We start from the raw sequence: 121,896 nt of genomic DNA, 5'->3' as shown, positions 1-121,896 counted from the left end.
CTTCTTCCGAGAACCATGAGGAAGGCACTGATATTGGGACGTCACTGACTGTGGCGACTGTGACGTCTGCTACAGGAAAAAGAGAAAAGAACCTCTTTGCTTTGAGGAGGCCAAGAAGGACACAGATCCCAAGCCGGACACAGAAGCATGAACAAGTTTATTGACCCTCTAAAAGAAGAAAGTGCTACCCTGCTATAAGCCCATCCTCAAGTGGGTAAAGAAACAGAAGTGGAAAATGTTGGAAATTATGGCTAATGTGTGAATGAGGAAATTTTTCACAAACTAATGACTCTTGTTTTTCTTGTGTTAACTACACTTAAAATTCCTCTTAATGGTATAGGAATATATTACATTCAAGTGAGAATGAATTATGTTTAAGTGGTGGTTACAAGAAATAAAAGGATTGCAGTCATGAATAATCAAATTCCATATATTGAATATATGTGAGTTAAACCCTATAAAAGGAGAATAGGAAGAGTCATAGAAGGATGGAACCGTAGTTTATAAAGGCACACGCAGCAAAATAACCAATAGAACCTCCTGCCATTTTGCTTCTTGTAGCCGACTGAGACCAAAAGGAAAAGTTTTTCTCTTGGCTACAATTCCCTAGAGAAGAACAACTTCATGTGGTCAAAGTAAAGGCTGCAAGAGTGGTCGGCTACAATTTCCTACGAAGGATTCAACCTCAAAAGTATTCACGCTTCACTTCGAGTTCGCTGGAGCGTTGCTGTTTGTGTTGTTGCTTCGCTTGTTTCTGTTTTACCCTGAAAAACGATTGTCCACGTAACCTTAAGCACCCAGGAGGGGGCAATTCTGTTTCAGGGGGTTTGTGTCTAACAAAAGACTAGGCTCTCTCGTATCTTTCGGTTTCGCCTTTGTTTCAGTTTGAATTTCCAAGTTCTTACACTAGTGAAATTCATTTAATTTTATAGCATTTTATTTATCCGAATTGCTATCTGAATTACCGTTCAATTTTGTGACTTATTACGGCTAATTATATTTTTCATACAATCTTGAAACAAATTTTGTTATTTGAACAATTTGAATGGCTACTCCCTCAACGGTCTCTGTGAACCATGTCAAGAAGCCTGAGAAGTTCAATGGGTTGAACTTCAAGAGGTGGCAGCAAAAGATGCTATTCTACCTCACAACTCTGAACCTTGCAAGGTTCTTGACTGAAAATGCTCCAACCCTATCTGTGGGGGAGTCAGATGTGCAGTCTCTTAGTGCGGTTGACACTTGGAAGCACTCCGACTATCTTTGCCGATATTATACCATGAACAGTCTTCATGATTCCATGTATAGTATCTATCAGGGGTTTAAGACGAGAAAGGAGCTATAGGAATCCTTGGACTGTAAATATAAATCAAAGGATGCCGGTGCGAAGAAATTTCTCATCGGACGGTTTCTCGATTTTAAAATGGCGGATTCAAGGACCGTAATGAGTCAAGTGCAGGAATTTCACGTGCTCTTGCATGAGATTCAGGCTGAGGGGATGGCTCTGAATGAATCCTTCCAAGTGGCTGTTGTCAATGAGAAGCTGCCTCATGGTTGGAAGGATTTCAAAAATTATCTGAAGCATAAGCGGAAGGAGATGACAATGGAAGATCTTGTTGTCAAGCTTCGAATTGAAGAAGACAATAAAAACTCCGAAAAGGATCTCATCCTCCCTGCTGTTGTTAAGGTAAATATCATGGAGCAATGGCAAAGCTCCAAGAATAAAAAAGGCAAGAAGAAGCTAGGTACAAATGGAGGAGTCTTCAAGCCCAAATTTTAGGAGAAATGCTTCAACTGTGACAAGAAAGGTCACAGATCTGCTGACTGCAAGCTCCCAAAGAGGAAAAAGGACCATGAAGCAAACGTGGTTAATGAAATGGCTCGAGGTGTGGTAGACATCAACTTATCTGTTGTGATTTCAGAGGTGAACCTCATTAGATCCAACCCAAAGGAATGGTGGCTTAATACCGGTGCCATCAGACATGTGTGCTCAAACAGAGACCTATTCACTATGCTCGAACCGGTCACTGGGGAGAGGATCTATATGGGAAATTCTGTCCATTCTGCTGTTGAAGGTCAATGCAAGGTGGTCTTAAAGATGACTTCAGGAAAGGAGTTGACTCTGAATAACGTATTGTACGTACCTGAGATTCGGAAGAATTTAGTCTCCAGGTCATTGCTGAACAAACATGGGTTCAGGATGGTTTTTGATTCGGACAAAATTATTTTGTCCAAGTCTGGAATGTTCGTAGGAAAGGGATATGTGTGTGATGGGCTTTTTAAACTCAATGTAATGACCATAATCAATAAGAATTCTGGTTCTTCTGCGTATTTGATTGAGTCTCCTGATTTGTGGCATGGAGGATTAGGTCATGTTAATTATAATACTTTGCGTAGATTAATTAACTTGAATCACATACCTACATTCCAAATTGATTCACAGCACAAATGTGAAATTTGTATTGAGGCAAAATTGACAAGGTCACCCTTTCAAACGATTGAAAGGAACACTGAGCCACTTGATCTAATTCATAGTGATGTATGCGATTTAAAGTTCGCAACAACAAGAGGTGGTAATAATTATTTTATTACCGTTATCGATGATAGTATAAAATATTGTTATGTATATTTGTTGAAAAGCAAAGATGAGGCCATAGACAAATTTGTTCTCTATAAAAATGAAGTTGAGAATCAACTCAACAAGAAAATCAAGAGATTGAGGAGTGACGGAGGAGGTGAATATGTAACGCCTTTCGAAGAATTCTGTGCACAACACGGAATTATACACAAAGTGACTGCACCCTATTCACCTCAATCGAATGGTGTTGCTGAATGCAAAAATCGCAAGTTGAAAGATATGATGAATGCAATGATATTAAGTTCATGATTACCTCAAAATATGTGGGGTGAAGCAATATTGTCAAGCAATTACCTATTAAATAAGGTGCCTTGAAAGAAAGGGGAAAAGACACCTTATGAATTATTCAGAGGTAGGAGACCATCCTACAATCACTTGCGAATGTGGGGGTGCTTGGCAAAAGTAGTCGTTTCGACACCAAAGAAAGTAAAGATCGGTCTTAAGACGGTGGACTACATCTTTATTGGCTATGCACGTAACAGTAGTGCTTATCGATTTCTTGTGCATGAATCTAAGATTCTCGATATACACAAGAGCACGATAATGGAATCAAGGAAAGCATCGTTCTTTGAAGATGTATTTCCATGTAAATTGAATGAGGCATCGAGTTCATCGAAACGAACCTCACACTATGAATGATGGACTTCATGACGTAGATCATGAAAGGCAGGGTTCACATCAAGAGATTGAACCTAGATGAAGCAAAAGAGCAAGAATTGTAAAATCATTCGAGAATGATTTTCTGACATATTTATTAGAAAAGGAACCGCAAAACTATATTGAAACAGTGAATTCCTCTGAGGGACCTCTCTAGAAGGAGGCAATCAAAAGTGAAATTGATTCGATTCTACAAAATCACACTTGGGAATTAGTGGATTTCCCCACTGGTTGTAAACTCTTAGAATCCAAATGGATCTTTAAAAGGAAAATTAAAGTAGATGGATCCATTGATAAGTACAAGGTCAAGCTTGTAATTAAGGGATACAAGCAAAAGGAAGGCTTGGACTATTTTGATATTTATTCTCCTCTAACGAGAATAAATTCCATTAGGATGATACTTGCAATTGCGGCACTGCGTAATTTGGAAGTTCATCAAATGGATGTGAAAACAGCTTTCCTAAATGGAGATTTAGATGATGAAATCTATATGAAACAACCCGAGGGGTTCGGGGCTCCAGGAAAAGAAAGGAAAGTCTATAAATTGGTCAAATCATTATATGAGTTGAAACAAGCGCCAAAACAGTGGCACGAAAAATTTGATATTGCAATGATTTCCAAAAGATTTAAGATCAATGAATGTGATAAATATGTATACATTAAGGAGACAGAAAATGGTTACGTCATTTTATGTCTTTACGTGGATGACATACTCATTGTTGGTAGTGATGACATAATGATCAAATCAACGAAGAATATGCTGATTTCGAGATTTGACATGAAAGATATGGGACTCGCTGATGTGATTTTAGGAATTAAAATCATGAGAATATCAGATGGACTAATTTTGAGTTAGTCACACTACATAGATAAAATTCTGGAAAAATTTACCAAAAATAATTCTGGAATTTCAAAGACTCCAATAGACAATAATTTTCATCTATCAAAGAATAAATGGGAGAGTATTTCTCAGTTAGAATACTCGCAAGTCATTGGAAGTCTAATGTATCTGAAGAGTTGTACTAGGCCGGATATTGCATACTTGATTAGTAGACTCAGCAGATATACGAGTAATCCGAGTAGGGATCATTGGAAAGCAATTGTCAGGGTACTCAGATACCTTAGATACACTCGAGATTACGGGCTGCACTATACCAGATATCTAGCTATTCTAGAGGGGTACAGTGATGCAAACTGGATATCTAATATAACGGATTCGAAATCCACTAGTGGATATGTGTTCACACTAGCAGGTGAAGCAGTTTCATGGAAGTCCTCGAAACAAACTGTTATCGCTAGGTTCACAATGAAATATGAGTTTATTGCTCTGGATAAATGTAGAGAAGAAGCTAAATGGCTTGCCATTTTCTAGAGGACATTCCTAAATGGGAAAAACTTGTGCCACCAATTTGTATCCACTGTGATAGTCAAACGGCAATTGGAAGGGCACATAGTAATATCTATAATAGTAAGTCTAGATACATACGCCGTCGACATAATACCATTAGACAGTTGATCTCAACTAAAATTATCTCTATTGACTACGTGCAGTCAAAGGATAATATAGCGGATTTGCTAACCAAATTATTAAGTAAGAAGCAGTTTGAGAAGTTGTCAAAGGGAATGGGTCTAAAGTCCATTAGAGGAAAGGTTTTATAGCGGACACCCAACCTAGCTTATTGGAGATCCCAAGATCTAGGTTTAATGGGACAACCAAGTTATAGAATCGAATTAAATCACTGTGGGGGAGAAAATCCCTAGACCATTCCTTGATGAAACAGTGATAAACGGATAAGGCTAGCAATCTAAATTGCTGTAATGATATGTGAAATTACTTATGTGAGAGAGAAGTGAGGCCGCTTTAGAGGATAATTTTTATGGACTTAATTCTTCATAAACTCTCGTAGAACCAAGACGATGTTCCATGGCAAAAATGGATACAACTATGAGAACCGAAGGAAGTTAGTTGATTCCTGTGTGAGGTGTGTGATATCTTTACACAAAACAGTGGAACAATTCAAGGACATTGTGTCTATTGGACTGCTAGTAAAGTACATGCATTTTCACAAGGAAATGTACAAGGGTGGTGACACCTACCTATCATATGCAGGTTTAACTGGTGAATACTATTTACGAGTCAAAACAAAACAATTTCCATTCATGTAGGGGATTGTTGGAAATTATGGCTAATGGGTGAATGAGGAAATTGTTCACAAGGTAACGACTCTTGTTTTTCTTGTTTTAATTACACTTAAAATTCCTCTTAATGGTATAGGAATATATTACATTCAAGTGAGAATGGATTATGTTTAAATAGTGGTTACAAGAAATGAATAGATTGCATTCATGAATAATCAAATTCCACTAACACATATATTGAATATATGTGAGTTATTCCCCATAAAAGGAGAACAAGAAGAGTCATAGAAGGATGGAACCCGTAGTCTATAAAGGCACACGCGGCAAAATAAACCAATAGAGCCTCCTGCCATTTTGCTTTTTGTAGCCGATTGAGACCAAAAGGAAAAGTTTTTCTCTTGGCTACAATTCCCTGGAGAAGAACAACTTCATGTGGACAAAATACAAGTTGTAAGAGTGGTCGGCTACAATTTTCTACTAATGATTCAACCTCAAAAGTGTTCACGCTTCACTTCGAGTTCACTGGAGCGTTGCTGTTTGTGTTGCTGCTTCGCTTATTGCCGTTTTACCCTGGAAACAATTGTCCACGTGACCTCAAGCACCCAGAAGGGGACAATTCTATTTCAAGGGGTTTGTGTCTAATATAGGATTTGACTCTCTCGTATCTTTCAGTTTCGCCTCTGTTTCGGTTTGAATTTCCAAGTTCTTATACTAGTGAAATTCATTTAATTTTATAGCATTTTATTTGTCCAAATTGTTATTTGAATTATCGTTCAATTTTGTGACTTATTACAACTAATTATATTTTTCATACAGAAAAATCCCGAAGAAATTCAGGAATATCTCAAGGATATGATGTCAGCCTCTATCACTGAGAGGCCTATCCACAAGATAGAGCAGGAAGGCGAATTAGCTGTCATTCCACAAGCAGCTTCCACCAGTATGTTCCACTACGCCTCGCCAAATTATGAATTGCAGTTCCCCAAGTTGGGACAATTTACAGATGGCGAAAGAAGGCATACCTATACATTTAAAGCTCCAAATCCCACCAGTTGTGATGAAAGGGGAAGCTCTAAGGCTGTCACCAGTGGCGAGGCTATCCTCAACTGGCAGTTGAAAAATGCGATCTCTTAAAATCGTGTCCTCTCATCCATTTGAATTAAAGTGGACTCACTCATCATAATAGTCAACTAGCTTGAAAATAAGAATTATGGGGAAAAAATGAAAAAAAATAATGAATAGTTGAGAGTAATGGTTGTATTGTTGAATTGTGAAAAAAATAATGAATAGTTGATAGAATTTAATATTAAAAATTAAATTGAATGATAATTAAGATAAAAAAATTAAAAAAAGAATAAAAGTAATAATTATGTTATTAAATTGAACATAAATATTATTAAAGTGATGTAGGACAAAAAAATTACTCTAAAATCTAATAAAATATTAAATTTTTGGTTCAACGAAAAGGCCAATTCTCTATGATATCACTAACAATAATTGGCATGCGTAACTTTTTTTCGTCATTGAAAAGGGCTCGAATCCCGGAGAAATGACATGACTTTTTGACATCAATGAACTGACAACCTAGCTAACACGTCTTTCGTTTTCACATTATATGATGCATCCATCAGGGAACGTAGTGAGCCCCCATATATCCTCGAACAATTAATTTGATTTTCACAAAATAGCAAAAATCCGGCGAGCCCGGATTCGGCGACGCCGACGACGAGTGGAAGTGCGCCAAAAGGTTCTCCATGCTGAGCTCTTCTTCATTGAGCCGTCGAGGAGCCGGATGCCGAACAGCTTCACCCCGGAGGAGTGGCCGGCCCCGGCTCCGGCGCCCGCCCCACGGGTGGTGCAGGTCCTCGAACTGTGGCCGTTGTTGATGCAGTGCGAGCCCCGCCGGGTCATGGATGCGGCTGAGGCGGCGACGGCTTCGGTCGCTGACTTGGCGGTGTTCAGGGTTTCGCCACCAGGAGGAACAGAGGATTCTGCAGAGGAAGGAATATGGAAAATACACTAATAATTTTTAAAAAAGAAATAGATATATGAAAGGGGAGGGGGAAAGGGGCAATTTGGGAATAAAAGTTAGAGGGTCAGAAAAACGCGGGTGTTCGCTGGTGGGGACAAGTGGGTGAAATGACTACTTTGGACTTGACTGAAGAGGATCAGATCCATAGCCCTCCTCGTTTCATTGGTCTTTTACGGTTTAGTGGGCTGTCGTTTTTCTCCCTTTTCTCTAAATCCCGAAGCTTTCCATCTTATCTTTTCCCCTCTTTTCATCCCTTTATTATCGTATCTTCTCTATAATTACGGATTTTTTGTGATTTCCTTCGCATTTTTCCTTCATCCTTTGTATTATTACTTTGTTGGATAAATGTTGTATATTTTCTAAATATTTTCTTTGATAAAGTTCGTGATTAAAGGGTTTTTTTTTTTACTTTACATCAATGTCACAAGTTGCTACACATTTTGCATCTTTTATTTTTTTAGACTTTTCAAGATATGACAAGGTTTTGGTGTTTTTATCCCAACATATAATTGTTTTATGACAAAATGCAGACCATGGATTATTTCTTGGCTACCGAATTTTAGAGGTGAGATGAGGAAAAAAAAGCTAAGCAAAAGTCTTATTGCTAAATCATTCATCAGTGTGAATTGGTAAATCTGTTGCATTGTTTCCTAATAATAAAAAATGAAAATTGTATAAAAAGATTTTCATTAAAAAACAGAAAATCTTAAAAAGAAGTTAAGCGTGAAAGTGTGAGTAATTACGAATCTTTTAGTGTCATTTAATATATAGTATCAACTAAGCTAGTGCGGTAAGTTTGCCCTCTGTGACATCTAAGACTACCTTATTTTTGGCAAAGAAACATGACAAAGCTAATGGGAATTTCTCCTTTTTCTTGCGTATGTTTTAATGCAAAAAGCTTTCCTGGTCATGTTTGGCTAGCTAGTGCTTTTTCATTATCTACCATATATCTACATATTGACGTTTCAGTTCTCACATAAATATTGCACTCTTGCTTGAATTAATTTAAGAAATTAGGAATTTAGTTGATGACTTGCTGGCTAATGCTTCTCCGTTATCTGCCATATATAGCATATGGTCATAGAAATAGCATTAAAAGCAATAAAAGGATATATTCAATGTTTCGGTTTGTCCAAAGTTATGCCAATGGAAGTAAAAGATGTCATTTAGGTGTAATTCTACTTCTATATAATCCAAGATATTTGTTTAATTTCGCAAGCAAACAACTGAATAGGACAACCCCCACGGGAGGAAAAAAAAAAAGCCCCAAGATAGCTTGCACTCTATGGAAATAATTACAGTTATATTTTTTTAATTTTGAAACTTAAGAAGCATGGAGTTATATAGTTTCTCTTTTTCTCATACTTTTTATTTTTTTAAAATTTAAAAAATTAACGAAAAAAAGTCACATCAGCATATATGTTGACATAGAGACATATAATCTGCCGTTTCACCAAAATTAGGAGGTTAATCACGGATGTACTTGGCATTTTATATACGTTTAATTTACCTTTAATTCAAGTACTTATGTGTCAAATTTTATCCAATAACCCAATGAAGATATAGACATTCTTTTTTGTCGTCCAATACTATGCATGGCAGTTCTATATCCAATTTATATGAACGACAGCGGATTCCGTTGCTAATAGAATCTTATTTTCTGAAAACTAAACATATATAGGATACGTCATTAGTGCACTTTCTTATTAATTCATCGGGGAGTGCAATATATAAAGTTACAGATACTACCATTTACGCATCAACGACCTCAATGGCTGGGATCGACTAAAGGCTTCCATACAATCAGGAAGCAGATACTTAAAGAATTCCATGCACATGATAAATATCTTAAACAACTGACCACTATCAATTATTAAGAAAAAGCAATCATGTTATGCCGTCTTTATCAAAGATTTTGTTGGAAATGATTATACATATTTTAATTAATTTTGGGATATCTGCAAACGGCATATAGTTCTCACCATCTTTTAATTCATTGTCTCCTCTTTAACGTACCAGTGGAACAGCACGTACGTTGCGCGTGCATTGATCCACATAGGTAAAATCCTAAATTTCGGTGCTCATAGATCTAAAAAAACAAAATTAATTGTGATTTATTTAATTTTTGGATAAGATGGAGCAAGTTACTTTCCAGGTGTCAGATCATTTGTCAAGCTTAGCATGCTTCATTGTTTAGTCATCTTCCAACGCTCATTTTCATTTCCACCGCCGTACTTTTATGTTCCGTTTAAAATCCCGTTTTATTCCTCTCGGACATTGTACCAGGGGCTGAGGATTTCCAAGATTTGATAATGAACTGAACGTTTTAGAATACGACTCTATGGACTTCACTAGTATGCTTTTATATATGTATATAATAGATATAATAGATGGGATGAATATATTTGGCGTGAGGAGAGACGAGATAGGCAAGAGAGGAACGAAGTGTTGCCTCAACTCAGATCACGGCTGAGACAACTTCTCGATCCCTGATCTAGGTCGTCAATGCTGCATCAATTGTTGAGTTCTGCTCCTCTCTTGAGTTCTGCTGCGGAGAAGATGGCGTAGTTAGGGTAGTGGTATGAATTGGTCTTTGTTTTTATTATTTATTTATTTTCTTATTTTTCTTCCTTCTTTGATTATGATAGAAATGTGGCACCATGTGTTGACATATAGATGATGATGGTATCTTATTGGGTGCCATGTCAGCAAAATTAACGGTGTAAGTAATGGAATGATGAAAACAGAAGAGTGATAAAAAATATAGGACAAAAATAGAAAAAAAATTAGAAATATGATTAAAATAGAAAAGCAATGAAAGCTATAGGACCAAAACAATGCTTGTTCCCTTGGCAGTTTATAGTGTCTTATATCCTATAATTCCTATTACATTCCGTCAATGCATTGGCACAAAATGACATTTATAACAAATGTTCTTGTGGAGTTTCAAGTAATTAAATTCATACTACAAAAATGACATTTATAACCATGACTTTTGTTTTCGAGGAAAATACTGCTAATTGACAACAAAAGGATACCTCTTTGGCATTCTGTTGTGATTATGCCATTAACATCTTTGGTCGCCCTGCCCATAAGCAAAAGAGCAATATCAAATTTGAAATATTGTAGAAGACACATAAGTTTTATCGATTTTTACAGCCCTCAGTTGGAGTGTTTACTTATCAGACATTTTCCTTCAGAATTCTCTATGTGTTGCGTCAGATTATACCACTAAGCAACAGCACCAAATAGCACGCCAGCCATCATGTCCCTGGTCTCTATGCTCACACCGACTATATAGACCAAAATCGGTGTAATTCATTCTATAGATGAATGTGCAAAAATATTGAGAAAGGACAAATGCTATATCCTGGGCTTTTGTCGAGCATTTAGAAGGCATAGAAAGGAATCATTTTCACAATAAGGATATGCAGAGAAGGCGGGCTGCCTATCACAAGCCTGAATCGAAAAACCTGATCTACAGCAGGGTGGCGTCCCAGGAAAGCCCAAGATCAGAGCGCATCACTCATGAAAAATGGTATGTTGCAAGGACGGGAATCTTCTTCAAACTCAGAACCAATCGTGAAGAGAGGGATTGCCGGGGCAAACAAAGAGGGACTAAACGGGAAAGGACAGCGGGGCTAAAGAAGTGAAATTGGCGGTGGTTGGCGGGAGGAATCTGTGAGAACTTTTGATCGGGCCAGTGCTGATTGACAATAGTGATAGGAGAGAGTGACTGTGAGGGAGAGCGCAAAAGGAGAAAGGGAGGCTGGGTGGTGTGCCTGCGATTGAAGGCGGAGGAATGGGGGAGAGGCGCATGGAACAGTGAAGAGCGTGCGAAAAGTAACGTTCCCAGGAAGGAAGGAGCGGAGAGTCATATTAGGTGTCCGTACGTGCGATGATTTTTTTTTTTCGGTGTGAACCGTAGTATTTGGAAATGATTAATTCAGTCGAGCCGGATCGACCCACTAAAGAGTAAAACTCTTCCAACATGAATTTTCTGCAATCACAGGGACTCTAACTCGAAACCTCGTTTAAGCGGAACAAGCGTCGAACCTCTTGAACCAACCCACGTAAGCGGTGCGAAAACATTTTACCTAGTGTTCTTAAGTGAAAAAACCGTCGAGGGAGATTTATATTTTTTATTAGAGGCATAGATATTCCCAAAAATAAAAGTTATTAAAAATTATAATACGTAGTCTCAAAATTATTTTCTTGCCAATTGTGTATTTCTTATCACGTTTTCAGTTTTTCCATTATTCTCTTTCATCCATTTTCACGTTAGTTTTTTATTAGTTTCTTTAAAAATAAAAATTCAATAGCATTAAAGAAATAATAAAACGATAACAACAAAATAACAGAGAGGTAGTTTCTTTAGACATGATGTTGTCACAACCTTATTTATCCTCCTTTTCCCATAATAAATTGCCAAATTTCGGCGTGGTGGCAGATTAGGGCTTCTATCACCGCCCCTAACTCCTCCTCGAGCATCTTCTTTTCAATTTTCTATATTAGCGTGTTCTAAAATTATTTTTAAATTTATCATTTGCCTAACAGAAAAATTAATGCAAGATAGAAGTGGCTACAAATAAATAATTTTAAAAGATAGTGCTTTAATTTTCAATAGCTTTAGTTTTGATTATATTAAAAAGTATAGTATTTTTTTAATTGACCTATTTGTATCTATTATTATTATTATTATTATTATTATTATTATGTGAAGCTCAATATTGTGTTTCTTGATTTTTCATAACTTCCATTTTACCCTCCAGTGTATATACACAATTATTATAATTCATGTTTCGTCCATTCAATATATTTGAACATTCTAAAAACTCTATCAATTCTTTCAATATATTTAGACATACTTTCTATCAATATTTCAATTATGATAAAACACGACCTTTTATAATAGTGTCTATTAGGAAAAAAGTTATATCTTGTAATAATTTAGAAATATGACTAATATATGTCTTTTTATTGTGTTGTGATTTGTCAAAATACTTTAAATATCATCGACTAAAATTAATTTATTATTATTATTACTACCACCACCACCACCACCACCATAAAAGTATGGAACGGAATAAAGTATTTCACAACTTTTCTTAATTTCAATTTTATCCTTTCAATGAATCTATACATATTTTAATTTATATTATATCGGTTCGATGAATCTAACTACTTTTTATGCATTCAATGTATTTAGACACAATTTAATTAATTTATATATATATTGCCATAAAGAGTCACACTTCACATTTAAAGTGACTAAATATGTTTTTTCATACATCAAGACATGTCCTTTCATTTTATCTATGCATATTAACTAAAGGATGCAATCATGCCTCTTCGCTTCGTCTAATTTATTATTCTTCACTATGATGTAATTATCTTCTTATAATGCATTTTCATTCATTTAATTAAAGAATTTGGAATGTTTTCTTATTCTTATTCAGATTAAGTGTTCAACAATCATGAATCTTACTTAGTTTTTCAAATCTAGCATGATTTTTTTATAGAAATATACTAATAATCATTTTCGTTTTAAATCTACCAGTCATCAATTTTTACATGACATAACAATCAGTTAGTAATATGACATCAGAAAAATATTAAAAGTAACATAATAAATTGCATAAGAATAAAAAAGGGAAAAACTAATAAAATTCAGTAAAAAATAAAATTTAGAAAAATGAAATAAATTTTAAAGAATTAGAAAATTAAATTAAAAAAAATTAGTATAATTCTAAATAAACTTCAAAAGAGTTAGGAAAATCAAAAATAAAATTTTAACATAAAGAAATTCAAGATCTATAAAAAAAAGGAGAAAGAAATTGAAAATTTACACCTACAATAAAAAAAAATGTGAAATAGCTAGAAGCATTTTTGCAATTGGAAATGTCAACTGTGCCATTTCATAAATTCCTACTTTTTGTCTCTAATTTATTTGCTTCCCTCTAATGCCTCTTCAAGGCATCCACTTCCCGCCAAATCCATACTCTTTTCCCATTCCAGTTGATGGTTGGCAATGGCGATCGCTCTGTATCTATACATGCATCCATTCCCACAGTCATACCATCTAGCCATATATTTCCCCCTTCTTTCTCTTGCACCCTCTCCTTCTCTCTTTGCTTTTCATCCCCAAACTAGACAAACTTCCTTTGGAGAATGACGCCAAACTGTGGTGAGTCATCAATAGATTACATAAAATGAGACTTTTCTTTTTTGGATCGACGAGCCATAAATAGAAAGCACCAAGGAAGAATTAGAAAGAGAGGAACAAAGAGAAGGTGGATGTGACTCTGAAAGTAAGAGCGAGAACTAAATTATACGGTCTTTGAAGATGTGAAAATCGAAACGCAGGAGCCTTCTTTCTTCATTTAGTAAGAAACTCAAACACTCTTTATAGTTGAACTCATGATTTCAAGAGTTAGAGGGAAAAACCTCAGTTTGCAGGCCGCTAATAGCAACTTGATGTAAATATGTTCATTTTACGAAAGTCTTATATGTTTAGACTCCTATGATCACAAGGAAGACGAAGGAATGTACATAACTCATTTTTGTTGAACAGTTCAAGAGTTACGGCGATTTGAATCCTTTACTTTTATGGTAAGTAACGAATTTTGACCTACATTTTTATCCCATTCCTTCACCTTGTTTAATTTTATTAATTTCTGAAACAAAATTCAGTTTGTAAGGTTTTCATAGACACCAAGATACAATGGTTTGTACATAAAAAAGTAACTTGTTGAATTTGGCCAAGCGAAGAATTCGGGATCTTGCAACTACTACGTGCAACCACTTCGAGAGCTACATGACATCCAGTTAATACATTTGTTACCACTTTTTTATCCTTCCATTACTAGAGACTGAGACATCTCTTATTAATGGCTATTTTCACTCGATTTCATTGACCCTTAGGCAATATGTGATAATTAATGTTTTCTAGGAATACTAGCAAATTTTATTTTTTTTGCAGTCAGTATTTAAGCAATTTAACTTGCATTAATAGTATTAATTTAGAAATTACAAAAATAAAAAATTTCAAATTATGGCGTAGCATGGCCTTTTATCTCTCTTTACCCAAAAATATGTCCTCCTCTCTCTCTCTCTCTCTATATATATATATATATATATTAGAGTATTTCAAAGTAGTTGCTAATCAAAGTTGTATTTTTGGATTCGTGAATGAACTATAATTATTTTGTTCTTTTCCGATACTTATAAAAAAAATTATATCTTTTTTGGTATACAATCTTTTTATACTTTTATCTTTTTATATTTTTCGGTATATCTTTTTATATTATCTCGTGGCAAGACGAGGAATGCAGACCTCGTGAATGGACTCCGATGGAGGATTCGCTTATTCAAGCAGGACGAGCGGTGTTGGCACAAGCACAGACCACTGCGAAAGTAATGCAATGATGATATTGTCAGGAGCGGTAATAAACGGGAGCAAGAAAGGACCAGGATATTAACTTGAAGGGAAAAAACTCATAACGGGCGAGAGGTGATGTCAAAGATTTTACAAGGCTTATAGCGCCTAGAAAGAACATGCTACTTATTAGATATCATTGAACATGTTACATATTGAATATATTACATATATAATCATCATAATACAACAATTCAGAAAATTACACACGGAAATGCAGTCTATATACTGAAAGACATTTCACAATGTAAACAACAAACGTGCCAGGACATGGATACTTATTTTGCACTGCAGTAAGCACTGTAGACAGTTTGTGTCGCAGTTAAGATGAGCAAGACAGATGCTGCAAGAACAGACAAGATTGCCCAGGGGCTGCTGAGATAATTTCTCCACAATTTCGCCATCCAAACATTTCGCCTCTTTCTGCAATGCATTGTTAGATCACGAACTAGTTTTGCATAGTAATAGTTCGATGAGAATATCCTATTTTTGCAGATATTGTTGAACATGGTAGCTATAGCTTCATCATCACCCATGAAACTTTCAATTATCCCGTGGTGTTGAAGCAATTCAATATCCTTTGAGGTATTGATCAGACCATCCATGAAGTGCGTGTAGTCTCCAATGTACATATTTTCTCAGACAAAATGACCGTGTTCTTCATATGCCACCAGATTTCGAAATCGCACTTCTGTGTCATCTCTTATTTGGATGATTGGAATCTCTAAAAGCCCATTTGCAAATGTGATATGGTAAAACTTGCTTTTCTCTGCACCCTTGAATCTAACTCCTAAGTCACTTAGCTCTGAGGCAGAATACCTGTACATGTTAGTACCGATATAAGGGCATGCTCTGCGTGCTTCCTGCCCATAGGCCCCGTTTTCTGTTGATACCAAGGTCTCTTCGAGCAACATAAACTTGCGGACAAGATCCACAAGATGCCTGAAATCATAGAGTTTTTCTGGATCCAGTCGTCTACTTGGCAATGCACTTGGCAGTGCAGTTGAGAATAATGGTCTTGCCGCGAGATGGGAGATACTTTGGCTTGCAATCTCCTCTGCGAGTGTGCATAGAGCTGGAGGCAAATATTGGTATATCGGGAAATAATTCACGGTCATAAAAATAAGGAGGAGTGGGTCAGGCGTATTACCATCACCAATGACAGAATGTAGATGCTCTAGAATAAAGAATGGAATTTGATTTTCAAGTAAGATCAAATCTCTCTCTAAGGTCGAAGCAATCCAACCGATATGAAAGAGAGGGTCCATTTCTCTTTCAGATTGGAGATCAGGCACTAGTAAGTTAAAAAGTGCAAGAAAAGAAAGAATAGGAAAGAGAAATGTGAGAAAATTGGGAAAGGTAAGAGAATAAAGGAGTTATATTTTCGTTTGCAAAGACATGTTGGTGTTTTAGTGGACTTTATACGTATACTAGGTGAATACCCCGCGCATTGCGTATGTGACTTTGTAAATGGAATATGTAATTATCTTTATAATGAAGAATATATATATTTATATAGATGTACCTTTTTAGTGATTTTTAATTTTTTTTGTCAAATATGTTATCTCTTTTTAATAATGTGATTTAAAATATACGTTGGATATCGTGAATCAAATAATTTATTCTTATCGCCTCTTTTATAAGATCACTTTTTGCCGCAGATTATTATATATACATATATTCTTAATGAATATGGATATAATTCTTGTAGTATATATATATATATATGGCTACACATATATGCATTTGTCAGTATAAAAATGGTATGAGTAGCACATATGAAACACTTTCATCGTTTTTTAATTTACTTGCCACATATATGAGCAGCCGGATTTGTGCATTTTTCAACTATATATGTAGTTGTGAATATAAAATTACATTATATATTTCATTGTATTAAAATTACATATTCCTATAATGTAAGATTGTATATTCCATTGAATATCAAAAAGAAATATTCTATAATTAATGATAAAAAATATTCTCAATACATAAGTGATGACATGAAAATGAGAGAGCTCTGTTTCTTATTTTTGATGATGTGGCGGCGTAAGAATTTGGCTGAGAGCTTCATATCTTACTTTTAATAATGTGACGGAGAGAGAATTCGGCTCACGCTCCGTTTTCATATATACTAGTCTTCCTGCACCCGTGCACATTGCTGGAGCAATTTCATTTATACATTTCTTTTTGTGAGATATATTTTAGAATTTCACTACAATGACGATTTAAAGTACTATTGATGATGGAGATCATGTTTTACCCAAAAAAAAAAAGAGGATGATGGAGATCACGAAATACGGTTTTTCAAATTTTTCGTATATTGCATTAGTTAAATTTATGTGCATATTTAATGTAGGAACATGAAGAGACCTTTCATAAGGAGTTGAGGATGTTGATGTGGCATGTCATCATCGATTCAAATGGAAGACTCTGCCGATTCAAAGGAAAGTTCTGAGAGACTCTCATGAGAGTACATTAAATTACATAATATATAAATATAGATGGTGTTGCATGTTCATCTACTACCAATACCGATCGATCTATGTCAATTTGATCGTTTCAAAAAGGATTCATCTAGCTTTTTCTTCACATACTTTTTTATTAGATGTTATTTGGAGAAATTATTACTTTCTATGGTGATATATTTGCTTGCATATTTTCATTTAATTCATCTTTTCACACATTTGTATGACAATTTTTTATTTTCTTTTGATTGATATATTTGCTCACATATTTTAATTCAATTCTATTGTTTTCTTTCATGAGTTTCTAATTCGTGCATTTATTTATAATATTTTTCTCTACCAAAATAATTAAGAGATTGTTTGTATGATTCCCGTGCAATACAAGGGTATTCAACTAGTTACATTTCATTGATCAATTAAGCCCATCCCATTCCACCATAACGAACAGACCTTCCTTACCAACGAAAAATGCTTTAAGCTCTAGTGTTCCCTAATAATTAAATTGGTTTTCAACGATAGGTATTATTAGCTCGGGATTCCAACCTATCTATATTATTATGAACGAAACCCAATTCAATCACAAGAGCTTCCCATCAGTCACTGGAGTTGACACCAGAAGCCATAACCCAGGTTTTAATCACATAAGATATATACCTTCCCCTTACAGAAACCTAGCGAAAGCGCAGGTTCTTCGTCAAGTGTGCAGGCAACCCAGTAAGGCTCGCCAATGGGGCTCATCTGGAAGCCCCATGGTTAGAGACTGAGTTAGAGGGGTTCGAGTACACGGATTTTTTACTTATTCGATGTTCTCCTTGAGAAAGATTGAGAACCCTTCAAAATATGGAAAGTCGCCACCGGGATTTAACCGCTCCTGCAATCATGAGAGGACTGAAAACAACATGTGGGAGCGGTGTTTAAGCTTCAGACTAAAGAATCCAAAGTATTTATTGTAGTAGATTAGCTGCCTTTGTCATTTCCTCTCTAATAATAATCATATTGATTAATTTTCAGTTCATGGGTCCTACCACTTTCTAATTAGAAAATCAAAGAGTTAGTTGGTCATTAATAAGATCGATTGGTTGTTCAAAAAATCAATTTATTGGGGAATTCGATGACAATGTAGGGTATGATTCACATCAACCACTTCCTCATCCCCCTTTTTCTTTCCCTCGTTCCTTAACGCTAATAGCCTATCATTGCATTGGAATAAGTAAAGCCTTAGTCTTCCTCGAAAAGTTGCTTCACAGTATAAGGTCTTGTCACTGAAGGATCCCCATCCCATAAGAGCTTGGCCAACTGTTCATTGGCTCTTTGAGTCGTGTGAGCGGCATTGAAGAAAACATACGCACTCGGATACTCACAAAGGGTATAATTTCCTGAGCCATATCCCCGAGGTCCCCGGTAATCTCTGCCATCTTTGCCGTAGCATGGGGCTCTCCCGATCTCGAAACCTATCATAATTTTGAAGAATTGGAAAACTGTCACAAAATATGAAGAACATATATACAGCCTACTTGATAAAGAAATACCATGGTTGCTGTGTACAAGTTGATGTCTCCACATTAAAAGCTAGAATTCAATTGCATTCATTACTTAAGACATCCTTAATTATATTAGATGTTGATGACGTGATTGATTCAAAGAACTTATATATAAACAGACGGTTTGTTGATTTGCTTACCGTACTTAGAAGGATCCATCATTCTATCATAAAGGGAAGGCAAGTAATCCATAACCGAGAACTTGAATCCCTCTAAACGTTCAGCCAAATCCGTGAGTGCTTCATAGAGCTCCTTGTTATGTAAAATGGGCATTGAGAGTAGCACCGGGATGCAACTCCCGTTATATTCAGGATAGTCCATTTCGAGAGAGGGAAGGCATCCCATTGGCCCCACGTTTTGGAATGCGATTTGGCCCTCCGAGTAAAACTCAGTGAAATAGTAGATGTAGTCATTGCCACCAATGCTGAATAAGTAGACAGCTTGGCCCAAAATCTCCCTTGCTCTATCGGGACCTAATGTTGCGTTCAGTCTCCTTGCCATATCTTTAAATTGGCCAACTTGCTCCATAAAATTGATCTGGCATAGCGAACAAGAAAATAACAGAGAGTAAAAATCAAATCTCTGAAAATGCAAGAAATCAAGGAGCTCTATATATATTTATATATATATGCGGCCTGATTAATTTGAGAATGTTAGGAGTGTTAGGAAGCCTTTTTTTTTTTTTTCGGTAAGCTAGGAACCAATAATTATACGGGAAAGAAACTCCCATTTATAGATTTTCCCGAATAACAAGAAGGATTGAGATGCTTACCATATTTAAGTTACTATTAGTCCAGTTGAGAACGCCTGCTCCTCCTGAGGCGAAGTTGGCTCCATAAGAGAAGTCTGCCTCTGGTTGCAGTGACGGTGGAATCAAAGGCAGATTTGCGTATTCCGCTGCGAATTAAATGTGTTTTGACATATTTATGAGTTCAAACTTCTCATTTGTCTGTGTGTGTGTGTGTAATGTGATTGTATGAGATTTTCATTACTTGAAGAGTTTTCAAAAGTTATAATCAGCTGAGCTTCATCTTAGGCGGGGGGGGGGGGGGGGGGGGGGGGGGGGGGGGGGGGGGGGGGGGGGGGGGGATGTGAGAAAAAGATAATAAGCCACGAAAAATGGTGAACTTATGATGCGGCAGAGATAGCGGTAAATCAGTACCTAGAGAAAAGTAGGTTCTAATGACTCTATCTCAAAGAAAATGGCCTCCGGAGCAAAATTCACCGCTTTGCTGTGATTTTTCGTTATTTAAGGCAAATTTCATCGTTTAGGTCCTCAAACGGGCATTTTATAGTTATTTGGGTGTTTTTATAATTTTAAGAAAGTTTATTTCTTTTTATGCAATTTAAGTTTTCTTAATCCCTATTTAAGCTTTGTAAGCCCTAGGGCTGAAACAGTTAATTCGGATTTATCAATAAAGTTTAGAGCTTTTGTGCTCTTTGTCCAATCTCGGAGTCGATTCAAGTTTGATGCCTATCTCCTAGTATTCGTAGAATCAACAGGTAGTAGAAGGTCGCAGTTCCGGTATTCGTGCGCGAATCAACGGGTTTGTGATAGGTTATTTGCGTGTACGCTGCGTCAACTTACCAATAAGGTCTGGGAGGATGCGTCCATCACATATTCTTCCTGTGGAATTGGTGAAGTAGGTGAACCCATATGGGTACTTGGTTGGAGCATAATCTGTATTGATGTATTTGTTGTTGCCCGCATCAAACAGGGAATCGCCGAAGACAAACAACATCTTCGGATGATGCTCCCCCTTGCTTGGCCTATACCTTTCCACTGTTTCAAGGGAGAATATGCATATGCATAAAACAACGTGAAATTGTAGCTGACAGTTAACTTCAGAACATGCTTCCTAATTAATAATAAATCTAAAACCGAGTAATATTTATTAAGCAGTAATTGCAGCTTAATTCTATCTATCCGCGGAACAAACGAAATGTTATTTTTGGGTATCTTTGTTCTTTTTTAATATTAATTTTTTTTAATATGATGATTTGGTGGTCTTTATGGAATTGTACCTTGCTTCTTGTTAGGGAGGTTTCTGATCATATTAAGGAGAGAACTGTAATGGTCGAAAACAGAGTGCTTAAACCCAAGCATCAGTTCTCCCCAGCCCATGGCACTGCGACCGGCACCATCATCCTTAGATGCACATCTCCTCCCTCCACACGAGTAATCACCCTGGCCAAATGCGAAATTCGTACAAGCTAGGATTAATTGTTTGACTTTGATTTGGAAAACGATTTTCCATTCATCCTTAATGCGTATGTTCAATATGAGAGCAAATTACAGCAACAGTTAGTTTAGGGTAGAAGACTTTTCTGAGCATGTAAGAACATTGTTTCGCAAGAACTCTTTCTATTGTACTGTACATATCATACATGTGCAGCATATATGTATGTAATTGAAAGATTGAATTCCCTCTAAGTGAAAATAGAGAGAGGAAAGGAAGGTGTCAATCTCACCGGAAGTGCATGTTGACTCCCAGAATCACTTAAAATCTGATGCAGATGCAGTGCAAGTTCATTGGACGCTGAATCCACAGAATCGTATCGTGGCCTAAGCTCGTTATTTGTTCGTTGGTATCCCCCGAAGCAGCATGTTGTTGATACGAGGATGGCTAGAAATATAAACTGAACACAGTAAGGGATATTTGAGCTTGCCATGATATACACTATGGCTTTGCTGCTGAATCTTGTGTCCTATATAATAGCTGCTCCCCCAATTAGAAGTCTACGTGTGCTCTAATTCGACCGGGGCCAGTGCCACTGAACACCATTATTCTGGATCTGGACGTTATATATATATATATATATATATATATATTTCAGGGAGATTGTGAGATCTCTACAGTTTATTGGCCGATTAAAATATTAGGCAAAAATCGGCTCTACTGGAAATAATTGAATAGAGATGACAAGAACGAAGCATATAGCTTGGTGGTACCAGGAGAGATGGGATCGAAGCACATGCAGTACATTGAATTGGAACGGTTGCGCGTTTTAATTTCCCCTTTCTATTATATTTTGTTAAAGATATGTATACTCGGTATTAATGGTTATATATTCCATTTTTTTTTTGGCTAGAGATCCACCAACATTACACGCGGATGTATTAAATGTACTTGGTTGCAATTTTGCTCAAAATTATTTACTTTTAATGTGGATATATTATATGCAGGAATTTGAGAATAATAAAAAATAAGGTCCAAATTGAATGAAAATAAAAAGCTATTGATTAAATTGAGGAAATGGAGAAAGGTATATTGAACCAAATTAAACTTAATTGATTGTGCGTGTATGTGAGAGAGAGAGAGAGAGGGGGTGAGTCTCACTCATTCAGTGCAACTGAGTAATAACCAATCAAAATGTCTATAAGTTAAAATATGTTAATCACTGTGGGGTCAATTTTTTAAAGTTACAAACATTTGCTTGAATGTTATTTGGCCAAATAGATGAGTAATACTCAAGTATTTTCTCAAAAAAAGGGGTAGATAGAAAAATGTGGAATGACTGAATGAATAATTATGTAAATTTACCATTTTAACTTTAAATTTGTGACTCCTATAATTTAGGAAATAAATTATGAGTTTTCTTTTTTTTTAAAGAAAAAGTGAGGTCAGAGGAGATCTCTTGATTTGTCCAAAATCTAATGGCCATAATTTATTGAATTAGCGGTAATAGACAATTTAGAAAACCACAGTGAGATGGAAAGACTAAGGTTTTGAAATTATATATTAGTAATTAGATATATATTTTTATGGATAAGAGCACATAAGGTTTTCAATTGCTTTTAGGTTCATTCATTTTTTAAACTGTTATCCTAGCATTCAATTTCCCTTTGTAACTCTCTGAAGGTAGCGTTTGTACTATCTGAAGCAGAAATGACTATCTCCACGGGTTAGTATAGTTTAAACTTTAAAATGGTTTCAATTGTATTTTCGGGTGATAGAATAGAATTTCTAATTTTTCGATTTTTTTGCAAATAATACGAATAATTTATAATCTTTTAATTCTTTTGAATATGTGCAGATAAGACGACTCTAATTTTTCTTTATGCATTGAGAGGGGCGGATTTGGGCATTGGTGGCCCATCTCCTGCCGCTACTCTCAACGTGATTATGGTGGTGGTAGTTGCAAGTGTGCCTGCACCGACCAACCTCCCTCGTCTCTACATGGATATATTTTATTTCATAAAATTAATCTATGTTTTCAAAAAATAAAGAAAAATTTAAAGAGTGGCACATAAGTGAAGTGTGTAATGATCAATTTAAAATTTTTGTCATAATAATATGGGGGTCAAAAGTTGAAAATAAAAAGTGAAAATATGCAAGTGAAACTTTGAGATACTATAACTAACCGTCCTGGACAACTAGGATGCAAAGATACGAATGTAATGGCTCATACTTTTATAAATTCCCATATAAAGAATCAATCCATTTTTCTGATGAGGCGGGAACCTACCCGATCGAGTTCTTGCTTCGTTGTCATTATTAATAACGGGGACCCTTTAACATGACTCCATTTCATGCTAAAATGATTTTTATCGTTTTGGATGCGCATGGATCCTGCAACCCATCACACATCCAATAATGTGGGGAGATTTCGCGTCATGGTGACATAAAATCATATTAAAATATTATAATTAATCGGGGTCGATATGGGAACAAAATATAGTAGATGCATATGAACTGTGGTTACTCTCCAACAGTTGAAGGGCAAAGGATCAGTGTTTAAGTTTATAATAATAACAATAATAATAATTAAATTGAAGGAAAGAAGAACAAGGTAACATATATACAGTTTCCACTAAGTAGGGCTCTTAGTCCAGTCGTAGAATTAAGGAATATAATTCAGTCCTGGGCGGGACGGTTCGGGGATGATCAATATGAACATAGTCGACTGCAAAATGAATGTAGTCGATTGAAGGTAAAGTGCAGTCGATTATATTACTCTTTGTAGTTTACAATGGAGCCCCGAACAGGTCCCACCCAGGACCAGATAAGCTCCCATATATATAATCAATGATAGAAATGAGCTCCCAATAGGAAATAATGACAGTACCCCTGGCGATGATGCGACACACATAAACTTCAGTCCCATACCGAACCACTTAATGGATGGTAGGTATGGTGATAATTCAAAGTAGTTGATCCACCGGGCCATGAAACAATTCAATTGAGAAGTATCTTTAGACAAGGATAATGAATTTGGAAGAGGGTACTGGAGCCAATGTGTCCAATGCCGAACTGCTCGAAGAAGTCCAAATCTCAGAAAGCCCTGAATATCACACGAAGCTTGAGAAAGGGTTAAGGGAGATAAAGCGGCAGCCAAACTGCAATTAGCAGGAACCGATGGTCCGCCATTGCATATAGGCGCGGGCAAAAGCAACTGGCGCGGTTTTTCCTCAAGGAAGCCGAACATGCCCTGCAGCCCTATCTCAGTGAGCGCAACTAAGATTGCCTCCATTCCATAGGGGCCCGGGCTGACATTGAACTTGCGCTGCAGTAAATCCGTCGATCATTCGTCAAGCACTCAGGAGGAAAAGCAGAGCAACGAAAAGAAAATCAACACGTTCACCTGGATTTTGCAGCAAACATTAGAATATGTTATTATTTAACGATGCTTGTAGGCATTACTGTGTCCCGCCGCTTTTGAATGAAACATTAAAAGGTCGCCTTAACCCGAAATACGAGATTATAATGGGCCTTTTTAACCTATTGCATTTGGTTCTTGGGTGGATTTCATACTAAGAAACCTGAATAGAAAAAAATCGAGATGTGATCCGAAAGGAAGAAACCTGGCCCGACCGACTGTTTTACACCCCCTAGGTCCAGTTTCCATGAAAAAGAATTTAACCAAAAAAAAAAGAAGAGGGGAGCAAGCTTGTAATTCATTGAATTTATGATTTTACATTTGCACACATCGTGAAGGTAGGATTCACTGATTTCCAGTGGTATGGTGGTGCTAGTTGTGAATCAATGAAACCCTTCAAACACTCGAATTTGAAAGATAGGGGTCCTGAAAGGCAGATTGGGGGAAAAAAAAAAGTCAATACTCTCGCTTCTGTGAACATTTGAAGCAATACATCTAAATTCAGCACCATCCTAATATTGTGATAAATTTGTAATTGATCTAAAAAATTGGAATTTTTTGCGCAGTATATTTATCCAAATGAAAAAGAATCTCACAGAGGATAACAGAATGAATATCCTTACTTGGTTACTTATTAGCTCAAGTATTAGTGGGAGAAAACATTTCAGTATAAGTCTAGTGAGAATTTAATAATAGCAATTTGATTTTGTGCTATATTAACTGAGAATCAAGTTAATTTTTCACGTGGGTCTCATTCAAGAGAAAGGGGTTCGTTGACATCTACTCTTACTTAGAATTAAAAGATTTTGAATTCAATTCTCCTTAATAGGACTTTTTTTTTCCCTCCTGTTCTTCAATCCCTCATAGAATTTCCTTGCAGTCGATAAATTAAAAGATGTCCCATTTGATAAATTAGATTAATTTGTTAGTCTTTATTAACCGGAAAGGAAAAGGAAAAAGAAAAGAAAAGGAGGAAGGATTAGTCGAAGAAAAAAATATTAAAGTCGACAATAGAAATAAGTGTAATTACTATATAGTCCAATCACATTAATGCAAATCTAAAGGAATTAGTAATTTATGATATTAGACTTCAGCATAACAACGATCTAATTTATTTTTTCCATTATTTTAAAGGTCAATGGACTTATTAGACATACAGAAAAGAGATATGAAGGGATGCGATTGCCTCTGAATAGAAAGCATGTCATTTCTCTGAATCGTCTTCTCACAATCATAAGTTACTAGGTGAATTTCCGCGCGTTACGCGGGCGCCTTTATAGATTAAATGTTATGATTATTAAATATACTAATTTTTTAATTTTCTTTACATGAATATTGAATTAATTATATTGTAATATGTGATTATAATTTTTTTGGTTGCTACATAAATAATAAAACATAATTCTATGATCTCTATAGTATCTTAAAACTTACATCTGACAAATATTTTATTTTTTTCAAGGAATTATTGTAGTATAATTTTAAACATTTTAAAAAATCATAGTTATTTTTATTTAAATTTATATGGTAGAGCAATATTTTTGAATTTTTCAAATATAATAATTAAAAGGGTATAAGAATGGCTATCCAAGAAAGAAAAGTACAATACTGCTACTCATGCCGATTGGACAAAGCTTATCCACTAACATATAGCTATTTACATTAACATTTGTTGGGCAGTATTTCAATGAAGCTGTAGTTATATATTGAAATTCTTGATAGTGTATAAGCCTCCTTCACGAATTAAGGGTTGGAACAAATTGATTGAGACTTTCTTATACTTGCATGCATTAATGAACCCTAATTCCTTTAGAAGTAATAATTTAATAAATAAACAAATATTGTATTAAAAGAATATATATATTTAGTAAAAAAGTGCAAGCATAACTCTTCATCAAGGAAAATCAAGTTAAAATTAATAATTTTGTTACTCCTTGTGGTCAGGGCGTCTCACAATCTTATGAATATCACTCTAGTTTTCATGCATATTTTACAGGTGTCAATTCTTTCATCATACAATACATCTTTGTAGATTCTCAAAATCTGCAAAACTACATATAGAAAAGATAAATTAATAAAAAAAAATCAGTTATAGTCACACGTGAGCATGAATTTAGTCTTGCCTAGAACACATTTGCTCAGGTTTGATGTGAGAGAGAGGTCATAGTTACCTTTATGCACGTTGCACACCAGAATGTTATTGTTCTTTAAAAGATCCAAGCTCTATATTCAATTTCCAATTTTTCATGGGATATATATATATATAGATAAAGATTAGAAGAGTCAAATCCATATATATAATCTATATGTATTTTTGTATATATTTTAATTGCCATCTATGTATGAATATATATGCAAGCGGCAAACATATAATCTATATATGCAAACAACATATATAATCTATAAACTACACACATATGTATATATAGATATATCCAAACCATATATATAGATTATATATATAATCTTGCAAACGGCAAATATATGCACATATATAAGCAAACGGTATATATACAATATATGCATATAACTTGGACTATATTTCGTTTTATATAATTTATATGTTGGACAATATTAAATTATATCTTGAAATTCTTGACCATATATAAGGCTCCTCCACAAAGTCATCACAAAAGAATATTAAGAACTTCCTAAATAATAGCTAATTAATAATAATTTTATGAAAATAGCTAATTAGACTTTATCATGTATACACTTGCATAATTAATCATAAAAGAATATAAAAAATTTCTTCAATAGCATCTAATATAATGGTCTACTGCATATTTTATTCTCTTATATATATTTTTTTGGGTTACATGCAAATAATATATATTCTATTGAAGAGTTAATGATAAAAAATTTTCTTAATACATAAATGATGATGTGGCAAAATGAGAGAATTCCATTTCTTATTTTTAATAATGTGGCTATATAAACATTGAGCTCGTACTTTGTTTATATATATATATATATATATATAGATTTCGTAGAGTTTCAACTTTCAAGGGGAAACTCTCCTTTTGTTTGACCTGTGACAAAATTTTATTGGTTGGTTCAAATTCTTTATCTTTTCAAAAGCTTCCCCACTTTACTGTTCTTTTTATTTTCATATAAATCCTTCGAAATTTGCTAAAAATATTTATTTTTTCAAAAGTAACTCTATCAACATGGCAAAAAGAACCTACATAATATGTTACTCAACTAATTATTATAGTTTTATCGTTTATGGACGCGATCTATATTAACTTAGATGTTCTATATTTGCATATTTTTCTAAACTTTATGTATATTCTTTTCAAATATTTTTAATTCACTTGACTTCATTTAATCCTCATATACCATTATTTATTTTACATATTCTATGATTTGAATTATCGGATGGAATATTGGTGGAGATCATGTTAGAAATTATCAGATTTGTCAGTTTAAAGAAAATTAAAATAGTTTCAAGTTTAATATAATTTGAATGGATTTGTGATATACTTTCATCAATAAAATAATCCACAGCAATGCGCATGCATTTTTCTAGTTCTTATGCATATGTGACATTTACAAAAAAAACAAAGAAAATAATAAAAAAGTAATTATTTAACTCTTTCTTTTTTCTTTTTAAAAGAAAAGTGATGAAACAACTGAGTGGCAGAGACGAGAGAGGTTGTGGCTCAATGTGGGCCACCATCGCCTCAAGAAACCACTCTCCTCTCGTTGGCTTACCCTTACCGATTCTTTCTTCCTTTTCGTTATTTTTGGAATTTAAAAATGAAGAAATTTAAAAATGCCACATATGTACAAGTTGTACATGTACACCAACTTAGTAGCCATGTTACTGTTATTTATAAACTCAGTTGATGAGACCAAGTGAGACGTTTATCGAATGTTAAAGTTACGACTAAAAGAAAAAGAAAACAACGAAATTGAATATCAAGCTCGTATGGCGGCGAGCAACCTATGAACTCTACTGTTCTAGAGACCCCTCCTAAATTTCTTTTTGACCTGTTATCGAATGATGCTAGGGGTGTTTGTTTTCCTTGTATGGTTGTAAGGAACATATAGTTTTGTTTTAATATATTTGCATCAGTTGTTACCAAAAAGAAATTGAATATCAAGCCAAACTTAAAGGACCAAATGTGTAGAATAAGAAGAAGAAGAAGGAGAAGAAGGAGAAGGACGAGGAGAAGGAGGAGAAGAAGAAGATGAGCAAGATGTATATGGATTATAACATAATAGAAACTTACAGTCGATAATTAAGAATAGAGGATTATCCTTATAATAATAATAAGATGATGAGAGATCTATATATTAACTACGGCTTAAGCTTATAGGGTTAGGCACCGATAAGCTCATATTAGATATGGATTTTACATAGTTTTTTTTTTGGGTAAGATTTTACATAGTTGTTACCGGTATAAAATGAATTTCTTGTGATGACTTGACAATATTATTATAGTATTTACTTATTTAATAATTAATACCTTTTACTATTTTTTTGTATTTTTTATCATTAAATATATTAATAATTTTTTATAAAATATTTCATAAATTTATTTTACATTTTTCAACTTATTATCAATAAAAGAAGAAAGACAATAAAAAAAGAGTGACTAGGGATTTTCTCAGTTAAAATCGGCAAAACCGGCTCCACTCATTCTTTCTCTTCCCGGGACCCGTCTAGGCCCTAGACCGTATAAGCTCCCATTCCCTAACTCTATTTATACAAGAATTCTTAAGCTTGCCCTCAAAATAAGGAATAAATCTCACTCTTAGCTTTACGAGGCCAAACACTTGCAGCAAAAGAACGGATATCAAATTTGTCCTCTTTTGAAAAGTTAGGAGGTTCCGTTCCTGCCAAACTTGATAGATATAACATGTCCACGCAAGACGAAGAATGATAGAATCAAGTCCCCTGCCTTTAAACAAGCAAGCCCACGTCATCTCCGAATTCCAATCCTTCACTTCTCGATGAACTGCAAATCTGTCAAGAGTACTCTTCCAAAGTTGCTGAGTTGCACGGCAAGTAAAGAGCAAGTGATCCTTCGATTCAGCTTCCTATTCATAGAACTCTCACTCAGGTACTGATACCGATACGCCCCAGCCCATTAGTCGTACGTACCTTTGTAACAAGTCTATTCTAAAGTCGCTACAAGAAAAACATGATTTTGAGAAGGAATTTTGCTAGGGAATCTTCCCTCGCAAATCCCTCCCGAAGTCAAGGGAAACTCGAAGCAAATTAATTGCAGGGAATAACAGGAGAGATCAGGGATGGTGTCCCGATTTTCCTCTTTGACGCGGAAGTCATCAAGAGCCTTACACAATAGCAAATAGTGCATAATCTATAAGTTGACTTATAAAGAGTTGGAGATATATTGATTGCTTATTCAAGAGATCCCAAGATATCTTCCGTATAATACCTCATTCGATTAATTAGGGAAGTATATCTTTCATATACTTAGACCCGAAGCAATCCGGGGCTACCACTCGGGCCATTTGAGCCACGTCACACACAAGCCTAATGGGTGTTTGGGTTGAAAAATCGGTCTGTAATAGAAACAAATAAGGTCCAAATTGATCTACTAAAAAATAAGGTCCAAATTGAATGAAATACAAAGGTGATGACCAAATTGAGGAAATGCAGAGAGGTATGGAACCAAATTAAACTTAATTGATTGCTTGGTTTTTTTTTTTTTTTTGGGTGGCAAGTAGATGAGTAATACTCAAATATTTTCTCAAGAAAAGGGATGGAGAGAAAAATTTGGAGTGACCGAGTGAGTAATTATGTTTACCAGTTTTTTTTTTTATCTTAAACTAGTGACTCCTGTAATTTGCGGAATAAATTATGAGTATTTTTTGAAGAGTGAATTAATGATTTTGTTATCAAGAGATGCAAGTTACATCAAATCTGATCGTAAAATTTTTTTTACATTACATTGGACCTTGAAAGATTAAGTGTATATTAAATCTGATCTTTTGTTAGAATGCCATCAAAAAATGAATGAAAAAATATGATCTGACATTGAACGGCTGATTTGGCATTCTACATCAAATTAAACAATATGATGTGGCATTCTACATCATCTCTCCTCTCTGTCTTTCTCTCTCTCTCTCTCTCTCCCCCCTTTACAACGACAAGAAGACTGGTAAGCGGAGCACCTTCCTGGACAAGATCAAGCTCGCCGGGACCGCATGTTATCAACTGCAGTAGGACCGTAGACGCCCTCATTTTGCCTCTCGGGAGGCTCTCCGCTGTTTGATCTGACCGGTCCCCGGTGGCATTGTTGCTGGTGGAGGAAGACAACACCTGTCGCCCGTCGGCATTCATCAATGTCTAGAGGGTCTCTGGACTCGAATCCGACGGCGGAGGAGAGATCTCGTCCCTCGTTAGCTCAGTGGTCTGGTCCTCTTTCTTCTACGGCTCCTCGCACGTGACTTCTGGACTTGCCTTCTGGCACGCCTCCGCCAATCATGTGTCTCAGTTGACGCGTCCATTGCAGGTCTCCAGGCAGATTTGCCAGTCGACGCCGTCCTTTGAGGACGTACTCATTGCCGCGCGACGGGTAGATGAAGTCGTTCTCAGTCAGGTCCTGCCAGACGAAGCCGCTGTTGTAGCTCCTGCAACAGTTTTCCCCCCGACAACGTAACCTCAGTCAGAAACCTCGTTTTCTCCAGAAGATTGAAGTCTAACCAAACATAGCGATCGGCATTTACCGTTTCGACGACCAGGAATACAGGGCGCGCCATGGAAGTGCCAGGGAGGATGTTCAAGTGATGGATCACATCTGTAGACGAGACAGAGGAGGGAGAAGGAATTGTAAGGAAAACAGAACAGAGAAGAGAGCATCAACAGCCCTTCACCAGCTCTCCCGGGGCTGAGTTGCATGGTTACTGCTGTTCGAGACTCCTGAAGCCCATGAATCGAGTCACCGATTTGTCATCTTTCTATGTGATTCTCTGCTACAGCTCTACTTCTCCATCGTGTAGCTGTCTACTGCTCGTGTCCACTACAACTATCCTTGAACCTTGCCGTAACTGATGCTGCTCTTCTTCCCCCCCGAGCTCTCTGCTCGACCATTGCTCCTCTTCAGCCGCTCGGGAGTTTCTGCTGCTCCTTGCTGCTGCCCTCCTCTTCTCAACGGGGGAAAATGTAAGAAATACTTTTTTTAATGTAGACAGAAATAGAGAATAATAAAAAAAATGAAAGATAATAATCAAACAATGCCACATCAGTTATTGAATGCTAGATAAGATTTTTTCATCCATTTTTGAACGGCAATATGACGGAAAGTCGGATTTGATATACACTTAATCTCTCAATGTTCAATTTGATGTAAAAAAATTTCTTAATGTTCAATTTTATGTAAAAAATTTCTTGAGATCAGATTTGATGCAACTTACATATCTCGATCATCAAATCATTAATTTACTCATTTTTTGAAAGAAAAAGAGAGATCAACGGAGATCTCTTGCTTTGTCCAAAATCTAATGATCATAATTATTTGAGTTAGCAGATAACAGACAACTTAAAAAACCAAAGCGAGACGAAAGACTAAGGTTTTATATTTTTATATTAGTAATTAGATATAGATTTTAATGGATAAGTGCTCATATGGTTTTCTATTACTCTTAAGTTCATTTTTTCATATAGTTAATCCTAGCATCCGGTTTCCTCTTGTTACTCCCTGTAGGTATCATTTGTTCTATCTGAAGCCGAAATGACTATCTCCACAGAGTAGTAGTTTAAAGTGGTTTCAACACTGTATTTTAGGGTGATGGAATAGAAGTTCTAATTTTTCAATTGTATGCAGATTATACAATTAATTTTTAAATTTTTTTAAATTTTTTCAACTATATTTAAATACGCACCTCTAATTTTTTCGACTGTATGCATTGAGAGGGGCCTATTTGGGCATGGGTGGCCCATCTCTTGCCATCAGTGCATCGAGGATGCCAGCAATCTCTAGAGCCACCAGCAACGTCGATTGGGGTGGCGGTGGGCTGCACCCTGCACCGCCCAATATCCATCTTCAAAAATTTCAAAAAAAATTAAAAAGTGTCACATCATCTATGACGAGTGTAATGATCAATTTAAAATTCTTGTCATAATAAAGGGGTCAAAAGTTGAATATAACAAGTACAAATATTCAAGTGAAACCTTGAGATACTACCGCTAATGAAAAACTAGAATCTAAAGATACAAATCTAACGGCTCATAATTTTATAAATTCCCATAAAAAGAATCAATACATTTTTCTGCCATACTGTCATAAAATTTTCATTGGATTTCGTTGTCGAGTTGGGAACCTACCCTAGATCTTGCTTCGTTGGCATTATTAATAATAGAGGTTGGCATGGGGACAAAATATAAATAAATGCGTCTGGACTGTAGCTAACCTTCCAACTGTTAGGAGTAAGGAATCAGTATTAACAACTCAGCGAAAAAAAAGGAATCAGTATTAACTTTCTAATAATAATAATAATAATAATAATAATAATAATAACAATAATAATAACAATAATAATAATAATAATAACATTAACAACAACAAATTAAAGAACACAAGAGGATGTTAATAAAAATACAGCGCTCTTAGCCAAGTCGTAGAATTGCTGATAGAAATGAGCTCCCAACAGGAAATGCAGGGAGAGCTTTTAGCTTACTATTCAGCAAATAATGGCACTGCCCTCACGATGATGTGACACACATGAACTTCAGTCCTACCGAACGACTTAAAGCATGGTAGGTATCGAAATAATTCCACGTAATTGATTCATTGGGCCATGAAACAGGTTGATTGAAAAATACCATTGGTACACCTCAATATAAAAGAGAGGCGACTCCATTGAGAGAAAAACGCGTGCATACAATTAAGAGGACTCAGTCCCATGGAGATCACTGTACTCCATTGCCACACCATTCTCTTGTCTCTTGCCTTCCTTGGCATTACGATAGGCTGCTCCGGGACCAACAGGCAATTACACGACTTTGGGGTGTCGGCACACAATCCGGAGCTCAAGCAGTCTCGATCCTTCTATCCGAATGAGGATAACACTCTAAGCCAACAGTCACTGCCAGTGAGATTTATTTGTTTATGTCATATATAAATTAATCTACTTACTTTCTTTACAGCTATACTAGTGTTTTACCCGTGCATTGTATGAGATTTTACGTAAGTTTATTACTAATCAAAATTAGTAAAATTAATTGTCCTTTTAAATATCAATATATAATTTTGATACTTGGTTATATATCTCATAATTCTATTTATATCTTATTTAACATCATTTTCTTTATATATTAGTAACTTATTTAACATCATTTTCTTTATATATTAGTAACAAAGAGACATACATGATTTGTTACAAATATTTTTCATATAAAATATATCATTTTTATATATTGAGAATTCTTTTAACATAATCAAATGTGACGCCTAAATCATGTAATATAAATGCACAGTCTTAATAGGATTGGTATTCTCTTGAATTTTTTCAAAGTTCTTGGATATGTTTTCTAATTTCATCTTTTTAACCTCCCAATGTATAATTAACTTGACTTCATTTATAACTGTATAAATATAATAAAATAGAGAATAGCTTTTATCTTAATTATTACAAATATTTTATTTTTATTTTTGCATTTACCTTAATAATATATCTTATAAACATATAAAAAAAACTCTTTTAATGTGCTTAACTTGATATAAATATAACATAATTATATATGTTTATATATCGATGCGTATTTTATCTAGATCCCACACATTTTATAAATACAATCGATATACATACATATAATAAATCATATATTTCATTAAATTAATTAGCATATTAAATATTTTTAGGTTAAAGTGCTTGACCAATAGAATTACTTTTGAAGCCACGAATTACAATTTTTATAATTTATCGATTTAATTGTCTAAATATAACCCATTATAAATATTGCGTGCATTTTTCAATTAAATGCTTTGAATTTTTCGAATTTAATCATATAAGTGACTCTAACAATTTTTCTAAATAATTAATTTATAAAGAATATATTTTTAGGGCCATAAGTTCCTTTTTTATTATTTATGCAGTGTAGATGCTTAAAATAATTAACTAAGTATGCATATTATTATACACATTTTTTTTATACTTTGACTTAATTATTATTAAAATAAGAGCTAATTGGCACATTTAATGTGTCAATTCTATTTTATTATATATATTGATTTAATTTAATGTTGAAAATAAGGGGTAATGGGCACATTTAATATGTCAATTTTACTTTAATATATATATTGATGATGGTTACAATTTGGAGAAGGAAACAGTGAATTGATGTAACTTTTCCTTTCCAACATTGTCCATAATGAAATAACATGGTTAAGTAAGAGCCAATAGATTAATAAAGAGTTGAGGGTACATCAGCAATTTTATACGCTAACTTTAACTATAATTTCCTAACTATTCCCACAATTTTCTCTTCCACCCTCTCTCTCCCTTACGCACCCCAATCCTCCTCTCTCCTTTCACAAGATTTTCCTTTTCTATTTGTTCATTAATTTTATTATGTTATTTTTCAACTAAAAAATATGTTTTTACCTATTATAAATAAAGGACTACTCACACTCTTTTTTTCTTTTCAGTAACAAAGGAAGAGCATGAGCTTAATAACTAATAAATGGGTACGAGTAGTGATGCAGCGTACAACGCGGGTAACCGTCACAGACCCGTTGATTCGCGCACGAATACCAGAGCTATAACCTTCTATACCTATTGATTCTACGAATACCAGGAAATAAGCATCAAACTCGAATCCGAGATTGGACAAAGCACGAAAGCTCTGAATTTTATTGATAATCCAAAAAGACGACTCCCTTTGCCCTAGGGCTTACAGAAAGCTTAAATAGGGTTTAAGAAAACCAAAATTGCATAAAAGAACTAAACTTTTCAAAAAGTGCAAAAACACCGTAATTTACATAAATTGCCTGTTTAAGGCCCTAAACGATGGAATTTGCCTTAAATATCGAAAAATCACGGCAAAGCAGTGAGTTTTGCTCCGGAGGCCATTTCCTTCGAAATAGGGTCGTCAGAACCTATTTTTTTCCAGGTACCGACTTGCCAAGTCTTCTGCCACATCAAGTAGTCTCATAACGAGTATCGAATCTGAGACTTCTAAGTTACCAAATAAAGGACCACTGCTTTTCACCCTTTTGATGACTATTGATACTCTTAAACCATGGAAAATTTTATAAGATATGTTTAAATGGCTCTATGTACAACCTAAAAATATAAGAAAAATTATTTATATATTATAATGCATAGCGCCGGTTAGGTTCTTATATTTTATAACCAAAAAAAATTGAGTACTCATCAAATTGACCGTATTGTGTAGCATATATTTATACATATATAATATTTCCATATGTCCTAATTAGTTCTTGTTCTACTCCTTATTGCTTGTAAATCGATATGGTTTGATTTTTGAATTTTAGGTAGATGCATCCCTCATATAATCCAAAACGAAACAAAATATTTGGACAGGAAAACTATGCAAGGAGAGTGAAGAAATTCTCATACAAGGAGGTACAATCTATCGCCTTGGGCTGGGCTGATCGATTCTTCGGGTTCAAATTCTCTTCCATTGTCAATTGCTACAAATCCCTTCTTCCAACGACCGGAAGCTCTTCTGAAGAGCAAGGTATATTCGTTTATCACCCCCATTCGGATAATTTGCTCTGCACAGCTGTTGTAATCGTCTCAAATCCTTCGGAAAATCCATAAGTAACTTTCATTATGCAGAGTTTGGCCAAGCGTATATGAGATATCCCGAACTTAATGGAAATGATTAGTCTTCAGTAAAATCTGAGATTATTATCTATTCTGTAAATCTCCATTAACTGTCTATTGTTTTGTGCTTTGTAACAGTGGAAGCAGAAGGACTAAAATTGGATCATCACAAGATGTTCTTCATTTTTGGGGATTCCTTGTTCGATGCAGGCAACAATATCTACCTTGACGGAAAATATTCTCCAGCTGCCTACTATCCATTCGGGTTCACCTACTTCACCAACGCCACCGGAAGACTATGCGACGGGCGCATCGTCCCCGACTTTATTGGTAATAATGAATTTTCCGGGACACTTTCTAAGACTATCCAAGTATTAATCAATTGACCAGTCGAGATCCCATATATTATCAGCTCAGTTCGCGAATCTGCCTCCTATTCCACCATCACTGCAACCCGGGGCAACTATCTCTTACGGAGTCAACTTTGCATCAGCTGGAGCGACTGTTCTAGACTCGTACCCTGGACAAAGTTTGAAATATGTAAGCATCCTCAAATTAAAGCTCTAATTTGTTTTGTGGAGACTACTATGATTCTTAACGTTCGAAAATTAAAATGATATCAACAAGTTTCGGTATTATTTATTACAAGTCTTATTTCAGTTTTAATTTGCCAGCTCAATCTTAGAAAGCAGTTGAGCCAATTTAAAGAAGTGACAAGGAAATTGAATGCAACATTAGGCTCCTCTCGAACAAGAGAAGTCTTGAGCAAAGCTGTCTACCTGTTTAGTATCGGGGGAGACGACTACGGTGACTATTACTCGAACCTCGCTGAGGAAGGTCGTAGCCCGACCTGGTCGGAGCAACAGCAACAAGTGAATGCTGTAATAAGCAACTTAACGAGAGCACTTACCGTAAGATACAGAACCTGTAAACCGACAAAAAAAATATCACTGGGTATTAGGATTTAATTTAATTGGTCATATCCGGTATCCGCAGGAAATTTATGAACAGGGAGCGAGGAAAATTGCATTCCAGAACGTGGGGCCGATGGGTTGCGTTCCCCAGTTCCAAATTAACTATCCTAATTTAAGTTGGAGCTGTGCTCCGGAGCTGCTGTCCATGCCAATATTACACAACAAGGAACTCTATGGAGCCCTCACCGATTTTGCAGAACGTTTAGAGGGGTTCAAGTTCTCCGTTTTCGACTACTTCTCCTCCCTTCTTGACAGAATTGATCATCCTTCCGATTATGGTAAGGCACAACTAAGATTTTTTGAAGTCTTGGATCTTCCTCTCATAAGATATGACCATTCAGATTAACTGGCACTTTTACATGGATAAGAGAAAGCTTTGCGTTAACATGATATTCCTCGTGTGTAAGCTAAAATTCTCATTGTTGTTCTTGGCGTTTAAGGTTTTGAATCCGGGAGCACACCATGCTACGTTAGCAATGACAATGGGTACAAAGGATTGGGGTCAGATAAATCAGGAAACACTAAGCTTTGCGAGTACCCGGCCGCATACTTGTTCTTTGATGTATATGGCCACACGACTCAACATGCCAATCAACAGTTAGCCAAGCTCATCTGGGACGGGGACCCTTCAATCACAAGACCATATAACATGAAGGAATTATTCGAAGAGAACAATCCCTATGTCAAGCTACCAAAAAATAAATAATAATAATAATAATCCCAATATTAAATTATTGTCAGTCATTAGGGTTGTTAGTAGCATTGAGATTCATAACTGATGGTTTAGGGTCTTTAAGTACTGATATATTCTCAATATGTCTTGGTCGCACCAATCTTATAGTTTCATTCAAACTATTTATGTCGTGCTTCTAATAAGTGGTATGAAAGCCATTTATGGCTATTGCCAGGGATCGATCAAGACAATTTCGAAGGATTCTAGTTTAATGGTCACAGGTCTTAGTGCCGAAACAGTCCAACCTCACACATCGAGATCTGACCGGAGAATTTCACGAATTTGAAGATCCAAATGGAGGTGCTATTTGGATTCCTAAAATCGACTAAGAAAATCGAAAATGGGTTCGAGGAGCCAGTGACAACGGCTTATTTGAACACTATAAGAGCAGAAGAATGACGCAGCGGAGCTAATTGCAATCTCTTGATTCGCGCACGAATACCAGACAACAACATAGATGGAATCATTACCACGCTGTGTTCGCGGTAAACTCAGCACAAAATCCATGCTAACATCCTCCTAAGGCCGCGCTGGAACTGGTAACGACATATACAACCCAGCATTGGTAGCTGTCCCCTTGGAAACGTTGCAGACCCAACACCTTTGCACATACTTCTCTACCTCCTTGCGTATGGTCGGCCAAAAATACGAGCCCTGCACTAATAACGTTCGATCTCGCCTAACATGGCCCTCTCCATGCAACTCCTTAATAATCTTCAAACGGAGGTTGCAATCTGGGATACCAAATTGGTTGCCCTTGAATAGAAACCCATCATGTAGCAAAAATTCTAATTTCTCTCCAGCACGAACTTTCCCCAAAACATTAGAGAAATAAGGATCAGTCTCAAGCAAATCACGAAGACAGTCAAAACCAGGTACTTCTATATGCAGGCTGACCAAGAAATTGCTCATGCGGCTCAATGCGTCAGCCACCCGATTCTTCACCCCCGACTTGTGCTCACCACGAAGGAAAAACGTTGTAAGTAAGCAATCCATGAGGCATGCCGTGGGGACACCTTATCTTGGCGGTGAAGGTGTTTCAACACCTCGTGGTCAGTATAAAGCACAAACTCCCGATGAAACAAATAATGCCGCCAATGCCTGACTGCTTGTACTACTGCATAGAACTCCACAACATAGGTATTGTACTTTAACTTAGCCCTAGACAGCTTCTCACTAAAATATGCGACAAGCCTATTGTTTTGGCTCAAAACTGCTCCAATGCCCACTTTAGAAGCATCACAATGTAATTCAAAGGGCTGAGCAAAATCAGACAAGACTAATATTAGGGCAGTCATAAGACGCATCTTGATAAGCTGGAATGCCTTCTCCGCTTCCTCCGTCCACGCGAACTTTCCACTCTTCATGCAATCTGTTAAAGGCGCCATAATTGTGCTGAAGTGAGGGATGAAACGCCTATAAAAGGAAGCAAGTCCATGGAAGCTGCGAACTTCAATAAGTGTCCTTGGCTGCGGCCATTGCTTCACCATTTAGATCTTGGACTCATCTACCTTCAGTCTTTCGCCGGAGATCACATACCCAAGGAATAAGACATTCGATGCCAAGAATACACACTTCTTAAGGGCAGCATAGAATTTCTCCCTGCAAAGCGCACACGGAATTGCCCGCAAATGCTAGAGATGCTCTGCTTTATTAGCACTATAAATCAGAATATCATCAAAATAAACGACAACACACTTGCCGATGAATGGTCGCAAGGCCTGGTTCATCACATGCATAAAAGTGCTTGGTGCGTTAGACAGCCCAAAAGGCATCACCATCCACTCATACAACCCTTCACGTGTCTTGAAAGCTGTTTTCGACTCGTCGCCGGGCTTTATGCAAATCTGATGGTATCCACTCTTCAAATCCAGTTTCGTAAACACCGTTGCACCACTGACCTAATCAAGCAAATCATCCAATCGTGGAATTGGAAATCTGTATCGTACCGTAATTTTATTAATGGCTCGACTATCCATACACATGCGCCACGAGCCATCCTTCTTGGGTGTAAGCAGGGCCGGAACTGCGCAGGGACTCAGGCTTTCACGGATATGTCCCTTGGCCAGCAACTCCTCAACCTGCCTCCGCAACTCCTCATGCTCCCCAAGACTCATCCTGTAATGGGGTCTATTTGGCAGTGCTGCTCCTAGCTCCAAGACAATTCGGTGCTGAATATCACGCAAGGGTGGTAAACCATCGGGAAGCTCATTAAGAAAGATGTCCACAAACTCAACCACTACGAGTGCGGCTGCGGTTGGGATTGACACTTCAGCAACCACCTCTTTTCCGATTAGCACATAAACTAGCTGTGACTCGTCCACCTCTTCTTCGAACCTCGCCAATGACAAGAGTTTCGTTTCTCCACTCATACAAGGTGGTTTCTCCGTCTCTCTGCTGGGCACTAGCACTATCTTCACATTCTCGAACATAAAACTATATGAGTTAGTCCGTCCGTCATGAACTACACGGCGGTCATACTGCCAAGGCCTCCCCAACAATAAGTGACATGCATCCATCGCCACCACATCACACCACGCAACATCTTTATATTTCAAGCCAATGGAGAAAGAAACCAATGCACGTTCTAATACATTAACCTCGCCCCCTTTTTTCAGCCATGCCAGTTTATAAGGCTTAGGATGTTTCTCCGTCTTGAGGCCCAATTTTTGCATCGTCTCTACAGAGACAATATTCTCACAACTAGCAGCATCAATAATAAAACGACACACCTTTCCACGGACAGTGCATGTAAATTGAAAAATATTGTGCCTCAGCCAATTGTCGTCAGCAACCTTAGGCGTTAAGCATGAACGCCTAACAACTAGTATCGTTCCTGTGTCTCCAGTCACTAATTCCTCATCAACGACCTCCTCACTATCAAATACTGGATCTTCGGCTTCATCCAAATCCTCTTCTTCACCTTCCTCCGTGTCAACGAAGAATGCCTTTTTGCCAGCGGTCTTCCTGCACTCGAACTGTCTGTGACCAACCTCACCACATCCAAAGCAACTCATCCCATTACCCGTTGGTCTATTTGACTGGCTTGTATTGGCGATATTTCTGTTGGCTACCCCTCCAGGTCGGTTCGCTGCACCACTACCACCACTACCTCCATAACGATTCGCACCACTACTGCTCCCTATATTGGAGGTATTCCCGAAATCGCTATTGCGTCGGGACTGCTTCTCAACTTGTAGAGCCCTTTGATGTGCAGCCGAGACACTGGGTGGATCAAACATATTGACGGTGTCTTGAATCTGCACCCGTAACCCTCCAATATACCTCGCCACCAATTGATCTTCAGTCTCATGTACCTCATTCCTGACTATAAGTTGAAAAAACTCCGTGGTATATTCATCTATCGTTCGAGTTCCTTGCCGTAAGTTTTGCAGACGCTGGTACATCAATCTCTGAAAATTGTATGGCAGAAAAATGGCTCACAAGTTCTTCTTCATCTTCTCCCACGTCACAATTTTCGGCTTGCCCAATCTGCTTCTGATTAATTTGACTTGCTGCCACCATGCCTTGGCTCGGTCTCGCAATCTGATTGCCACCAGCGGTACACGTTTATCTTCGGGCACTCCTTTAAATTCCAAGATCTCCTCAACAGTGGCCAGCCAATCAAGAAACTCCTCAGGGTTAAGGCTGCCATGAAATTCTGGAATTTCAGTTCGCATCCCAGACTCCCAACGCCTCTTGTCATCCTCGATAGGACGCCTCCTGTCATCTTCAATAGGACCCCTTAGCTGCCCACGTGGGATATCCGCAAAATAATTTTCTCCCTCTGACTCCTCGCCAGATTCCTCTTGCTCGGGATTAGGGTTAGAGTTAGGATTCAGGTTAGGGTTTTCTTGATTCTGGTTCCCATAATGTGAAGTAATTATCCGAAGAGAACAACCAAATAAAATCCCTAAGTCGAGCTACCGAAAAAAAAAAAAAGAATAATCCCTATATCAAGGCACAAAGGATTTCAGATTGACAAGTGTTGGAATTTGAGAAGTTTTGTAACGCAAGCCCATCCAGTGTACTCAAGATGAGTTTTAATATTAAGTTATTGGCAGTCATTAGGGTTGTTAGTAGCATTGAGATTCATAACTGATGGTTTGGGGTCATTAAGTACTGATATATTTTCAATGTCTTGGTCACACCAATCTTATAGTTTTCATTCAACTATTTATGTCGTGCTTCTAATAAGTGGTATCAAAACCATTTACGGCTATTGCCAGGGGTCAATCAAGACAGTTTCGAAGGATTCTAGATTAATGGTCACGAGTCTTAGTGCCGAAACAGTCCAACCTCACACAGCGAGATCTGACAGGAGAATTTCACGAATTGGAAGATGCAAATGGAGGTGCTATTTGGATTCCTAAAATTGACAAAGAAAATCGAAAATGGGTTCGAGGAGCCAGCGACACCAGCTTATTTGACACTGAAAGAGCAGAAGAAGATAAAGGACAATCGCAAGAAAGTTCATAAGGCTCTCTTTTACATCTTTCAAGAAGTGGATGTTTTTTATCTTCGATGAGGATCTCTTTTACAACTTTGAAGCAGTGGATTGTCCGATCTTAGATAAGCCAAGTACGCCGATGCACGAATCAAAAACCAGTCTTAAGTTCGACCCATCGAGCATGGCAAAATCAAGACTTGCTTCCTCCTTAGTCCTTATTCCTGGCATGTCTCGCGAGTCTTCATATCCGAGCTATTTAGTACGTATCAGGCAAACAAAACACATCCTGCTGCTCCTCCTTGGGGATTCCCTTTTCAGTCCTGGAAACAATAACTACATCAAGACTAACGCTGAAAGTCAGACCAACGTTTGGCCTCACAGAGAAACGTACTTTGAGTATCCAACTGGAAGATTTTCCCATGATCACTTGATCCCGGACTTCATCGGTAATACAGGACCAATTTGGTTCTTTACCTATATTACTTAATTTCAGCTACTATTGGACGATTTTGATGAACTTTCGGCTAACCCAATTCATTTGATCTCAGTGGAGTTAGCAAACTTGTGGATGCTGCCGCGGCCTTTCTTCTGCCTGGAAATTACGAGTTCACGGTAATGCTGGAATTCTCCTCTTCTACAGGTTATACCTTTGAGCGCACAGCAACAAAACTTCAAGAAGGTGTAATTGGAGTTAAGGTAGAAATTAGGAGGCAGAGAGCAATAAGTACAAGAGCCCTTTCAACGCAAACTCCTCCATTCTTTGGACATACTCTCCCGAGCAGTATGTTGGCATGATGATCGTGTAGATTAGAACTGTAATTAAAGTAAAAGAGCCTCTTTCTCCTTGCTTGACACCAGAATGATATATGATTCTTAGAACTGATTAGTTGTTTGACTCTTTGAACACGTCCAATAAGAGGAATCAGTCGACATTTCTGGAACTATACCATAAAGGAGAGTGGAAATTTGGGTTCGTAGGAGTGGGACCCCTGGGTTGTGTTCCTGCAATGAAACTCCAAGTGCTGCTTTCAGGGAAACCAGAGGGCTGCTTCGAAGATGTTACTTAGCTTGTCAAGTTGCAAAACAATGCCCTGACTAGGCTTCTTGGGACGATGCTGTCGGTACAGCTCAAGTGGGTTCAAGTATGCTTTCTGACTCCTACACTGCAATAACCGAGTGGATGACCAATGCTTCCAAATTCGATTAATATCCAAAACTCATTGTGTCTTCCGATTCTCATTCTACTTTATGATTTGGTCCAAACAAGGATATATGTTGCAATGCTTAGGCGAGATTTAGTACTGAGAATCACATTCCTGTCAAAGCTTCTCACAGGTTTCAAGAAAGTGTAGTCGGGGGCAGTCCTTACCGGGGAATCTTCAGTTGCGGGGGTAAGAGAACTGTGAAGGAGTACGTGTTTGTTCAAGAACCAGAGTTAGTATATCTTCTTCGATTCAGTCCATCCAGCCGACAAGCAGCTTGCTGAGTTGCTCTGGAATGGATCTCCTGATGTGACAGGGCCTTACAACCTCAGAACATTGTTTGAGATCCTCCATTGAGCAAGCTAATCTAAATCGATCATCGACCCGTAGCACCAATCTCTAAGCTTGCATTTGGTTTTCGAGTTGGATATTAATCCAACTCAACTTGATTTTGTTCATTGATTGTAAGTATTGACAACTATATTGATATATGAGTACATATATATATATATATATGTATGTATATATAGATATGAAAATAGATGGGAAATTTATTATTAAAAAGTTGATATATATATATATATAGATGTGAAAGTAGATGAAAACTTATTATTAAAAATGGTTCAAAAAATATTTAAAAGAATTTATTATTAAATTAAATGAAAAGATAAAAAGTAGTTATTGTATTATTGAATTAAGGGAAAAAAATCAAGTTGAGTTGAGTAAGATTTTGATTTCGAAACCAAATGAAATAATTGACTCTCAGGGACATGCTTGAAGAGAATATTACCGATGAACAATAATGAGACCTCGACTTAGTGATTCGTCTCTTTAATAAATGGACTGGAGATATGGCAAATAGGCTTTCGAATATCCTTATTCTACTTTCTACGCTTCATAGGATAAATTAATGAACCAGCTAGAAATCTGGCCACGGCCACCTTTCGACATTAACAGTGAAGCTCGCCTGACACAGCTGCGGCCACCACCCGAACCTCTTCCTCCCCGTATATCCAAGATCTGTTCCCAACTCTCATGCCAACTTTAGACAACTTTTACATGTCCGACCAACAGCATAGTATTGCTTCCTGGACCATGGTCCTCAGCCAACAAAGTAGCGGACAACAGGTCGCATTCCAAAGGGAGATAGTTCGAATGTTGTCACTAATAAATTAGGTGCTTGAACATTAAAAAACACGATCTCTGTTCCTATATCGCGGAGGGCTGCACCCGCACTTGGTAAGCTGCTTTTCCTAGCTTATTGCCTCATTCAACATAATTGATGCTATATTACTGTCCTCGGTCCGTGTAGCTCTCGCTACCAGTTTGTCAGACCGAAGGGTGAGAAATCAGCATTGAATGGATGTGATTTTCTTAGATTTAATGGCAATTGGTTCTTAGGTTATATATATATATATATATATATATACTAGTACATAAGATCGTGCAACGATGCGGAAAGAATTATCGAGTTAAAATGATATACAGTGTCATTACCAAATTTTTAATAGAATAATATTTGTTGTCTTACCAAAATAATGGAATGTAAACAAAGTACAACTTGGACACTTTATTAGTGCTAATATAAAATGGAAGAGGCATATATAATCTACATAGTACTCGTATATACATATAATTGATTTTTTACTTATTTTAAGATGGCCAGCGGTACAACCTATCAACAAGCAAAAAAGATGTATATCAAAGAGTGACGTAAAAAAATATAAAAAGATTGTACACCGAAAAAAGATATAAATTTTTTTATAGGTATCAGTAAAGAGCAAAACAATTATAGTTCATCCACAAAGCCAAAAAATACAACTCTGACTAACAACTCTGAAATAATCTAATATATATACATATTAGAGAAAGAGATAAGAAGACACTTTTGATTAAGGAGAGATAAAAGGGTCATGCTACGCTATAATTTAGAATTTTTATTTTTGAATTCTAAATAAAAATTCTAAATCGATACTATTAATGCAAGTTAAATTTCTTTATACACTGCCTACAAAAATAAATTGATAGTTTTTCTAGAAAACATTAATTATCACATATTGCATTAGGGTCAACGAAATCAAGTGAAAAATATCTATTAACAAGAGATGTCTCAATCTCTAGTAATTGAAGGGAAAAAAAAGTGGTAGAAAAGGTATTAACAAGATGTCACGTGCCTCTTAAAGTAGTTATACATAGTAGCTACGAGATCTCGAACTCTTCGCTTGGCCAAATTCAACAGGTTGCTTCTCTATGTACAAACCATTGAATCTTGATGTCTATAGGAACCTTACAAAATGAACTTTTGTTTCAAAAATTAACAGGATTTCACAATGTGAAGAAATCAAATAAAATATAGGTCAAAATTCATTACTTATCATAACTGTAGAAGATTCAAATCTCCGTATCTCTTGAACTTCTCAACGAAAATGAGTTTTGCATATTCCTACGTCTTCCTTGTGATCATAGGAGTATAAACATATAAGACCTTCGTAAAATGAACATCTTTACAATAAGTTGCCATTCAAACATGAAAACTCATAATGATTCGGTGACTTCCCTTCGCACACTAAAAAACAAATCAAATGTTTTCATTGTCATCCATACTTTTTCAGACATACAGGTTCAGTTATTTGGGGTCAAAAAATGTCCCCGTAGCAGTAAAATCAATCCTCGCAAGAATGGAGAAAGGACTATCCCCAATAGCTCGAACAAGAAGAAGAAAAAAGTAGCTTGCTCCATGGAGTCCAATGCTGTTATGAAAGAGGATGTGATTGTTTATGGTAGGTCGACCTAGAGGAAGAGAAAAGTGTTGGGCTTAGTAGCATCACAAGGTGCCGATAACCCCAAGATGAATATTGGAGATACTGTCCTCGACCATTCGATCAAGAAGAAGAGAAAAATAATATGCTCTCTAGAGTCTGAAGATGTTGGTAATAGAAAGGACGGCACCAGCCCTGCATGTGGATCATCGACCTTCGCTTCAATTAATTCTTCTTCCTCTCTGCCAAACATTAAGGATAAGTGAATTCATTACTTCAACAAAAACTTATTATATAAACCTAATCAAATTATGTGTTAGTTATATTTGTTTCTCTTTGATGTTTTCCACCTATTATTAAATTTGTTCTTATACCTTTCCTTCTAACATTTAACTACACTGTTTTTCGTTTTTTTTTTCTTTCTTTATAGTGAAACAAGAAAAAAAATTTGGAGGAAAAGGGATATGGCCCAATAAATTCATTGAAGGCATTTGATATAAGTTGGACTATAAAGGTGAGAGTATTTTGTAGAGAAATCATAGAAGAGTATCAAAATTCAAAAGGTTAGGGAACCATCCAAAAAATCCTATTCATGGATATCGAGGTACATTTACTCTATCTTTATTATTATTATTGCTGCTGCTGCTGTTGTTTATAAATATCTTGAATAATAAAAAAGGGAGAAAAATATATTCACTGAATTCCTTTTCTTCAATGAAGGCTGATAGTGCAAGCCATATTATTCAACAAGGCAGTAGAATTATTCGAGCATGATTTACGCAGGGATGTGACCTATTTTGTATTTGTCACGACCCGAAATTTCAATAGAATTTTTTCTAAATTTCATCAAATTCATTATTACATAAAAACTTTTCACATAAAAACTTACTTCTCATAAATTTCCAAAGTATATAGCCAATCCATCAATTCTAATAGGTATATACACTTTTCTGGAGATTTCTTTTTCGCTCTCACATCAGTGATACAACTAAACAAAATCTTCAGATCGTAACATTCTAAAATCCATTCTATACAGAAAGGATATCTATTAAATAACTAAGGTTCCTACTTAGTCCTCCAAGCTGATCTCCAATATTAAAAAAGTGGTTCCTCCGGCAATTGCAAACTTATCTGAAAAAATGTATGCAGAGTGTGAGCTGCATCTCAGTGAGCACTAAATTCCAAAGAAAAATGAATAATATTAAGTGATAAATATATTTTAGACAACCAAATATTCATATAGATAGTCGTAGCATAACCAAGTCTATCAATTAATTCACCAACACAACATATTAGACAATACGTACAAATGATTACTAAGTTCATTCACCAACAATCAATTGCCCTTATAACCATATAAAACTATTATTAGAATTAACATTTAACCCAACATCATCTTGCATTCAGAGCCTAACTAAATCAAATTAGCAACAACACAGCTTCCACAAAATAATTCAGACAATCAAAACAATCATAACGTTTACAACAATCCAACCAAACAAACAACATACAACACAACCAAATCAATATAGCTATAGGGTTGCATTTCCTTGCAACAAAGTTATGACGGTACCGTGACCCCGCACATCTTGCTCATACCATTCTCAACTCTCAATATCCACATCTCATAAGCGGGGGCCGCCTATTAATCTCTGACGGTAAGAGTTGACCTCAATTTGTATTCCGCCAGGTCTTAGCAGCCGATCAAGCCCTTTTTTCTATTCCGTCGGGTCCAGCGGCCGATCATGCCCCTATTTATATTCCGCCGAGTCCAGCGGTCAATCAAGTCCCTATTTATATTCCGCCGGGTTCGGCGGCCGATCGGGCCCCTGTTTATATTCCGCTGGGTCCAGCGACCGATCAAACCTCTTTTATAATCCGCCGAGTCCAGCGGTCCCATGGCTATAGTCAAACAATCACAAGCATACACACCGACTATGTTCCGCAATCATTCAGCCACCATCACCTCTATAACTATACATATATACATATATATATTGTTTTACAATAGAATGAAGTACTCACATAATATATATATATATATATATATCATTTCACAATGGAATAAAGTACTCACATAATATATATATATATATATATATATCATTTCACAATGGAATGAAGTACTCACATAATATATATATATATATATATATATATCATTTCACAATGGAATGAAATACTCACCTAACTCCATCGAATCAAGCCTTTCAAATGCCGGAATTCAGTCTCCTCGGTCCCTAACCAAGTGTAAGCATAACAAGGACTAAATTATGCATACACGATACAATACAATATCACACCACTTAGCACACCCTTTTTAGATTAACTATTTCTTTTTAGAATTTAAATTACAAGCATAGCCCCTTTGGCTTCAATAAGAACGGATCATATATTATAACTAGACAATATAATAATCACTATTCTTATTGGTGCTAGCTGAACTCTATTTCACTTCGAAAATACTTCTATAATCAAGTTTACCTCTATCTTGTCTATACTTCCCCATCAGCCCCATCTAGTATTTTATTCACACAGAAGTCACTAAGACTTACCCTTATAGCATCACTTAACTTACACAATTAACTGATGTTTTGTTTCCTCAATTTATCACTAATCTCACTTGACTTAACCGGCAAAACCATCACAAGGCAACTATCATTATCAGATACCTCCATAAAGCTCTAACAACCATATGTCCCAACTAATCGAAGAAGCAAATTCCACCATATTATAAACATAGCAGACCAATCTCAAAAAAAAATTTTAGATAAATTCAATCAAAGTTCCCTACACTCTCAAATTAACACTAACACTACTTGCCCATTCTTCCTATCTACTTCCATTAAACCGTTGCTTCTAAGTTGCCAACAAGAAGTCTAAAATCAAGTCAACAAAGCCAAAGGAAAGAGAATCAGTTATGTACTAACGCATTACCATAATATAATTGCTCTTTCATGTAAACTAGCCTAAAGGTAACTAAATGCCACTATAAATATTTCTTCCCTTTAATTAGCTTGCAATGTTTCCTTCAATTGTTGCCTTCTCAAATTCCTACATCTAAAAACAACTAGATTAAGCTATCACCCAAAATTCCTTTGATCTAATAACCCAAGTAATCATAATTCTTAACTTACCAATTGAAGAATACAATAGAATTCAAACAACAGAAAGAAATCAAAATAGGAACTTCACGTACCTAAAGATGTCCGCAACTAAATTGGGTTCCCTAATTCCTCACATACTAACTGTCGGGCCTTGCTCCCGCCTTCCCCAAACCTCTTCTTATTTCTTCCCCACTCACCCGTTCTTCCTCTCCTGCGTGCTTTCCGAGCTCTCAGCTTCTTCTCTTGCTCCCTGCTCCTCTCTATCTCTAAATCCTCTTACCTCTCTCTCTCTCTCTGTTCGTTTCCCTTTTGCCCAGAACAAACAAGGGTGAAAATAAAACAGAGCTAAGAAGAAAAGGAAAGGAAGAAGTCAAAGGCGGTGGAGAAAAGAGCTGCTAAAAACAAGAAAGTTGGACCACGTGGGTCCATTCTGCACTTTTCTCTTTCTCTTTCTTTTTTTTCGTTTTTTTTTAACTTACCAGCCACAAAAGAAAAGAAAAGGACAATGAAAAATGACAAAATGAAAATTGAGGCGGCGGAAGAGATAACAGAGGGAGAAGAGGAGATTTGCTGTGGTAAGTTTCACCATTAAGAAGCCAACACCCTAATCAAATCATCATTTTATTTCCATTTCTTTTTATTATTGGTATTATTATTTCCAGTTGTTTTAGAGTACTTGGAGAACAGAATAATAAATCTATAAATAGTATACATTCTATATAGATATATATGTCTGAAAATACCATTTGTAAAGCAAATATGATTTACGCAATATAATGCATATGTATATATTTCTATGTATATATGTGAAATTTGTCGGGTCTCATAGTATCTGATTGAATGGTCAAGAGAGTAATCAGTGAATATGTTAATGCGCATCATAACATGGAACTAGTTTGTCTCGACGACAAGCTCTTGATTGAAAAGGCCAAGAACCCTATACTACATGATACTATGAAGTATCATTTGGTTTCATTCTCAAATATACACTTACGCACTGCGAAAAGAGATGTCGTAGGTAACATTTACGTGCTTCATTTAGTATTAATATCTTCTAATTCCATGCCATATGAGTAGTTACTTAAATATATTTATGTACACACTGGTTGTGGCATTTAGATGCAATTGGATTGGTTGTCAAAGTTAAGGAGCTCTCTCAGTGTACAAGAGGAGGCCTAACCGAAGTATTATATAGGCGCAGTGTTACCTTAAGAGATTCAGAGTAAATATACGTATACCTTCTCTTCTTTTCCAATATCTTTTCATTATATTGTATTATATTATAGTAAACTACACTATATCATATCATATTATATTATGTTTTATGTTATATATGATATTTTATATATATATACACACATATATGAGAAGTATATGTAAATAAAGTTCTTATTCGACTTATTATTACTATTACAATTTTTGTGTTTATAGTGGTTTATTTACTTAAAAGAAACATATATAACATTATATATATATATAATATATGGATTTAGAATATTGATATAATATAATTATAAATATACATACATCTTATTTAATAATATTAACATTGTTTGCAAGGTGCAACTCCCTCATATTTATCTTGCGGGGTGATATGGCCGAATAGGAAGGACAACAATTGTCACATATAACCTCGTCACAACCAATCATAGCAATTTCAAAAGCAAAAGTGTCAACATTTGACGGTTCAAACGTATTAATTTCTTGCATTTCAATTATATATATTACATTCCGCTAATCTTTAACAGCTAATTAAAAGTTGTTCGATATGCATTATGAGGTTGTCTCTCTCTCTACTTTGTCCATAACAAAGTTCACATAAATTCATCTAATGCTGAGGCCGAAGATTTGAGATTAAGGTAACTTTTACGTTTTATTTTTTTTTTCCTTTTAATTAATTTAACTGCTATGAAACAGTGACTAGAAATAGAACCAAATGAAGGAATTATTTTACATTATTCAAATAATAAAATCAACTGAATCATAGGATATCCAAAAATGATGGTGGTGTTGTGATACGTTATCTCACATGAAAAAATTGAGAAAGAAACCACAAGTTTATATGAGGTTTGGGTCTAGCAACCTACGAGTTTAAGCTTTTGGGGTGCAGATGAGCTCAAGTCTGTGTAGGTCCAAGTGAGAATTTTATATGGTATCAGAGCAGATTATGCTTCTGCGCGCTTGTGTGGGCTCACACAACGCCATATTCAGTTTCGAGGCAACCAAGAGTGTGCCCTATGTTAATCGGGTCCAAGAGTGGCCTGGTCCAGTTCCGAGGTAGCTAAAGGTGCACCTCTAGTTAAGCCCGAGTATGGAGCTGGCACGTGTTGGACCGCACGTTGCTAGATGAGGGCGGGTGTTGAGATACGTTATCCCATATAGAAAAATTGAGAAAGAAACCACAAGTTTATATGAGATTTGGGTCTATCAACCTATCAACTTAACATTTTGGGTTGCAAATAGACTCAAATTTATGTAGGTCCAAGTGAGAATTTTACGGCTGGTATGGACAAAGACCTAAGGCCTATAAGGAATGTCAACAACGAGAAGATAAAAATATATGATCTGATGGAGCATGGACTTCTCTCATTTTCAGGAAGCAAATGCACAATATTAATGCATTACGGTCAATATTACATTTCAAGAAATTTAATATTTATTGTGCATTTATGTTTTTATCTTATTCACACATATATTATTGTCCAACTAATATTCTAATTAATTAAATTTTATGTAGAATTTATATTACTCGATTATGGCGATGATTATTCACATTGATAATGGAAGTCATGGTATAATGCATGTGCAAAGTCTAAAAGAAAAGTCACCATTCATAAATTTGCAACAAAATGTTAAAATTGTGGGAATGACGCTGGAAAATACCTTTCTAGGTAAGAAAGTTCGATAAAGGCATTTTTATTTTACATCAGCACATGTGGATCAATTACCTTATGTTACTATAAAAAAATATATAGGTACATGTTGCAAGTTGCTGCTGATGATGGTAGCCGACAAGCATTCATAACTATGTTTGACATAGCTGAAAAGATTATTGGGCTTCCGATTGATACCCTCATTTCATCCATGAAAATGGTAAGCCAAACATTTCGGTAAATATAGTAATAGTAGTAGAAGATTAATTAATTGCACAGCATTTTAAAGTAAGCATTTTGGTCTTCAATTATGGTAAAAATATATATTATTAATTACTTCTATATCCATTGAAAAATAATTTTTTTTTAATTTGCTAGGATGAAAACAACATTCCTTACCATGAAGACGTAGTAATGCTGAAAGGATGGACGTGCACATTAACAATAAAAGTGGATAATTCAAGCAACAAGAATTGTGCAATTGGTAGGATTATCGTGCATAAAGCATACTTTTGAGAAAAATAAGTGCGTTGATGGATATGTACATTTCTAATATATATTTTACACCTTTCAACCTCATTTTGTTAGCAATATTTCAAGTACCGTAGTTTCACTTTTCAATACAAATTTACAAAACACATTCAACTATGTTTATTTAAAACAAATATAATGTGATATATGATGTATTAACCTAGTAAAACACTTAGTCAACCTCCTCAAATGACGCTTTTATGGCCTTAATATGTGGCCCAAAAAAATTCAACATGTACCCCACGTGCAACGCATGTAGTTTTCCTCTCTAGTAATAGATAATAGATATGTATATATTTATATCTGCGAAGGAGGTTTATGCATGTAATGATGAGATCTATTGGCTAATTATGCAAAGTTTAACATTAAGAGCTTACCCCTAAGAGGTGTAAATAGCCAATGAGAAGCTTAATTTAATTGATAAATCTCAAATAGTTTAAATCAATTGGGTTAGAACAATATGCATGTTCAAATCTTGATAAATATAGCACGTGTTCTATGCCCAGTTTACCACTTGCTATCAAAAAATATCTTCTCTTCTGCTGTCATTTTTTTGTTTTATAAAGGAGGCTCATGAACTTTATGTAAAGAGAAAAAGATCATGATATCTAACAAAAAGAGTACTGATAATCTCACAACGAGTATTGAATCTGAAATTTCTTTATTCCTAGGCGAAGGTAAACCCTCTTTGATACTATTATTGCTGGTCCCGGGCAAGTACTATACTATAGTGTGGATCCATCTAATTTTCAAGGTCAAACCTTAACTTCTTGACATAGAGTTAGATGCCCATACCCTATAAAGAGAGAATCGTCGGCAGAGCAAATACACAGTCCGTGTCATGGCTACCACAATTTTCCATTGCAGCGTTTTGCTCTTTTCTCTTTTTTTTCTTGGCACTGCAACTGGCTGCTTCGGGGATCTGCTGCAAGCAGATGATCAGCACAGGCCATTGCGCAGTATTCGGAACTCATTTTCAGAAGATGGATTTGAATCATATTCCAATCAGGTATCTAATAATTCTGAGTCAATACGCGTGCTTTTTCATTGAGATCTGTATGGTTATTCTGTTTCTATTTTAATCTTTTTGAACTACTTATGTCTTACACTATAGATTCAGATGAATATCTATGCAACAATATCTGGATCCAAAGTAAAATCATGAGCACAAGAAATCTCGCCGGCAAAAATCTAAACATAGAACCTTCTGTTTCCAACCTAGAACATGCATCTTTCACTTCACTGTGGTACTTCCTTTCAGTAAATTTCAAATATTTGAAGAACACAATCGAGAGTAAAATTAAGAACATCTCTTTTCCAAAACGTGGGGTCTTAATTTGGCAGACCGACAAAGCAAGCCTGTCATTTGACAGTAACCACAACATTATAAAACACGACCAATTCGATCGTTGTACGTATCTTGGCTTCCAAAGTACACAACAAAGTATCTATGTCTAATAATTAAGCTAAACTGCTTCTGATCAATTTGGCAGCGAAATAATATTGGAGGAGGGAGAAAGTTTTTGTCTAACGGCGGCTGGCTCGGGAACTCTATTTTCAGCTACTACTGCAGGTTCCTCCTAGATATGATCAGAATGCCTTTTAATAAGAAAGAAGGTACAGGCATCCGGTAATCGAGTCTTGTATGCGCGCTACGCATTTCTGTGCTTGGTGTATGTATAAAAAATGATAAAGGATTGTATATGGGGAAAAAGCCATTTTTTAGTCCTCAACTTTTACCTACTTTTTCATTCTCTTCCTAAGCCTTCTTTTTTGTTCAATTCCATCCTTAACGTTACAGAATTTGTTCACTTTAGTTCTACCATTAATTTATACCTCAAAAAATTACTTTCCATTCAACATATTTGCAAAATATATTATTTAATTAAAAAAATTTCGAAAATACAATATATAAGAAAAAAATAAAAAAGGGAAATCTAGAGATGGCAAGGAACTCCAAATAGGATCTCCTAATTCCAGGGGAAAGGGGGCCCCCGACAGTCACCCTTCCCACTCCAAGGTGGCCGGCGGCCATAGAGGCCATAGGCAACCTTGGAGGGGGAGGGGTAGCCGTCAGAGGGGCCTCTCCCCTAGGAATCAGGAGATCCCACCTTGTTGGTTCCCAAATTCTTTTTTTTTTTGAATTTTCAAATTTTATTTGTAATAAGATAATAAATTTTAAAAATATTATGGAAGTAAAAAAAGTTTTTTTTACAGAAAAATTATCGCTAGGACTAAAATAACATTCAGGATAGAATTGAACCAAAAAATAGGGTTAGGATCGAAATGAAAAAGTAGGCAAAGATTGAGGACCAAAAATGACATTTTTTCTTATATATATAACAAGACTCATACCCGCGCGATTGGACATAATTTTCTATACTCTATAAAAACCTTTGCAAATATATAATTATTTTTTGTAATATTTATGTATAAATTACTTTGTAAACTTAAAAAACATTTTTGTATCTTAATATTAAAAGCTAAAATTAAGAATAAGAAAAAGGAATTGTAAGAGAAAAGGAAGATTGGTCAAATGAACGGACTAATTTAGCCTCAACTTTCTTCTAATTTAGCGATTCTTAATTTTTTTATCCTATTTTACTATGAGTAATATTGAAAAATAAATGTTACCCCAAATTCCTTCACCAATTTGAAAAATATAGATGCAGTAATATCTAATTTTTGCGACAAATTAATTCCTCCTGTAAATCTGCATTAACCGCCTGTGGATAAATGTTTTCTTCCTTAAAACAGTGGAAGCAGATGAACTAAAATTGTTGGATCATCAGAAGACATTATTGTTTATTTTCGGGGACTCCCTGTTCGATGCGGGCAACAATAAATATGTCAGGACGACTACTTATCTCCAATACCCATATGGTTTCACCTACTTCACTCATGCCACAGGCAGAATATGTGACGGCCGAATCGTCCCGGACATGATAGGTAATTATGAAATCTTTGGGTACCCGCGACTATTGATAGACTAATTTTTTTATTTCAGCACCATTTTTTTTAACAATTCATTTTGTTCCCAATCCTCTTATGGTGCATATACATATCCTATATCACTAGAAGATGATAAACGCATATACAAATCTAGTGAGAGTAGCTAGATTTTCACCCCACTAAGCACTTTTTTCTCATTTTTCATTCGTTTTAATTGTGAGCATCTAGCTCAACAGCAAGTTATGATTTTGGTGGATCCACTTTGTAACCCCTATTCTGGGGGTTTAAACTTCTCTAAAAACCATTCATAGCCATCACTGAGCCGATATTCGAACAGAAGTTAGTCTTAATTAGTAGCCCGAATGTTCATCTTAACCTATCAAGCTATGTATATCATCGACAGCTGAGTTGGCCAATCTGCCTTTTATTCCACCATCAATGCAACCCGGGGCAAACTTCTCTTATGGAGCAAACTTCGCTTGTGTTGGAGCAACTGTCCTTGACTCGTACGCTACTGGAAACAGTTCAAAAGAAACAGTGAGCATCCTCAAAACATATCTCCTTTACCTTAATTTCCAAAAATTATTGATGCTCTTAGTCAAAATGAACTCAAGTTGATCCTTGGTGAAAATCATTTCTGGCAAATCTAAATACTCCACTTCTTGAAAAAGAGGGTGTAGCGCAATGATACACGCCCTCGCTTGGCAACCAAGAGATTCTAAGATCGATACTCACTGGGATTACCTACGCCCCTTTATTAGTTATTAAGATTTTTATTTCATTGTACTAGGTCCACGGGTCTCTCTTGTAACAAAAAAAAAATTACTCCACTTCTTTAAAATCTGAGGTTTGCGAAAATGGAATGACAATATTGGGCTTGAGTTATTTTTCGGTTTCAAAGGAAGCCCAAGACATAATACAATAATAGAGAAATGTAAAATAACTAGTAAAGAGGTACAGATAGTCCCACTAAGTATCGAACTTGCGACCTCTAGGTCATTGGGCTTGACTTATTGGAAGAAACATTTCTTGCATTGTCAATTTGCTAATGATGTGGATTATTGGGATATTCGGATCATTAGAACCAAGGTCATATTTATTCCTGAAATTTTTGAACCTTTGTCCATTATCACCGTGAACCTATATATGCGCTGGAATTTGTCATCTGTCTTCCCAAATAAATGTCATTTTTAGTCCTCCTGTCAATATTCCATCAATTTCTTAACTTTTCCAACCAAAATTCTTTTTAATAAAAAATATTTTGAAATGAAATTTTCGAAATAGAAATCCAAGAAGTTGAGCTAGGAAGGAAAGGGGGAGGTTGTCGCCGTCGAGGCTTCCCCCCAAAAAGAACCGCTGACCACCTTAATAATCGTCAGCAACTGGAGGCTGCTTGTGAAATGGGAGGGAGAGGAAGGGGGTTGAGGGGCCTCCTAGGTGTGGTGGGGTCGATATGACAACCATTGAGGTCACCGGCAACCCCTTGGGAATGGGGTGGATGCTGGCGAGGCCCAAGACAACTAAAACCTACTCTTGCAGGAAAAGCTGAGGACAAATTTCAACCCAAAAAAGAGAGAAGAAAAAAGGGACGAAAATGGAAAAAGATCTAAAGATTGAGAACTAAGACCGATCAACCTTTTTCCTCTGGATTATCGGTAAAGGATCTTTCACCAAACAAGATAATTTTTGGGTCGCGGAGAATCTAAAAGTCATATCAACTGCCTTAAATAATATTCGAATCCAAATGCACCACCTAACGATAGGTACGTAAGAAATATATGTGTGGATTCCAACAAATGCACATTGAATTTTCCTGTTCGTTGTTGGTTTCATGAATTCAATTTGAGCCTTCTTTCTTCTCCAGGTCACCCTTAGAGAGCAGATGAGCCAATTCATCGAGTTGGCAAAGAAATTGAATGCAACATTAGGTCCCTCTCGAGCAAAAGCAATCTTGAGCAAATCCGTCTACGTGTTCAGCATGGGAGGCGACGATTACCTTCAATATTATGACGAATTCACCGACGAAGGTCGTAGCCCAACTTTATCCGAACAACAACAACAAGTGAATGCTGTAATAGGCAACTTAACAGAAGCGCTTATGGTAAGATCCAAACCCAATAAACTGAAGAGAAAGATATGCATATAACCTACCTTTAGTTTAATATATTTTCCAAAAAATGTTGATGGAGAGCTAACGCAAATGGCAATTAGTCGAGAAAGGGGTTTGTTGCAACTGGATTGCTCTTGAGCCTCGACTTTTACATAACCAAGAAGTCCCGATTTCGGTTTATCAATCCTCTCCACTTTTTAATTTGCCTTCCCGGCTCAAGCCTCCTTTATAATTTCTTTTTTTAAAAGCAAGAAAAGATAAGTTTTAATTTTATTTAGTAATAATCGGGAATAAATTTTTGCAGGAATTATATGAAGAGGGAGCAAGGAAAATTGCCTTCCAGAACGTTGGGCCGATGGGCTGCCTTCCGTTTCTTGCATCAAACGGGAGTTGTGTCCAGGCGTTGCTCACAATGCCCATATTACACAACAAGCAACTTTACGAGGCCCTCACAAGTTTGGCTGAACGTTTGGAGGGATTCAAGTTCTCCGTTTTCGACTACTTCCCTTCCCTTCTTGATAGAATGCAGCATCCTTCGGACTACGGTATGCATGGCACAACATTTACAGTTGTTTCATCTTATATTTTCTTCACAATATATAAAATAATGACTAGCTCGATTAAGCTTGCTGACATGGATATGGGTATGAGAAAGTTATGCTATAAAGCTATTAAACTGTAGTGCGAACTTATCCAGACGTTTAACATCCTGCATTTTATTGGTCTATTTAGGTGCTATTAATCATTCGGTCTAAGCTAACTTATAGATCAACGTTGTTATGTGTCATTCAATTAAGGCTTCGAGGTCGGGAGCACACCATGCTATTACAGCAGCAGCAATGGGTACAGAGGAATGGGGTTGGATGCTACTGGAGACACGACTCTCTGCAAGTATCCAAGCGCCTTTCTGTTATTTGACGATGGCCACACAACTCAATGCGCCAACGAACAGTTAACGAGCCTATTTTGGAACGGGGATGCTTCAGTTACAAGACCATATAACCTAAAGCAATTGTTCAGAAGAGAACTAATTAAATAAACGTATCCTACTTGACTAATCGATTACATGTGTAGTCCGTGTGGCATTTGTTATATTATCAATTATAATAAATAAAAGCCGAAGCGCAGAACATGGCTGCACCACGTAAATTGAATCGTAAAATCCCTAACTCCACCTTAATGAACTTTTCATTTTTAGTTCAATGAAATTTTATTTTATATATATTAGTTGTATTATATTCAACGAATTTTTATATTTGTCCTTGTAATTTCTATGTATTTATAAATAATTATGAATTTTCTTGAAAAATCAAAAACTCTTTTTGATAATTGACGAAAATTCCTCAAGATGCAAGATATCTTTTCAAATTAAATGAATTGAATATACTATAAAAGATGACATGAAAATTATTATGTGCATAATCTTTCTATCCGTTTTAATTTTCCTACTCTTTTAAATCTTAAATGACCTCTCTCTCTATATATATTTATATTTATATATTACAAGTTGAATTTCTCTATTGATATATGTATATATATGTTACTTTATTTATATATTGATATATATACTTGATACATACAATTTGTTCTATTTATATATATATATATATTGGTGGCATATGTGTTGATTATTTATATTCGGATATGCAAATATTGATAGAATATTACTCGCTCAACATGCTGATAACAGGTAGTTTCATGCAATTAACTAGTCCCTGGTGCCCGCATACCCTCTGTCTATCTATAAAACATATGTATAAATCCATCGGGGGGGGGGAGGGGAAGCATGTATATAAACTGGTTGCATCCTTTTGAGCACTATGAGAGAATAAAAGCTTTTCATATTCTCAAATTTATTTTAATGTTATGCTATTTTAATATTTTATTTTATTATATTATATATTTTATATTGATCTTTAATGAATAAAATAAAAAAATATTGGTCCGTATACATATTTTTTTATTATGTAATTTAAAATTTATAAACAAATATATTACTGAATTCTTAAAAAAACAATGGTCCGATTACCTTCTTTTGTGCTCAATTCCCCTCGTTACCTTTATGATTCACATAGAAAAATCTAGAAACCAATCAATACATTAATTTCTTTACCTCAAATGCTCTTTGTTTTCAAGTTTTCCCGTGAGAATTTTCCCTTACCATTATCCTCAATTCATTAAGATTTTTTTTTTTTGGGTAAGTGGTATAACTTCATTGATAACATAAGGGATTTACATCAGAGACCAGTGCCAAGTGCCAATTACCCTTGTACCGATCAGTAATGTAAAATGCTCAAATACTCAAAATCACCCCCCCAAAATCATCTAAGGCCAGTATCAAAATGGCGAAACAAATGCCCCACTAGAGTAGAATGTACAATTTTGCATGAGAAGCGGGGAAGAACGGACAACTTCACTTGCACATCCGAGAGGATCTTCCGAATTATGACTGTTGAAGACGAGACCTGCTTTTGGTAGATCCTGGAGTTCCTCTCCCTCCAAATGCAATAAATATAATGAGTCCAAAGTAGCTTTAGGCAAATAACATCAAGCTTCTTTCCACGGAGAGAGGAGATCCAGCTAAGTTCCGTATTCCAATCAATATTGGGTCTGTTCAAACCAACACGGGCTAATAAACTTCTTCAAATCCCTTGGGTAGCCGGGCATCCAAGAAAGAGATGATCGCGAGTCTCTAGCTCCAAGCTACAAAATTCACATTCAGCGGCAGCGAGCGAAATTCCCCAATTTAGGAGGCGGTCTTTTGTGCTCAGTCTGTTATGCACACAAAGCCAGCTAATGAAAGAAGATCGAGGGAAAAGCCCCTCAAACCAAACAGCATTCCTCCAATCCATCTTTGGACCCCTTGTTCTTAAGCATTTCCATGCGCTTGCAATAGAAAAAGTTTTAGATTTGTGAGCTGTCCATGTGACCCTATCACGGTTGGAAGGTCGGATTGTTGCGGCGAGGTCATGGATTAGAGCAGCTTGTGGGTCCGAGCTTCTAGGCCAGTGCCAGCAGCCTTCAATTAGAATTGAACTAACAGTTGTGTGTTCTTTGATTGCCGGAAAACATTGAAGTCCTCTCGTGCAGTAGTTGATCAAAGGTCCAACCGGTAACCACGTGTCATACCAGAATGACACATTCGTGCCAAGGCCAATTCGATAGCAAATAAAGGGAGACATCAGAGTCCTAAGCTGCAAGAGTTTTCTCCAGTTCCAAGAACAATCACCAGGTATCCTTAATGACCAAATACTGCGGCCTTTGATTAAATACTTAGCAGCCCAAGCCACCCAAAGAGACCTTGAGCTCACAAGGAGAGTCCAAAGGTTCTTTAACACGCATACTTTATTCCACAGAGTTAGGTCCTTAATGCCTAGTCCTCCATCAGATTTAGGGAGACAAATAATTTCCCAGCTGACCTTTCCTCCTCCTGTATGCGGCTCAAGGCCATTCCATAAGAAGACTCTGCATTTCTGCTGCACCAATTTGATGACTTTCTTGGGTAGAATGAAGTGGGTACACCAATAAGTAGCCATACTGAAAAGTACAGAGTTGATCAGCTGTACCCGACCCGCGTAAGACAGGTGTTTCACTGTCCAGCTCCTAAAACGCTTTAAGATTCTTTCAGTAAGAGCCTCACAATTCTTCGAAGAAAGCTTACCAGAGACAAGAGGGAGCCCCAGGTATCGCACAGGTAGAGTACCATGCTTGAAGCCAGAGTTAGTCACCAGTATAGAGATGCCTTCCTCATTAATGCCACCCGTGAAAATTTCAGATTTCTTCGGATTCAGCCGAAGCCCAGACCAGTTGTGAAATGTGTTCAAGACGTCCAGAATGGCAACAAGGGATTCTTTGGACGCATTTGTGAACAAGAATAAATCGTCAGCAAAACAAAGATGGGTCAGCTTGATGGACTTGCATCGTGGATGGAAGCCAATTTTACCCTCATCTGCAGCAGAGTCCAAGAGAGTTGAGAAAACCTCCATAGCAATAACAAACAGATAGGGCGATAAGGGATCTCCCTGTCGCAATCCCCTTTTGCCTGCAAAGTAACCAGCTAAGGACTCATTGATTGCCACTGAAAAATAAGGAGAGGTAAGACATCCCTTGATCCACCTAATAAAAGTGAGAGGGATTCCCATGGCCTCCAGGCAGTTAAGAATGAAATCCCAATGCAAAGAGTCAAAAGCTTTCATCAGATCAATTTTGATAGCACAACGGGGTGTTATTCCTTGTCTATGATAATTCCTTACAAGCTCATGAGTAAGCAAAACATTATCGGATATTTTCCTGCCCTGCACAAAAGCTGTTTGGTTCAAGCTTATAACATCAGGAAGAACCCCTTTCAATCTGTTTGCAATCACCTTGGTTATGCACTTATAGATCACATTGCAGCAAGATATTGGCCGAAAGTCCTTCATGCGATCAGCTTTCTCCTTCTTAGGGACTAGGGCTATTATAGTAGAGTTCACCTCTCTGCGTAGTTCTCCTGTGGAAAAATAATGTTTTACAGCAGCAAGGAAGTCCTTTTGGACAATTTTCCAAGCATGCTTGTAAAAAAATACAGTGAAACCATCTGGGCCAGGGGACTTATCATTTCCCATCGAGAACAGGGTCGATTTGATCTCCTCTTCAGTGATAGGAGACTTAAGCAAAAGATATTGGGAATGAGAGATCTTCTTTGTGAGAATAGAAGAGAGTTGTGCCGCAGAGATCCCCGCTACGTTGTCGTCTTTACCTCCCAGAAGACCTTGATAGAAGTTGATTGCTTCCGCTTTGATTTCCTGCACTTCTTCCAGTTTGGCACCAGAATTAGTGTAGAGTACACGAATAGAGGTTCTTGCATTCCTTATTTTTACCGCCTTATGAAAGAAGGACGTGTTCTGGTCTCCCGCCTTCAACCATGCCACCCTTGATTTTTGTTTCAGAAGCTTCTCTTCTTTGTCCATGGCCTCCAAAAGCTCGATCCTTAGAGCAATCTCCCTTTCCAGAATTCCAGGTGGCAGACAATGATTGTTAAGAATGGAGGCTTGGATTTGAGCAAGCTGAGTTTGCAAGTCAGCAACTTTTGCATGTACATCCCCAAAGTGAGATCTATTGAAATCTTTCAGGTGCCTTTTCAGATTCCTTAACTTCTTGTAAAGCACCGCCATGGGGTTACCCTCCTGTACCTCCGACCAAATATGTTCCACAAGTTTCAGGTACTCCGGATGTTCAGTCCAGAAGTGAAAAAACTTAAAAGGCTTGGGCCCAGCATTCTCTTTGACACCAAACCTTAACATGATAGGACTATGATCAGAAATTCCAGGAGAAAGAAATTCCACTGTTGAGGCAATATCTTGTTGAAACCATAAGTCATTAACCAACGCTCTATCAATCTTCCGAGCTTGGAACCCCTCCTGCCTTTTGTTGCTCCATGTGAAGTAGCAGCCGACATATGGATGATCCTTGAGCTTTGAAGAGGTAATAAATTCAGCAAATTCCCTCATGCTTTGATCAATGACTATCTCCCTCCCTACCGCTTTAACCTCATCGATATCCTTAACTGCATTGAAATCGCCCATCAACATCCAGCTATATCTCATACCCGCTGCTAGAGCCTGCAAATCGCGCCATAACACCCTTCTCTCCAACAAGTCATTTGATGCATAGACAAAAGTTAAAGCAATCCAGCCAATTCCTTTGGGAACTTTTACCAACAGATGGATATATTGACTAGTCTTGCTAAGGAGTTGCACTTGCAAGTCCTCCCGAACTAAAATCCACAGCCTGCCATTGCTAGCATACTGATAGTTCTCCATCAGGAGCCAACCCTTCCATTTGTCCACAATCTTTGGACAATTATTTTCCTTTACCCGTGTCTCAATGATAGCAAACACTCCTATATCATGATCCTTGGCAAACTTATGGACCATTTTTTGTTTAAGAGGGTCATTTAGCCCTCTAACATTCCAGGAGGCAACTAGCATTAAGGAAGTTTAGAGGTTTTACCTCCCTTACCCGTTCTCGGTTTCCTTTTGACTTGTACTTTCTGGATTGATTTCCCTCTCTCCATCACAATGCTTTTTTTCTGCCTTGAAACTCCCTACCGTGAATATACCTCCAAATCATCATTAGAGCTGATGGCATCATCTTGGGGCTTCATTGCTTCTAAATCCGCTGGTTTGCTGTTGGACCTTGGGGATACACCTTTGGAATGGTCTGCAGATTTGTCCCCATGTAAGTCATTCAGTACTGTCATTTGGTTTTCATCTGAGGCAGAGGAGGTAGCTGCATTCACAGGATTTAAGGCTTCCAGTCCGCACTCTCCAGCACTACGCAAGTCACTAAACCCAGCCTCTTGTATTCCATCGGTCCGAGAAGGAGAAGAAGAGGCCATTCCAAGTTTCTCTTCCACAGTTGCTGCAGGAACTTCAGATGGGGGTGGCGTCGACTCCGCTGGTGCAGCTTTAGGAGGGCTGCTGCAACTGTGCCCGAAAACCTTGCATTGGTCACACTTCGCAGGCAGCCACGGGGTATCCACTAGAACCTCCACAGTGTGTTCATTGCCAAGATCAACAGTTAAATTATTCGGGATTTCATTTTCAACCTCAACCTCTATACACACTTTCGCATAGTCTAATCTCGAGCGCAGGGCAGTAGCTCTATCCATGTATAGTGGCTTACCAATCGCACTCGCTAGGAAGCTGATGCCCTTAGGGTGGAAGTACTGGAGTGGGATTCTCCGCAGTTGGACCCATACTGGCATCTTCTTTATGCTCAATTCTTCTTCAGTGAAAGCCGGACTCCATCTTTGCAACATCATAAATTTTCGTTCTACATGCCACGGTCCCGTTTCCAGAACCCAAGTCATGGCATCCTCATTTGGAAATTGGAAAATAAACAGTGAGCCCATAGTGCTAACCATCACTTTCCCTTGTCTACCCCATAAACCATTAACGACAGATACAATTTTCCCAAACTTAGGGGCCTTGCCCAAGAACCGACCAACGAGACTGTAGGACCATTGTTCGACTCCAATCTGAAGAAGCTCAGACGGGGGTTTCACATAGCTGTGGTTGACACCTTCGAAGAATTGAAGACTTTGGTTTACCTTTGGAAAGACCTTCCTCCAGTTTAATGGGCCTTTCGGTGCCGATTTCTCACCGGATGTGGGTTGTGGAAGACTCTGGACACCATTTGTTGTTGATTGAGGAGCCGATTCCGCCATTGCTGGTGTAGAATCGAATCAGCGATGAAAGCGCCCAGGAGCAGCAGCGTAGCCGCGCCAACCCAGGCGTTGACGTTCTCCGCCTCAGCCGCCGTAGACTAGATCCAGAGCTGTTCTTTTCTGTTCGTCAGAGCAGCGGACGGGAGTCAAAGATGGAGCGGGAGCAGGAGAAGAAGCTGAAGCTGCTGGTGAATCTGGCAGTGGCACTCTCGATCCTCTCGTCTTCGACCGGAGCGGCCGAATACGTGAGGCCCCAGCCTCGAAAGACTCTCGACTTCTCCGAGTAAGCTCTGTTTTTTTTTTAGAGAAGATCTCCGATGAGCCGTATGCTGTCGCTCAGGAGGATCCGCAGCAGAGACCGGTGGGGAAGCGTCTTGGCGTCGGCGGCGAGCTGCGCGGCTACCGACCTGGATCTCGAGCGAGGGAGGGAGAGCTCATCCCATCTCTGTGCGGCCGACCTGGATCTCGACCTGGATCTCGAGCGAGGGAGGCGAGCGGCCGTCCTGGATCTCGAGCGAGGGAGGCGAGCGGCCGACCTAGATCTCGAGCGAGGGGAGGCGAGCTGAAATCTATACCTGAACTATTCATTAAGATTTTACACAGCAGTTTTTGTGTATTTCGTTCTGTGTTAATTGTTGGTCGTACATGTGTAAATTATGGTTCCCATTATTGATTGTTAAAAAGGTTTTATGTTTGTTGGAGATGGATCAAAGCTGAAGGTTGTCCAGCAGAAGGTAGACATTAAGCTTCGAGTTGTTTTGCTGGAAGACAGTCGAGGATTATGCAGAAGACAAACTAGTTTTATGTGTTTTATTTCAGTTGTTTAGTTCCTGGTTTGTAGGGATGTTTAAACAAGTGTATTTGGCGGTTTTAAGTTGTATTGACAGTTACTTTTACTGTCCTTTATTTTTTCAGTTTTCTGTGGTGTGTATATGACTTTGCAGACAAGTTAATGAAAGTGTGTGTTTTATCCTTCAACTTCTATCCATTATGTTCATCTGCTACATTTCTTTATCAGCATTATCAGTGGTACCAGAGCCGTAAATGATCTTGAGGGACCTGTGAATGAGTGTTTGAGAGATCTGTGAGTGATCCTGGTTACTTGAAAGTCATGTGAGCTTTGAGTAAGTCTCTTTCCAGTCAGTATAAGATGGAGGCAGGTTCGAGTAGAATGTTTGCCATAGCACCACCATTATTTGATGGAGAGAATTACCAAGCATGGCCTGTAAAGATGGCAGCCTACATGGAGGGTAGTGATTTGTGGGAAGCAATAGAGCAGGATTATGAAGTAGCCTCTCTTCCCGACAACCCAACCATGAATCAGATTAGGTATCACAAGGAGAGAACCACCAAAAAAGCTAAGGCAAGGTCATGTCTTTATGCTGCAGTTTCTCCTACTATTTTCACTAGAATCATGAGACTTGGTTCTGCAAAGGAAATTTGGGATTTTCTTAAAGTTGAATATGAAGGAAATGAGAAAGTTAGAAGCATGGAAGTGTTGAATTTAATGAGAGAGTTTGAGAGACAGTAGATGGATGAGAGTGAGTTTGTGAAGAAATATTATGAAAAGTTGATAAATATAGCAAATAAAATTAGGGTTCTGACGCAGCGTACATGCAAATAACTCGTCACAGATACTAGAACTACGACCTTCTACTACATGTTGATTCTACGAATACCAGGAAATAGGCATCAAACTCGAATCAACTCCGAGATTGGACAAAGAGCACGAAAGCTCTGAACTTTATTCACTAATCAAAAGACAATTGTTTTAGCCCTAAGGCTTACAAAGTTTAAATAGGGATTAAAAAAAACCTAAATTACATGAAAAGAAATAAACTTTTCTAAAATTGTAAAAACGCCTTAAAACGATAAAATGCCCGTTTGAAGCCCTAAACGATGAAATTCGGCCAAAATCTTGTCTTTTCATAGCCATAGGCTATGTGTTTTGCTCCGAATGCCATTTTCTTTGAAATAGAGTCGTCAGAACATGTTTTTCTCGAGGTACCAATTTGTCAGCTCGTCTGCCGCATCATTCTCCCCTGGGTGGAGAGAATTCGCCCTCGAATTGTCATTTTGTATCGCGAAGAGCGAGCATGTGCACCTCCAACAACATACTTGAAGTCCCCGATCAATTTTCTTCTTTCCAGTGGCCCAATTGGATGGCCCCTATGAACGAGCTGTAAAAAGGGAAGATCAGGAGGGATTCTTGATTTCCTTCTTCGATACTTAAATGAGAGAGTATAGAAGAAAAATAGAGAATTAAACTTATCGGCTTAGACATACTTTGAAGGTAGTTATAGGGGTTCTATGTAATTTCCATGGGATTGTATTGAATGTCTAATTGCCAATAGCAAACATATTTATTTGCTAAATATATAGCTAAAGATAATATAATATCCAATGAAGATATCTACTAAGGTTTCATTTGGGAGTTCAGTGGCGGTTGCACAAGTGTTTTTTTGCTGATTTTTAAGTAGAAACAGTGTTTGGTATATTATTTCAAAACCATGGTTTGTTTCATTTTAGTGGTTGAAAACATGATTTTTTTCAGTAGGTTAAAAAGTGCTTATAAAAACTATTTATGTTTATTCTTTATTTTAAGCATTAATTTGAATTTTAGCATATTCAAATTGTTACATTCCAAATACTTTTGCTTATTCTGAAATCAGCACATATATTTCATCGATTATTTTTCGGCCCTTTTTATTTCCAGTAACAGACTCCCAAATCAAGCCTGAATATACGAAGATATTGCTCGAATATTGATAGATAACATCAAATGTACTAATAAAGTGATTTCCTAAATGGAAAATGTTGCCATAATCAAGAAAATCAGGGTAGATCCGGTTCAGTAAATAAGACTGATACTTTTAGTCAGAGACATAAGTCCCCCACTCAAGGGACCTTGAGAGATTGCGGGAGTAGACTAGATTTCCATGACTGCCATTATAGCATTATTACCTACGTCTTGGCGTGAAGGTAGATTTCATACTCCTCGTTTAGTCCTGTGAAAGAAAGCTCCGCTCTTAATTATTAGGCGTTCTCGCTTCTATGAAAGAAGGCTCCGATCTTGGCTATCGAATGTTATTGCTTTCGCAAAGGAAGCCTCCATTTTTTATGATAAAATGTTATTGTTTCCCTTGAATATCAGGATACAATCCTTGATTATTGGATTCATTTTACCTTAGCCTTCGGCTGCAACGGGAGACATCGTTCTTGGTTATCGGATGTTATTTGCCTCTTGAATATTGAGTTATGGTTCTTGGTTATTGGACTTATTTCTTGCCGTTGGATATCGAGCTATTGTCTTTGGACATCGGACTTGAGGAGGTCCCTTGGTTATCAAGCATGATTTGAGCCTTGGTTAGAAGCATAACCCCTCTAACGAAGGGAGATATTCAAACATGTCACTTTTTATGTTGCTCCATAGCTTACATGACCTTAGTTACTTACTCCGCTACTAGGCGTTGGATTTCCTTGCTTGTAAAACCTACGATGCACTTTGATGGAGTTGCAGTTTGCCGAGTTAGCCTCACGGGTGAGGTATCAGCCGCCCTTGTCCGTTATCGTGACGGGGAGGATGTGTTGTAATGGGAGCACCTTCATCATGAGCATCAAGATCTGGTCCATCCATTATCGTGACGGGGAGGACGTGTTGTAATGGCAGCACCTTCTCCATGAGAGTCGAGATCTGGTCGTCGAGATCTGGTCCATTCACATGATGGTTTTCTTAGAAGACTTGCCACGTCCGAGGCCCGACACATTTGTTGATGATGGCCACCACAGCTGCCCTTGTCTCTGGCAGCAGTGTGTCAACTTGTGCCTGATCGAGATCCTGTTATGGCGAGGTTGTTCATTATTTTGTCGAGCCGACTCAACTGCATCCCTATTAACATCCTGAGAGGTGTTCCATCGACTTATGATTCTTTGTTTCCTACGTGTCTTTTGCCCCTTATTTGCATGAATTTTGATGTTGATTCCCACAAAAGGCGCCAATATTACAGATGTGAAAAATCCGGTCACATACAAGCGGCATGCACCTCATGAGCCTCGAAATGTTTTGGCTAATTGGATTAGGATGATCAAGCATGACCGAAACTTAAGGAACGTACTATAAGTTCCACATAGAACTGAAAAATTATTATTTCATTATTGATATTGATGATTGGTACCTCTAGCTTTTACCTTTTTTGCTGAGTTACCAGTAGCTTTAATCAAAGCAAGATATTGTCCGACTTATCAGAAAAAAAGCAAGACCTTCTCCGACTTATCAGAAAAAGCAATGTATCATCAGTTAATTGATGGTCTCAGGCAAGTGCTTTGGGTGCCTATACATATATTCGAACCTAAGCTAAATTTTCACCTATCCCATCTAACTTTCAAGGTTAAACCTAAACTTGATGAAATGTAGTTAGAGGCCCACCCCTATAAAAAGAGAAGCCTCAGCAGAGCAAGCACAAAACAATAGTCTATGTCATGGCAATTACAATTTTCCATTTCAGTGTTTTGCTCTTATGTCTTGCTTTCCTCGGTACTACAACCGGCCACTTTGGAAAACCCCAGCAAGCAAACGACAAGCATTGGCCATCGTATGGTATTGTGGACTCATTTACCGAAAATGGATCCGAGTCGTATCTCTAGATTTCTGATAATGACTCACGAATCAACTCTACCACTAACATTAGTATCTTATTATATCAAAAATAATAAGTTTGTTATTATTTAACAAGTTTGTTATTATTTCGTCACCGACAATCATCCGACAAACTGCGACGTGGCGTACCATGATTGACTTCTATAAACACCCCTTTAAAGGAGGCTCAATAGGGAAGTTTATCTCTTTAAGGAAATGGTGGAGAAATTGGGTGCAATTTTAGGTTCCACTCGAGCAAGAGATATCTTGAACGGAGGTGCATACCAGTTTAGCGTTGGAGATATCGACGACTATCGATATTATCAAGAAATCTAAGAGGAATTTGATCGTAGCCTGACATTGTCGGAACAAGAACAACACGTGAATGTTGTAATAAGCAACATAACGAAGAAACTAATGGTAAGATACAGTAAACTTTGGGGAAGTTGTGGCATTAGAGTTGATTGATTTAGTAAATAACCCCGGATATATGCAGGAAACCTATAACAAGGGAGCGAGGAAAATCGCATTTCAGAACGTCGGGCCCCTGGGCTGCCTTCCCGGGTTGCTAATAAAATGGGAGTTGTATTTTGGAGTTGCTCTCAATGCCAATATTACACAACAAGCAACTCTATCAAGCACTCACAGATTTGGCTGAACGTCTGGAAGGATTCAAGTTCTCCGTCTTCGACTACTTAGCATCCATCTGGTTATGGTAAGGCATAAAAACGATCATTTCCGCCATCAGACATCTCCTCTTGTGATATATGGCTATTAAGATTAATATATATATATATATATATAGACATGACAAGAAAGAGTTTCCATTGAAATTCTTAAGAAGGCACACTAATAATTGGTTCACACGTTTAATTAAATCATACATTTTATGAGTTAATTAAGATGCTAATCCTTAAGTAAAAGCTACTTATTTCAATGCTATTCTGTCCATTCAGAATTCGAGGTCATAAAAAGGTCATGCTACTCTAACCAGGGGCGGAGCCAATGTAATACCAGGGGCGAATCCAATGAACTTTGGCTTTTTTATAATTTTGCCCCAAAATTATGTTAATTTATGAATTTTTCTATGTAAAATTTGCACTTTCCCCCCCCCCCCCGAAAAAAAATTATGTACTATTTATATCAAGCAATATTTTTGCCCCCCCCCCGAACGAAAATCCTGGATTCGCCCCTGACTCTAACGATGATGATAACGGCACACATGTTGGGTCAGTTGGTTCTGGAAACCCTACTGTCTGCGAGTACCCAAGCGCCTATTTGTTTTTTGACGATTACTACACAACTCAACACGCCAATGAACAGCTTGCTAACCTATTTTGAAGCGGGTCCTTCCATTACAAGGCCATATAACCTAAAGCAATTACCCAAAGAGAACTAACCGGAATCCCTATGTCATTACATATTGGATTTTAGATCGACATTTTCTACTTTCGAATCAAAATGATCGCGGCTGCAATAAATATTTTTACCATAACAACAAATATCCTGTTTCTATGGTATTAAAGATTCAGGTGCATTGAGAATCATGATATTCTGTAAGACCATTTTAGTTGCAATGTTATTGGTAAGGTTACGGTTTTCAGTCAACTTTGTTCATTCATTGAAATTTCATATGTTTTAAAATCATTTTTAGACCGCGGTGGTGACTTGAAAATTTTACTTTATCATTTTCTAGTGGGCGATGAGACCCTCAGGAAAGAGTCCCATAAAGATAATTGCAAAACAATGGGGGGCGTTAGCTCTGCGGAAAAGGTTAACGTTCTTGTAGTGTTCTTGATTTTACTAGTAGGCAGTGAGAAATTTTCAAATAATATTATGTAATAACTAATAAAATCATATGTAGCCTCTTGCAGTCAATGGACCAAATGTAGCCCCTTGAGGTCAACGGACCAAATTTAGCAAACTACACAAATAGGAAACAAATCAAAGGAAGAGAAATATGAAAACAAATGATTAGAATCCGATCCACAAAAGGAAAACCAGAAACCAGGAAGAGACCCCAATCCCAACAGAGCAGCCAAGAACAAAGACATCTCTCTGTGAATGGGATTCCAAATTGACTCAGTGAGTCAAGCCAACAATCCCATAATCAGAGCACATCAAAAAGCATAGGATGATTTGATAGTCTCACATTCTCAGCCTAGCTAGTCCGATTCGTATCATCTAGGGGAATGGCCAGTTTTAGGATGCTGCGGTTTCTTCTTCTGCTTGTTCTTTCCACGACGAATGTTTTAATCCTACACCCAGTTGGGACCTATGCCAATTCCACGACCAATGCAAAGCAACGCCATAAGCCCCTGTTTGTGTTTGGGGATTCCGCATTCGATCCTGGGAACAACCAGTATCTTGACGGGATGGAGAAGGGCCCGGCCTACTACTCGCCTTATGGACAGCACTTCTTCGCCGGCACCACTGGCAGACACTCTGATGGTCGTATCGTGCCCGACTTCATCGGTAAGCCATTAGATTGCCAAGCTACATCTAAAGATGCAACAATTGATGAGATCATACATTAATTATCCAATTCACCCCCAAAAGAGGGTTAGCGTAGAGGCACACGCCCTCGCTTGTTGATTTAGAAATCATAAGTTCGATACCTAGTGGGACTACCCAAATCCATTTATTAGTTATGTAGAATTTCTATTTCATTAAAAGGCCTTGTGCTCCTTTGTAACCGAAAAAAAAAATTCTAATGAAATTTCACAAACTTATAAAGAACTTAAGCTGCTGGATGATTTTTCTTTTTTTTCCAATCCTTTGTACCAAACATAGTTATCAGTACGCTTTTAGATTGCCAATCCCAGAAGTGTGTCCACTACAATTTCGAGATGGGATTAGCGGCACCAGATATTGTCAATGCATCTTCCTGTTTTCTGAAGTTTGCGTATACTTGTACAGAGGAGACTCTTCTCATTTGATGATCAATCTTCCAATAGATTCTTGATTGCAAATGCAGCCCAAAATGCGAACTTGAGTTTGATTCCACCATGCCTAGAAACGGGAGCAAATTTCACCAATGGCGTGAGCTTTGCCTCAGCTGGAGCCGGAGTTTTCAGCGACCTCCCTGGAGTCGTAAGCGACGATTTCTCACTAGCTTCCCGGATGATTAATTACCTTCAGAAATTGCAGATATAAGGTTTTTCACGCGTTTTTGGGTAATGTTTCATCAGATGAATCTGGAGCAACAGATGATGAAGTTTGATGAGATAAAAGAGTGGTTTGTTCAGAAATTCGGGGATGTTAAATCTAGGAAGGCCCTCAAGAGAGCTGTGTATGTCTTCGGCTTCGGAGGCAAAGAGTACCTCAGCCTCTACTTCAATGGCCATAACATCTCCAAAACCTACCAAAGGCAGTACGCCGAAATGGTGGTCAGAAACTTAACAAATGCTGTGTTGGTATGGTTCTCTTCTTCTACTGGAAGTCGGACCTTTACTTATTCGTAATATCTCCATCGCCATTTGCCACATTAAACTTATTGATTTCTTGTAAAATTTGACATTTCCACAGGAGCTATATAATGCAGGAGGAAGGAAATTCGGGTTTCAAAATGTTGGTCCCTTAGGTTGCTTGCCGATGCTAAAAGCAAAGAAGCCGGAACTGAAAGACGCATGCATAGAGGAACTAATGTCGATGGCAAGAAAGCACAATAAAATTCTAGCGGGTACCCTCAAGAGACTGGGGGAATATATGCCGGGGCTCAAGTACTCCATCTTCGACCACTACAACTCACTCCTGGATCGAATCAATAGTGCGACAAATTACGGTATGCTATGCGCATAATAAGCAAAAGTACTATATCAGGTGTCGATTATGTCGTCTATGATACTACAATGCTTATTGATCATTAAAACCAGTCACCATCTGATCTGTATTTTATAAATCCCCGGAATTCATCTCACTAAAGTACACATCAAATTTGCATTACAGTGCTTAAGAACAATTAATTTCCATATGCCTGCAGAACTCGAAACAGCATCCATTCTGAACTAACGTGTCTTCGGTTATGTGCTTGTGAAGGATTCGAAGAAGGAAAGGCGGCATGCTACCAGAACGAGCCCGAGGCGCTCAACGGGATGAATTGGGGAGGAAACAACTGGATGGAGCAGTACACACTGTGCCATAACTCGAGTCGATACATCTTCTTTGACGGCATGCACACAACCGAGAGTGCAAACTCCCAGATAGCTGAGCTGATGTGGGACGGCCCGCCTTCAACCACTCAACCTTGGACCCTGAAACAACTTTTTGAACTTTAGGATTTAGGCCATGTTTGGTACAAAGGATTCAAAACCGGAGCATAGTACAGCTGTTACAAAAGAAAATCGGCCAGTTTTGCAGAGAGATTTTACTATACTTCCTTTGAAGTTCTTACACGAAATGTGACATTAGTTTATTAGTACCAGACAACATAAATTGAAATGTTAATTTACATGGTTATATCGGATCTCACAGCTGTTTACTCAGTTAAACTTTATGCATCGCCATAGACGTTACATGATCATAAATTATATGACACAATCAACTATCGATAGTATTGTACATCAAATTATATATACTGAAAATTTAAGTAAAATTTTCCGAATCTGTGTTCTTTACTAAAGATATAAGTAAAAAATTTTGAACTCTGTGCACTTTATTTCATACATAAATAACTTACTAGATATTCAGGTAATTTACTATCAAGTAACTTACATAAATTATGTAAAACTAGTTGAAGACCCGTGTGTTGCATAGACAATAATTAAGGAACTTGAAGATAAAAATCTTGTAACATCAAAATTTATTTACTGAAGCGACGCCCATAATAAAACTGAAGCGATGCCCATAATGAAACTGGAATAGAGATCATGTCAAAACAGTCAATATCGAGAAAATCAATTTCGAATTGGCATTAAAAAATTCAAAATTCAACCAAGAAAAAGAAAATATTGGAGAAGGGGAAAAAAGTAATATTTAGGGTTTATAAATCAGAAAAGTCTTATAGTTACTGACGTGATGTCTATAGTGCAACTGGAATAGAGATCCTGTCAAAACAATTAATATCGAAACAATGAACTTCGAATTCGCATTAAAAAATTCATTCAACAAATTAAAATTCAACCAAGAAAAATAAAAACTTGGAGAAAAATGGGAAAGGAAGTTTATAATTATATATACATATGTGTTCGGTTTTGCTATCCCTTTTGCTTCCCCTATATATACATATATATTCATAAAAGTAATATTATCTTGTGGTGATATATATCAAGATTTCGTGGAATTTGGAAATTGCTGTTGATATAGTACATAGTAAATTACAAGTAAATTGCAATGCCCTTATTAGGCTATATTCGGTTATATATAATCTATATATTCGGTTATATTCCATTAATATGCCCCTATTGAAAATATATTCGTATATTTCACTTTCTCGAATTCTAATATATATATATATATATATATATATATATATTCTATTGCACAATTAATGGTAAAAAAAATTTTAATATATAAGTGATGCCATGTCAAAATGAAAGAGTTATGTTTCTTATTTTTGATAATATGGCGACGTGAAAATTGAACTAGGATTTTGTTTATATATATATATATATATATATATATTACTGATCAAAATATGCGTAATAACTTGATATTGAGTTAATTTACTACGAATTACAGTAGTTTACTTTGCATCTACCGTGAATGTGTCATATACCCTTCCCGTTAAATCTTATTAATGATCATGAAAGACTAGATATATAGCTGTTTGTAAAGAGAAACCGAGATATCACACAGGAGGGACCACCAGATCGAATGTACAAACATTGATCGAGGTATGTGTACAAACAACTTAGCAATACAACACTCCTTTGTGGTCCCACATATAATCATCAGTATCAAAGAACTTGATTGCAAAACGGAGGTTTCAAATTTACTGGATATATAAATGTTGACTTTGGCGAAATTTGAAGAAATATATCTAGTGATCTCTCATTCAAAAATATAAAGAAATAAATAGGAAACAAAATCTAGAAAAGAAAAGTTCACCTTCCATGACACTGTTACTTCCCCGGCGTCGTTGATGACGCATATATCTCCATAACTAAAAAAATGTAAAACGTTGACTCCTTTGGTCGAAATTACATCCACACGGTTGACAATAATCACCTGCTTTCTCTAAGGTGTGAATTCTCCCCCCATGTCAAAATGCTCAACTGATAAGGGAGTCCACATCAATCGGATTACTCTCATGAGAATGCTAAGATTATACGAAAAACTTCAACCATATAGAATTATTTTTCTTTGTTTTTTGGGGTATAAATTGAAATACGTATTTAATGCATTTGATAGATATATTGAATTATTAGAAATGCATGTAATAATATAACATATATGGAGCTCATGGTTATAGTCTCACAATATCACGTGTCCGGGCATTGTAAAGTTTTTATCAACCACAGTCCGTCAGAAAAATATATTTACAAATGATTTTACATGGATTTCATATCAGGAGATGATAACTGATAATTCTTTGTGCAAATGACTTTAGTTTCGTAGTTGAAAATTTCACGGATTTTTAATCGACAAATCGTGTATCGAGCAATCTTATGCTACGATCATCATGGAGATCCTTCACTTCAATTGTGTCATGGACGTTTACATTTCACGGGTTACACTGATCGTCTCCATGTGAGTGCAGACTTGAATGATGTCGAGGTTGCCAGCAGTACTCAGCTGATGTACATCAACATTTTTTTTTTTCCGATTAAAAGGGAGGCCCGTGCTCTCAATACAATGAAGCAAAAATTGTAATATATAGTTAATAAATGGTACGAGTAGTCCCATCACGAATATCGAACCTGAAACCTCTTAGTTATTATGCGAATGCGCGTGCAATTGCACTACACCCTCCTTAGATTATACATCTGCAATATGCTTAGATTGCGTTCAGCCATGAAATGAAAAATAGCGGACGGCCCAATTCAGGTTTCATATAAATGCTTGACGTGTTGTGATGATGATTTCTAGTATACGTACTGGAAATCAAGACCAAACAAGTTTTTTAACGGCCTTCTATTCCACAAGAGGTTTCTGCTCCATTTGCGTTAACAATTCCATTTTCAACCCTTATTTTCCCTCATGGTTGAGTTTCGAATGATTCTAATTAGATATGAGCCACAAGTTATATGGATGCGCAAAATTACTTCTTGCCATAAAAATTAGTGTGCACCTTGCATCAAGGCCAAGCTGACCCTCGATAATAAGCATTAATCTCAGCTATGCACCTCGAGGTCCAAAAAAAAACCTATATTATTATTGTGGTTTGAATTTGTAAATGGAGTGCTATTAGTAGGTTAACCCGACTCGAATTAGATTAATCAGAACCCATTGAACTTTTTAGATATTAGAGTACACAACCCACGAATAAAAAAACTATATCATTGTGCAAAAGAAAGAACAAAATACTAATATGAGTTAATTCAAATGTTTCGACACCTGTGTTTTTTATAAAAGATCTTCAATTTGAATCCTATAAGTGAAAAAAAACTAAGATTAGGAGTCTTTAATCGATCAATCTGACTCAAAATCCGAATTAGTGGAGACTACTAGATTTGCGGATATATGCTGATGCACACCCAAAAACGAAGGAGAAAATGATAAGTTTGACTAGCAAAGGAAAGTGGAGCCAGAAGAGGACAACAATTAGAAAGTCGATATATGGTCCAGCTTTCGGGGGATGGAGATGGCACATGCACATGCATTTAACTTCTCGTAATGTGGACTCAAATTTTACTGATTAAACAATGGCTTGTTCATAACTGGTTTCGTTAAAGCAATATTTGTCACATGGACTTTCAGAATTTTTTCCTCAATTCTTCATAAACTACTACTTCAAGATCTGTTCTTGGTAACGGATTAATAAACGTATTTAGAAAATATCGGAGCCCTATTTTAATGGAGAGATTTGGAAGGAATTGGACATATATTGTGCAATTGAAGTATTTCAATTTGTTGCAACTTGATTTTAACACGACAAGAAAATAAGAAAGAAACCAGTAAATACGATTTTAAGGTGCAATCACCTTAAAGCTGCTTCAATTTTTAATAATGTACCTTCGCATTAAGTAGATTGTGCATATTTTGATAGTAAATTACTTGGAAGTAAATGCCTTCAGTTTTCTAGTAAATTATTTATACTTGAAATAAATTACATAAATATTGAATATTTTCAACTCAATTTTTTTGATAGATTACCCAAGTTTTGAACTGCTCATGCTTAGATTTTTAGTAAATTACTTGATTATACGATATGATCATTTTTATTAAACCACAGAGTTTACTGGGTGTAAATTATTGAGCAAATTTCCCATTGTCTTTGATGCAGAGTTCAATTGCGTTTGTAGAACATAGCAAGTTAATTTCCCAGAACAAACTATCTACTTTCAAAAATAAAATAAAAATTGAAAATTAAAAGTTTTAAAAATATAAATAAATAAATAAGAGTCGCAAGCTCCAAATATAATAATGAGGGAAATTTACTCCTCTGAGCCATTATATAAATACTTCCAAATACAATGGAAAGGAGCCCGAACAAACAAATTATAAAAAAAATCAAGGAAATGGCAAACTGATCAGCTTCCTTCTAAGTCCCACACTTCCCTCCTCTGCACCTAATTATCTTCCTATCCTCCTCCTTAACCTTGTTAGCTGCTCTGCTTTAACAGAGGGCAATGCTGTCGGGAAATATAGAACGCTGTTCGTCTTCGGGGACTAGCTGTTCGATCCTGGGAACAACCAGTACTTGAACACTTTGAATGGCGCGGACCCGACAACCTCGTTTCCCAATGGCAAAGTCTTATTTCCATCGGGGTACTGGCAGGGGCTTCGATGGCTGTCTAGTCCCGGATTTCATTGGTGAGTCAGAAAAGGCAGAGAATTTTTTTTTTTTAGGTATATCTTGAAATTGTAAATGTATGAAAATTAAAAAACTCAAAAAAAAAAAAAGCACGCATTTAACTCAAATTTTTCAATTTCATTGCAGCTCAATTTGCTAGGTTGCCTTTAATCCCACCTTACTTGCAACCCGGAGCTCGCCAGTTTACCTGATGGGGCAAGCTTTGCTTCGGGTGGTGCCTGCGTTCTCCCTAGCAGCCATGGCAGATCGGTAATGGGTTCATGTTTTACATCTTGTAATCGGTTTTCTGTCGTCCGACGGCATAGATTCCATTGTCAATTGAGCATTAATTTCCGTAATGCAAATGACTTGGATATGTCTTCATCGATTCAAGTATCAAGTTTTCTTTTATTTACCGACTATTAAAATTCATGCTGAGCTCCTGTGTTTTCGAGCTTCAGATTGATCTGTCGACGCAGCTGAGCTACTTCAAGGAGGTGGAAGAGTCGCTTAGGGAGAAGTATGGAGTTGCAGGGGCAAGAAATGTGCTGGGAAGTGCGGTTTATTTGTTCAGCGTCGGAGGCAATGACTACGTACAGTTTTACATGTCGAAGCCAAATGCCACTCAGTCCGATCGAAGGGCTTACGTAGGGGAAGTAGTTGGCAATATCACGGCCGTGTTAAGCGTAAGTTCGTCATTTCTATCTCCAAACACAATCACGGCCTCCTAAACTCGGTACCACTAGGATCAAATTTCCATTGTGGAATGTTCGCAAATGTATTCCTCTAGACTTTCTCAAATTTGTCGGGCTCGTGCAGGAGATATACAGGTTGGGAGGAAGGAAGATTGGGTTCTAGAACGTCGGGCCCATAGGGTGTCTCCCGGGGGAGCACGTAAAGAGCCCGAACGCTAGCAAATGGTGCGCCAAGAAGCTCCTGGCGCACTCCCGGCTCCACAATAGGATGCTGGCCATTGCCCTCAGGAAGTTAGAGGGCTAACCGCCCGGATTCAAGTACTCCATCTTTGATTACTACAACTCCCTCAAAGACAAAATCTTCAATCCTTCAAAATATGGTACGACCTCGTGAACTTTCCTTCTGCTGCACCAAATAATGATTTATATTATCAAATTACGAGATGTGACACAGTTGACAAATTATGTTATCAACAAACATACGAATTTTACTTATATTATAAGGATTTTAAATGCATCGAAAATACTTTATGACCAAATGCAAGCTAAGACTGAACAATAGAACTCGTCCCAACCAATAAATTGTGGATAATCGAAGAGGAAGTTACATTACCAGAGCGTTAACATGATTGTATGGTGCTGTTTCATGCTGGTAAAGGTTTCAACTTTCAAGGATGGGCAGGGGGTTTGTGGCAGGAGTGGGCCCTACAGAGCAATGGGCTGTGGTAGTGGGGCCGGCAACGTGGTTCGATGGGGGCCACAAAACCCACAGAACCAATTACCAGTTAGCTCAGGTCATGTGGAGTGGGCCCTCCTCTGTCACCGCCCCGTACAACCTCGGGCAGCTCTTTGTGAATTAATTAATACAAAAAAGTTCTTCCCTTCAATACTGAAGTGTCTTTCGTTTCTCATGTGGAATTTATATTATCTTGATTATGATCAAAATTCCGATGATGCAGCCTTCGATAAAAGAAGAAAGAATTTATGATTCTTGATACGACTATGCGTATGATGTGAAAGAAATTGGACACTATTCCTCGATCTGGCACATATTAATAGCCCCGCCAGATATCTTATTATACAATCTTGAGACTATCGTAGTAAGTTCGAAACTCCTACACCGTGATGGTCCTAACATGTGTCAACAGATCCCTTTCTATTCTAAGAAAGATGGATATTACTATCATTTGAATATATCTCTTTTAAAAATAAAATAAAAAAAACAGAGAAGTAATTTAATGTAGGAATAAGAAAATAAAAGTGAAGAAATTACCATTTTAAAAATCACCGAGATTTTTCTTTTATTTTAACTTATTATCTAATATTCAGAAGTACAATCTCAGTTTTATTTAGTTTTAAGTGGGATCGGTCTAACTAAATGGTATAATTGCCCAAATAGTGGTTTTTAACCAACATATCCAAACGTTGGTGACTGACAAGAGACTTTAAGAGAGTATGTGCCGAATGTAAGATCATTGACTTTAAACAGTTCTTTCCTTAGTCAAATTTAATTATAAAATAATTAAAAAGTACTTTATCCCGTGGAAAATTATAAGTAAATAAATTCATAAATAAGGAGTTAACAAAGACGGATAGATCGACCGACTTCAGATCCAGCATTAATGGGGAGATTCTGGCGGTCCATGCGGCAACCTGACGTCACCGCCCGCGTCATGTCGGTTCACATTATAAAAACGTAGCCGCGTTTCCTCCGTCGGTTGATATTATAAAGTCGACCCTCCAAAATCATAGAATTCGTGCCTGACTCATTAAACTATGACGCCCTTCAAGATATATTCATCCAATTCAGACCATGCAATTATTTGTCTTATCAATATAACATTCTGTCATCTTTTTATGGGTCGCGATAATCGTATAAATTTAGTAATATCAAAAACATTCTCGATCTTTCTACCTTTTAGATGCTATCATGTCTCCTCTCTGGTGCATGTTATTAGACTACATTCAAGTGCCTATAGCGTTAGTATTGTTCCTGGTGTATCTATAAGGTTACGGTGGAGCAATCCAAATATGCCCGTGTTTGGTATTGCAATGCAACGAGTTGAATCGTGGGTAATAATGGACAGTTGAAGAGGGCCTTAGCTCTTATGATTGGAAATTACATGGGACATTTTCCTAATTAGTAAAGCGTAAGTATCTTTTCTAATAGGCTAAGGTAGATTGTTTAATTTTAATATATATTAAACTCCTTTAGCATTTTTAGGGTACGCTTAACATATTGAAGTCTCATATATCGTGCAATCGTCCAAATCTTCCTCTCTCTCTCTCTCTCTCTCTCTCTCTCTCTCTGGATTGATGGAATTGCGACCAGGGGCACATTAATGCTTCCATTTATTACACAGGATCCTATCAAATTAGTCGATGTTTGTAAACTAGCCGGTATAACTCTATCAAGAGACGAACAATCAAAACTCCCCAAACATTTCACAAGGAAACAAAAAAAAAAACATGCAGAAACAAACTTATATATTCATGTACTTTTTGGTGCCAAATTTTGCATAAAGATCCAATGTGAACGATAAATTGAGAACTCGACCGATGAAGAAACTCCAAATGTAACTTGATCGTTACGGTTTAAATGTCTCGAATTAATTAGTATTGCCAACAAACGGCGTTATCAGTAGGACGGATTTCACTAGCAAACTCGAAATCTGATCGAGGATTAACATCTCACCCAAGAAAAAATCTACAATTAATTCGAACATAAACTAACCAAGTTAACTAATCCTACTTCCTGACAGGTAGGCCCAGAACAAAGAATCTACTTTCCAACGGCCAGTCAACAATTTGAACACAACATTTTTCAATAAAGCCATCCCGCGGAGGGGAGTCTTAATGCTGGATCCTATAAGAAGCCTCATCACTCTCATTTTCCAGTAAGCGAGCTCAAAGTTCAATCACTAGAAACCAGCTAATTAATTAATTTTCCTGTGTAAAGCTTTTCCAGCATCTCCTCCAATGGGAAGATCGAGCTCCGTGGTTGGGACGATTCTAGCCTTATGGGCGATCCTCGTCGTTCCAGGGGAATGCCACGCGCCGTTCTTTATCTTCGGGGACTCGCTCCTAGACGCCGGGAACAACCAATACCTTAACAACTCCCACAAGAGCGCCCTTCCCTATGGCGAGACCTTCTTCAAGCGCCCGACTGGGAGAGTCTGCGACGGCCGAATAGTTCCCGACTTCTTAGGTAACAGCATTTCCTGCAAACCCGACCTTTGTGTCTTCGTGTCTGCTGCTGCGCTGTGTATCGAATCTGGAGCCCTTACGCTTCAATGGAGATCATTCTCTCGTTCTTGTTTTCCGGGAAGCATTCAAGCATGCCTGTGATAAAAATGCAATTGAAAACTTGAGAAACGACGGTTTGTAGATTTCCAGATAAGTATATGCAAACAGAGAATCTGGAAATCTTTCCGCATTACAACCAAACCGGTATAGATGTCGAGTGCCCGCTGCTCTGTGCAAGTTACAAATATCATGGCTTCAAATGGTATTGACAATCAAATTATGGTGTTTTCCCAGCGGAATTTGCGAATCTGCCGCTTATTAAACCATACTTGGAGCCTAGGTTCAGCAATTACACGGATGGAGCAAATTTCGCGTCTGCTGGAGCTGGGATACTTCCTGAAACAAGCCCCGGACTGGTAAACATCTTTGCTAATTTAATCGAATGTTTACTTGTAGAGTGAACCATTCACCCTCCCGGGTTCACATCCAACGCATGCCCTTTATATAGGCCGTATTGTTATGGGTTAAGGGGGCTGCAGGTCAATGAGATGAAATACCATTTGACCTTGCCGCCGTACAAGGCCCGTGATCATATCATGAAGGTTTCCGGTTATTATTGTTCCTGAAAGGGTGGAAGATTTGAGTCCCACAGAGAGTCCTACAGCCTAGCAGTGATTACGGCTCTATAGACCTAATGATATGTGTCGCATTCTCATTCTGATGTGATCTCGGTTAATTGATTAACAGTTACACCTGAAGCTGCAACTGAGCTACTTCGAGGAGATGCAGAAGAAGCTGAAGCAACAGGAGGGTGAACAGAAGGCCCAAGAGTTGTTGTCTAAGGCCGTCTATTTGCTCAGCATGGGAGGGAACGATTACATGCACGCCGCCATGCCTTCCTTCGGCAAGTCCACGCCTCCCCTGCTCACAGCCTCTTATAAGAAGCAGTACATGGTCGTAGTTCTGAGCAATCTCACTTCTGTGGTCAAGGTAAGAAAAAACTACGTGTTCCCGATCCTGCACCTGTATGCTGCAATTGCAACTGCTCTAGGACTCGAGACCCCAATCACGGATACCAATCTGGGCTCAGCACTAAATATTCTTTTTCCACAATTTAGCAATGGCATTGTAGGCAGCTCGGAACCGTGTGCATCAAGCCTGCCTAGATATCAGGGTCTTTTCCGTCATATCAAGTGCGGTATGCAAGCCTATTGTTTATATGTTCCAATTACTGGTTATGCAGAAAGTTTACGCAATGGGCGGGAGGAAATTCATTTTCCAGACGGTGGGCCCACTGGGTTGCATGCCATCGAACAGGATAGGCTCGGGATCTAAGGGCTGTGCTCACGATGTCACGGTTCTGGCCAAGACGCACAACATAGCACTGTCGAAGGTCCTCCAGAAGCTAGAGAAGACGTTGACCGGATTCAGATATGCTCTGTTTGATTACTACTCTGCTCTTGAAGAGATGACCACATATCCCTCAAGATTTGGTAATACTTCACATACATATCTTCATGTTATACAGATATCTGTACATGGACATTCTGTTCTTTGCCTGCAGTAACGTAAGCGATTGAATTATAACTCGTTTCGGTTTCTTCACATTGCAAAGGTTTCAAAGAAGGGCAGACAGCATGCTGTGGAAGCGGGGATTTCAACAGGGAGCTCACATGTGGGAAGAACGGCACCACTGCTTACAACCTCTGCAGCGATCCGAGTCAGTACGTGTGGTTCGACTCGGCTCACCCCACCGAGAGCGCCAACAAGCACCTCGCATCCCTCTTCTGGAGTGGACCCCTCAAAGTTGTGTGGCCTTACAATGCAAAGGCGTTGTTCCAAATGCCTTAACATTATTCGTATCAGGACAAATAATTCTCACTATATTACATAACCGGAAATCTTGGGATTTCGAGGATCAGCGGAAATTGGGAAGTTAAGGAATATATCAATTGTAACCTTTTCTGGTTGATTTTCCTTGTAATGTTGAGATCTCATTTGTATGTATTTATGTGGCACCATTAATGAAATACAAGATACCGATTAATGCTTGATTAAAGTGGTACAAACTTATTTTTAGATATTCTAATTCCAAATAAGATAAACCAATGCATAAAATAGAAAATTTTTCAATAAAGCCATCACATGGAGGCTTAAAGCTTGCTGGCTCCTATAAGAAGCCTCCCTCACCCCCATTTTCCAGTAAGCAAGCTCAAAGTTCTTCCCCTCTGAAGCTTCTCCTCCAACTCCTTGTCCGATGGAAAGATCAAGCCTGGTGATCGGGATGTTTCTCTCCTTATGGATGGTCCTCGTTGTCCGAGGGCAATGTCACATGCCGTTCTTTATCTTCGGGGACTCGCTCCTGGATGCTGGGAACAACCAATACCGAAACGGCAGTGGCATCCCCAAGAGCACCTTCCTGCCCTATGGTGAGACCTTCTTCTAGCGCCCAACCGGAAGAGTCTCCGATGGCCGAATAGTTCCTGACTTCTTAGGTAACAACATTTTGTACAAACCCGGTGATTTTCTTGTTTTCATATCTGTTTTTTACAGTATGCATGAAAATCATTCTCTGTTTCTTGTTTTCCGGAAAACGTTCGAGTATGCGTAAGCTAAAAGTACAGTTGGACAATTGGAAAGTAAATGCTAGCAGAAATTCTGGAAATCTTCCAGAATTAGCACCAAACAGGGGTAGATGTTGGGTGCCCATTGGCCATTTCAAGTTACAAATGTTGTGAATAGGCACGGTATTTACAATTGGATATTGGTCTTTTTGCAGCGGAGTATGCGAATCTGCCATTGATCAAACCGTACCTGGAGCCCGGGTTCCGCAATTACACGAATGGAGCGAATTTCGCTTCTGCTGGAGCTGGATAAGATGCTATGGGTTAACGGTCACAGGTCGGTGGAATGAACTAACGGATTTGACATTGTGGCTCAATGAGGCTCGCACTAATATCGTGAAGGTTTCCAGTTAATAGACTGTAATCGTATCAAAAGTGCTACATTCTCGCTCTGATGTGATCTCAGTTAATTAATTAACAGATACACCTGAAGCTGCAACTGAGCTACTTTGAGGAAGTGCAGAAGAAGCTGAAGCAGCAGGAGTGCAACGAGAAGGCCCGAGATTTGCTATCTAAGGCCATCTACTTGTTCAGCATGGGAGGGAACGACTACATGAAAGTCGGCATGCCAAAGCCCGGCATCCCCGCACAGCCTCTGAAAGGAACCAGTACGTGGCCGTTGTGCTCGGCAATCTCACCTCCGTGGTCAAGGTAAGAGCAAAGAAGTATGCATTACCGATCCTGTACTTGCTATTGCAAGTGCTCCAGGTTCGAGACAGAGATCCCAAATCCATTGCTCAGCCACTACTCATTCATTTTGTTCATTGTCATGTTCCTGAATGCTATATTGCTATTAACTCTTTAGATTGTCGTGCAATATGCCTGTCGAATAACTCTTTTCGGTTTCTTTCACATTGCAAAGGTTTCAAAGAAGGGCAGACAGCAAGCTGTGGAAGCGGGAAGTTCAACGGCAAGTTCACATGTGGGAACAGCACCACTGCGTACAACCTCTGCAGTGATCCGAGTCAGTACGTGTGGTTTGACGCAGCTCACCCGACCGAGAGCACTAACAGGCACCTTGCGTCCCTCTTCTGGAGTGGACCCCTCAAAGTTGTGTGGCCTTACAATGCAAAGGCATTGTTCCAAATGCCTTAGCATTATTCGGACTAGGGCTCACAATATCCTTAGGACTATAAGGTGGTGTTTGGTTTCATAATAGAATTTTAAAATTAGATTTTGATTTTGATTTTGAGTGGTATAAATGGAGCCCACCCTTTGACTTTGTATGAGTTATGTTATTTTGTTGTGGGAAAAAGTGATAAAAATGGGACCCACTCTTTGACTTTGTATGAGTTATTTTGTTTTATAGTGGGTAGAATTAAATTAGAATTGTGATTTTAAAATACAACTGCGAAACCAAACAGGCCCGTTTTTTAGACGATCTTCCTACCATTTGAGTTTTTCCACAATTTTTATTTAAAAAAAAAGAGATAATTCTTGTTCACCTGGGAACTAATAGAAGACAAGGAAGAAAAAAAAGAGTTTCAATGAGTAACACTTGCCCTCAATTTGGAATTAATCAATTCTCATCGACGGACTTCCGATGCTCCTTTATATTCTCTTCCATTGTCGCGTACTCCCTACGTCTCCCTGTTCCGGAAGAGACAATCTATATATATATCTATATATATACTTGACAACGGAACAATAAATAAGGTCATAAAGGTAAATATTGTAATATCATAGGGTTTAAAAGATAAATCTATATGTAATCATTTTTTATTAATTTGTAATTGTAAATCAATTTTCACTAATTACAATAATAAGTACTATAATTGATTAATTTGTGAATGTTAATCTATCTATATATTATGTAAATTTAACTACGGAATAATAAATAGGGATATAATAGTAAATGTCATATTAATACCTAGATTAATATATTATATAATAATTAAACAATAATACATATTATTGTAATTAATAATAGCAAATACCAAAATGAAGAAACTATTAATTCAAATCACTTAATTATGACAAATACTAATATTTATAATTATATAAATAAACTAGTCGAAAACCCGCGCGTCGCACGGTTATAAATTGAATAATTAACTTTTACGCATAAATATTAATAATCATAAATCAGATGAATTATGTTATTGTTATAGATATTAATAAATTAGAACAAATCATTCATATCAAATACATACCAATTACTCGAGCAAAGTAATTAACTACATCCAACAAAATATAAAATAAACAGGTAAAATAGAATAATCTCCAACAATTATAACAATAAATCAAACTATAATCTAGGAAAAAAAAAGAGGAGGGGAAACATACATGGATATGAGTGAAGAGAAAGAAAAATTTACCGTATCGGATATTAATATGAATGAAATAAAAAATAAATCTTGAAATGTAACGAACCCTAATTTCATTAATTAACAATGTATAAGCCTCTTTCACGAAATAACAATCGGAACAAATCGATTTGAGATTTTCTTACGCTTGCATGCGTTAATGAACCCTAATATCATTAGAAGCAAAATTTAATAAATAATCAATTCTATGAAAAATAATATATATTTAGTAAAAAAGTGAATGAGCGTACCTCTTCATCAAGGAAAATCACATCAAGGCTCATGATTTCATTAGCCCTCGTGTTCACTAGATTCACTCATTTCAATTCAATAAGTATCGATTGGATGGTACTAATGAAATCGAATGCTAATTACCATTTATCAGTGAATTAACCGATCAACTTGCATCCCTACAATCTTATCAATCTTATTCTAATTGTCCATATATCTTTTTCATATCCCAATTCTTTTATCATATAATAAATTATTTTAACGCCTCAAAATCTGTAATATTATGCACAGAAAAGAGATAAATGAATGAAAAGATAGTTATGTCACATGTGAACATGAATTTAGTCTGTCCTAGGTACAAACTCAATTTGGTTAATAGGAAGGAGAAGGCAGAGTTACCTTAATTCACTGACGTTGCATTCCAAATTCTTGAATTCAAATTTTTCGTCCGATATATAGATAAAGATCATAAGGTTGACTTATGTATATATTAAATATATATGTATATTTCGTCGATATATTTTCTAATTATATGACCACACAATATATATTTGAAAGAATTGACATACTATATATATATATATTGGTTTGCACTTTCCGTTGATATATTTTGAACTTATATATATAAATTGTATATGTTATGTTGTTATATTTTGCTATTAAAAGAGGACATTCCATAAAATTTCTAATTTAGGAACGATGATGTGACAATGCAAGGGAGCTATGTTTTCTATTTTCTTATGACATGGCGTCATAAAAATTTGAGTCGAGGCTTTATTTTCATATATATAGATATAGATTAATTAACAACACATATAACTTTAATTAGTAATAGCATACATGAAAATGAAGAAAATATCCAAAGCAATACTAAGAAGAATTCAAATCACATATTGTCATTTTAATAAATATATTCATAAATTTAGAAAAATTAAAAATATTCATAATGATATAAATTTAAACTTATTAGAATAAATTCTTAAAATTGTAGTTGTTATTGTTATTTCAATAGTAAATAGATATTCATTATTTTAGAAAAATTAAGAATATCTGGAATTATATAAATTTAAAATTATTGAAGAAATCTTTTAAATTATAGCTAAACTTATAGTAGTTCTATTAAGTAATCTCTCATGGAAGTAATTGAGTCATCTAGCGAAAATTATTTAAATTCATGAAATTTGATATGTGAGATTTGAATATGAATAGCACAAGGAACAGTGAAGGTTTCCACATATGCATGCATGCATCTACACATATATTGACTTCCTCTTAATAAAAAAAATATAAACTAATGCAGTGTATATATGCCTTACGGTCAATATATCTTTGTGAAAAGATACAATATATATGTGGAGAGAAGTAAATTACAAGCAATAAATTTATTACTTCAATTACAGTAATATTAAAAAAATAATTAATTTTCACCTCTATATGCTAATAAATTGATTATGAATGATAAGTCAACTAATTATTTGCATTAAATGGCCTCAGAATATTATTTTGCCATCAATGTCAATTCAATTTTAATCTTATAGCCAGTGCCATCAATTGATAAAAAATCATAAGTTTATTGACAAATAAGAGAAATGGTATTATATATTAATGCTATTAAATTTTGAATTATTGTAATTGCATAGATATCTCCACTAAGTTAGTTTTGGAGTTCATATGCACGTGGTGAGGTTGATTTGCCAATATCAATACAAACTCTTGACTAAGGTATTACAAGGAATGTTAGTAATTTTTTCTAATTAATTTATGATTCTAATTTAACTTCTCTTTTTTAAGTATTGTTCAATTGACATATTTCCAAAGTGAATCATGTTATTGCTCCCAAAACTATGTTACTTTTATTAAATAATATTTATGCCACAGAGAAAAATACGATTTGATTATGTATATCTTTTAAAAATCTTTTTAAAATTTATTGTTTTCCTCACTTATCCACAAAAGATATTGATATGATAACTTATTTACAAAAAAAGATTGATGAATATTCAAAATTAATATTGATTTTGATTTATTATTTTATATTCATAAATTTTATTCTTTTCCATAAATTTTTATTAATAAATTCGTGCATTGTACAGCTTCAAAAACCTAAGATGTGTATATATATATATATATATATAAACTTGAGAACGGAGGAATAAATAGGGGTAGAGTCATAAATATCACTATAAAAGTTTCTTGTATAAGAATATATTGTAAATGCTATTTTGAGAAAAAGATTTCATAATAGGCTTTTGACCCATAATTCACCAAAAAAAATATTTATAAAAATCTCTCTATATATATGAACTTGACAATGGAGCAATAAATAAATAAGAGTAGACTTGTAAATATCTTTATAAAAGTTTCATAAATAAGAATATATTATAAATGTAATTTTGAGAAAAAGATTTCATGTTAGGATTTTGGCCCCATAATTCACTAAAAAAATTCATAAAAAATATAAAATATTAGTAAAGCATTAAATCGATTATAATAGAGTATTTTTCAAATATGAAAGTCAATACTTTATCAAGAAAATTAAAAAAAAATTGTGATAAAAAATCAATTCTCTATCAGTAAAATTTTAAATGTCATTATAAAAAGCTTTTCGTATGAAAAATCAATATGTGTTTTAATAGTTAATTTATATGGATATAAACAAAGATTAATAAGCTTAGTTGCTTAACTTTATACTTACTTATGTTTTACTAAGTAGACAAGATAAATATTAGAAATTATGGCTACAAATACGTAACCTAGCGGGCGACCCCTAATATAAATCTTAGAAACTATATTTATAATATAAAAAGATATGATTAATACGTAACCATAATTTCTAATATTTATCACGTCTACTTAGTAAAACATAAAACCCCTAATATACCATTTTTTTTCTATCTATATTCATATGTATATCATATATACTAATTATTAATTTTTAGTTATACGAAACTCGACTAAAAATTTCCGTGCAACACACAAATAACAACTAATAAAAAGTGAAAATGAAGAAATCACCATTCCAAGATCCGCTGCTGGACGACAGGGGCAGTCATGAGGCGTGCTCCCATGGCAGGGCCCAGACTACAACATAAATGGATGGTACCAATGGCCCCATGCCAATTGCCACCAACATACGTACGTGCGGATCCAACGGGCCCAAGACTCCCAAATTTCGATGCCCCACAGAGACTTGTTCAAGGCAAAAATAGCCTCGTGCAACACGACTTATGGTGCCGTCTTAGTGTAACGAGGGCGAGCCGTGATGTTACCAATGACACAGTCGTGCAGACTTGGTATCAATAGGGTGTGGTCTGACTACGGTAGATATGCCGTTTACTATGTTAGGCTGGTTAATTAATAAGGGGGTGATTATCTAATCATCCAGGCTTGTGCCACCGTCAGTAGTCGTATGGCTGACTTACTAATTGGCAGTCAAGGATATGATCTCGACGGCAGTCTAGTGGCTGTATTAGTCAAGGATCTCGTCGGCAACCTAATGTATATTATAGGTGTGTTTTAATAAAATTTTCCTATTCACCAAAAAAAATGGTGTTAACACGGTTATTTGCAACTTTTTGCTATTTAAAAATTTTAAAGACAAAATTACCTCTTCCGAATTCAATGGACTAATCTAATTTGCCAGCATCAATTGAAGGGCTTAGAAAATTATGGTTACTTCTGCGAAAAGATATCATACAATTCTACATCGATCAAATAAGATAAAACAACCAATGACTTTATAAGATGATCAAATCCACCATTTTATCAATTGAAACTTTTGCGCCAAATATGAGCTCAAGCTTTTATAAAGTCAGTGAAACTTTAACTTCTTCCATGGCCAAATTATTAAAAAAAAAAGTACTTTCTACAGTGGAAAATTAATAAATTATAACGAAAAGTAGTCAAATCTATATATAATACATAATAGAGGAAAAAAATAAGTTTAACCATATTATGTCATGTGTCATCTCAAAATCGATAAGGTGGTACCATATGTTAAGCCCCCAACTCTATATTTACGGAAATTTCAATAATCTTTTCTACCCACATTAATGCATTAGTAAGTAATGCACAAGTAAATAAATGTATATATATGGATAATATATTTACAATAATTCAATTTACTAAAATTATTTTCATTTTCTAATTCTTGATTTAACAAGTAAAATTATATTTACTAGAATATCTAGGAACTTCTAAAGTTCCTGTGCCAAAATTAAATAAACTTCAAAAAAGAAAGATAATACAAATGAATTGATCAGGAGTTCGTACAATTTAGTAATAAATATGTCTTTTGGAATACGATTAATTAAAAGTATTTTCTTTTCCAATTTTCAATTCTACAAATGCTTTATATTCTTGAAACTGTAATAAAGTTTTTTTTGTTTAAAAAGGATATGGAAGTATTTTTCTAAAAATTTTCATAGGAGTAATTACTCGCATAGTAGAAAATATAAGGGGATTTTGAAATATTCAAAAACTATGACAAGTTCTGTATTAATATTAAATATATTTAGAAATTAAAAATAATGCTAAAAGAATTAATTTATATTTAAAAGTTCATAATATGAGTGGAACAAATTTGGTCTCTTTTTAATTAAATCTATATATAATATAGGGTTAATTGCGCCATATATCCTAATTTTGTTGGAATTATTAGTTCTAGCCCAAACTTGATTTTTTACTTGAAATATCTCAATGTTGAAGTGTTGATTTCACATCTATCCCGACGCTAATTTCTCGTCCAAAATTGACAGAATTGCACACATGACACGGTAATTTTGTAACACATGTAAGCAACGTTACAAAATTCACATGCCACATGTGCAATTCCGTCAATTTTGGACGGGAAGTTAACGTTGGGATATATGTGAAACCAACATGCTAACGTTTGGATATCTCAGGTAAAAAATCAAGTTTGGGTTAGAATTAAGAATTCATTCAAACGTTAGCCTATATAGCGCAATTATCCTTATAATATATAATAGCGAAAGGAAAACATAAGTTTAACGACACTGTGTCATGTGTCATTCCAGGATTAACAAGGTCGTGCCATGTGTCAAGCTCTGAGCTCTCTATTTACCCAAATAATACTAGTCTTCCCTACCATTTTTAATGCTTTAATAATTAATGCACAATTAAATTAATTGAAGGGATAATATATTTATATCAATTCGATTTACTAAAATTATTTTCATTTTTTCGATTCTCGATTTAACAAGTAAAATTATGTTTACTAGAATGTTTATGAACTTTTAAAAAATTCTATACTAATATTAAATACGCTTACAAATATAAAAGAAATAATACAAGTGAATTAATCTAAACATTCGTACAATTAAGTAATAAATCTATCTTTGAAAATTTGATTAATTAAAATTATTTTCTTTTCTAATTTTCAATTCTATAAATGCTTAATTATATTATTTAAACTATAGTAGGGTTTTACAGATTAAAAAGGATAGGGACATATTGTTCTAAAATTTTTTTGCACAAGTATAACTGAAATTATAGGAGTTTTGGAATATTAAAATACTATTATTACTTCTATGTTAATATTAAATATACTTAGAAATTAAAAATGATATTAAAAGAAATTATTTATTTAAAGTTCATTAAATGAATGGAATAAATTTAGTCTCTCTTTCTATTAAGTTCTATGAATAACTTATTATTGTATAAAGGATATAAATGCAAATATCTTCTACAATTTCGATATTGAAAATTAAGATTTTTTAAGTGAATAATATAGTTTTTTATGTAAATAAAGTATTTGATATAGCAAAACTAATACGATGAACTTAACATTCTTTGTTCATCATTATTTTGACGATTATCAAAAAGTTAATTCTACAATTATGAACTAATCAATATTTTTAAAGACACTATATAAAAAATTATAAAAATTCATGCCACAAATAACACTTCCGCGTAATCGCGAATGAAATGACTAATTTACCTCAAGTTGAAACATTTAAGTTCTGTGAGTAATTTATTATTATATAAAATGATATAAATACAAATATTCTCTACATTTTTATATAGAAAATTATGATTTTTTTAGAAACTAAAAGGTATTTATTAATTACTTTAACTTTGGTTAAAATAATTTTATTCATGTAATTTTATTACTCTTATTTATAAAATATTTAAATGAGTGCTTATAGTTTTTTCTATGTAAATAAAACGTTGAATAAAGCAAATCAAATACGATAAGTATAACATTTTTTATTCATCCTTATTTTGATAATTATCAAAAAAATTAATTCTATAACTATAAATTAATCAATATTTTTGCAGTCTTGTTTAATAAAATATATAAATTTGTTGCGAAAGATACTTCTGCGCAATGCGGGTAACTGGCAGTAAACAAATAAAAGCCGGAAAAGACGGATGTGCCGACTCCCGACTTCAATCCAGCATTAAAGGGACTCCCCACGCAGCGATATGACGTCATCCCCTGCATCATGTCGGCCATATCATAAAAAGAAGTCGCCGCGTTTCCTTTTAAGTACGGACGCACGTGGGTTTTGGGTCCGCAGATTGGGGTATATTACAGACTACTAGATCTCAAAATTGCAAAGACAGCCCTGAACTATTGTCCATTAGAAAATAAACCCCAATACTGATAACATCTGTGCAGAACATCTGGAAATTATGATTCACGCCTGAATTATTCAACCGAGACGGCCTCAGAGATTCATCCCACCCAGATTATGTCATAATTTTCCAATCAATGTAGTGTCATGCTTCCATGGGACGTGGCAACCTTCCAAACTAAGAGAGCAAGATTCGGATATTCTAGATAATGACAGTGAAACTTCTCACTTTTTCATGCCCTCAAGCAACCATATTATATTAACGCACCAGTGATGCTAGGAAAGGAGGGACCTGAAATTTAGACTGTGGAGGCTGGTCTCTGATGAAGGCAATTTTTTTTCGAATTAGAAGGGCGATACAAAAAAATACAGTAACTCAGCAAAAGAACAATATGTAAATTGTCGTAGAGTTTTAAATTTCTAAGATTGGGTGAGCAACCAGTACATGCGTGTGGGTTTGTTTTTGTTTTTTTTTTTATTGAAACGCAATGTTCAGACTCTCATGTTCAAGCGCGAATATATCAAATGAACTGAATAATCAGCGCAGGTACTGGTTCCGTCAGATTAGCACCATCAAAGGCCTAATATAGTTTACAAAATCCGATGTCCCCCAAGTCCAAGCCAAATGGCACACAACTAGCAAATGTTTTTAACAAATGCACTAGAGGAGATTTGAACTTAGAACCTTGAAATTATCAAATCTCTTATGAATAAACTTGTTAACATAACTACCTTTAGTGGTATGTTGAAGGGGGAATTAGTTTGTAAAGTACGAGGATTTATTCCACTTGACTCCCCCGTTACCTAAACACAAACAGATAATTTTTTGGAATTATAAACTCTTAAGGCAATTACCACCAACACGGTGGTCTAGTAGTTAAGTATCAAACACTCCACTTGAACATCACGAGTTCGAACCTCACTGAAGACGTAGAGCTTGTCACTATGTGGGTGTATTATGGGATGGCAGTTGCCGACCCATAATGCTTGATCTAGTGGGTCTTGGACTTAATTTACTAGTGTGTTGGTGGAGTTGCGGTGACCAAATTGGGCTAAAGTCTCAGTGAGCTCTAACAAAAGAAATATTCAGTGACGGTTAGGTTCCCTTAATTGGAGCAGCCACAGCGGGCTAATAACCATACCTAGCCTTTATTTAGTGGAAAAAAAACTCTCAAGGAAATTCTATTGTGTTCTTGGGTTACCGGAGTCATGTGTCTTCAACGTCGTTGGATTGCCCCTTTTCACTAAACCTATAAAAAGATGAATTTCCTAGCGCAGATGATTTTTCGATCATTGGGATGATTGTTCTGGATTATAATTGAATAGTAATTATAAACATATGATTTTCCTGTCGTTGGGATGATTTTTCTGAATTATGAATATATGATTTTTCCAGTGTGAATTTTCTTCATTCACAAAACCGAATAAGAAATCTCGATTAAGAAAATAAATGACGAACCATTTGAACCAATCCATATTAGCAAGACAATGGTGAATTTTATTTACTTATTCATGTAGAGGTCCAATCTGCAAAAATATATTTAATATGAGAGTAAACTTGAGTTTCATCCAATAAAACTCCATATGTATTAGGATTTCAATTTTTGATTATAAGGGAAATTCATAGGTTTAGTATAATAAAATTAAAATCCTAATGGATTATAAAGGAGTATGAGTAATTTCACAATAAGTATCGAACATAAAATATCTTTGATTACAAGGTGAAATTGTCTACCACTACGCTACTTTATATATATATATATATATATATATATATGTATGTATACTCGCATCTTTACCATATAAATATCTTGAATTAATTAACAAGGAGAGATTATTGTATCGTAACATAGACTTCCCAAATAATTAAAAAGGAGAAAATTAAACATGAGATGTGCTACTGCAGAGGAGCCATCCTACTTCAGTAAAGTCAATCTGAACACAACCTCTTTCAGTAGAGCCATCCATGGAACCTTTCAATGCTTGCTGGCTCCTATAAAAAGCCTCATCACTCCCATTTTCCAGGAAGCAAAGCTCAAAATTCAATTATAGTAACTCACCAAATTAATTTCCCTGCGAAGCAAATCCTAGTCTGATGGGAAGATCAACCGCGGTGATCGGGACGTTTATCGCCTTATGGGCGGGCCTCGTCGTTCAGGGGCAATGTCACACGCCGTTCTTTATCTTTGGGGACTCGCTCCTCGATGCTGGGAACAACCAATACTTTAACAGTGGGACCCCCAAGAGCTCCCTGCCCTATGGAGAGACCTTCTTCAAGCGCCCGAGCGGGAGATCCTGCGATGGCCGAATAGTTGCCGACTTCTTAGGTAACAGCATTTCCCATGAACCCGATCATTTTCGTGTTTCTGATCTGTTTTTACGGCATGTATCAAATCTGGAGTGATTTCTCTTCAGTGGAGATCATATTCCAGTTCTTGTTTTCCGGAAAACGTTCGAGTATGCCTATGCTAAATGTGCAGTTGAAAATCTGGGAAACAAACTTTATAGTTTTCCTGAAGAAAAGGAAAGTGAATGCAAACAGGGAGTCAGGAAATCTTCCCGAATTATAACCGAACAGGGGTAGATGTTGGGTGCCCGTTGCCCATTTTAAGTTACAAATGTCGTGAATCCAGACAATATTTACGGTCGGATTCTGGTTTTCTGCAGCGGAGTATGCGAATCTGCCATTGATCAGACCATATTTGGAGCCCGGGTTCAGCAATTACTCGGATGGAGCGAATTTTGCATCAGCTGGAGCTGGGATACTCCCTGAAACAAACCCCCGGATGGTAAACATCCTTGCCAATTACATCTGGCTTCAATCCGCACAAAACTTACTTAGTATAAGTGATAGGATAAGGTAGATGTACAAAGCGGGTGGTTGTTTAAACCTTCTGTACCGATTCGATCCGAGCTCTCATATCAAATTCAGTTGGTAGAGATCCACTCCTGCAATTGGGTCGTCGCAATTATTCTATATCATAGATATGGAAATAGTCGTCTTATGATTACTGTTGTTTGAGGGTTTACTTATAGAGTGAACTGAACTATCCACGATTCAGTAAATTCAGGATTGTTGTCATGGGTTAACAGTCTCGGGTCAGTGAGATAACTTAACACCTGGCATTTTGGCCTTACAAGGCCCGTGATCATATGGTGAAGGTTTCTGGTTATTAGTGTTCCTAGAAAGCTGGAATATCCGGAGCCTGCAACTGGCTGCTTAGGAGTGATTACGGCTTCATAGACCATATTTGTATCATATGTGCTTCATTTTCCTTCTGATGTGATCTCAGTTAATTGATTGTTCAAAATTTTTTTCCCGGTGAATAATCGACAGATACACTTGAAGATGCAACTCAGCTACTTCGAGGAAGTGCAGAAGAAGCTGAAGCAGCAGGAGGGCGAACAGAAGGCCCAAGAGTTGCTGTCTAAGGCCGTCTACCTGTTCAGCATGGGAGGGAATGATTACATGAACGTCGGCATGCCAAAATTCGGCGACACCATGCCTCCAGTGGTGCTCACGGCCTCTTACAAGAAACAGTACGTGACCATAGTGCTTAGCAATCTCACCTCTGTTGTCAAGGTAAGAAATATGCATTCCCGATCCTGTACTTGCACTTGCAACTGCTGTAGGTTCAATAACCAGATCCCCAACCCATTACTGAGCCACTAATAATGTTTTTGCACTGGGAAGGACTCATGCTATCAAAGACATATAGGACTAGTGTTACAGTTGAGCTCGGAACTATGTGATGTCTCGAAATCATGGTCTCTTCCATCGTATCAATTGTGGCATGTATATTTATCATGTACAAGATCTGATGATTGGCTCTGCAGAAAGTGTACGCAATGGGGGGGAGGAAATTCATTTTCCAGACGGTGGGGCCACTGGGTTGCATGCCAGTGAGCAGGTATGCCTCGGGATCTACGGGCTGCGTTCACGATGTCACGGTTCTTGCCAAAATGCACAACATAGCACTGTCGAAGCTCCTGTTGAAGCTGGAGAAGACTTTGCCCGGATTCAAATATGCTCTGTTTGATTACTACTCTGCCCTTGCCGAGATAACCACCTACCCCTCACGATTTGGTAATAATATTTCACATATGTATCATTATCGATTATGTTGTGCAGATACATGTTCATATACATTTTGTTCACTGTCATGTTCTTCAATGCTGTTGAGACTTTAGGTTCGCGTGCAATATATCAATCGAATAACACTTTTCGGTTTGTTCACATTGCGAAGGTTTCAAAGAAGGGCGGACAGCATGCTGTGGAAGCGGGAACTTCAACGGGCAGTTCACATGTGGGAAGAATGGCACTGCTTACAATCTCTGCAGTGACCCGAGTCAGTATGTGTGGTTCGACGCAGCTCACCCAACTGAGAGCGCCAACAAGCACCTGACGTCCCTCTTCTGGAGTGGACCGCTCAAAGTTGTGTGGCCTTACAATGCAAAGGCATTGTTCCAAATGCCTTAGCCTTATCCGTACTAGGAGTATTCATAATAATTCTTAGGATTATATGTTTTCTTCGCTGATGTTACTAACCATTTGGAGTTTCCAAGGAAATGGTTTCTGTACGGCATAGTATGAAACAATACAGCCTCCCCGCGCCTACCCGTTGATTACCACCAGCTTAAGAGAAATCCATAATTTTTATCCATCACAAGTGGTCGAACTCATCAAATATTTGTTTCCACGAGCAAATTCATTTTAAAACATGCCTTGAAAGAGCAGTCCATTCATCTAACTTGCTAGCATGGGGATTCTAAGCCAATGGAAGATAGAAAAAAAGGGTCCAATGAATGATACTCGCCCTCTATTTAGAATTAAACAATTCTCATCGACCGGACTTCATTTACTCCTTTATATTTCTTGTTTTTTTTTTCAAATCTAGTATAATGAAAGAGAAATTCTAAATAATTAATAAAGAGTACGGATATTCTTATTAAGTATCGAGTAACCTTTTATGTTAACAAATGAGGGTGTATATCCTCTTTTGATTTATATTCCCTTCGGTTGTCTAGTACTCCATGTCTATCCCTTGTTCAAGAAGAGTCAATGGAATATAATTGGGCCAAATGGGCCACTCCCAATTGGGTTTCAATCAGAGAATAAACTAAAATCAAGGTCATTTTCTTATCAAGGCCCAGTAACTGATCAATTTGTGTCGATTTTACTTTAAAAGTTTTACAGGTAAAATCTTTTAGCTCCCTCAGATTTTACTTGATAAATATATATATATATATATATATATATATTTCCTTTTCGATAGAAAGATGCTTTCGAGCATCCAAATGGAAAATCAATTAGATAAATGAATGATTATTATCTTCGCGATGGGGTTTAACAAAAGTTGCCCCAACTCCTCCACTGGCCACGCCTCCTCAGGTGGGGAACAAGACCTTATCGGGGGCTACCAGCCGAATGTAGACTCAGGCAACGCATTAAAACAAAATAAAATATTAAATAGTTATAAAATAGAAATGACATCATTTATCCGATATTTTTTTTATTGTCGTAGGTTAAGTCTACCTAAGCAGTCACGTCACTTTTCTATTAAAATTTGAGATTTGACTAAAATGGTAGAGAAAACATTAACGTTTGGGTTAAATTGATAACAAAAACTTTTTAGGGATAAAGTGATGGCAAATTAAAATTCAGAGGATGACAACAATAGTTTTTTATACAATTGCATAACTCACCGCCTAGTACCTATTTATTGTTGGAATTCTCAATTTTGGACTTTTTTTTACAAAAAAGGCACAAATTTTCATTTATATCATAAATGACTTGCCATCTAACTCCGTTATCGTTTTCCGTCCATTTTGCTATCTTGGACTTAATGGACATTAATGAGGGCCCACTTCTGCACACATGCAATCACTCCTTGCTCGCCACCACATAAAAAATTTAGAAAAATATTCAAGAAATTAAAAAATCAAAAACTCAAAATAATTTTTTGAAGTTAAAGAAAAATTCTCAAAATATGAAATTTAACATATTAACTTTTAAACTTTTCATATTTCCCCTTTTATCCTTTCAATATGTATGGACTCATTGTTTATTTATACTACACACTTTCAACATGTGAATTAAGCTCTTACTATATCACTTTGACATGACACATATATGTCGTACCATATTTTTTTTAGGCTGTAGTCATTATGTAGTGTTCCATTTTGCCTGTCTTCTTTTCCAAGTCAGTAAAAGTAGTTGGAGTCCCATTATATTCCATCTAAGACCATGATCTCCATTGTCCCTAGTGAGACTGTCTCTGCTCCAATATTTTCCCCCCTTTCTATCAAATTCTAAGCTATGGGTCTTCGTTTGAATCCTAAAAAAAATTAAAATTAAAAGCAGAAGATGGAATTAATTGGAAAAAGAAAACCAGAGAAAAAAGGAAAAACAGATTAAGTAAATACTTAGATAATTGGGGCCACGTGATCACTAGGCGCGGTCCTATATGATATTTAAAACTAATCCAATCATTGGATAAGTGAAACTTACAACACACGTTTTTCATTATTTTTTTTTCCGAATGTTCTTTCATTCCTTAGCAAGGATGATTCATATCGGCCATATGCATGCCAATCACAACCAAGAGGCCTACTCCCATAGCATGGTCCTGACAACAACATAGGATGGTCTTGTGGCGGAGGAGTCCTTTATCTTGATATAATATCCGAACGATCTAAACCATTGAAATCTAGATAACCTCATTTTATAGCTGTGGTGATATCTTGGGAAAATTAAAATTGGTTTTTAAAGAAATATATTGATTTTAGGTTATGAAATCAGTTCACTTTAGGAAAACATGACTCATGCCAAAAACCACTAGGAAGTACCCAAGAAGTAGCTAGAACTAAAGGAAGGATAATCCTAGTTGGCACCTCAGGAGGCGCCGAACGGAATCATTTATGAATTAATATATCCCATAATAACCAACAATCATTTATGAACCGGAATCCTCGAACTATATGCAATCAGAGCCAATCGGCTTATAAGATGGCACCGACCACTGCAAAAGACAGAGCCGAACGGCTCTACGAGCACATATCAAAATGCTCGATTTTCCAGAAAACCTATTTGATTTCAAAATGTCTGAACTTAATCTGCATGCCCATTAATGGAGAATCCTCGCCTGAGCTATCTTCTGGGAACACCAAATATCATTGCTTTGATTTTTGGAGAAAGATCTCAAAATTTACACTGAGCATCTCAGCATGCATATGTCTCAGGCAAATAGGGCTGTTCCACCCAGTGTTGAGAGTAAAAAATCCTACACGGAAGAACTAAGAACAATCTAATGAGTTTATAGGAGCTTAAGTACCACAATTTATCAGCTCGATCTTTTGAGTTTAAGATATGCCCAATCGCTTATAGGTTCACTGGGTAATTTACATAGTATCAGAGCTGTCAATGCTTCCCCGCACATGTGTGTGGACTCACATCATGCTATTTGAAATGTCTTTTTATTGATAGGTAGCCGAAGGGCGTCCATGTTTGGCCCGAGTATGGAAGTCATGGTCTATTTGAAATTTGACTGCAGAGAGAAACCCGCATCATCTTAGTCTGGTCCAAGCGTGGCCTCATTGTCAATTGTCGTCTCCCCTTCTCCCGAGCATGGAAGTTCAATCCCGGCTCGTAGTTAGTTCTTGAGGGCGGGTTGTGTAGGTGAATATCAAAGCCACATATTGCCACGTGAGAGTAAGTGTTGAGAGCAAAAAATCTAATATAGAAAAACTAACAAGAATCTAATAGATTTATAAGAAATTTAATATCACAATCTATTTGTTTGAACTTTTGAATTAGAGAAAAGCCTAATCGCTTATAGACTCGGTGGGTATTTTACACCCATTGAGCAGCAAACGGCTCAATTATATTTATTTCGGACTGAAGAATCAATTTCCAAAAGAAAATGAAAGAAAAATTCAGAAAATTGAAACATCTCAAAACAACGAGAAAGAGAGCCGACTAGGGCCAACCGGGGATGAATGTCAGAAAACAAAACGACCAAGGAATGTATCTGTTTTCAAAATATAGACTTTAATTACAGAATATTTCGATCACTTGAAAAAACCGGATTTTATTCTGAAACATTATAAAAAAAATATTAATATATGAAGAACAGATAAAAGAACTCGTAATCAAGGAGTCCTGGCTTCGCTGGTCTTTCCTCATATATAATGGTTTCATGGCAATAATATGATCATGTCAGGATTATATCAGCAAGAATTGAATGATTTCGTATCAAGGATCCTTGCCCTTCAGACCAATAGTAGATAACGATTGCTCTTCTCGGACCTGTGATGACCTCGACTATCAATTTCTCTCGATTCTTTTCAAATTTCTCTCGATTTTTTCTCTTTTTTCTCTCTTTTTTCTTTTCACGCTCACTCTGCTCTTTCAGTCTCTCAGACCACCTACACACTCTTCTTTCGAGAACGTGCTGTTTAGAATGTGTAGTATTTTTTCAGGTTTAACTGAAAGGATCCGCTCTTTGTGGGATCCAACCCAACTAGAGTATCCACAAGAGATATTTTCTCATGACCGTAATTATCTGGAGATATTTGTGAAATCCTGTATTGGGTCTGTAACCATGAATATACATAGAAAATTACAGTGAATGTACGATCAATTAATCAATTGAGAGAGTTCTTGCACCCGAAAAGTTGAGAGAGTACGAGTGAGGGTTTTTGTGCTGTGAAATTAGCAGTCTTTGCTCGACCTTATAGCAAGGCTCACTGCCGGGGATTAATCGTTTATTTATCTAGTAGGACGTGATCATTCGCCCCGACCTTGAAGGCTGTAATCGTGAGATTCGACCAAGTAAGCCTAAAACCTTATTGGTTCGAGTTAATCATTTAAATTTCCTAACAGAGGCTAAGAAGAAGGCTTTATTTATTGGCTTAGGAGTGCACATAGCACCAGCCGATGCTACCCGCAAGGGCGGTCGGCCTGGAAAACCGAGCTGGTCGACTAAAAACGAAAGCCAGTCGGCTCTGTACACTCGTTCGCAAGATTTGCAAATCAATTTTCTCGCTTCTCTGTGTTGAATACGGTCAGATCGTATTAATATGGGGCTTGACGCCCAGGCCCAGATAATACCGTCTGGCTGGGAGGGCAAAGCCTATTGGCTTTGGTTGCAGAGTCGTATGACACTGCTGGTAGGCCGGTTGCCCTTGTTCAACTGCCACCGTAGTAACTTGTTCCATTTCTTAATTTCCCACCATTATCCAACTGGGCGATAAGGACGACTGGTGCTATAGTACAAGCGGTCGACGGCTCAACCAGAGCCGGTCGACACTGAACTTAGAGTCGGCCGGCACTATCTGTACCGCCAATCACTATCTGAACCACATAGAACTCGAACAAATATGAAATTGGGGAAGCCTCGAGGCACGGACGGGGTCAATACTTTTCAAAGAGTAGATTTGCTCCCATACTTAGTTGCTTCGGGTTTTTGACAAAGTACTCTCGGGATACAATGAGGATAGAATTTATCGAGAAGAAAACTCGGAAACTCACACACTCAACCTCTCTCAAATTTCTGGAATTTCTTAATGTTAATCGATAAAAATTCTTTTTGGCACGAAACCAACAATATATATCAATTATTGGGGCGTCAATTGGTTGCTTTAGAATTGGGACACGTCCCATGGGTGAAAGGTTGTGAATGTAGCAATTTATATCTATATATATATATGTATGTATAAATATACACACATATTAGGGGTATATGTACAGGGGTGACGGTTATAAACTATATATAAAGTTGTATCCCACGCATTAAATAGCATTAGAAATATAATTTTTTAAATATTATAAGGTTATAAAAGTAAATGTGTAAATAATATTGAGGATTAAAGGATACTATCTCAAAGAAAATAAATACTTTAACGATATATTTACATAAATTTAATGCAAATAAAGAGTGACCTAATTGTAAATATATATATACACAATTAAGTCACATATATACTAAACAAATATTTATTTTAAATAATTGTATGAGATTTTATTAAAATAAATATACTTTGATCTCTAATGAAAATAATTGAGTCATTTCAATAAAAATTATAAAATTAACTAAAATTAATGGATTTGAATGTATATATGCCTTATGGCCAATATATATATCTTAGTGGAGAGATATTATATATATATATATATATATATGGCGAGAAATAAATTACGGTCAATATTTAAAATTATTAAGTATCATACTAAAAAAATATTAATTTCCACCTCCCAACATTAATAAATTGGCTATAAAAGATAAAGTCTGCTAATTGTTTGCATTAAAAGGCGTCAGAATATTGTTTTTACCATCAATTCAAATGCCAATCAATGCAAATTTTACCGTCAATATTGTATAATAAATGAGGTATAATAGTAAATGTATTGTAATTCATAGATTAATATGTTAATAAAAGTTAATTAATAATATAAATATTATAAATGATAGTAGCAAATATGAAAACGAAGAATATAGTAATTGCAATCGTTATTGTCATTTCAATAGTAAATAAATATTCATAATTGTAGGAAAAAAATAATTATATGAATTTAAACTTTATTTAATAATGTTTTAAACTATTGTGAATCTTATAAAGCCTCAATTAAGTAAATCTCTCATGAAAAAATAATTGATTCATTTTAATTAAAATTAATCAAATTCACGAAATTTAATATATGAGATTTGTGCAAGAATAGAAAACAAATAGTGAAAATTGATTTTTTGAAAAATAGAAAATTATCCTCAATTTTTTTTTCTAATAACTCATTAGAAATCTCAATTAAGAGAATATCGTAGAGTACAACAAAGAGATCAAGATCTCATGATGTTACCCATGACAATAAAAGATAACTATCAGGTAGTGCAATGAAAAGAGTTATAGTTATTATTTTTTATCCAAATGAAAAAATGATAATTTTGAAAAGTTACATCACTATTTTTCTTCTGCTTCCTTTAATATGTTTGTAATATATGATTGACCAAAGTTAGTAAAGATATTTGGATATATTTAGTAGATATTATATACTATAGAAATGGAATATTTTTCTCATAACATTTTTAAAATTTAACTAAACCAAATAAGTTCGAATTATGTAAATAAAAATATATTTGTCGCAAAAGTCCCGTGTAACGCAATGCAAGAAAATATAGTTTATATATATAATATAATTCGAAGCTAACCGCTCCTCTTGTGTCCAATTCCTCGAAACCAATCTTAGGGGGTTCCCTTGACACTGCCATGGAAGACACGATCTCCGAACCTTCACTAAATACAATATGTTCCACGTTTTTCGACAACAAAATAATTGAGTTACACGAAGTAACTCGAGTTTAACCCTAACTTGAATTTGCAATCTAAAATCCTCATCACAGTTTACAATCAAATTAAAATGAAACATTCCACAATTTTTCTGAGACAATCATGTTCTTGTTATTTAAAAACTTAAAAAGACGAAACTACCTCCACTGAAATCGAAGGGTTAATCTAATCTTCCAGCATCAGTTGATAGACCAAGCAAATTATGGTTACTTCTTCCAGGGCGAAATTATTAAAAAGAAAAAAAAAACACTTTTCTTCAATGCAAAATTAATAATTTATAATCGAATAACAATTAATTAAACAAATATAAAAGTTGAAAAAAGACCGATTTGCGGACTTCATATCTAACATTTGTGGGGACCCGGAAAGGTCCGCAGCAAGATGACGTGATCCCCGACGTCATTTGTACGGACGTAACCTCGTATCATGTGTACGGACGTCACGGGGGCTTTGGGTCGTTATAACATTTGCGCCAAACATGATTGAATCATTTTAGAGGGCCTCTTGGAGAGTCATTTCTTGGTGATATTGATTTATCATATTTGCAAATAAAATATTTGAAAATAAAATAATATCAATTAGGTTAATCGGTATTTTAGAATTTCTCAATAGTTAAATTAGGTTTTATAATGACATTTTGATATTAATTGTTTCCTAGTTTGGTTGCTTCCTAAGCTTATAAATAGGCTATCATGTAATGGATGAATCAATTTCAAAAATCTACTTCAGTCATCTTCGGCAATGTGTTTTGATATATCTAGCTTCTCTCTCATTCTTATTTTATTTTAAATCTTTACATGGTATCAGAGTGACTCGATCATGACAGTCCGCTATGACCATCAATTGAACTCAGCGCTTTTCTGTTACGTGCATCTATCACGTGTTTATTGCCTTCATCATAATGAAAGAAGAATGGAGAGCCTTTGTAATGAAACTCCCTTTTTTTTTTTGTCGTCTCAAAGTTTGGTCGTAGACGAAAGCCATTGCTCAATTTATCGGATGAATAATGAGGAGATCAAGATTATGTGCAAAATCTATTGTTGACAAAAATAATTCATTATTATCAAAAATAATATTTTTTACGTGCCTTATGGCATAATCTTACGTGATAGCGCCGTTGCACACATGACCATATCGGGTAAAAGGCAGTCGAAATTAATGATTTGCTCTCAACTTTTCCATAATTTGGTGATTGTTAATTAATATAGTTATATTTTTTAAGGAGAAAATTGAAAAGGGAATGTAACTCCATCTTTCTATATTTTCTTTTGTAATATAGATATAGACGAGGGCAATACTCGTGCTTCGCTAGGAGAGAGGAAAAAAATAACTTTTCTAAATATAATTAGTTTTTTATTCTAGTTATTGTGTAGTAAATGAAAACTAAATTGCAATATCAAAAACTTAAATGCAATTGTTTAAGGCATTATATAATTAATCACACTAGGCCTGCTTGCAATACAATCGTACTATATTTCAAAAGTTATTAATGTAAATGATACCAAGCGAATAAAATAAATCGAAACAATAATATAAATGAGATAAAAAGGACCAATTATAATGTGATGTATGATTAAGTGATAATTTGATATATAAGACATTTTAAAGTAAATATCGGTATTAAATTTGATGTATCTAAATATTCTAACAAAAGATATTTTGGTTATTTAGAATTTAAAAGTCAAGAAATTCTTGCGACAACTAAATTCTGCATATTTATATTCATAACTGCTCCATTAAGATAAAATTGAATAGCATACAAATTGTGACCTGAAAAGAAAACCAACCAATAGAACTCTCAGGATAGAACGAGAATCTTAAAAAGAAAAAATAATTAAAAAGAATAATATATGTAGATAGAGATATCTTGTATTTTATCACTTCGATTGACTTTCAAATAAAATCGTACAAAAAATGCCGGCCAATTTATCCAAAGTAAAAGATTAAAGATGAAGGTAGACATGGATTAAGTTCCTATCTTTATTGATATTCAGAAGAAATATTTCTTGTACAAATTCCATTACAAATTTATGTGGCATAACAAGTTTTCTCTTTTTTTTCGCTCAACTTTAATTTCTTATGGAAAATTAAAACACGTAAGTATTTTAGGTTATAAAACATAAATTCAATGGCAGAATGCGTGGCGTCATTGGAGTTCCAAGTACCGGCTTTCATTATATTGAAAGAGAATATTGTAAAGCATACGATTTAAGAAGGATATAAATGAAAATTTTAAGAATTTAATGGAAAATTGAAATTAAAAGAAGTTGATGGTTAAATGGAAAAATGGGATAAACGGACAGGTGGCATGATAATGGAAGGGGAGAAAATGAAACAAGAGTTTTAGTATATTTAAGGATATATATATATATATATATATATATATATATATATACAGTCTATGCATATCATTGTGTTAGAAGATGCTATACCGTATCAGGTTTACCGTGATCTATGCCTTTCTTACCCAGTTGAAATCTCTCAAGATTATATGAAATGTGCGCACCCGCATTTTAATATCGGGACACGCATGCGCATGTTTATGCAGCGCAGTTTGGGAGTATCCACCTTCTCGGGGACGCGCGACGAACGAACGTGAGAATGAGTAGCTACTACCTGTTTACGACCCGAAGGTCGAAGGCCGGTGAGTTGCCCGTGTCTAGAGGTATGAGATACACCTAGTATGCTAAGGCAATGGTCTGTACGGAACCAAAAATTTCGAGCTCGAGGGTTCTATTACGTGTCGGTCTATATCCTACACACCCTTTCGGTACTCTAACTTGCTAGGCTTACCATTTTTATTTATTTATCGCATGATTTAGGGTTGTACTCGACTCGTCCGTTTTAACACCATAAATTCGAAAAAACACTCAAACTGTCCACTCTCCGATCGGAATTCTAACATGAATAAATGTACAACATAAACCCTTACATTGTTCTCTCAAATAAAAATAAAAATTACAACGACTGAATCCCGATCGGTTCGCATTCGGTCGTTATTCTACTCGTGCTCACCGTGTGATTTGGAAAAGACTGAAAATTAAATTAAGATGCGCACTCGGTGTAAGGGGGCATTGGATCCCGCGGTCGACGATTAAGGGCGTTGGACCTGTATAAATCGTATTCTAAGAATCGGGCTCGATCCGCATAACAAACAAGTGCAATAATGTAACAAGTAAGCACAAATAAACAAACAATGTGGTTATGTTATTGCCGAATTTACGTGAATTAACCAATTATTAACCGAGGTATATTAGCATGTAAATTCTACCCTAAAACAAACAAACGGGGTGATAGAGAGGACGTGTAGCATTCGGAGTTATTTTGTGGACACGACAGACACAAAGTCTATAATCGAGTCTCAAATGCATGGGTTATTTTTAAATTGTCATGTATCATGACAATATGGCTTTTACAGATTATGACAAGAGTGTATTTGCCTGAAACCCAAAACCTAACCATTTGCTCGACTATTTGCCCGTGTTTAATTAAGTCGAGTTTATGATTAATCTGTTTTCCCGTATTTTGACCAATTCTAAGCACAAACCTGGGGAAATGGGAGCACGAAATACCACGTGGATGCCAAGATCTCTACACATGACCCACGTGGGACCGGACAACCTTTCACGGGCCGTCCTCGCTCGTGCCTCTAATCCAATTCCCTAAGAGCCCAAAACTACACTTGGGTGATGGTAGGACAAGAACCGATAATCATGCCCTTGAACCGGAAAATATGTGTGTGCATGAAAAATCAAGATTACGTGGCACGTATCTCGGTACTTTTGAAATTGTGAATTTTAAAAAGGCATGACTAATAGTTCTTGAACTGTCGACGAGATTACAAATTATTAATTGGTCCGTGCAATTCATTTAAAGGAGTCAAGTGATTTAATTTAGTCAAATTTAACGTCCAGATAATCCCGTATGTGGAATTTTAGGTTAATTAGAAATTTGCCGAATGCTTTAGTCTACGGATCTCGAGCCGTCGGAATGGCCATTAGTTGGCCGCCCGATACACTCTAATTTCCAATCGTTTTGGGGTTAAATCCAATTTTTAATCAACTTTACGTGATTAAACCGATTCATGTAAGGTTTTAATTAAAGACACATTCAAACATCCCAAGCACACGAATATGGGCAAAATGATCACAAATAAATTAATTCTTCGGTTTTAAATCCAAATGATTAATTAAAATCATTTTGATGTATCATTTGCCTTAGAAATTAGAGATTTAAAAAGCGATTTATTTAAATCTAACGCATTTAACCTACGATTTATCGTTCGATCAAAACTAAACATAAAATACGGTCGCATACGATCATATATCACCGCGGTCATAACACACATCTCATAAATTGCTCAAGGATCGAATTAAAAATAACTTTGAAAGAATAGGGACTGATTTGGAAATTCGGCTAAAAATCCCGGGGGCTGGTTTGAGACAGCTTAAAAAGTTCCATGGACTAATTTGGAAAGTCTAAAAACTTCTGTGGCTGAACAGGAACTAAAAAGGCTCTGGGACCTGATTGAAACATATTTGAAAGTTTGGGACTGATCTAAAAAAGTGGGAAATGTCCCGGGGACTAAACAGATTGAAAAGTTTCCTGGACTGATTTGAATTACCTGACTCGATTGAAACGAATTTTAAAGTTCGGGACTGATCTGAAAAAGTGGAAAATGTCACAGGGACTAAACTGAAACAAATTGAAAAGTTCTCTGGAATGATTAAAAATTCTGGAAAATTCGGAGACTGTTCGGAAAATGCTAAAAATGGCCCTGGACTTGTTTGAAACGCATCTGTAAAATGAAAAATATCGTAGGGACCAAACTGAAACAACTTAAAAAGTTCCCGGGTATGGTTTGGATCGTCTGGAAAGTTAAGGAATGCACAGAAAATGTCGAAAATGGCCCAGGACCTATTTGAAATGGATTTGAAAGTCTAGAATGATTCGGAAAAGTAAAAAAAATTTGCAAGGACTGAACTGAGACAAAATGGAAAGTTTATAAAACAAGTTTTAAAAAAATATCCCGTTCATCAACACGATCCACAAGCGTTCATTCCACATCACACACGTACTACAAATTATAAAAGGAAATCTGGTATAGATAGCTATAAATCAAGATAGTTTATTGTCGTAATAATATAAATGTGTATTTATCTTATAAAACAAAATTAATTTATAAGAGAGACAATTATTTAAAAAAAACATATAATTATTCTAAAAAAGGACTATACTAATTTTGAATCAATAATCCCTGTCGGAAAACATATATTAGAATTATTTTTTGATGTCATATATATATATATATATATATTACATAAAATAGTCTTTGATTAATTATTACATGCGCAGAAGCATGCATAAAAGTGGTATAAGATCAATTTATTAATTACTTATAACTTTTTACCAGTAATAATATTTACTTTTACCCAAATGTTGATATAATCCTCCATATCTTTTACTCGGATGCCTCGTACAAAATATAAAGAGCAGAACATCTAAAAGTAGTAAAATAAAATTCACCAGAAAATAGAAAAATAAAAGGATTAGCTGTTAAATTAATTATATTCTTTCTTAATTATTTTTTTGCCTGCATACTTAAAATATTTATGCTATATATGAATAATTCTCAACTTCTACCTTCACAGAGATTCTTCTTTTAAATTGTTTAATATTTGTATAATATGATCACCCGTTTCTTACATATGTACTAATTCGATTCTAATTATTTCTATGGCGAGCTTTATCTAAACACAAATAAATATGAATTTACATATATATATATATTGTAGATAAAATATTTATCTTATTTTCAGCTTAAACAATTCTATAAAAAAATTATAAAATTTAACAACATTTATTATTTATTTGTCTTATATTCTAACACTCTGTTTGAAAGTGTATATATATATATTGTAAAAAAGAGAAGAAAAAACTTTGAAGAGATACTGGCAGAAAAGGCAAAAGAGGACTTTAGAAGAGATTTACTTACACTATTGCTCCTCTAAGACAAACACTAAATTTGATATTGTACTTTCAAGGCACTTCAACTCTCCATAATCCAATATATAGAACTTAAACCTAGAGAATAAGAAATCAACATTAAAGAACAATGTGTACTTTTATACCTTCGCAGAGGACCATCTCAAGTTATATTCAAACCCCAAAAAGAAAAAGAAAAAAAAAAGAGTTATACTTACGCTTGATGAGAAAAAGTAGACAGTAAGAGCACTTTTGTATTTGGCGAGAATCTCATTACGGAATCTCTATCTCATGTGAAAAAGTAGACTATCATCACATGGGGAGAACTCCAAAAGGTAGACCATCGTACTATTCTTGAGGCATGAAATTACACGGTGCTCACCTCCATATATAGGGACATTTCAATACATTGATTCATTGTTATTTAATTTATTATTGTATGCTATTCTTTATTGAGCAGTTACAAATAGTAATGATTTCAGTACTAATTTTAGCTTTTAATTTCTATAACTGACTATGAAATAAAATGCATGAAAAATAAATACGGAAGTTAACTTTTAGGTTCTAATTTCGGCTCTTAATTTTTATGACTAATGACTATGAAATTAAATGCATGAAAACAAATATGGAAATTCATTTGTTAGTCTTCTGTCATTTTAATTTTGCAAATTGGCTGGAAGGCATTTTGCTAATTATTAATCTGACCATATTTATTTATATATATATATAGATATATAGATAGATCATATATGAGATCTATATATATTATTGATATATTTTTGTCATATTATTTCACCATATAAATCCTTGTTCGTATTATTTGTCTACGTGAACTAGAAATTAAATCATCATACTTATTTATATTTGTTCATATTATTTGTTTATTTTTCAAATTATATAATGAGTTAATTGTACAAATATTATTACAGGGGATGTAACTTTATTTTATATATATATATATATATAGAAGGTACTAATTTTGGCTCTTAATTTTTATGACTAATGACTATGAAATTAACTGCATGAAAACAAATGTGGAAATTACTTTATTAATCTTCTTTCATTTTAATAATGCAAATTGGTTAGCATGGAAGGCATTTTGCTAATTATTAATCTGATCATATATATATATATATAGATAGATCATATATGAGATATATATATATATATTATTGATATATTTTTGTCATATTATTTGTCCATATGAATCCGTGCTCGTATTATTTGTCCATGTGAATCGAAAATTAAATCATAATTTCTGTTGTTTATAAATATATCGATATACTTATTTACATTTTTTTATATTGCTTGCTCATTTTTCAAATTATATAATGAGTTAATTATATAAATATTTACGGTTATATCCCTATTTATTGTAGGGATGCCACTTTATACATATATATAGATGGTATTAATTAAAGCACATTTGTTGCTCTTGCAAGTCATCTTTTACTATATGTATATAGATAATTAAAGCACATTTATTGCTCTTGCGAGTCATATTTTACTATACGTAGAGATATAGATAGATATAATGAGTTAATTGTACAAATATTTACAGTTATACCTCTATCGTAGGGATACAACTTTATATATATATATATAGAGAGAGAGATTGTATTAATTAAAGTACATTTATTGCTCTTGCAAATCATCTTTTACTATATCTATATAGATATATATAATAAAGTACTTATAATAATAATTTTTCTAAATTTTGTTATATTTTTATTCACCAGTAAATTCATCTCTACTTACATAAATAATAAAAGGTTGTCATTGTACAACTTAGAGAGACAAGATAATTTGGAAAAGCAGGTAGAAAGTTGTTCGGTCCCGTTATGGTCCTTATTTTTTTGGCCGGAAACTTTCAGATTATTTCAGACATATCATCATTATATAATGGAATTTATATTTATACCTAGGGGAAATCTACTCATTATAAAAATACAAATTTTAACAAAGTAATCTATAGGCTTGTCATAATTACCTTTTTATCCTTTAAATTCATGTGGACTCATTGCTTGTTTATAGTACACACTTCCAACATGTGAATTGAGCTCTTACTATATCACTGTGGCACAAGACGTATATGTCGTACCTTTTATATATATATATATATATATATATATCTCCATAGCCATTTGTATAGTGTTCAAGTACCGGATTTCTTTTTCTAGTTATTAAAATTTAAAAAAATTTAAGTCGCATTGTCTTCCACCTAAGAACAAGAGGTCTTGGTCACCATGATTGGCCCAATTCGCCGCCCCCCCCCCCCCCCCCCCCCCCCCCACAAAACGATTTTTTGATAATTGTCCAGTTTGATATCTCGAACTTATGGGACCATTTTGTTAGAAAACCGAGCATTACGCAGCGGAAAAGTTAATTACGATAAAAATCAAATTTTTATCTCGTGCTCTTTTAATCGAAAACTTCAAGATCATATATACATCACATATCGAATTTACAAGAAAAGTTTAGACTTTGATACTAACCTTGTTGATTCGAGTCGATCAAACTAACCGCCCAAGTGTCGGGTCTCTAGTTCGTCCACATGAGTACGTCTCCACCGAGATTAGACTCCTCTCGACTCGTACACTCCGATCTAGGTCACCGATCTCGAACGAAATCGTCACAGAATGAAGGGATCTCTTCAAGGACGTTAAAGACAACACTAAAGCGCAGAACCAGAACAGAAAAGAACTCCAATCAACCTTGGAATTTGTGCGGCGGAGTTGCTTATTGATTGCCTCAGTCGAAACCTTCTCTCTTTCTCTCTAATATCAGTTGATGATCGATTGCATTATACGGTTATCTGTAAGAACATATCTATATATATCTTTACCCTAGAGACTAAAATGTAATTATTAATTAATCCACATTAATTAATAAATCACAAATGAGTCCTCACACTTAAGTCATCCAATGACTTGCCATTGTTGTAAGAAAGAAAGATCAAACAAGTCCTTGACACGAGTTTTTATCAATAGACAATCTATTTATAAAAACTTTTCAAATAAGGAAACTATCGTATTTCCTTAATTAAATTATCATAGATATTGAACTCGGCTTCAGGATGTGCTAGCATCCTTGCAACCACATTGCAAGCCTCGTTCGATAATTAATTCCTAATTAACTTCCTTAATTATAATTAATTTTTTTCTCGATTTAAATACGCTCAATGTATGTGACGAACTAGGTTCATCATCAAAATGGTAATGGGATTATAGTATCAACTAATTTGACACTATCGGAAACTCTTTATGTAACCAAAAGCATAATTCCCAAAATGCCATTGGTTCCCAAAGTTCACGAGTGACACCTAGCAGCATATCGTGACTATCCAAATGATGACGAATGTATAATTGAAACATTCTGATGAACCTCCGATCGTATATGCCATGCATTGAATCCCTTCACTACAAGATTCTGATCTAGCCAGAGTTACGGTAAATGCCAAACTCTATAGCCGATTATATGAACTCTCTAATTTCATTCTTAAATCTGTAGTACTTGAACAGAAACTCTTTTCTGTTCGAGTCTATCTACCCCGGCCGAGGATTTCTCGATCCATAACAAAAATCATATCCATAGGACATTTTTCCCGTTTACTCAGGTTAGCGAATCTCGTCTTGATTGGACACCTAACTCCAAGTATAACTAACTAGGACCACTATCTACCGAATACTCATGCTAAGCACAAATATATTAGCTATAGCAAATCCTAATCACCCATACTTGAGATAGCGTTCCATATCAGGTCTAAGGACTATGTGCACTAATACGATCTAGATTACATTCATTGACATTAGTAAATTACCGTATGAATATTATCTGCACGTCACGTTTGACTACTTATCATATAAGTATCCACATATCTGTCATGATAACAGTTGTTAGATAGCATGAGACTCACTACTCCATCTTCATTAGTATCTGTATACTAATCATAGAAATAGACAGAGGTAACGATCTATCTGGAGAAATAATGTCAATTTAAGTCTCTTACGATAGTGAATAGTTTAAAGATATTCTTATCAAATTACTTCGTCACTCATATTCTTAACTCTTAAAAATGAAGCATTCAAAATATTTTAAAGACTTTATTCTAATAAACATAGATAATATACGAATAATAGAATAAACTTTATTACCATAAAAAAATTATTCAAATACATAAATAAGATTCTATGGCGTATCACTAACACATTTGGTACGAGAATCTTATAAAAACACATGTTCCAAATCTTATGGAGAATCAGGCGGTCCACGAAGCAAGCTGACGTCATCCGTATGGACGACAAATATGCCGTGTCGTATTCTATGTACGGACATCACGTGGGTTTTGGGTTGGGGACATTGGAAGCCAGACCTCATTACATCATCGGGGCCTACGCTCCTAAATGATTGAGATAAGATTGCCCATAGGTCACTTTCCTCCTGCGTTAATTAGATTCTCGTTCACGAAGAATCTTTTGCCTATTTTCTCGTCAATTCTATGCCGACAACACTAAGCTCAACTCTATATGAATCTTAGATCTGTTAATTTCAATAAATCTCCTCCTTCAAAAAGCAAGATCGTATGAAGTTGGCCGACATATGTAAATTCCAAGTAAAATTCAATCAAGATGTGAACCATATTTTCTGATCACAAGCAAGATTCAAGAGCATCGCAAGAAGACAACCATGAGCTTTCGCTTTATCTAAAAAATGGCATATGCCGTCCAATTTATTTAACGTTTTCCATCCATTTGTCGACGTGGTCATATCGAACATGTTAAAAAAGAACCACTTTTGCACTTGGGAAAACCATTCCTTGCTTTCCACCACATAAAAAACCTTTAAAAAAATTATAAAAAAGGTAAATAAAATTTTAATAAAATTACAAAAAACAAAAAAAAATTACAGAAATTCAGAATTATATTTGAAATATAGAAAATTTTGAAAATTCTGAAAAGCTTTCAAACTTAAGTAAAATTTTCAAAATTTTTGAAACAAATACAAAAAAATTTAAGAATTAAAAAATAAAATAAAACAAAGAAATATTCAAAGAAATTTAAAAAAATTCAGAAAATAAAAATAAATAAAAATAAAAGAAAGCTCGTCAATGATGGCCCTCCATGGATTCGCCTATAAAAGTCGCAACTAAGGCTGCAAAAGTAAGAGCTTGAATACCACTCGTGAATAATCCAAGGAACAAGACATGAATAGGAACCACTAAAGCACTAAAGAAACAAATCAAAAAGATTTGGGAACAAATAGAAAAATTAAGTTCTGAAATAAAAAGATCAAAACAATTAAATAAAATTCAAAAATAAATTTAAAATAATTAAAATTACTAGAGGACTAGGAAAAAAACTAAGTAGAAAATTCATCCAATTGTGTGAATTGATAAAAGGTTAATGCAATCATCCAAAACTAAAACCATTCATGAAAAGTTACAAACAGATAAGGTTATTCAAGAACCTCAACTGAGAAAAATCACCTTTGTGGTAATTCGCTCATGCATTGAACTAAAATTCTACTGTTCCAAATTTTCTGAGCTTTCCTTTTAATTTTGAAATGATAATTTTAAGAATTTATTTTCATTAAAAAAACTTTCTGAATTTTTTTGTACTTTTTCTGAATTTTTATTATTTTTTGGATTTTTCTCTAATTTTATTTGATTTTAATATTTTTTTCTCAAATAGGCATACCACATCAGCGAAATTGTTAATTTTGGACGGAAACACAATGGCATGCATTATGTAACTAGTAGACAAGCGCGTGCATTGCACGCGTAGTACGATATATTAATGAAATAAGAATTAAAATTTTTTATTATTATACATGATTGTAATTAATAAATTATATAAATGACTTTGTTTTAGTGGCTAGGGTAGTCTCCTCTTCTTCATGGATATTTCGTTGGATATCCACTTCTTTTCTCTTGAAATCTTTCTGATAATTTTTTTAAAATAAAATTTTCATAGAAAATTCATAAAAGAAAAGGAAAGATTTCTACTTTTTCTGACAAAATATTTTATTTTCTTATTTGAATATTTTGTGAGATAAAATAAAAATTGAATTTTGTTGAAATTATACTTAAAAAATTATAATGAAATGAATCAGACCAGGCGGTGGTCTTTTACCAAATAACCTCATGGCATGCCACTTTATTCCAAGAAATTAATTTTCTCAAGAAAAATGACCCATGAAATAATTTATCAGAAATGCTGAAAGTTTCTTTACATTGACTTCCCATCTATATGACCCCATCATAATCATTTCGGGATATACCTTACTTATGCATGCCCATATATAGACCTACCAAAATATAAATTTTGAAATCATTCTTCTCGCAATGAAATGTCCATTCGTTAGCCATAACAAGCTTTATATAACGAAAGCACATACATCTACGCGACTAATGTATTTAAAGATCATCTAGGCTCTAACCTATATTATCGGAACCTGTTGAGCTTCTTGATATCATATGGTGCAAATCTAAATAAAAAGAGAAAGCTTTCTCCAGCAAAATATATTATTTCGCCATTCTATCAGTGCAATGAACGTTTGGAAATGAAAATATGCTGTTTGAATAATTTTAAATGATCGAATCTACGAAAAAATGCAATAGTTTATCCTCCGAGAATGATAAGCAACCATTGGAATTTAAAGTTTAATTTTTACAACTGATAAAAAGTGCCCGACTAACAAATAAGAATAAAAGATAGAATGCCCCCTCTTACAAGTAATAAATAAACAAAAAACCAGTTTAAAAAGTTATAGACGACAAATTTCCAAAAAGAAGGAAATAGAAACTCCTCAATTTTTTCCCTGAAAACTCTTTGAAATTAATAAAATAAATAATAGATATAATTTCATATGTACATTCACCTTTAATCATGTCCTCCATCCAATGATCGTCACAATCCTGGGGGTACGGCTACTTTCCCTCCCGCTCCACGCTATTACATATATGGTTCTCTCTCCCTAAAGGGGACTTTTCGCAGGCACCAATCAAAGGCAGCCATGTCAGCATAGATTGAGGAAAAATTATTTACAAAATATAAAATCATCCCCTCTCCTCTCCCCCTTCCCAACTTTCCTTTCTAAGGCACTCACCTCTTCCAGATTTAGGCCGTTAACTTGGCACCAATTAAACCTTTTCCTGCTTAGTCTCTTGCTAGCCCATCTACTACGTCGCATCAATGATCAATGACGCCCCTAGATCACTGTGACAGGACCTCAGCGGTGAGATATCAGATCGCCTCGATGAGATGGCAGGATGATGATCCTGACAACGTCATGGTGGCAGTAGGTGGGGTGCGATGAGCATCGATCATGTCGGCAACAGTGGCTTGCCAAAAGAAAGAGAAAAAGTGAGACAAATAGGGATGGAGAGAGGAATAGAACAAAGAGAGGAATAGAAAATGGATGATTTTATGTTTTAATTTAAACCCAAAAGATTTTCAATGTAATATGTCACACCATTATTTCTCTATATAAACATTTTAAAAGAAAAACAAAACCTTTTGAAAAATAGAAGCAAGACTAGACACAAACCCATGGAAAATTAATCTTCGGCTGTTGCTGCATGTCCTCATCAAATTTTGATCTTCTCTGTCAGACAATCTCTTTTTAAGGAAAATACTTCTCTCAAATAAAGAGTTCTCCAAATTTGCGAAACGTTGGGAAAAAGTTGCTTAAATTACTCATCATACAATCGTCCCTATTTGGAAGAATGATACCTTCCATGTAAATGTTACAAAGCCCTTCAAAATTTCTTGTTATATTTCTTGGGAAGAGTGAGAGCAGTTCAATTATTATTGTGAGTGGAAAGGAATCTTACCGTTACTTCAAGAATTGATAACATTTAAATGGCTTTCCATGAGGGGCCACCATTACCGTTTGCTAGGAAGTAGAAAGGCATGATAAGATTTATTTTGTGCAAAAGGCAACTTTTCATAAAAAGACAAGCACTAATTTGATATAAGAGTCCGATTATGAATTATAAAAGTGGGAAAAGAAAAATAAAAGGGGTTAAATGAAAAAAAAACAAATGTGGAGAAACCAAAAGGAACTTCATACTTTTATAATTAGTATATATATATATGTATACATATATATTATTAATGAAGAAAATGCATTTAAAATTAATGATTAGTGCGAAGGATGTGATTTACATGAAAAGGTATATGCGGTCATAAGTTATAAAAGTATAATTAAATAGACATATAGAGGGATATAGGTTCGTGCTTTTCAAAGTTGAAAGGGTATTTTTTTTATTATTAAAATAGTGATAAAGAGGTATTATATATGTTGCATGTCTTTTTGAATTGGAGAGGTACCATGATCTAAATTGTGATTTAGGAGGCATAATTATTGGTAGCCGTAAGTGAAAAAATACTTCAATGATTTCGGTATGCATTATATTTTCTTTCACCGGACATTAATACAAATGGTCATGTAGAAATATGTATTCATACATTGAATGATCGAATAGAGTTAGGAAGATGTTCACGTACATTGAATCGATAAAATAAGAATTAAGAAACTGCTTACATACATTGAAAGGCAAAATGAGAATTTTGAAATGTGGAGAAATACAATAATGAGCTCCAAACTTTTATATATGTAATAAATATTTAAAAGTAGTGCTAAGTTTGAAACAAAGTGCAAACGTTGGGCCATCTTATATATTTTGCCCTTTTAATTATAGTTATTGCATTATGGGGTTTTGCTGAAAGGAAAGTTAAACGAAACCCTCCTTCTTACTTTGATAATAGTACAGATATAGATACAAATGGCTATGGACCACTATATGTATTCTTTTTTAAGTTATTAATCAAAAGTAGCAAAAAAATATATCTAGCGTTATGACGCAGGCTCTCACATGTTGACTTAGAGATTGCAAGTTTAATATCTAGTAGAATTATCCATATTCATTTATTAACTATTTAGAATTTCTCTTTCATTATACTAAGCATTGAGTCTCCTTTGTAACAAAAAAAAAGTAGTTGGATCACATTATCTTCAACTTAGGCCAATAGATTTAATCTCGGTTATAAAATTATCTGTGCCTCTACGTCATTATCTTCAACTTGAGACCAATAGATCTAATCTTTATTCTAATGGTAAAACTATATGTGTCTATATTTTCCTCGCTATCAATCTCATTCTAAGACCATGGTCCCATGTGGTACTTTAAACTTATCAGATGAGTTTGATATGTGAAACTAAGGGTGCAAATGAGCCAAGCCAAACCCGAATATACAAGGTTCAAGTTTGACCTCGTCAAACTTTTCTCAGGCTCAAGTTTGAGTTTGAGCTTGATCTTGATCTAACTTGAAAGCCTTAGTTTGAGCTCGGCTAGTTAGACAAATCAAGGCTCAAACTCGAGCTTGGGCTCGGGCTCGGGCTCAACTCGTGTGAGGCTCAGCCAATGGGCCAAGTTCAATAGAAAGGTCGGACTCGGCTCGGGCTTATGCTTGAGCTCAAGCTCATTTAGGCTCGAAAAAAACTATAAACTAAATTATAAAATAATAATATCATGTAAAATATAATTCAAAAATACCAATTGCAACTCGGTAGTACTCAAATTTAAATCACATGGAGATCAATTAAAATACTACGTTTAATGATACGAAAATACTATTAGAGTTTCGTCCATAAAAGGATTAAAATCAATATATTAAATCAGTGATGATGATGATGATGATGACGATGACGATGATGATGATGATAAAAGTTCATTCAAACTCACAAGTTTTACGAGTCGAATACTATTAAGCTCTGCTTGACTTATTTAGCTGGCGAGCAGGAGCCCGAGCTAAGCTCGAGCTTAATAAAAGCGAGTTGAACTCAAGTTTTTGTCTAACCGAGCCCGAACGATTCGCGAATAGTCTCGTTTCATTTATACCCTTCGTGAAACTCATAAAGCACATTTTCCATATCCAACAACTGTTGTAAAGACCCAGGCGCGACCACGCAGCAAGATGACGTTACCCACAACAAGTGTATGGACGACAAGGACGTCGCGTCGGTCCTGCGTATGGACGAAGTGGGTTTTGGGTCGGTGTATTGGAAGGGAGCCAGACCTCATTTACATCAACGGGGCCTACACTACTGATTGCACACTCTTGATAGAGATCAGATTGATCAGTTTACCA

At 35.9% G+C, this 121,896-nt stretch overlaps 11 protein-coding genes, 2 long non-coding RNA genes and 1 pseudogene across 14 annotated transcripts; 8 read left to right on the top strand and 6 right to left on the bottom strand.

Annotated features, from left to right (window-relative positions):
* Positions 1 to 15,179: 15,179 nt before the first annotated feature.
* Positions 15,180 to 16,169, bottom strand: LOC116211031 (UPF0481 protein At3g47200-like). Its single transcript, XM_031545222.1, has 2 exons — positions 15,677 to 16,169; positions 15,180 to 15,520 (listed from the first exon to the last, which is right to left on the bottom strand). Exons 1-2 carry the CDS (start codon positions 16,167 to 16,169, stop codon positions 15,180 to 15,182), a joined length of 834 nt encoding a protein of 277 aa, XP_031401082.1.
* Positions 16,170 to 18,422: 2,253 nt separating this feature from the next.
* LOC116210351 (GDSL esterase/lipase 1-like) lies at positions 18,423 to 21,751 on the bottom strand. Its single transcript, XM_031544218.1, has 6 exons — positions 21,383 to 21,751; positions 20,936 to 21,098; positions 20,499 to 20,693; positions 19,683 to 19,807; positions 19,051 to 19,447; positions 18,423 to 18,820 (listed from the first exon to the last, which is right to left on the bottom strand). Exons 1-6 carry the CDS (start codon positions 21,581 to 21,583, stop codon positions 18,588 to 18,590), a joined length of 1,314 nt encoding a protein of 437 aa, XP_031400078.1. The 5' UTR covers positions 21,584 to 21,751; the 3' UTR covers positions 18,423 to 18,587.
* Positions 21,752 to 30,481: 8,730 nt separating this feature from the next.
* On the bottom strand, positions 30,482 to 32,530 carry LOC116211030 (annotated as a pseudogene).
* Positions 32,531 to 33,350: 820 nt separating this feature from the next.
* LOC116210089 (GDSL esterase/lipase 1-like) lies at positions 33,351 to 38,178 on the top strand. The gene is made up of 7 exons (XM_031543901.1): positions 33,351 to 33,580; positions 36,035 to 36,191; positions 36,419 to 36,610; positions 36,693 to 36,820; positions 36,955 to 37,191; positions 37,277 to 37,532; positions 37,695 to 38,178. The coding sequence occupies exons 1-7, from the start codon at positions 33,392 to 33,394 to the stop codon at positions 37,958 to 37,960; spliced, it is 1,425 nt and encodes a 474-aa protein (XP_031399761.1). The 5' UTR covers positions 33,351 to 33,391; the 3' UTR covers positions 37,961 to 38,178.
* A 750-nt stretch (positions 38,179 to 38,928) lies between these two features.
* LOC116211029 lies at positions 38,929 to 42,665 on the bottom strand. The gene is made up of 6 exons (XM_031545220.1): positions 42,573 to 42,665; positions 41,515 to 41,847; positions 39,937 to 41,400; positions 39,686 to 39,888; positions 39,527 to 39,589; positions 38,929 to 39,403 (listed from the first exon to the last, which is right to left on the bottom strand). Exons 1-6 carry the CDS (start codon positions 42,663 to 42,665, stop codon positions 38,929 to 38,931), a joined length of 2,631 nt encoding a protein of 876 aa, XP_031401080.1.
* On the top strand, positions 42,664 to 43,983 carry LOC116211028 (GDSL lipase-like). The gene is made up of 4 exons (XM_031545219.1): positions 42,664 to 42,902; positions 42,986 to 43,133; positions 43,726 to 43,871; positions 43,956 to 43,983. Exons 1-4 carry the CDS (start codon positions 42,664 to 42,666, stop codon positions 43,981 to 43,983), a joined length of 561 nt encoding a protein of 186 aa, XP_031401079.1.
* Positions 43,984 to 47,268: 3,285 nt separating this feature from the next.
* Positions 47,269 to 49,811, bottom strand: LOC116210449. The gene is made up of 3 exons (XR_004157501.1): positions 49,598 to 49,811; positions 48,586 to 48,638; positions 47,269 to 47,529 (listed from the first exon to the last, which is right to left on the bottom strand). It is a non-coding gene; the product is annotated as an uncharacterized LOC116210449 (long non-coding RNA).
* A 3,914-nt stretch (positions 49,812 to 53,725) lies between these two features.
* On the top strand, positions 53,726 to 59,120 carry LOC116209975 (GDSL lipase-like). Of its 2 annotated transcripts, none has more exons than XM_031543748.1 (7): positions 53,726 to 53,918; positions 54,403 to 54,526; positions 55,667 to 55,858; positions 56,265 to 56,398; positions 57,726 to 57,962; positions 58,276 to 58,516; positions 58,704 to 58,822. In XM_031543748.1, the coding sequence occupies exons 1-7, from the start codon at positions 53,751 to 53,753 to the stop codon at positions 58,724 to 58,726; spliced, it is 1,119 nt and encodes a 372-aa protein (XP_031399608.1). In that variant the 5' UTR covers positions 53,726 to 53,750; the 3' UTR covers positions 58,727 to 58,822. The 2 variants fall into 2 exon arrangements, with proteins under 2 accessions (XP_031399608.1, XP_031399607.1); XM_031543747.1 differs by having other exon boundaries at positions 53,727 to 53,918; positions 58,769 to 59,120.
* A 4,936-nt stretch (positions 59,121 to 64,056) lies between these two features.
* Positions 64,057 to 65,181, bottom strand: LOC116211024. The gene has a single exon (XM_031545215.1). The coding sequence runs from the start codon at positions 65,179 to 65,181 to the stop codon at positions 64,057 to 64,059; it is 1,125 nt and encodes a 374-aa protein (XP_031401075.1).
* A 152-nt stretch (positions 65,182 to 65,333) lies between these two features.
* On the top strand, positions 65,334 to 66,712 carry LOC116211022. Its single transcript, XM_031545210.1, has 4 exons — positions 65,334 to 65,464; positions 65,522 to 65,704; positions 66,200 to 66,265; positions 66,322 to 66,712. Exons 1-4 carry the CDS (start codon positions 65,334 to 65,336, stop codon positions 66,710 to 66,712), a joined length of 771 nt encoding a protein of 256 aa, XP_031401070.1.
* Positions 66,713 to 71,843: 5,131 nt separating this feature from the next.
* On the top strand, positions 71,844 to 74,267 carry LOC116212010 (GDSL lipase-like). The gene is made up of 5 exons (XM_031546579.1): positions 71,844 to 72,292; positions 72,795 to 72,910; positions 73,009 to 73,233; positions 73,346 to 73,601; positions 73,856 to 74,267. Exons 1-5 carry the CDS (start codon positions 72,010 to 72,012, stop codon positions 74,092 to 74,094), a joined length of 1,119 nt encoding a protein of 372 aa, XP_031402439.1. The 5' UTR covers positions 71,844 to 72,009; the 3' UTR covers positions 74,095 to 74,267.
* A 4,158-nt stretch (positions 74,268 to 78,425) lies between these two features.
* On the top strand, positions 78,426 to 80,325 carry LOC116211921. The gene is made up of 5 exons (XR_004157779.1): positions 78,426 to 78,733; positions 78,861 to 78,983; positions 79,175 to 79,399; positions 79,533 to 79,788; positions 80,067 to 80,325. It is a non-coding gene; the product is annotated as an uncharacterized LOC116211921 (long non-coding RNA).
* A 1,962-nt stretch (positions 80,326 to 82,287) lies between these two features.
* Positions 82,288 to 84,713, top strand: LOC116211844 (GDSL esterase/lipase 4-like). The gene is made up of 5 exons (XM_031546370.1): positions 82,288 to 82,616; positions 82,949 to 83,070; positions 83,402 to 83,644; positions 83,898 to 84,147; positions 84,270 to 84,713. The coding sequence occupies exons 1-5, from the start codon at positions 82,388 to 82,390 to the stop codon at positions 84,503 to 84,505; spliced, it is 1,080 nt and encodes a 359-aa protein (XP_031402230.1). The 5' UTR covers positions 82,288 to 82,387; the 3' UTR covers positions 84,506 to 84,713.
* Positions 84,714 to 96,380: 11,667 nt separating this feature from the next.
* On the top strand, positions 96,381 to 99,081 carry LOC116211843 (GDSL esterase/lipase 4-like). The gene is made up of 5 exons (XM_031546369.1): positions 96,381 to 96,741; positions 97,082 to 97,203; positions 97,752 to 97,997; positions 98,252 to 98,501; positions 98,662 to 99,081. Exons 1-5 carry the CDS (start codon positions 96,510 to 96,512, stop codon positions 98,892 to 98,894), a joined length of 1,083 nt encoding a protein of 360 aa, XP_031402229.1. The 5' UTR covers positions 96,381 to 96,509; the 3' UTR covers positions 98,895 to 99,081.
* Positions 99,082 to 121,896: the final 22,815 nt, after the last annotated feature.

The sequence above is a fragment of the Punica granatum genome, chromosome 6 (genome assembly GCF_007655135.1).
Source record: "Punica granatum isolate Tunisia-2019 chromosome 6, ASM765513v2, whole genome shotgun sequence".
Classification (NCBI taxonomy): domain Eukaryota; kingdom Viridiplantae; phylum Streptophyta; class Magnoliopsida; order Myrtales; family Lythraceae; genus Punica; species Punica granatum.
Note: the sequence above shows the minus strand (reverse complement) of the source record. Positions and strands in the feature narration are given on the sequence as shown.

Excerpts from the sequence above, each read along its gene's own strand:
- LOC116211844 (XM_031546370.1), top strand. The coding sequence starts at position 82,388 with ATGGGAAGATCGAGCTCCGTGGTTGGGACGATTCTAGCCTTATGGGCG. Across the intron at positions 83,071-83,401 it reads CTGAAACAAGCCCCGGACTG|TTACACCTGAAGCTGCAACT; the intron begins GTAAACATCTTT and ends ATTGATTAACAG. Across the intron at positions 83,645-83,897 it reads ATCTCACTTCTGTGGTCAAG|AAAGTTTACGCAATGGGCGG; the intron begins GTAAGAAAAAAC and ends CTGGTTATGCAG.
- LOC116211031 (XM_031545222.1), bottom strand. The coding sequence starts at position 16,169 with ATGGACCCTCTCTTTCATATCGGTTGGATTGCTTCGACCTTAGAGAGA. Across the intron at positions 15,521-15,676 it reads CTTAGGAGTTAGATTCAAGG|ACTACACGCACTTCATGGAT; the intron begins GTGCAGAGAAAA and ends TGTACATTGGAG.
- LOC116210351 (XM_031544218.1), bottom strand. The coding sequence starts at position 21,583 with ATGGCAAGCTCAAATATCCCTTACTGTGTTCAGTTTATATTTCTAGCC. Across the intron at positions 20,694-20,935 it reads CCTCCCTAACAAGAAGCAAG|TGGAAAGGTATAGGCCAAGC; the intron begins GTACAATTCCAT and ends CCCTTGAAACAG. Across the intron at positions 18,821-19,050 it reads GATGGATCCTTCTAAGTACG|GTTTCGAGATCGGGAGAGCC; the intron begins GTAAGCAAATCA and ends AAATTATGATAG.
- LOC116211843 (XM_031546369.1), top strand. The coding sequence starts at position 96,510 with ATGGGAAGATCAACCGCGGTGATCGGGACGTTTATCGCCTTATGGGCG. Across the intron at positions 96,742-97,081 it reads AATAGTTGCCGACTTCTTAG|CGGAGTATGCGAATCTGCCA; the intron begins GTAACAGCATTT and ends GGTTTTCTGCAG. Across the intron at positions 97,998-98,251 it reads ATCTCACCTCTGTTGTCAAG|AAAGTGTACGCAATGGGGGG; the intron begins GTAAGAAATATG and ends TTGGCTCTGCAG.
- LOC116211022 (XM_031545210.1), top strand. The coding sequence starts at position 65,334 with ATGGAGCGGGAGCAGGAGAAGAAGCTGAAGCTGCTGGTGAATCTGGCA. Across the intron at positions 65,465-65,521 it reads AAGACTCTCGACTTCTCCGA|GAGGATCCGCAGCAGAGACC; the intron begins GTAAGCTCTGTT and ends GCTGTCGCTCAG. Across the intron at positions 65,705-66,199 it reads CTGGATCTCGAGCGAGGGAG|CATTATCAGTGGTACCAGAG; the intron begins GCGAGCGGCCGA and ends TTTCTTTATCAG.
- LOC116211029 (XM_031545220.1), bottom strand. The coding sequence starts at position 42,665 with ATGCCAGGAATAAGGACTAAGGAGGAAGCAAGTCTTGATTTTGCCATG. Across the intron at positions 41,848-42,572 it reads TTTTTGATTCGTGCATCGGC|AATCAAGAAAACCCTAACCT; the intron begins GTACTTGGCTTA and ends TATGGGAACCAG. Across the intron at positions 39,404-39,526 it reads TCGAATGTCTTATTCCTTGG|GCGTTTCATCCCTCACTTCA; the intron begins GTATGTGATCTC and ends TTCCTTTTATAG.
- LOC116209975 (XM_031543747.1), top strand. The coding sequence starts at position 53,751 with ATGGCTACCACAATTTTCCATTGCAGCGTTTTGCTCTTTTCTCTTTTT. Across the intron at positions 54,527-55,666 it reads GCCTTTTAATAAGAAAGAAG|TGGAAGCAGATGAACTAAAA; the intron begins GTACAGGCATCC and ends TCCTTAAAACAG. Across the intron at positions 57,963-58,275 it reads ACTTAACAGAAGCGCTTATG|GAATTATATGAAGAGGGAGC; the intron begins GTAAGATCCAAA and ends AAATTTTTGCAG.
- LOC116211028 (XM_031545219.1), top strand. The coding sequence starts at position 42,664 with ATGTCTCGCGAGTCTTCATATCCGAGCTATTTAGTACGTATCAGGCAA. Across the intron at positions 42,903-42,985 it reads GGTAATACAGGACCAATTTG|TGGAGTTAGCAAACTTGTGG; the intron begins GTTCTTTACCTA and ends ATTTGATCTCAG. Across the intron at positions 43,872-43,955 it reads GTGTTTGTTCAAGAACCAGA|GGCCTTACAACCTCAGAACA; the intron begins GTTAGTATATCT and ends CTGATGTGACAG.
- LOC116211024 (XM_031545215.1), bottom strand. The coding sequence starts at position 65,181 with ATGGCGGAATCGGCTCCTCAATCAACAACAAATGGTGTCCAGAGTCTT.
- LOC116210089 (XM_031543901.1), top strand. The coding sequence starts at position 33,392 with ATGGAGATCACTGTACTCCATTGCCACACCATTCTCTTGTCTCTTGCC. Across the intron at positions 33,581-36,034 it reads TAAGCCAACAGTCACTGCCA|GAAAACTATGCAAGGAGAGT; the intron begins GTGAGATTTATT and ends ATATTTGGACAG. Across the intron at positions 37,533-37,694 it reads TGATCATCCTTCCGATTATG|GTTTTGAATCCGGGAGCACA; the intron begins GTAAGGCACAAC and ends TTGGCGTTTAAG.
- LOC116212010 (XM_031546579.1), top strand. The coding sequence starts at position 72,010 with ATGGCCAGTTTTAGGATGCTGCGGTTTCTTCTTCTGCTTGTTCTTTCC. Across the intron at positions 73,234-73,345 it reads ACTTAACAAATGCTGTGTTG|GAGCTATATAATGCAGGAGG; the intron begins GTATGGTTCTCT and ends ACATTTCCACAG. Across the intron at positions 73,602-73,855 it reads CAATAGTGCGACAAATTACG|GATTCGAAGAAGGAAAGGCG; the intron begins GTATGCTATGCG and ends GTGCTTGTGAAG.